The 141779-nt window shown below is 49.4% G+C and overlaps 2 protein-coding genes and 1 pseudogene across 5 annotated transcripts; 2 read left to right on the top strand and 1 right to left on the bottom strand.

Annotated features, from left to right (window-relative positions):
- Positions 1-35285: 35285 nt before the first annotated feature.
- BANF2 (BANF family member 2) lies at positions 35286-70112 on the bottom strand. The gene is made up of 4 exons (XM_069495771.1): positions 70062-70112; positions 60371-60430; positions 43549-43677; positions 35286-35432 (listed from the first exon to the last, which is right to left on the bottom strand). Exons 1-4 carry the CDS (start codon positions 70110-70112, stop codon positions 35286-35288), a joined length of 387 nt encoding a protein of 128 aa, XP_069351872.1.
- Positions 70113-72272: 2160 nt separating this feature from the next.
- RRBP1 (ribosome binding protein 1) lies at positions 72273-141215 on the top strand. 4 transcript variants are annotated; one of them, XM_069496105.1, is made up of 25 exons: positions 72273-72331; positions 95678-97793; positions 111628-111776; positions 112994-113116; positions 118291-118443; positions 119346-119464; positions 121104-121257; positions 124749-124887; positions 126904-127073; positions 127201-127235; positions 130143-130233; positions 131088-131180; positions 133143-133235; positions 133317-133400; positions 133538-133627; positions 134355-134447; positions 134851-134922; positions 135485-135580; positions 136182-136265; positions 138079-138186; positions 138788-138877; positions 138972-139055; positions 139376-139474; positions 139992-140135; positions 140643-141215. In XM_069496105.1, exons 2-25 carry the CDS (start codon positions 95699-95701, stop codon positions 140679-140681), a joined length of 4497 nt encoding a protein of 1498 aa, XP_069352206.1. In that variant the 5' UTR covers positions 72273-72331; positions 95678-95698; the 3' UTR covers positions 140682-141215. The 4 variants fall into 4 exon arrangements, with proteins under 4 accessions (XP_069352206.1, XP_069352207.1, XP_069352208.1 ...); XM_069496106.1 differs by lacking the exon at positions 138788-138877; XM_069496107.1 differs by lacking the exons at positions 138079-138186; positions 138788-138877.
- LOC138401098 (non-histone chromosomal protein HMG-14 pseudogene) lies at positions 93465-93762 on the top strand (annotated as a pseudogene).
- Positions 141216-141779: the final 564 nt, after the last annotated feature.

Raw genomic sequence — 141779 nt, 5'->3', positions numbered from 1 at the left:
TGCTGGGACACTCAGAGTTGCTAGGTCAGCGCAGGAAGCTCAGGCACAATGTCTCCAGCCTTGGTCTCACCCCACCCCCATCCATGGGCCTCATGTTAAAAATAACAAAGAGTGACAAGAACTGGGGCTCGGCAGTCTAAAGGACAGCATATGTTTTTCATTTTCTTCTTTCTCTTCTCTAAAAGCGGATTAAATATGAAAAGACACTTCCTGACTGAGGGGTTGGAAGACACTGGGAAGGGCTGTCCAGTGGACAGATTACTCTCCAGAGAATTTTTTAGAAGCCACTTATTAAAAAAAAAAAAAAAGAAAACCTTCTTAATTATAAAATTCACACATGTTCCTCAAAGAAAACTTGGAAAACACAGACAAACACAAAGAAAAAAAAATGCATTGTCATTCTACTCAAAGAATCTTTGCTAAACATTTGCTGTATTCCTTTTCAGTTCTTTATTTTATTTTATTTTTTATTTATTTTTATTTTTTCGGAGACTGGGTCTCACTCTGTCACTCAGACTGGAGTGCTGTGGCATGATCATAGCTCACTGTAGCCTCAAACTCCTGGGCTCAAGTGATCCCCCTGCCTAAGCCTCCCAAATAGCTGGGACTACAGGTGTGCACCACCATGCCCAGCTCATTCTTTTTTTTTTTTTTGTAGATATGAATTCTCGATGTTTTGCCGACACTGGTCTTGAACTCCTGGCCTCAAGCAATCCTCCCACCTTGGCCTCCCAAAGTGCTGGGATTACAAGTGTGAGCCACCATGTTTGGCCTTATTTTGCTGTGCACAATAATTATATATTTTTGTTTGCGGTAGTTACGACTATAAAGTTCAGAGGGATTATAAATTGTGGTGCGAAGATCCAAACCCTTTCTGGAGTCAAAGGAATAATTTAGATCACTACTTTTCAAACCTTCTGGGGTAAAGGACCAGTTTTTGAAAATTTCCAACTCATCTCTGACCACGTGTGACCAGGATAGAGCATGTTATGTGCCACTGACCATGTGGGTTCACTGTCACCCCACCTGGGCTGTGTCAAGTCCACTGGACACTTGCTTGGGTGCCACAGCAGTGTCAAATTGCTCTAAAAGTTTCTAAACACTCAACTTCTACACTGATTTCTGTATAGTAGTACTGGCCCGGATTGGCTCAGCAAACTACAGCCCTTGGGCCAAAGCCTACCCACCACTTGTTCGAGCTAAGCATGGTTTTTAACGTTTTAAATGGTTGGGGGAGGCCGGGCGCGGTGGCTCACGCCTGTAATCCTAGCACTCTGGGAGGCCGAGGTGGGCGGATCGTTTGAGCTCAGGGGTTCGAGACCAGCCTGAGCAGGAGTGAGACCCCATCTCTACTAAAAATAGAAAGAAATTATATAGACAGCTAAAAATATATATAGAAAAAACTAGCCGGGCATGGTGGCACATGTCTGTAGTCCCAGCTACTCGGGAGGCTGAGACAGGAGGATCCCTTGAGCTCAGGAGTTTGAGGTTGCTGTGAGCTAGGCTGACGCCACGGCACTCACTCTAGCCTGGGCAACAGAGTGAGACTCTGTCTCAAAAAAAAAAAATAAATAAATAAAAAAAAAATAAATGGTTGGGGGAAAATAATCCAAAGAAGAATAATATTTCATGACATAAAAATTCAAATTTTAAAAATTCAAATTTCAAAAATCAATGAAATTCAATTACAAAAAGGTTTATTGAGATATGGCCATACTCATTCATTTAGGCATCGCCCAGAAAGACAGAGTTGAGTAGTAGAAACAGAGACCTTCATGGACTGCAGAGCCTAAAATATTTACCATCTGGCTCTTTACAAAGGTAGTTTGCTGACTCCCGATCTAGATCAATGGTTCCCGAATGTATAGCCTCTCAGAATTACTGAGAATCTTTTAAAAAATATATAACTGGCAGACCCCAAGCCCTGGGGAATCAGTTTCCAAGTGGGGCTGGGGACTGTGTCTTTTCCACCATCATCCTCCCTGCCCTAGGTGATTCAGCCAGGTGTGCCCCCAGGCTAAGTTCCCAGGAGTCCCCTTCGGGACAAAATCCTCTGTGTCCTGAACTGCTCCAGATGTGGGTCCTGCCCCCGCATTCCCCGGCAAGCCCAGCCCTTCCCACGCAGCTCAGATGCACAGCGCAGCTGGCCTAGAGCCCCTCCTGCCACAGCTCAGCCCTCTGCACCTTGGCAGGCCTCTTGGGCTTCCCTGAGGTCACCCCAAGACTGGGCCTCCCTGAGGTCACCCCAAGACTGGGCCTCCTCCTTTTCTCCCTTCTCCAGGCCTAGGGTTTCTAGAATTCTTGGCCTGCCTCTGGGCGGCTGGGAGGAGGGCCTGGCCCCAAGTCCCATGCACCGGGCGGCCCGGCTCGCCCCGTCTGGGCCCCACGCTGCTCCCACCCTCCAGTTTGTGTTTCTGGCACCAGAACTGGAGTCACGAGCCAACTGCACACATGGCCTGAGCCAGTCTAGGGGGAGCTGGGAGGGGTGAGCTGCAAGGCGAGAGACAACGAAGCAGGCCTCTCTCCTGCCTGCGCCGGACTCCTCTTTCCTGAGTTCCCTCCTCATGCCCCTATCTTTACATTCCTCATTCCTTTTCCTCCTCGCCCACCCCCCCTTTCCTTCTCTCTTTCTTTCTCCTCCTCACCCTGCTGTTTCTTCCACTCTGGCATTCTCTCCCCTCCTGCATGAGTTTCCTAGTCAGACCCAGCGTGTAGGCCAACCCGCTCCCCCCACAAAGGAAACGTGGGGCCTGCACCTTTCCTAACTGGGACTCAGGCCTCTGTGCTGCAAATGTGCGCACAGTTTATGCAGGCCCTGCCCTCAGAGAGCTCACAGTTCACCGGACAGCCAGGTGAGCCCCAGGCAGTTTTATGTGTGTTGTCTTAAAATAATTTTTAATTAACAAACAATAATTGTGTGTGTGTGCATATATATATATATATATATATATATATATATTTTTTTTTTTTTTTTTCTGAGACAGAGCCCCACTCTGTTGCCCGGGCTAGAGTGCCATGGCATCAGCCTAGCTCACAGCAACCTCAAACTCCTGGGCTCAAGCAATCCTCCTGCCTCAGCCTCCCGAGTAGCTGGGACTACAGGCATGAGCTACATGCCTGGCTAATTTTTTCTGTATATATTTTTAGTTGTCCAGCTAATTTCTTTCTATTTTTTTAGTAGAGACGGGGTCTCACTCTTGCTCAGGCTGGTCTCGAATGCCTGACCACGAGAGATCCTCCCGCCTCGGCCTCCCAGAGTGCTAGGATTACAGGCGTGAGCCACCGTGCCCGGCCAGATTGTATGTATTTATGGGCTACGATATGATGTTTTGCTATATGTATACATTATAGAGTGATTGCATCAAGCTAATTAACATATCAATCACCTCACTTATTTGTCAATTCTTTTTTGTAGTGAGAACATTTTAAATCTATTCTTTCAGCAATTCTGAAATATATGATACATGATTATCACTATGGTCTCATGTTGTGCAAAAGATCTTGAAAACTTTTTCCTCCTGTTTAACTGGAACTTTGTACCCTTGGCTCAATCCCCACCCACCCCCAACCCCTGGGAACCACCATTCTACTCTCTACTTCTGTGAGCTCAACTTTTTTAGATTCCACAAATAAGTGAAATCTTGTAGTATTTGTCTTTCTGTGCCTGGCTTATTTCACTAAGCATAATGTCCTCCAGGTTCGTTCATGTTGTCACAAATGACAGGATTTCCTTCTTTTTTAAGGCCAAATAGTGCTTCATCATGTATATATATCACTTTTTCTTTATTCCTCTGTTGATGGACAGGGGTTGATTTCATATTGTGGCTACTGTGAATAATGCTGCAGTGAACAGGGGAGTGCAGTTATCTCTTTGACATACTGATTTTAATTCTTCTGGATATATGCCAAGAAGTGGAATTGCTAAATCATATGGTGGGTCTATTTTTAAATTTTGGCAGAACCTTCATACTAGTCTTCATATTGGCTGTACTACTTTACCTTCCCATCAACAGAGACATAGGCAAATTTTGACAGTGTCCTAAAGAACAACCTTGGGTGCTCAGTCAGGCAGCACCCAGGAAGACCCCCAGCCTGGATGTGGGGAGTTAGGGGGAGAAAGTGACTGACTCAGTAAAGGGAAAGCTGGAGCTAGGTCAAGTTCAGGGTGGAGAGTGTCTCCACATGTGCATATGGAAATCCTTGGACAGCCTCTTCTTAAGCCCCAGGGATACTCCCTAAGCTAAAGCCCACACAGGGGGCTACGCTAGAGAGAGTGGACCTAAGGGGGCCAGTCTAAAGGCAGGAAGGCCACTCTAATCCAGAGACATGAGGCCTGAACTAGGGCAGAGGAGAGGGTTTGGAGAGGATGGGGCAGCTTGGAGGAATATTTAGGACTTCAGGATTGGCAGTTAGGCATGAGAGAGAGGCAAGAGTGAAGGACGACATTCAGTTTCCCATGTGGCTCTCAGAACAGATGGTGTATTAGTCAGTTACTTCTGTGATGATGCTGCATAACCAGAAGCCCCACAGTCTTAGTGGTTTCCATCCACAAGCTTTTCATTTCACCCTCATGAGACTGTGGGCTGGCTCCAGGGGGCTGATCTAGAGTGGGCTTATCTGGGCTTGTCTACACCAGGATGCTGGTTGGGTTCAGGCTATTCCATATGACTTCACTCTGGAGCCCAAGCCAAAGGGCAGTGACCGTCTGCTGCAAACTCTTGTCACGGAAAATCGCAGGAGGGCAGATCATGCAAGCATCTTTAAAACCTCACCTTACATGACATCAAGTGCAAAGGTAAATTAAGGCCACCAGAGGAGACAGGAGATAAGGTCACTAGGGGAATAGGGCTGGGCTGATCTCTGGAACATATAGCTGGGCTTCCTACTCTCTTTGGGCCAACCAAGGCCACTCTGGTGATGTATTTCTCAGGTCTTTAAAAGGATGCCAGGGAACAGAGATGTGGTTACTAGAAATAGGTACAACTGATGTCTATAAAAGGCTTTGTCCATCTAACAAATATCTACTACACATCCACTCTGTGTCAGACTGACCATTTCCTCCTGTGGGGCAGGTATGACTGCAGGAATCAAGGCCTTACTTTAAAGCCACTGTCATGGAAAACAGGCTTTTAGTGTCCTAAGGGCAAGTTGCACTATCAAATAGAACTTCCATTAGATTTCAAAATAATCAATTATGTAAACTTTATAAGTCTGAAATTGCAGTCGGCTGTAATAGAATCCTCAAAAGTGGTGGCTAACGTCCCCAAGCATTTATTCTCTAACTTAAGAAGTTTAGAAGTAGGCAATCCAGGGCAGGACCCAAGCTTGTTACATCTTTCTGCTCCATTGTTTGCAGCAAGTAGCTTCTACCTCAAGGTGTCCTCATGGTGCAATATAGCTGCTGGAGCTCCAGCCATTGAATGAGCTAAAAGCTGGAAGAAGGAGGTGAGGCAAAAGGGGTATTTCTCTCAGTTGAGACGGGTCCTTCTGAAGCAGGCTTTCTGGAATCCCCATACAACACTAAGGTTCACATCTCACCAGTCATATGTCCATACCTAGCTGTAAGAGAGACTGGGAAATTTGGTTTTAGCTGGATACATTGTCTTCCTTGAGTAAAATCAGGGTTCTGTTAACAAGCCACAAAGGGAAAATTGATATTGTGGGACAACCAGCAGTTTCTACTATATCTTCTGATATAGTTTGGATATTTGTCCCCTCCAAATTGCAAGTTGAAATTTGATTCCCAATGTTAGATGTGGGGCATGACTTTGCCCAGATGGTATAGCCAGTAATAGAGAAATTGGATGTTAAGTCCAGGGGTACCAACTCTACTACAGGGCTCATGAATGGCGTGGTGCCCTCCCCAAGGTAATGAGTGAGTTCTCCCTGTATTAGTTCATTTGATAGCTGGTTGTTTAAATGAGCCGGCACCATCTCCTCCCTCCTTTGCTCCTTCCTTCTCCATGGGACACACCTGTTCCCGTTTTGCCTTCCGCCTTGATTGCGATCTCCCTGAAGCCCTCACCAGAAGCAGATGCTGGCGCCGTGCTCCTTGTACAGCCTGCAGAACCGTGAGCCAAAAAAACCTCTTTTCTTTATAAATTACCCAGTCTCAGGTATTCTTTTATAACAATGCAAAATGGACTAAGACGTCCTCCAAATGTGTTTTTTCCTCCCTAAAACAGAGAGAGAGATGGTATAGCAGAAATAGCCCTGTAGTAGAGCTGGTGTCCCTGGACTTAATTCCCAATTTCTCTGTTACTGGCTATACCATCTGGGCAAAGTCGTGTAACCTCTCTGAGCCTTCAGGTTCCTCTTCTGCAAAGTGTACTGCTGATCATATTTGCTTTCTAGTATTATCAAAATGACCACGTGGGACCAGGAACTCGGTGAATTATAACATGACATACAAAAATTATTAATATTTATAGTGAAATTAAAAATGTAGCAAATACCTGTTTGGATTGGAAGGGCCCACCTGATGGTCCTCATCTACCTGGACAGAAGGGGGTCCCTTTGGCCCATTGCCCCACCCCCTGCAGAAACTTCCACTTCTCTTAAAAGCTAGACTGGAACGGGCATGTGTCACTTCTGCCCAGATTCAAGAGGGTAGAAAAGAGACTTCCATTCTTAATGGGGGAATCCCATGCGTGTCTGGAAGGGTGGGAGCTGATGGCAGCATCTTGGAGACCAGCTACCACATCTACCTTGCCTGCACATTGAAAGCACCTGAGTGATTTCACCTGTGTTTTAAGACAGAGGCCAGGTGTGTCCCCAGAGACTGTGGTAAGTGGTAGTTGGAAGTGAGGTTTGGGTAACATGATATTTAAAAGTTCCCAAGGTGATTCTAATGTGCAGTCAAGGTTGAGAACCACTGACTTAACCCAACCCTGAAGAAAAGCCCCAAAAGACACTGGGAGGGAAAGAACTCAAGCCTTGGCCTGTGAGGCCCAGGAGGTGTCTAATCAGACATTTAGCCCTCTCTGCTGCATACCCTTCACTGTGTTGCTTTGGTTCCTTTCTGTGGGACTTTCTGCATTTAGTTAGCGCATATGGTGAAGGAATGGAATAGCGTGGAAGCCAAAGTGGAAAGAATTATTACTAAATGTGGATGGGGCCAGTAGAGTTCATAAAACTACCTGGATGTCTCCTGGATCCAGGCTTCCGATCTGCAATCAGTAGTTTGGCTGGTTTTTCCCATGGCCTTCACCAGGAATTAATTTGCATCAGAACATGGTGCTAATTCCAACAAAACTGCCAGAAATTCCATTGTTAGATCATTTTGGGCCAATCGGCCTGACAATAGTTAATATACCTTTCCCCCAAATGGACAGTACCTAACAGAAGGTTTCAAGCACCTTCATCTCTGGAATATGCTCATGAATATTCATGGTTCTGCCTACTGGCTTCACACATTAGGAAATACTATTTATTCCTAAGGCTAATGAGCTCTTAAATTTCTTTTGTGCTGGGGAAAGAGGTTTTATTTTTCTGGATAATTTATTTTTGGTGCCTGTCCATTTTCTGGAAGGGATCTTTCCTTTAAGACCCTGGGCACATTTCCAGAGCAGAGTGGAGCTGTTAATAATCCCCTGGTGATAACATTAATGAAGGCTGCACCGAGAGGCTGGAGGCAATGGCACGAGAAGTTAGCTGTGAGCCCAGTTCCCAGGGAGATCCATGTCTAATGGGAACCACGTACTCAACACCCCTGCAAAATTCATAAAACCATGCAACAAGAGGCAGATGTGGACAATGCATAATTGGAATATGAGGTTCTCGGGCATTAAAAGGACCTTCTAAAATATCTCATCCAGTGACCCATCAGACATCAGAACTCCCCTGTTAAACCTCAGCTGAAGCAGCTCCGAAGAGGGGGGATGTTCCTCTGTCTCACCCTTGTCCACTGTGGCTGTTTGGTAGGCCTTCCTTCCACTCAACCACATAGTCTGTCTACACCTGCCACCCTGCACCATGAACCACGCGTTGGCTCTTGGCTCTGTTCCTGTCCTCTGTGCTCTGCTCTCTGCCAAAGGGGCTGGACTCTGCAGGTGGCATTTCCCAGGCTGTCTTGCCAGCTGGCTTCTGCTTAGTTTCAGTCAATGAGAGGCACTGGAGAGATACTAGAAGGCAGCAGAAGGGGAAGCTGATCTTGTTCTTTCAGTTTCAGACTGCCCCTCCTGCAGAAGCCACAATGAATACAAGTTTCTGGGTTCCTGCTCCGGCAGCTCCGGCAAGCCAGTAACTGATGGCTCTGGGTCATCCCATTTTCCCTGCTACTCCTCCGGCCCCAAAGTTGACTGTGGCTCCCTGCAGCTATTAACCTTTGGATAGTTCTACCTTTCCCTGTTTGCACCTCCAGCCCTTCCAATATCTTTGTAACCAATTCCCTGTATTAGATTCCTTCTGTTCGAAATATCTAAGGAGGTTCCTATGTCCCCAGTTAAACACCGAGACAGTATTAGGGGATTGTTGGAGTAGCATAAAGATTTATGTCTCTTCCAGTTGACAACAAATACGTGAGTATGGCCATACTGTTCTCTTCCAGTTTTCTGTTCCTTACATCAAATTTCCTCAGCCCCCCAGCAAGTGCCTTTTCTCCCATTACGTGGCTTCCAGGTCTATCTCCATCCCGGCCACTCTCCTCCAAACACATTTCGTTTCGCTACTGCTTGTGTCCAGTGGCACCTACAGCTAGAGCCAGGACCCCAGCTATGATCAGTCCAGGATAAGGACATCAGGAATTTCACCTTTTTCCATCTCAACACCCGCTTTCATGGGATTACGCTGTTGTCTCAGTCAGATCAGGTGGCTATAAAAAAATGCCATAGACTGCGTGGCTTAAACAATGACATTTATTTATCAAAGTTCTAGAGGCTGGGAAGTCCAAGACCAAGGTGCTAGCCAGTTTGGTTCCTAATGAGGGTGGTTTGCCGATGGGCCACCTTCTTGCTGTGTCTTCACATGGTGCAGAAAGAGATCTCGTATCTCCTCCTCTTTTAATAATGGTATTAATCCTGTCATGAGAGCCCCACTCTTAAGACCTAATCCAACCTTAATTACTCCTAATGGCCCCACCTTCAAATACCATAGCATTGAGGATTAGGGCTTCAAAGTATGAATTTTGGGGGTACACATATTTAGGTCACAGCTCCTGTAATCCTGCTGGAGCTCGGCAGCCACACCACATTGCTGACATGGGACTACTCCGTATGTTCTTGATAAATCTCCGCTTTTCTGTCTCACACTTGTGTAGCTGTTTTGGTTTGTTTTCATTTTTGGCCCCAGCCCTAGGTTGTTACATTAACTCCCACTAACCTACGTTGTAATCTTTCAGTCCACTGCTCTGCAGAGTCTGTTCAGGCTCCTCACTCTGCTGTTTCCACACATGTGCTATTCCTCCTGGTTTCCTGTCCCCTGAAAATTTGCCAAGCACGGCCTCTACCTTATTATCTCGGTCACGGATTAAAAATTATTGAACAGAACCTGACATTCCATAAGTTACCTACTTAACAGTCATTGCCCGTTCTGTTCATTTTGCTAACGAAAAACCCTTATTTGGGGTGAGGGGTGGGCAGTGAGCCCAACTCCCAGAGCCATACCTGCCTTCTGCCCTTCGCCAGATGCTCGTGGTTTCAATTCCTCCAGGGCAGCTGGAGGCAGACGTGGGGCAGGTGACCCCCGCTCTGGCCAACAGGAAGTCTCCTAGGGAATTTCTGGGAAGATTTTCCCTCCCTGGTAAAAGGAAGAGCTGTCTTACTTTGCATCCCACCCCCGCAGCATTCCCTGAGGCAAGAATTGCAAGACAAATCATTTTCTGGGCACATAATCCCAGGAAATACTACTAGGGGAGTGGAGAAGTGAGACAGGGAAGGAATCGTATCTAAAAAAGGTGCATCATATGGTAGGTACTACTGTGGGGGACTGCAGGGGCATTTTTTGGAAAATGTATATATCATATACCTTGGAGTTATCCCTCAGAGTGATGAGGGAATGAGAGTACTTATATACCAACTCCCCCACAATCAATGGTTAGGGGTTTCTCAGGGGAATATGAATTTTTTGGCACTTCTGACCTGATGCTCATGGGCAGAGCAGTCTTCTGTGGTTTTAGGAAAAAGCCTTCAGGTAAAGGCAATTGAAAATTGACTGGAGCTCACTGAAATGGTAAAATGGAGGGATAGGGGAGGAGCTTCAATAACATCTGCTGTAATGTCTCTCCCCCACTGTGCTTCCTGACCTCGTATGTGGTTGTGATGTCTGGAGCTGCACCAGCCACCTTGGGACCACAAGGTGATAAGAAGATGACAAACCCACGCATGGAAGTTGGCGGTGGTGGTGGAGGAATGATGGAAAAATCCATGGTTCTTTCTGATGTCATTGGCTGCTATCCCCAAACTGTTACTTCTACAGCATTCTTATTTTAGGAAATAATTGTGTTTTCATTTTTAAAGCCACTGTTACTTGGGTGTCCAAGTAAATTCCATCTGAAACAGCACTATGGAATGAGTGGATGAGAAGGTCCATGGCAGAGTCAGCCTGAGTAACTCATGGAAACTGACCTTTTAGAACTGAATCTTAGCCTCAGGGTTTGCTTTGAGGGAACACAAGTTAAAACACACCCTAGATGAGACCTTTAAGCAAATGTTTGTTAGTAAATAGATAGATGGGTATAGCTTCATTTCTCCATGATAGGTAATTGATTCGATTCTTATTCCTTGTGACTAAACGATATCTATTTTGGGTTTTCCTGGATTCTCTTCTTTTGCCACCTGATTCCTCATTAGAAAGTCACTTGATATTAATTGTTGACTTCTCAGATCTTCTGTCTGCTGTTCTGCAATTGTTCAAAGGTCACTAATAAGGTCTTGGCCAATTTATTAATAGCTGTAGCTATTTTTACTTCTACTAGCTGCTACTTAGTTCTGTGCCTTGCTGCAAATTGTTTTCCTCTGGTGCTCATCAGTAGCGAGCTGGTACAGGGGAAAAGGGTTATACAGAGCAGCTTGGCTTTTGTCAGGAAAAGAAATCCTTCCAGGTGGGGACAACTGAAGATGTCTCCCTCGTGTCAGGACCTTTGTGTACCAAGTGATAGAAATGCAATCAAGCACAAAGGGAATATGTTGACCCTTGTAACCACAAGATTCCAAAGGCAATCTAGCTTCAGGTATAGCCGCGTCCAGTGGCTCTGATGATGTGGGCTCGTGCGCGCGCGCGCTCGCTCTCTCTCTCTCATCATCTCATCTCGTCTTGCCTCTATTTACCTTTATTCTGCACACAAGCTCTGTTCACATGGCAGACAAAATGCCAGACATCCACAACCCCATCCTCCTAGTTTATAATTGTAGTTTACAAGCTTCCTTTACCTTCTCTTCCAGTAACTAATATCAGCCTCAGGGAGGAATTTGATTGGACTTGCCTGAGCCAATCACTGTGTCCAGGAGGATGGAGTATTCTGATTGGCCACCCTGGGTCACATGCCCATTGTGGTGGCTTGATGAGGGTGGAGTTGGGTGTTGTGATTTTCAGACCCACCAGGGCTGTGTCATGAGTGGAAAGCTCCTCTGAGCAACCAGCAGCACAGGGACAGGAAAGCAGACCAGGTACACAAATGCTATGGCTACTACTGGCCACTTCAGCTTCCTGCTCATGGGCGGGGATAGTTCCTGCATTGCACCATCAGATGCCCCCGTAGCTGCCGGCAGCTTTAACCCTCTCATCCCCCTCTGTGGAGGTGGGGGGACACACACATATTCTCACTCCCAACCCAGCCACTCCTTTTCCTAATTGTAAATGTATCTCAGTTTTGGAATGCCCCCGAGAAAAGGACTGGGGCATAGATATTAATAGTTTATTTGAGAGATGACCCCAGGACACACTGGTAGAGAGACAGGGAAGGAAAGAAAATCAATAAAGGAGTGTGTTAATTAGAAAAGGAAACAGGGCTCAGGTGCTCCTGGGGAACGTCTGCGATACTGTAAAGTTTCATCATGCCAAACTACCCCTCAAAATTGCACACAGAGGGGCAAGGATGCCAGAGTCCTTTCTATTATATCATCTCCTACTGGCCCTGCTTGCTTGGGGACTGCTCCTGGGAGCAGTCTCTGCCTGGCCTCTCTGGCCCTCGCTGAGTGTAGGCCTAGCACTCTGGGGTGGTAGGTCAGGCGAGGTGCATGGAGAACACCCCAGGCAGAGAGATGCAGGTGCACTGAGGGAGGGAGCCCTTGCCATGCCCAGGACTGTCCCCCGAAGCTGTAAGTGGCCTCCAGAGTAGACTGGGCTTTGGCTGCTGTCTCTTACTTAATTGAATGTTGCAACAGCCCCATGAGGTATTACTTCATTCACCAGCCAAGTACACTGAGGTCCAAACAATTTCAAAGCTCTGCTGCTACCAGACATGCTCTAACAGTAGACATCTGTTTTTTTTTTTTTTTTAAATAAAATGACCTCGTTTACAGAGTTCAGGATTTTAAAAGTTTCTTCCAAAAGTTGGACCTGCATCCTGTTTTGAGAGTTGTTCTGACAGTTGTTCATTAATCAAGACTAACAAAGACCCTAGCAGTCAGTATCCGATAGTCATAGCCGTTTAGACTCTTAGGAAACAGACACATGGGTGAGAAATATCAGAGCTTGATACTTCAGAATGTTGATGTGAGCTTGAGATTAGATCTGGCTCATGAGATAGTATCCGTAGCACTTGGGAGGCATTTCTTGCTGAAAAGGGAAGCCACAGCTTAATGCCAGGGTCACTTCGTGCCCCACCATGAGCAAGGATCTGGCAGGCAGCACTCTCTGGAAGACAGCCTCTTAATTTTTCAGACATCACAGCTTTTTTATGGGTGTGAAAGTCCCAAAACATCAATTCTCACCAATCAAGGACTGGCTGGGGGCCCTAGCTTCTGTCACTTTGCTCTCAAGGGGACACACCAGAAAACTGGCACAGAGGGGTCAGGGAGAATTATTTGGCTTAGACGTATGGAGCTGAGGCAATGGAATACATGCAACTTTCCACTTTGCTGCAAAGCAACATGAAGAAGCCAGCTGACAAGCAACTCCTGGGCCACGGCTCTGTGGCATTGGGCAATTCACCTAACCTCTCTGGGATCTAGATGTTTATATTTAAAAGTGGGGTGTTTAGTTAAGAAAGTGGCCAATATGGGGCACTGATGCTGCCACTCCCCTCTCCCTGAGTGTTATTCAATTATGGTCCTTTCTCTCCAATTAGGTGTTGGCCTCAGAATCCTTCTCAACACAGCAAGCCAAGGAGTCACTACTAAGCAATCAGAGTTGGCAGGTGGATTGACACCGATTTGCCATCCCTGGATTGGGTAATCTCTAAAGTTCCTTTTCATTCTAACTTGTTAGAGTCTGTGAACATGTAAACCAGGGGTTGGCAAACTATACCTGCAGGCCACATCTGGCCTTCCGTCTGATTATGTAAAGATTTATTAGAACACAGTCTGACCCACTTATTTATGTATTGTCTACGGCTGCTTTCATGCTACAATGGAAGAGTTGGGTAGTTGTGGTAGAGACTGTATAGCCTGTAAAGTCTAAAGTATTTACTATCACGTCCCTAATAGAAAAAGTTTGCCGTTCCCTGATGTCAGTCTCCCTCCTTCCCTTCAATCTTGTCTTCCCGGTTGTAAGTGAAACTCCTCTTTGTCCTTGAGCATCCTGAGCAATGCTCCAAGTGCCCGTGGGCCTTTGGCATTCCTAAGTCAGGGGAAGGAGAAAGGCTAGTGGGAAAATACAAGGAGTGAAAATGTTGTGGGACGGGGCTGGAAAGGAGACAGGTGGGAGCTGGGATTCTCAGAAGAAAAGATCAAGGTGCAACCAGAGAAGAAGGCGGAGACGGAACAGCCACGGTGGTATCTAGAGACCCCGGCTGGCCTGCCATCCAGGTTGGGGGCTGAGTCACCTTTCTTGGCTCTGTGCTCCAAGAACCCTGGCACAGCAGGCTGCCCGCCAGCTTCCATCAGTACTTTGGCATGAAAAGTGCAGGCTTGTGCCTTTGTATTTTTCCTGAAGAAAACAACCACCTTTTCCTGTTCTGTGGACAACCACCGCTGCCTGCCTGGACATTGGAAGGAATGTTAAATTGCACCCTTGACAGCTGGCCCAGGAGCTAGTAGTGTCTGGGTGATGCTCCTACAGCAACGTATGTTGAGCTACCATATCCATTTTCTGCCTGTGGGGTCAAAATCCAGGGCCCCAGCAATGAATGGCGCAGTGAGTCTGCTGTGCTTCCTGGTGGGTGCAGTGAACTCCATACCCTCCTCTCCTCTCTCTTCCAGGTCCACCAGGATCCTCTTCCAAGGTCTGTGTGTTTTGCTGCTAATGGCTCACCCTGAGACCTTCAGGGGCCTGCCCATGGACACTGAGGCTCCGCGGAAGCCCATAGCTTATGACTGGTGGTCAGGAGGACAAAAGCCCAGCAACTCTGCCTTGAGGTGCCATCCCCGCTCCAGAGCACCCTGAAGGATCAGGGGCTGGCATTTTGCCAAGCTCAGGCACATACAAGATAGGCAACACCAAGTGCTGACTGATTCAGCTTATCACAAGCCACTTGCAGATTCAGACAGTTTATTACCTACATGGACAGTGCAAAGAGTAAGCCAAAAGTGCCAACTCCCAGGGTCCCCATCTTGCACACCAAAAATGATGGCGTCAAAACAAGACAGACCAGGTGACCGTAATAGGATCTAGGGGATGCCCTGTGGCTGACGAGCCAGTTCCGGACTGCAGCTGAGTGGGACAGGGCAGGAAGCCCCACACCGCTGCAGCAACCAGGGGACAGGAAGCAAGTGGGAGTCAGCCTGGAGCTCTGCACCCGCTGCCGCCCACCCTCTTCTGCTCCAGGGGGATCACGAAGCCTTCTGCCAGCACTTCGTGTAAGATTCCTGCTGCTGCCCTAACAAACTATCACGAGCTTGGTGGAGGTCAGAAGTCTGAAATGGGCTTCTCTGAGCTAAAATCAAGGTGTTGGGGGGGCTGGTTCCATCTGGAGGCTTTAGGGGGAATCCACTTTCTTGCTGTTTCCAGCCACCTGCACTCCTTGGGCCATGCCATCCCTCCAACCTCTGCTTCTGTCCACACATCTCCCTCTCTCTCTGACCCACCTGCCTCTCTCTTATACAGGCCCAGTGATTACATTGGGCCCCCCTGGACAATCTGGGACACTCTCCCATCTCGAGATCCTTAATTTACTCACATCTGCAAAGTCCTAGATAAAATGGACTTCATCAAAATTAAACACTTTTGTACATCAAAGGACACTATCTAGAAAGTGAAAAGACAACCTGCAGCACAGGAGAGAGTATTTGTAAATCGTATATGTAATAAGGCTCTGGTATCCAGAATATATAAAGAAGGCTTATAACTCAACAACAAAAGGACAAACATCCTGCTTTTAAAAAGGACTTGGGTAAAGGAATCAGATAGATATTTCTCCAAAGAAGACATACAGCTGGCCAAGAAGCACATGAAAAGATGCTCAACATCACTAGTTATTAGAGATATGAAAATCAAAACCACAATAAGTTGTCACTTCACACCCACTAGGATAATGTCAAAAAAACAAACAAACAAAAAAAAAAAAAACAGAAAATAACAAGTGTTGGTGGGGATGTGGAGAAATTGGATCCCTTATATATTGCTGGTGGAAATATAAAATGGTTCAGCCTCAGTGGAAAATAGTTTGATGTTGCTCAAAAAGTTAAACAGAATTACCATATGGCCCAGTGATTCCAACCTTAGGTATACACTCAAAAGAATTGAAAATTGATGCTCAAAAAATACACCCACATATATATTCACAGCAGCACGATTCACAATCGTTAAAAGGTGGGAACAGCTCAAATGTTCATCAACAGATGAATGGATAAACGAATTATGGTGTATCTGTAAATGGAATATCATTCAACCATAAAAAGGACTGAAGTACTGATATATGCTAACATAGATGAACCTTGGAAACATTATGCTTAGTGGAAGGAGCCAGATATATATCATATGACTTCATTTATATAAAATAGTGAGACTAGGTCAAATCCATAGGGACAGAAGACAGATTGGTTTCTAGGGGCTGGGAGAAGGGGAAAGGGGAATAAATACTTAACAGGTCCAGGGTTCCAATCAGCCCTAACTTGCCTGGAAGGCGCCCTGTGAAAACGCAAGGGATAGGGCCGGGGTGGTGACGGTGTCTGGAGGCGGGGACTTTCAGAGGGCAGCATCCTAATAAATGAGACCACCTGGCAGGCTGGCATTTCTGAAAGAACAAGTGGCAGCTCCCACAATCCCAGAGTCCAGAAGTCAGGGAAAATAGAAACTAGCTCAAACAGCCTTCATGTTGGGCCTTAAGGGCAGAGAAAACTGACTTGATATCACCATTGGTGGGCTTTTTCACAGGCCTAGGAGGTGCTGTGAGATGCTCATAGGGGAAGGGGAGGAGAGGGTCCCTTCAGTGTTCAGACTGTGCCCTTACCCCATCCCCATACTAATTCCCACCACACGCTGTCTCCTCCTGTCTGCAGAGATCTCTGTATTCTTTGGAGGATGGCATTGCTTTGCACATTTTTTTTCTGGAATTTTCCATGATGAAGGTTCTAGCACCCCAGAGTCTGGCATCCTGTAGAGGCTAGGTCTCTGCCCTTCTCTCAGTGGTGTGGAACCACAGGCCATGTGCCCAGCTCTGTGTTTGGAAATATTGCTGGCCACTTTTCAAGGCTGCCCCAGACATCCACCCCGCCATCCCCAGCCGTGAGGTAAGCGGCAGCCGATGATGGAAAAAGAGGCTCAGACAAAACTTAACTATTTGTCCAAGGTCAGCCAGGAAGCCTGCGGTAGCCTTGAGTCTGGAATGCAGAAAACGGATCTCCCCAACTAAGCCCCAGTGTAATGATCTAAGCCCATACACTTCCAGAGAAAGAGGAAAAGGAAGTTATCGCTCGTTTCTGTCCGCAGGGAAATAACCCGAGGACGCTGGCAGCATCTGTGGGGCCCTGCAAGGAGCTGGCAGCTGCTCCGTCACGACAGGCTGGGCAATGTCTTCTGATCAGGCCTGGGCTCTGCTGTCGGGAACAGACCCTGACAACTTCTGTCCTGAGCCCCAGGGCCTCGTGAAGCAGCTAAGAAGGCTGCTTTACTCCTCACCCAATGCCCGTTTCAATTCCAAGTCAGGGCGGGCCGTGCGTCTGGGCGAAGAAGAGGAAAGGGAGGACGGGAGGCGGGAGAGGAGGAGGCCTCCCGCCTGCAGAGACTGAGCCACGCCAGCCTGGGCCATGGGGCCACACTGAGCTGCGTGTGTAGCCATGTGCGTGTCTGGGAGGGAGGGTGCGTGATATAAGAAACTCCACAGGATTAACAAGACAGCTTCCTGCAGTTACGAAAATAAAATTTTAGTGTTTTGAGTGTGTAAGGAAGCAAGAAGCACTGATACATGGAGGTATAGAAGGTAGAATTGACTATAAATTTTAAAACTACAATAGGAGATTGTAAGGAAAGTTGTAAGATGCTGAGATCCCAGGCTTCCGGGTTACGAAAGAGCTCTCAGCTCTCCTCTGCCGCTAGGAAACATTAGCAAGAGAGTTTCAGAAGCACCCATCTAGTCTAGTGGTGTTCTGGAACTAACTCTCAAAAAAAAAAAAAAAAAAAAAAAAGAGAGAGAGAGAGAGAGATTCTGATTTGCAGTGTAGCCAATTTCCATGGTGTAAATACTTCTTCCATGGCTAACTCCTACAGATGGATGTGACATTGCTGAGCATGGAATTGGGAAGAGATGACCACAATCCGTTCTCATGGCCAGTGTGAGCCGGCCCCATCATACCGCTGATTCTGTCCCAAACCCTTTGATTTATAGCCAGAAGGACAGAGGCCCAGAGGGACAAAGTGACCACCCCGAGGTTGCATGGGGAATTAGTGGCAAAGCCAGCCTCCTAACCAATGCCCTATCCTTTATTCTATGCCATCATTTATTGCTTGTTTTATTTGCCCTGCTCTGGAATAAGTGACACTTGTTCTAACCTTGGAGTCTGCCTTTCATATCTTCAAATTGTGCATATGTGCATGTGCACGTATGTGTGTGTGTGTGTGTGTGTGTGTACTTGTGCCTCTTTTAGCCTTTTCATGTGACTGTCCCTCTGTCAGGAATACCCACGCTCACCTGCCCAAAGCTGGCAGCTCTTTATCCTTCAGGTGGCAGTTCACATGTCACCTCCTCAGAGAGGGCTTCCTTGGACTCCCTGCACATCCAGCCACTCCCTGTCAGAGCCGTGTGCATTTTCTTCCTGGCACTTAGTGTCTAAAATCATCTCAATTGTTTGCTTATTGCTTTCTCCTCCCTAAAGAGCTATCTCTCTGTGAGCAGGGCCCATGTCATGTTCATTATGGCATCAGCTCCTCAGATGGGCTGGAATCTTTTCCTTTATTTGCCCAAGAGTTGTTGAGCATCTACCATGTGCCAGGCACTACTTTGGCACCTGGTTCCCAGGAGAAGCTGGGTCCTGCTTCTGTAGAAGGGCGTGCGTTTAGAGTTTCTGTCCGTGGCTGTGCACGAGGCGTGAGTCTTCTATGCCTGATTCGGGAACAGGGCAGAACAGAGAGAGGAAGCAGACGCCGGCGCTGGCTGCGGAGGTGCCTCGGGCTGGTTACCTGGAGTTCCAATTATCCACTGCCGCAAAGCAAATCACCCCCAACGCCTACTGGCTTCAAACACAGCATTTTATTATTTTATTTATTTTTAATATTATCCCTTGCTGTTCTGGAAAATGTAATCCGCCACACTGAGCCTGTCAATTTCAGCTTCTCCACAGAATTATTGTGAGGATTATACGTATGTGTGAAAATTAAAATTTTAAAAGAGGGGCTGAAGCGGTGAGCTGGTTGTGTGACATGCAGAAGGCCCCGGGGGGAGGTCACCCCTTTCCCTTCACATCCAAAGGCTGTTAGCTTTCGTTTCATTTTTTAACTGTTCATAAAGACCTTAGAATAAAGGATGTTTTAGGCAGTAATCTCCAAGTGTGTTTGTTTTTTAAAAATCAGGTTTATGAGATGTAATTTACAGACAGTAAAGGTCACCCGTTTAGTGACTATGAGTTTTTACGTCAATGAGTTTTCACAAATATCGATGGTCGTGTAGCCACCACTACTGTTGGGATATGGAACATTCCCATTAACCCCAAACCCCACAACCCTTTGTGATCAGCCCTTCCTTCCACAGCTCCTGGCACCACTGAGCTCTTTGCTGTCCCCATAGTTCTGTCTTTTCTAGAATGTCATATGGATGGAGTCATACAGCCCGTAACCTGGTGGGTCTGGCTTCTTCCATTTAGCGCTATGCTCCTGAGATTCAGCCACGCTGGTGCATGCATCGCTTGCTCGGTCCTTTCTATCACTGAGTGGTGTTCCATGGAGTGGCCGTCCTGAGGTTTATCCATCCTAAGCTTGATTTTCAGATGTGGAATTCTTTGGATGATATCCAGTGTGGAACTTCAAAACATAAGACCATTGAGAATTGAGATCTGGTGAGGCTGGGAGAGATGGGTGGGGCACCACAGCCCCCGTCACAGCCCCACGAGCCCTTATGAGGAATCCGGGGGCTTTGTTGGAATGTAGTTTGCAGAGCCCGGCTCCAGTGCTTGTGAATAACCCAGCTGTTCTCTGGCCTCTCTCAAATTTTGAGGCCTCTGAGGGTTTTATTTTCCTGGAAGTTGTTTTCCATCATTCCACGGGATGGAGCTCAGTGAGTGAGGGAGTGTGGGGTGGTGGGAGGACTGGGGCTTGGAGGTCGGGTCCGCCTTGACCTTCACATGACCATGGGCAGACTCTGGCCCCCTCTGGGTCTCTATTTCCCCATGTGCAAAATGGGGGTTGCATTAAACTAGACACATATGGGGAACCCCAGGTACGTAATAGAGAGAAGTTGAGGACACTGACTCTAGACCCCAAGGCCCCCACTTCACTCTGTCCGGCTGTGAGGAGGACTCTATCTTGTCACCACTAGAGCCACCATCCTATCTAGCCAAGCTGGACCCAATGGAGGGCAGAGGTGAGTGGCAAACAGAATGCAGGGTGTGCATGAGAGCCTATTTTTGCCTTCTCTGACCCCTTAGAGGTGGAACTGCTTCTTGGCCCTGCCCACTTCTGGCAGGGCTACTGGAGATCGTCTTATTTATTGAGTCCAGGAGTCACAATTCCCGCATATGCCAACGCCCCACTATGCTACTGATGCCTGAGGCTTGCCAGGGTAACACCAGCCCCACCTCAGCACTTGGCCCCGTCTCTAACTTCTGGATTTCTGTTCTTGGCCCTGGTCAGGGAAGTGTGGTGAATATAAAACATTGGCATCTAGTAAGGGTGATAGTGTTCTTGCTGGAATAAATAATTAATGGCAACACTGTACAATTTAATATCCAGGAGTATCATTCTCTCAAAAGCCCAGGGACTATCACATTCACACCTTGTTCTGAGAGAAGGGACATTTAACTTGACCTCAGACTTTCCTTGTCGGGATATCCCCCCAAATACTCCCCAGGGCACCATGCTTGACATACTTGGGCTGAGGACTGTCTTTGTCAAATTCTCTTCACCTATGATCATCCAACTCCTGATCATGACACAATGGTTATTATAGTTCCAGGTTGGTCAGGTAAGAAAAATGGTCCCTTCTCTCCCTGGCTCCCATGCCCTACGCGGCCCTTCTCCAGATTCAAGAACTACAGCCCAGTGAACTCCATTCAATAGGAGCTGGTCTTCCACTTGCCCACCCTGGGGTCCCAGAGTGAGCAGGACCCGTGCTGCCTTGGGCTGGCCTCAGTGGGTGAACACCTGGCCTCCTCATGCTTAGCATCGTCCCTGGGATCTCTGCGGCAGGTGGGAGGTTTCCACTGTTGCAGAGACATCTGCCCATGCAAAACAAGCCCAGACGACCCTTCTAGGGCTCCTTTCTGGGAAGGGCCCTATGCTCAAGGCTCATGAAGAGGCATGAAGAAAACACTCCAAGTGAGTAAGAGATGCAACAATTCCAACAAGCACCAAGAACCCACCTGAAAAGTTGCTTCCGTTTCCCTTGGTTATCCTTAGATGTGTGTGCTATCATTTAGCACAGGCTGTTCCCTCCATGAGGCAGAGATCTTTGTTTTGTTCATCCATCTGTCTTGAATGCCTAGAACCATGCCCGGGAAATTGCAGGATGTTGGATGAACCAATGAACGATGGAAACGACACTGAGGTCTGAAGACGGGTGTCTGAATCTATTGATATATCTGTCGCTTAGTAGCTTTGTCACTTTTACACACACCATTTGGCCTCTCTGAGCCTCAGTTTCCTCATCTGGGAAATGCAAATAATGGTGTTCCTACTTCACAAGGTTCTAGTAGCCACAGTAAAATAAATAAAAAGAAATAGGGGTGTATTAGTTTCCCAGGGCTGCTGAAACAATGTACAACGAACTAGGTGGCTTAAAATCATTTATTTTCTCACCACTCTGAAGACTAGAAGTTCAAAATCAAGGTGTCAGCAGGGCCGTGTCCCCTCTGACGCCTGTAGGGGAGGATCCCTCCTCACCTCTTCTAACAGCTGGTGTTTGCTGGCAATTGTTGGTGCACGTTGGCTCCAGGTGCATCACCCGATCTCTGCCTCTGTCATCACGTGTCTGTCTCTCCGCTGTATGTCTCTGTCCCCCCCTTTTTTTTTTATAAAGACATAAATCATGTCAGATTAAGGGCCCACCCTATTCCAGCATTACCTCATCTCAGCTAATTACAACCACAACAACCCTATTTCCAAATAAGCCCATACTCAGAGGTACTGGAGGTTAGGACCCCAATATATGTTTTGGGGTCTACTATTGAACCCATAACAAGGTGAGATCAATTTTAATAATACATTTTGTTTAACCCAATCTATCTAAAATACCATCAATTCCACAGGTAATTGATATAAAACATTTTTGTGACATTTTATCTTTTTTTCCTTCTAAGTAGCTATCTGTAATGGGTTCCGTCAGGGAGGATGAGATGGGGAGAGGAAGAGGGAGGGTGTGGCCAGAGACAGGGCTGCGGTCAGCTCTGGAAAGGGCCTGCGAACCCTTCTAAGGAGCTGGGCTTTTATCCTGAGGGCAAAGACAAGACATTACAGAGTGTCCCTCTTGGGAGTGGCCTGCCCACACTCATATCTTGGAAAGGTCTTTCTAACAGCCATATAAACAGGGGGTTGGGTGGGGGTCGGTGCCAGAGGGACAGTGGGGGCGCCCAGCAGGGGCTGGAGGTGATGTCGGCTTGACTGGGAGGGTGGCAGGGCGGGTGGAGGGAAAAGGACCCCCGCCTCTTGAAGGTGTTTAGGGAATTGGTAACAGGACAAGAAAAGCAGGCAGCTCTGGGCTACCTCTTCCCCTTTTCCAGATTTTATGTTTATGTTTGTACTTTTCAACTTGGTGTTAACTTCTTAATTGGCCTATATCTTATGGTCAAGTGCATGAATTTTAAGTAGGTAGTTTTCTGGATGTTTGGGCATTTCCAGCTTTCAACGGGGTCCCTCGAGCTGCCCCCCAGACTAGCCACCGTGCTGACTCCATCCTCGCAGGGCAGTCCTGCCGCTCCCTGAACATCACGAGAAGCAATCCGCAGTGCGCTTGCTTTGCCCAACACAGAGCCCTGAGGTTCCTCCACGCTGCTGCGCATGATGGCAGTTTATTCTTTTTCTTATTCTATGATGTTTCATTGTATGAACATACACACGTTATTTATATATCCTCCTGCCGATGGGTATTTGGCTTGTTTCCAGTTAGGGCTGTAATGGATAAAAGCGCTGTGATGATTATTCTCGTACGTGCCTTAAGATGCTTACACGCAGCATAAGCACTCTTTTTTGTTAGGCATTCACCCAGGAATAGAATTTCCAGGCTTCGTTTTTAGGGCATCCTCTTCCACCTTCCCCACATTCTTAGGCAAAAGGAAAGGTTTTAGGGGCAGTGGGGTGGGCCTCCTGACACCGAACGTGCTCCCGCAGCCGGGCAGTCACCCACCAGCAGGGCACAGAGTGTGTCCACGAGTCCAGATGCCCACTCGCCGTCTGCAGGTGGACACAGTGTCCCGCTGACGTGAAAAATAGCACTCTCTTGTTCTTTCAAGGATCTACCTTCCTTTTGGCTTTTTCTTTTTTCTTTTTTTGGTAACAGTCTTGAAAGAGACTTACGGGAAAGAACAGAAAGCAAAGACTTCTGTTTTTGATTCATGAAATGGTTTCCCCAGGGATGATTCCACCAAAACCTCCTAATTCAATGTCGCTCAGAGGGGTCTGTGGACATTCGTGTCCAGGCATATTAATAGCAGTGACTTGAAACACGCTTCTTTCATCAAAGAAGTTTGGGGAACACCCAGTTGAACAAAGCGAGGCAGGTTTTCTTACTCAGGACTTGTCGGAGCCTGGGTGAATCTCCAAGACGCCCCTGAAAGCCGCTTTCTCTCAGCAGAGTGTTTTGTGGGCTGAATGGTCTGAAGAACCCACACTGGGAACATCTGTGAAAAGGGACATGATGACGTCTTCTGGGGACGTTTGTTGTTTTAGCCCCTGGGGCTTGGGTCCAGCGGAGCATCTTTCTCTCGCTGGACCTCCTATGCCAGCGGTGCAGCCCTGGGTCCCCTCCTGTGTCTGGCTCCACCTGATCCTGAGCATTGGGCTGACTTGTCCAAGTTCACAGAGACCAAATTCACATAAAACCAGGCCTCTGGGGAGTTCGCGGGCACCCAGATGCCTACATGAATGGTGGTGGGTTTTGTGTCTGCACTTGCTGCTCCCTCTGGCCCTTCCCCAGAAATCTGCAGAGCCCACAGCCTCAGCTCCGCCCACCATGACAATCCCTGCCAGGAGCCCCCAACCACCCCAAAGTCCGAGCCCACCCCCTACCACTCCCCACCCACTTTCCTGCTGTTTCCCTTCCTTGGCCCTGTTCTCTGCGTCACATACCACACCTGCTGCTTATTTAACTTGGTGGTGGTTGGCTCCCCCCTCCTCCTCCAGCTAGAAGGTCAGCCCCACCAGGACAGGGATTTTTAGCTGTCTTGTTCTGCTGTATCCCCAGAGTCTAGAACACATAGTAGGTGCTCAGCAAATATGTCCTGAATGATCGAAGGTGTGTCTGCTGCACTCTGTGAGAATGCTTTCTTCTAATTTTTGATGTTTCTGCCTAGATGAGATGCCATTGCCAGTCTCATTTAGACAGATGGGGACCACACTTGGCTTTACTCAAGAGTGACTTATCAGTTCCATGCTCTGAGGCAGGCGCTGGGCTGGGAGTGGGTACAGGATTCCCAAATCCATTATGAAAATAACCGCCCCATGGTTAGTGCACTCCTTATAGAAAACAGGGCTCTTGTTTTCTTTCTCTTTATTGACATATTTTAAAAAAATACATACATATAGTCAAATAAATAAAATATACAAAGTGAAGTTTCTTTCTCACCTCGAACCCCTATGTTCCATTTCTCCTCCCTGGAGGCAACCCCTGATGAATTTGTTGTTTATCCTTCCAGAGGTATTTCATGCATTTATAAGCATTTTTTTCTCTTTTTTTCACAAGTGCTAACACACCGTACATGCTCTCCAGCACGTTGCTTCTTTCACTGAACAGTGTGTCTTGGAGGCACTTCCATCTCGGAGCATAAAGAGCTCTCTTTGAAAAGGCCACAGAATATTCCATTAGGTGGATGTAATGGACTTAACCCACCCCTATTCATGGATGGGAAGGTTGAATTGCAGTTACTGCAAGCAGTGACAGCATGGATGTACTAGGAAGGAAGGAAGGGGTAGAAAGAGGGGAGAAAGGGAGGGAGGGAGGGAGATAAAGAGAAAGCGAGAAAGAAAAAGAAAGAAAAGAAAGAAAGAAAGAGAAAGAAAGAAAGGAAGGGAGGGAAGAAGAGAGAGGGGGAGAGGGAGGGAAGAGAAGAGAAGAGAGGGAGGGAGGGAGGGAGGGAAGGAAGGAAGGAAGAGAGAAAAGGGAGGGAGAGAAGGGAGACTAATCCACTAATATGGTTTGAGAATTTATTTGACAAATATTTATTGGTGCAGATTTTAAGTGCCAGACATGTCGTTGAACTCTATAAAGCTCTTGCCCTTGAAGCCAGTCTAACAATGAATCTCAAAGCCCTGCTGCTTTTTCTTCTCCATAGAAATTCTCTGCGGCGAGGAGAAGAGGGCTCTGCTTGGCTTTGAGCCGTGTCCACGGCTGGGCTTTACGCGGCAGTGCTCCGCCACAGGCACAGGGGCTGTCACTCTCACAAATATGCACGTGGACAGCCCGAGGGTTATGAGTTTGTCATGATATATATAGAACGAACCCGCTCATGGTGCCCCGAGCCAGAGAGTAAATAGCTGCTTACATGGACATTTAATGTGAACATAGAAAGAGGCTGTAATTGCAGAGCTCAGGAAATGCTGCACTTGAGAGCTTTTCTAAAATGACATGCTATTTGACCCAATATTTTCCAGAATGCAGAGGCCTCTTTGATCTCTGAGGCAAGCCACCCTTGCACAATGACTGGTTCACAGTGGCCCTCCGGATGAAGGTGCCTGGCTGTGGGCAGAGCTGGGAGAATGTGGGCTGAGACCTGGTTGACTGGATCTCGGGTTGGATTCTCCCAGAGGCAGAGAAGGACGGAGTTCAAGTAGGCTATTTGGAAAGCGATTCCTGGAGACAAACTTGGGGGATCTGCAAAGGCAGGCAAGGTGAGAACGGAGCCTGTTCAGAGTGTGGACGGGCAGGTCCCACCATGGGCAACTGGGACTGTGCAGACAGGCCTCAGAGCTGCCCACCTGAGGTGTGGGGAAGCTGGCCTGTCACTGGTCAAAGGCCCCTTGGGAGGGAGTTGGGGAGTTGAGTCTCCAGCCTTCCCTACATGATGTTGGGAAGAGAAGCTGTTGGGTTGGCCTCTATGGGATTTTTATGGAAAATCTCCCAACTGGTAGGGGTTGGCAAATGGTCTCCAAATTTTCTAAATGCTATGAGAGCCAAACAAAACCAGTTGAACTTCCAGATGCAGCTTGTGGGCTTCCAGGTTGCTGTTCTGCTGGGAGTAGGGCAAGACCCCACCGCCCTTTCTGCAAGGGCTGCCTCCCACGTGTGCGGCTGGGAGATCTCCTGCCGTGTCACGGTCTGAAGAACCAGAGAGCTCTGAGTGGCTGATGGTTTGCCCACGGCTCCTAAGATGACATGCCGGTGTCCATCTGCCCCTCTCCACCTCCACCTGAGGAAACATCCTAGTTCCTCCATTGGAACTGGAACAAGATCTAAATATTTGACACTTGTGAAACTGGAGCAAAATCCGAGCATTCTTTGAATGGGACTAAAATACCCTTTTGTGCAAGTCTCTGGTTGAGGGTAATAACAAGGTCGACCTTACGATTAGCAGGAACAGTAGTTGTTAACCAGTTGTGACTTAGATTGCATCAACAGACCCCCCCATCCCCACCCCCACCCCTCAAAATACCTCACCTCCCAATTTCCCTACTGGGCAGATGGTGTCCCAAATGCTATCATCACTAAGTCAGAGAGAGCTGACAATTTAGACCTCCTCCGTTGCTTATACCTCAGTATAAATGAGTTTTTCAGATTAAAACGTCATTGCTTTTTACTGAAATCTTTACATATAAAATGAAATGATGGTTGGGATTTGTTTCAAAGTAACAGAAGGTACAAAGTGGGTCTGGTGTAGATGCAACAACATTGGTCATGAATCGATAATAATTATAATAATTGAATTGGGTCCCAATAGTTGTATGTTATTTTTGTATATGTTTAACATTTTCTGTAATGAAATTTGGGGGGGGAACTTTGAAAGTTATTTTTGTCAATGAGTGGATCAAATGTGAACATCAGAGTAAGAGCAGACTGAGTGACATGATGAAAGTATGTAACACCTCAGACTATATTTTGTAAACAAAGTCACAGGACACCTCTTCTTGTACATTTTACTCTAGAGACTAAAGTAACGTTAACCTTGATTTTGGAGGTGGTTATGAAGTCTAGGAGAGAATTTAGATTTCTGTATTGGGTTGTCAGCCTCTTCCTCCCGTCTTGGAACACCCCCTGACTCCAGGGTGACCAGTGATTGGTTCAGGTTGACTAGGTGTCCTGTGACTTTGTTCACAAAATTTACTCTGAGGTGTACTACGCCTTCAGCACGTCATTCAGTTCTGCTCTTGTTCTGATGTTCACATTTAATCCACTCGTTGACCAGCTCATTTCCTTAGTCGGGTTAGGCCAAGCCTGGGAACTGCTTTGGAAAGAGGCCGTTCTCTTTTCACTGAGATTAATAAGCAGGTGAGATTAATATGCTCGTACTGTTGGTGGCCATGCCTTCCTATCGCATGGAGAACACTAGCTTGAAAGTATAGCTAAAAGAGAGAAAAGCAGTGAAAAATGAAGAGAGTAATGAAGAGTCCTGTGATATTTTTGAGCATCTGAAGCCTGCCATTCCTGAAGCCAATACCCCTAGACTTCCCAGGTACATAAACCAATGAATTTGTTGTGTTGCTGTTATACCAGGTGGAACTGGATTTCTGCCTCTATCTTAAAGGGCCCTACTAACACCCTGGACTGCCACCTCCAGGGGGCCCAAAGGGTAAGAAAGAACAAAGCTATGTAGACAGACATCACTACTACCTAGTGAGCTATACAGGTGGTTCATTTCCAGATTGGTCCAGATGTTAGGCCAGTTTTGACCAGTCCCTATAAGAAGCCCACATGTTGTCAGGCTCTGTGCTTTCGGGGTGCAGGAGCACTGCTATGCCCTACCCCCATGCCGCCCAGACACAGATGCAGATAACAGCATCCACCTGGTTGCCCAAAGGTGCCAGTTAAGGGCCCAGGGGATCCCCTCCCTTCCCAGTGTGCAGCACGGGCCCCTGGGGTAGAGTGTGAACAAGACTTGCGGAAACATATGGGTGCTTGCTACTGGGGTCCCAATCCCAGAGAGAGGGCAGGAAACAGCAAGGAGATGGAGTGTTTTGGGAGCTGAGTGGGGGCCATAAATGTGCTAAAACAACTGGATTTTCAAGTGACTTCCAGGCTGGAGGGGAAGGATAGTTGTTTGCTTGACCCTAATAGGTCTATACTCTCTCTGAGTCTTCCCACGCCAGCTCCGTTAGCCCTGGGGCTGCGATTTCGTAGACAAAAATGTTTTGGAGAGGGGCCAGGTCCCTGAGCCCCATGGTGGCCCATGGGCAGAACACTGGGCTATGTTAGAATCCCTGGGTTCAAGGACTACATAAGCCACCATTCCTGACTAGTTTATTTATTTATTGTTATTTATTTAATTTATTTATTCATTTTACTGTTGATGGACACTTGGGTAGTTTCTAATTTGGGGCAATTGTGACTGACACCACTGTGAGCCTCCTTGAACGTGTCTTTCGGTGACCATATAAGTGCTTTTCTCTTAAGGGTACATCGAGGAGGGGCTTGCAGGGGTGTGGTATGAATGTATGTGGGAGGTCAACTTCCATTAACTTCCATAGACAGGGTTGTTTTCTTTTGGGGAAGGGGCAGCCTATGGTTTTTGATCCTTCTCATTCAGGGTGCAAGGTGTATGGCTTGGTTAGGAAATGTTCTCATTTTCATTTTAAAGGAAGTTTCTTCCTCCTCTTCTCCTGCTACATCATAACCTGCAAAGAAGAAACTGCCATAGCTTGGATCCCTCAGGGCCATGTGCCTTTGTCCTCCCAACCTGGCCCCTGCCCAGTGCTGGATGGGGTGGAGATGGGATCGTGCAGAGGGGAGGAGGCAGAACCCCAGGTCCTGCTTTGTTAGAAATGGACAACAGGTTAGGAGTTAGGAGTTAAAGAAAGGGGAGGGTGGGAGGGAGTGGGTGTGGCTGTAGGAGAGCAACACGGGGATCCTCGTGGTGGTGGAAATGTTCTGTCTTGACTGTAAGCAGGTCTGTGTCCTGCAGTGATATTAGGCTATAGTTTGGCAAGATGTTACCATGGGAGACACCCAGTAAAGAGTACCAGGGCTATCTCTGTATTATTTCTTACAACTGCATGTGATTCCACAATTCTCTCAAGATAAAAAGTTTAATTTAAAAAATAACAACTGCCTGAAAGCACTGGAGAGTGAACAAAAGTAGGCAGAAGCAGGAGGAGGCTCTGCACTTGGAAGAAAGCAATGGCATGGGAAGAGTTTTCCATGTCTTCTTTTCATGGCTTTTAGCCTGAAAGCTGTTACCAGCTGGAGCTATGCAGGGTAGCTCAAACCTCAACAGAAATCCTGAAGTCTTTCTGGCTTGAAGAACCAGAAGTCAGAGTTTGGACAGCCACAGATGCTAGAAAGTCAGAGGGGAACCCTGGAAAGGTGAGGACCAGAGAGGAGAAGCTCCGAATTCTGTGTGTCCCTCTGTCTGAGTTTCTGGCAGACCCCTGAACCACACACATGTGGAGACTTCCAGCAGCCCAGCCAAAGCTGAGAGAACTGAGCTGAGATTCCACCTGCTGCCCAAGGCTACTGCTATAGCCAAGGTAGGAAGATCAGTGCACCCACAAGATGGGCTACCAGCAGTGCTGGGGATACAACCACAAGTTGGAGCCAATGAGAAGGAAGAGACCCAGAGGGTCAGACCCTACTGCGGCTGGAAGCATGTGAGAATTCACTCAGCAAACACCTACGGAGTCTCAGACCTCAGAATTGTCCTTTTTGTACCTCTCTGGGAGTCTCCAGATGATTGGAATTATCGGAGCAAGCCTGGATGGTACCGAGACTGATGTATTAATGTGATCTCAGATCTTCTGCCCCCTGGGGAGTGGAACCCCGGACACTTACTGCCGCCAGGCTGTGCTGATCCCAGCTGGGGGCTCCTCTAGAGTCCCCATTACAAACCTGACACAAGCCTCCTTTATGTTCCTTTACAGCTATGGGCCGAGACTTTAAAATGAAGACCATATTCCTCAATGCAAGTTAAAACTAAAAAATGTGATGCTGTTCCTCCCCCAGAATGGCTAAAACTAAAAGCCTGACCCACCACGTGTGGGTGAGGATATGGTGCACCCACAATTCTCATACACCACTGACTGGGAGTGTACATTGGTCCAACCACATTGCAAATCTGTTTGGCAGTGTCTAGTGAGGCTAAATCTACACCTACACCCTGTGACCCAGCAATTCCACTTCGAGGTGCCAAGAGCAACAAGTGCATAGTTCACCAAAAGACATGGCAAGAATATTCTTAGCAGCACTGTGTGTAATAGCCAGTAAATAAATTCGTCTATTCATACAGTAGAATACTATACAGACATGAGAAAGGATGAATTATCACTGCATGCCATGGTTGAATCTCACCGATATAACATTGGAAGGAGCCAAATGCATTAGTATACATACATCATATGCTCCCTTGTATAAAAAGTTCAAAGCCGGCTAAACAGTCTCTGGGGCTCGATGTCAGGGTAGGTGACAGTGTGGGAAGGGGGACCCATGTGAGAGGGGCCGGAGGGGCCCCTGGGCTGCTGGTGATGTTCTCTTCTTGACCTGGGTGGTCGTTAACGTGCTGTGCTCATCTGTGAAGATCTATCGAGCCGTTCACTGCTCATTTGTGCACCTTTCTGTGTGTATGTTACATGTCAACAAAGAGTTTTTAAAAAGATCATATTGCATAACTCCAATGGATCTTCAGAAGCCACAGATTCACCATGTTGAGAATATGAAAGAGAACAATTCTGGGCTCTAGTGGCCATTCCAAAGGAGGAATTCCAGAATTCCAGAATGTTCCAAGCTAGGAGTGGGTGGCCCCAGACAGTGGCTGAGTCCCCTGGGAGGCCTGGGTGGGCCCATATACTTATGCTGCGACTCCGGAGGGAAGCCTTTGGCTGTAAAGGTGGGCCTGCTGCTTGTGGTGGTAACTTGGAGCAGCTCTACCATTTGGACCATCTCCGAATTTGCTTCCTGTGCTGAGGGCCTAACCCTGAGGCCATTAATTATGGGACATTGTTTGTAACTCATCCACACTTTAAAAACATTACTGTATTGGGTTTGGGAATTTGATCCTATGCCTGCGCTGGAAACCCAAGGAGCTTGGCCAGAAACGTCACACACTGGGGAGGTTCCTGAGGGACTCCCTGCTGCTTTGCCAGACTCGGCCAGGAAAGGGCCGGAAAAGGGATTTCTCTGCTTCCCCGTGAATCTTCCTCTCCCCTTGCCCATGCTGCAGTGGGGCCGGTGCAGGAAACTGCCTGTCTCAGGAGGGCAGGTGGTCTCTGGTCACGTGTGGGTTGGGGGAGCTGCTCCTTGGCAGGTCCTGGTGAGGCCACAGCACTGGGGCCTGCCTGATGGGCAGTCAGGGGCCAGAAGCCAGGTGGGCCTTGGAAAGGTCTACACTCCTTCCAGAAACAAACCTTTGCCCTCCCCAGTCACAAGCGGGCTTATCGGCCTGGGTCAACCTCTTCCAGGTTTTACTATAGAGCAGAACAAACAACTCTCAAGACAGCTGTCTTTCCGATGTGCTCCAGAGCCGAGTCAAGAAAGAACAGCTGCCGAGGACTTGTTAGAGGACCAGAGCCTCCCACTGATGTCTGGGGGAGAGAAGGTCAGAGTGGGTGGGAGGTGGTGGCCGCAATTCTACCATAGCAGCTCTCAGTGCTGGCCATCGACAGGACTCAACACTTAACTTATTATGTACCTACCCCTGCTGGGCACCCGGCCAGGCTCTAATGATTAATTTCAGTGGGTTGAGATAATAAATAAGCAAAGTATGCATTATATTAGAAGGTGATAAGTGCTACGGAGAAAAAAGAAAATAAAGCTGGGAGAGGAGATAGGAATGCTGGGAGTGATGTTTTTCACAGGAGGGCCTCCCTGAGAATGGGTAAGCAGAGCCTTGGAGGAGGTGAGAGGGTGGGCGGAGCCTGGGGAAGGGTGTTCCAGGCACAGGGAACAGCCGGTGCAGAGGCCAGTTGGCCTGCCGGCCAGTGGGCAGGTCTAGTGTGTTTAGGGACCAACAGGGAGGCCAGTGTGGCTGGAGCAGAGAGAGCTGGTGGGGCAGAGAGAAGAGGCAATGAGAGAAGGAATGGGCTCAGATTGTGCAGGGCCTCTTGGGTCATCATAGGGATTTGGTTTTACTCTGCAGTCAACAGGTTTTCTTTCTAGAAAACCAGCTGCAGTAAGAATCAAAAGCCTTATAAAAGTTCCTTTTTTTTCCCCACCAGTTTAGTCCATTTTTCTAGGCATCATCCTTAAAGGAAGAGTGGGAAATGCTGCAAAGATTTCTATTTAAGGTTTCATTCATTCATTCAAAAAAACTGAATTGCTGCTCATAAAAGCTTTGTTTGTAACAGTGAAAAAAATGGAAACCTAAAAGTCAAAAATAGAGGGCACAATTCAACACATTATTGCACACAAATTTGATGGGCTGTCATAAATAACTGTTAAAACTATTTTTCAAAGAAGATTTAATGATGAGGGAAAATGTTTAAAACATAAATGAAGGAATCAGGGTAACTCACGTCCCACATGGTCTCAATTTGCTTTTTAACATGCACATGCATACATGCTACAAAATCCATGTGCCTTAAAAATATGACGAAGTGAAAGAAGCCAGTCACAAAAGACCACATATCATATGATTCCGCTTACAGGAAATGTCTGCAACAGGCAAATTCATGGAGACAGGGGCTGGGCTGGGGATGAGGAGTGACGGTTAATGGGGGTTTCTTTTTGGGGTGATGAAAATATTCTGAAATCAAAAGTGGTGAGGGTTGTACAACTCTGCGAATATACTAAAACCCACCAAGTTGTACACTTCTACAGGGTGAATTTTATGGTATATGAATTTTATCTCAATAAAGATTTTATTTAAAATGCACCTATATGCAATTTTAAAAAGACTGGAAAGAAATCCAGTAAAATATTGGACGGCAGAGTTTTTTTTTCTTTTTTTTTTGGAGTTACTCATTTTCTTCTACGTATTGTTCTATATTTCCCAAAGTTTCCACAACGAGAATCCACAGTTTTTTTCATTGTTCCCACACACGTTGGTTAAGAACCTCAGTCACTGTGGTAGGTCTGTGAAAAGACAAAGAAAACAGGCCATCATTGCATGGAACAGTGCCTTCTCAGGGCCTTCCATGATAGATTCCTGCAGCAGCGATCTGCGGGTGCTCACCCCAATTTTCCATTCTTCCCTCCCCTGGCAGACAGTTCCTACCTGGTCCTGTTGGGACTGGGTGGGGCTGTGTGACTAGTCGCAGGCAATAATTTGTTAGCCAAAGTGACACGTCTCTTCTGAGCCAGAGCATTTAATGGCCAATGTGAGGTCCTCAGAGCTCCCTTTCTGCTGAAGGTCCTGTGTACATTCAAGATGGGGCTGCTCTGTCAGCCCAGGTCCTGGAGGGAGAATGACACACAGCCGTCCCAGCAGACCTGAGACCGGCATGTAACGGGAACGAGACAGAAAGCTTCGTTGTCTCAAGCCACTGTGTTCTTGGGTGGGGGGTGGTTGTTTCCACCCCACAGCATAGTCTATACGGACTAATCCACACACAGTGCGTCCGAGGGGCTGCCACCGGCCTAGCCATCTGCAGCTGCTGTCCAGAGTAAAGCAAAGCCGTGACTACACATTACATCACCTCCTTTTCTGTTTAAAATGCCTTCATGTCTATTTTTGAGCCCTCTTCAAAACAGAGCTTGGGAAAATCAGATATTTCTCATTTCACAGTCCAGGAAGCAGCAACTCAGACAAATCAAGTGATTTGCCTGTGGTCCCAGACCCACTTAGTGGCATCATCCAGGTCCTCTCTCTGCCCAGTGCCCTGGCCACAGTGGCCCCTCAATCTGGTCAGGAAGATTCAGTCACTGGTCCAGGCAATGCGATAGAATAGTTTATGCAATAAGGATTATCCTCAGCATAAGCCGGAGTCTTGGCCATGGAGGGGACACCAGGCACAGCTGTGAAGAATCTGGTAGGAATGGGCAAGAGAGAAGCGGGTCTATGGAGAACACCTCCTCCGTTTCTCCAAGGAGACCTCGGCCTTGGGACAGTAAGGGAAGAACCAAAATTGGGGGGAGGGGAGTGAGAAAAAAAATCTAAAAGTCTTCAAGGCAGAGAATTGTAGGAGGAAATTTCCTCTGCTTGGACAGAGCTCCTGACCTGTCTCTCTAAGGCCCCAGGGGGAAGGACCGGTGTGTGCCCACAGAACACTGTCTCTACGGTTCTGTTCTTTGTGCTCCAAGCTGGAAATGTCTCCTACTGCTTTTTCCTGCTTTACAATAGTGACACTCACTGCTAAAAGTCAAATTATGGATCACTGTGTGAAGTGGAGAGTGAAAGGGCCTTTTAATCCCACCCCCAAGGGTAACCACTGTGGACAGTGCAGTGTCTCTTCACACACTGTTTTCTGTGTATATATTGTAGGATAACCAGGATCTATCCTATAGGTATTTACCTATTATCTGTCCATCTATCATCTATGTGTCCATCTAGCATTTATCTATCTGTCATCTAATCTATTATTTATCATCTATCATTTACCCATCTACCTAGATATCTACCTACCTATCATTTATCTAACATCTATCTAATCTGTTATTTATCTATCTACCTATCATCTGTCTAATCTATCTATATTGTTTACACTAATAGATCTTCCTCGCTGTAAAATCCCTAAAGAATATATACTAACAGTTATACAGTGTCCAGTACTTATATGTTGGGGCAGACCTGGACGAGATTGGATATGCTGATCTCTAAGTTGCCTTCCAATTCACAGCTGTGAGCTCTCCCCAAGCGCCCAGGAGGCTGGAACTGGAAAGAGGACTCCAGGAGCCGAGACAGCAGTGGCCCTTTATCATGTTCTGCCTATACCGAGTCCTTTATTACTTTCATTGATCCACCCTGCAAGGTAGGGTTATTACCTTCTTGCCCCATTTACAGATAAGGAAACCGAGGCTTAGTGAGGTTAAAGCAGCTCACCCAGGATAAGGTGGTGATTGGCAGGGCTGGAATTCACACCTGCACCTGGCTGGCCCTGGAAACGACGTTCCTCCACCCACCCTGGGCAGCTTCTCCATCTAAAGTTAGGTTGCACTTCGATGCAGCACACCTTGGCAGGGTGAGGACATTTTCGACTACAAAGAATGTATCAGTTAGATATTGCTACATAGCGAACTGTCCCAAACGTCAGTGGCTTTAAATAGCAATCCTTTATTCTCACTCACACATCTGTGAGTCAGCCGAGGGCTGGCCGATCCAGGCTGGGGGCAGCTTTGCATCCAGCGACCCGTCTGGCTGGCCTTGGGCTTGTGTCTACAGGAAGCAAGCACACCACTCCTTGAGACAGTTGGAACTCTGCTGGGCCTCATACTCGGTGGCGCCGCAACAACAAATGAGCCACTTCTGAAACTCCGCTTGGTTCTTGTGCATCAGAAGGAATTGTCCCAACAGGATGTAGGCCTGGGGAGGGGACAAGCCAGGGAGGGAAATGGGAAAGATTACAATAAACTGGCTCAGATGTGCTGCTCCTCCCCCAACCACCAGGACTGGTGTGAAAACCAAAGGAGCAGGGTCCAGGTCGCATTCCAGGGAGACAGTCGGCCCCTGAAGCCCTGACGTGGGCCGTGCAGATTCGGGGACAGGCTCCTGGTGAGATGTAGGGCCAAGTTAAATGCCCATCTCCCGGGGTGGTTTGGGGGCTGTCCAGCCTGGGATAAACCAAACCCCATCCTCCTCAAATTGTAACGAGCATATGAATCACCTGGGTTCTTGTTAAAATGCAGGTTCTGACTCAGAAAGTCTGAGTCTGGGGTGAGGCTTGAGAGTCCTGCATTTTTAACATATTTCCAGCTGATGCTGGTCCAGGGACAACATTTTGAGTAGCGGGGGCCTAGCATACTTCTGAGGCTCCCTTCAAGCCTCTGGTGTCGTATTTCTCTCTTTAAAACACACATAGCACGGAGTAAGAGAAGCTTCCCTCCCCACTACTTTCCCAATTGCTGTAGCACAGGGCTTCTAAACCTCGGTGCTATTGACATTTTGGATAATTCTGTGTTGTGGGGGCTGTCCTGTGCATTGTAGGATGTTTAGCAGCATCTCTGGTCTCTACCCACTAGATGCCAGTAGCAGCCTCCCTATGCACCCCCAAATAGTGACAATCATAACCATCTCCAAACACTGCCACATGTCCCCTCAGGGCCACAGTCTCTCTCCGTTAAGAAGCACTGCACATGGGGCTGGCAGATGAATAGCATCTTGGCATCGATTTGTTTTCGCAAAGCACCTGTGTGATCTCAGGCAAACTCACATAATCTGAAGTGAGAACCTGCATCTCAGTTTCTGCACCTTCCTAAGGCACATCGTGTGACCTGCCCTGCAAATTAAATGACATGAATTAAATGGGAAAGCATTTGAAAAATGCAGATTCCTCTTTTGTGCTGGGAGCTGCAACCCTGTGGGAGGAGCTTAGAAGGGTTAAAACACACTGAACCTCACGCATCCCTCCTGTCCTCAGTCTCTGTGGGTGAAACACACACACACGAGATGAACATTAAGTGTACCATGATTCATGTTTCTATGGCATTCTCTGCTTTTCTAATTACTTGCCCCCACAACTTTTCATTGATCTTTTACAATTTTATCACACCGTATGGACAAGGAGCAAGAACCACGCAGAGAAAGGGACTTCCCAAGATCATGTGGCCATAAACTGGCCAAGCCTCTAAATGGCGGAAGCGGCAGACTTCAGGTCACGTTAGATGCCCGTCTCTCGGGGCTGGTTTGGGGCCTTTCCAGCCCAGAATGAACGAGAACCAGCGTCCACCCACACCTCGGGGTTCTGGGCCCTGGCCAGGAAAACCCACTGGTGTCTGTTTACTTTCAGTTATGTAAAATAAAGCAAACTCCATCTTAACCAAAGGGAACATATTTTTTAAAAAGAGAAATCAAATAAAAGCTGAATCCCGGTCATAAAATGTATTCAAGCATTGGAGTTCGGGGTGTTTATTTTTAGTCATGATCCAGTTGTTGAAAAGAGAAAAAAGCCAGGATTTCTGGGTGATTTTTGAACGGCCACTTTAATCATCTTTTTAAAAAAGCCATGTAGTTGCTTAGCACGATCTCATTTTGCTTTCCCAGCATGCTCCTGTTTTCAGTGGTGGATTTGACTGAGATGTTTTTAAATCAATGTTTTAAAAAATTAACATTTATCAAGGGTTAATTGAGCCAGCTGCCGTAGGTGCAGGAGGTGCCGAGGTGAATACAACAGGAACAAGAGACATAGAACTTTGTCCACAGAGAAAGAACATTACTTATAATAATAATAATAATTAATAGTAAGTGGCTTACTTGCAGCTCTGTCCAAGAAGAGAAACATTAATGATAATTAATGATAAGTAGCACTTCTGAGCATGTTCGGGGGGCCACGTGCTGTTAGTGACCCCTCCCAATCACATACACACGCTTTAGTCCGCAGATCCTCACGTGTGCCCTGCCTCCAACCTCCCCAGGTGGAGTCACTAAGAACAGAGACGTCAAGACTCCTGTTTTCCTCTGCACTGTTCTTGTACGTCCCACCCGTCCTCTGCTCATGTCAGAGGCGGCACCGCCGCGTCAGCTGGCTGGTAATGGAGCCTCCACGTCCCCACCGGGTTCAGCAGCCAGGACGCCGGGAATGTGTGGCACGCAGGACCCGAGCTAACTTTCCAGGAATGCTGCAGGGAGAAGGGCCTCGTCTTTCAGGCTCCAGGGCCAAGATGCAACCCGATGCTCCCTCCTCAGCTTTCCCCTGGTCTCCCCCTGGCATCTTCCAGTGGGTGGGAGGGAAGTTGGCTGGCCTCCTCGCTTATCCCTGAGGACTTGGCCTTGCTCCCCGGGGAAGCTGGAGTCCTGGGCTCCCGCTGTGGCCCTGCCAGATGCCTGCTTCATTTCTCCACCGGCTCCAGGAAGCAAGCCCCTAACCGAGGAGGAGAGAGACTGCCCCCTCTCCCTCTTTGGGCTGAAGCTTCGCAAAACCCAGCTGCAGTGAGGGTGACATAGAAACACAGAAACTCTGAACAGATGTCCCTAGCCTCCCACCGCCCTTGACAGTGGCCACGGCCAAGCCAAGCTGGCACGTTCCTCCCCAAGGCAGCAAGATGGGACCTGGAGGGCAGAATTCCCCTCAACTCCAAGTGCAAACAGCCAAGCTCACCCAGGGCTTTACCGCAAGCAGAGGACGAAACACCCTCCAGTTCGCTGTGTCCATTCCTTGCTAAACGGCAGTGATTTGCATCTGCACCAGGCTCGGTTCCCGTGCATGTGACTCGTGTTCTCACACAGGGCCTGGCACTCAGCACAGCCCTCGGCTTGATTGAATGCTCTGCTCCTGCCATCTTGAAATTCTTAGTAAATCTAAACAAGAGGCCTCACACTTTCATTTTGCGCCGGGCCCTGCAAAGTAGGTGGCCGGCCCTGGTCCACAGTCCCTGAAACCTTCAGTCCTCACACTGACACCTGGCCCTGTCGAACGGAGACAAGTTGTCCTGGCCTCTCTCATTCTCAAGCTGTTTACACTTCCTCTGCCTAAGTCCCCAGCTCCCTGGCACCTACACTGAACCTACCTCACATCGCCACAAAATTCCAGGATGCAATGACACAGCTTTCTCTGGTTTTCTGTCCCCATTCATTGGCTCTTACATCTTTGTGTCCTCAGATGGCCAATGGCAACTGTGCAAACCCAGTATCTCTCAGTCACTTCAGCTTCAAGGCTCTGTGTCTTCAGTGGGGACGCTCCGTCCAGTGCAGGTCTTGCCCTTTCTTCTTTCTCCTCCCTGTCTCCCTGGCACACACCTATACTAAAAAATTGTGTATCTGAAATTAAAATTAACTGGACCCCTTGCACTTGATCTGGCAACCGTAGGCAGAAAATCCTTGAACTTGTGTGACTAGCTCCTTGCATAGCTCAGACGTCAGGCAGGGGAGGCCAGTGCCTCATCGTCCACCCAGCAGAGCAGAGTGGACAGGCAGGAGCTGGGGCCTTTGTGGCTGTGCTTCAGGGACCAGGGGACACGAGGGAGGGAGGGGCTGACCACACCTCGGCCTTCTGGTCCTGAGCTCAGCTTTTGTGCCTCTCCACCAAGTGCAACAGAGCGACTTTGGGAGGAGACGGGATGCCTCTGGAGTCCGGAGAGTCTAGAGATGAGGGTATGGGCAGCCGCAGGCAGACAGGTGCAAGAGAGAGCAGAGCCTTGCAGGTAAACAAGGGGAGGGCAGCTTCGAGAAGCATCTTCCTCATAACTTCAGTTTTGGGGGGAGGGCACAACTAGTACAATGGCGTAGTGTCCAGACCTGCAGCCCATCTGCTCAGATTCAAATCTCATCTCTGTCACTTCCTGTGACCTTGAGCAAGTCACACCTGGTCTCTCTGTGCCTCAGTCTCCCTGTGAGTAAAATGGAAATGAAATGGTGTACCTTGTAGGATTTTTTTGACAAGTAAATGAGATAAATACATGTAATGCACTTAGAAGTGCCCAGGGTGAAGCCAACACCACGTGCTACTCCTGTTAGGAGAGACTTGGGGAGCGGGTGGTACCCAGAACACTGACTCAGTCTGATCATCCAAGTTTCGCTCAGGAGGAAGATTTAGGCTCGAGGATATGGCTTCATAGTGTCCATAAACAGTATCGGACCAAACCAGATTCTCTGCATGCTAAACTTACTTCCATGATGTTGGAGAACTCTGGAGTTATCACCCCAAAAGCACACCCACCCCACAGGGCATCCTGCATTTACTGAAGTCCGGAAATTCATTCACAAACCCAGGCAGGGTTTTCACAGGGAGGAGTACACAGACCCACCCTCTGCCTCTGAGGCGATCAGGGAGAAACCCGTGGGTGAGCTGGGACTCTAACACAAAGAGTGTGGGCTCTCTCGGGCCTTGTACGGAAAAACTAGAGTCGACCTTTTGTCAGAGGTCACAGCAAGGCCCCCCCCCCGCCCCCCGCTGAAAATTCAAAGTGCTTAGAAAATGAGCTCGTTTGCAAAGTGGCAGAAGGAAGGAGGTGGGCTGTGCGTGGGGCTTTGGGGGGGGGGACCAGGTTGGCAGGAGGGTGGGTCCCATATGTGTGTGGTTCACAGACAGTCTGGCTCTCGTATGGGGACGGACAGAGAACATAAGGCAAGACTTAACATCAAGGGCACGATGGATTTTCCCATTGCCAGAGTTCCTTTCCCCTTTGCAGCCCTTCAGCCATTAAATCTAGACCAGCGCTGTCTGGTAGAAATAGAAGGGGAGACAGCCACATATGTACTTTTAAGTTTTCTAGTAGCCACAGTAAAAAGGGGGAAGGAAACAGGTGAAATTAATTTTAGTAACAGATTTTATTTTCTCCCATATGTCCAAAATATTATCATTTGAACAGGCAATTGATAAAGTAATTATGAATGAGATACTTTACACTCTTGGGAGGGTGCTAAGGCTTCGACATCATGGTGCGCTTTTCACATTTCTAGCACATCTGGGTTCAGACAGGTGCCCACGGGCACATCTGGCCAGCGGCTGCAGTCCTGAGTCTGGATCCTCAGGCCAGAGCTGACTGCCCCAGGGAAGGGCAGACACAAAAGAACCCAGAGACGATGCCATCATGCCTTTGGCTTTTGTGCTCTTAAAGAGACTTGAATGGATTCATAGCAGAATCAATAGTTTTGAAAGTCATGACTTACACTGGGAGCTGGAGACCCATTCGTGCCACAGGCCAAAGCCCTGGGGAAGATGGGGAAGGACGGAAGAGCAGTCCCCTCCCGGCGCCCCACGACTTCTGTTGAAGAAAAGATGAAAGACCTGTAGGAGGGAAGGAATGGAGCAGAAGGTACTAGAAACAGGGGCTGGTGAGAGCTTGAGAAGGTGCCCTATGCCTGGCTCCCATGCAGGCCCCCCCAGAGGTGATCGATCACCTAGATAAATCAGAGGGGGTGTCCCAGGGAGGGAGCTGGTGCCTCATCTCCCCTGTGCACCCAGTGTCTCTGGGGAGAGCCGATGGCTGGGACAGGAGCCCAGGCAAGCAGGTCTGAGGGCAGCGCATAGGTCAGTCCCAGTGGGTGCCACAGAGGGTGCAGAAAAAGCCACGACAGCCAGTGCCCAAGGCACAAGGCTGAGAAAGTTTTCATGATGCAAGGGTGCGACGTAAGGTGGTGTTTGCTCACAGCGAAGAGACTGAGGCAGGGCATGGTGCCAGCTACCCCTCAGCAGAAAGCAGCAAAGTCAGAGGATGGCATGAGGCCCAGAAAGATGTCCCCCTCCGCGGTCCCCCCCACCAGGATTAGGTCCCCCACAGGCAAGGTATAAACATACAAGAACTTGCATGTTGATCAGCTCAATATGAGAACCCCACCCTACCGGGATTTGCTTGCCCCAGACACTCTGACAGCTGGCCCTGCCCATGGACCCCTCCTCCCCAGAGCACTTGCTCATCTTCTAGGGGTCACATCTAGGTGTCCTTCTGGATCCTCCTACAGGCCCAGCCAGGCCCCAGACCCTCACACAGGATCTCACACCACATGTCATTATAAGACCCTTCCCTGCCTGGTGTAGCCACCTGGCCCTAGATCTGCTTGTGCAGTTTGTGACAGTATGACCCATGGCCGTCCTCATCCTCACTCCGGACCTCAGTCAAGGCATTAACTCCTCGGAACCTCTGTCTCCTCATTTGTAAAGTGGACATAGTGACCCTGATCTCAGTCCCAGGTAGGGGAGGCCCAAAGCAAAGGATAACGGTGACATCTCCAATATCGGTGCCAGGAATTAGTGGCTCTAGGAATGCGCAGGGTCTAGAGTGAGCACCACTCACTGCCCTGGCTAGGAGGTCGTGAGCACCAGAGGGACATGTCTCCAAGGACTGGGCTGCACATGGGCAAACCATCCCTGCAGCCCTGACTCTATACAGACAAGTTCTCAGAAGCCTGAAAATTTTCCATTATTCATTCTTTTGTCTTAAACCTGCTTATCATCCCACCTATACTCCTGAAAACACACACACACACACACACACAGAGTTAAGCTGGAAAAGGCAAAACTACAAGGACAGAAAATAAATCAGTGGTTGCCAGGGACTAAGGATGGTGAATTTGAAGAAGCACAAGGAAATGAATATTTTGCATAAATTAGATTATTCTACGTCTTGATTGTGGTAGTGGCTATATGACTGTATGCATTTGTCAAAATTTGTACAACTGTGTGCTAAAACAGGTGAAATTTACTATATGTAAATTATACCTTAATAAAAATATTTTTTAAATGATGATCATAGTTAACAACAACAAATCCCCTCAATTATGGAAACGTTAAATCGACGGTGTTCAATGTCAGAATTTCAGTGGTTACCTCTGGGGACAGGGGATGGCACTGCCCGGCAAGAGGCACAAGGGAACCACCTGGAATGTTAGAGGAGTCCGATGGTGGGATCTGGGTGGTGGGTACATGGATGTACATATATGTAAAAACTCACTGCGCTGAAGCCTTCATGTCAATGCACATTCCCCTATGTATGCAACATCACAATAGAAAAGTAAAAGGAACAGCCATTTATTTTAAAAAAGAATTTTTAATTTGAAATGTCTCCCCTAGGGAATAGCGCTATCTCCTTTATCTGGGAGGAAAGAATCACATCTACCTCAATTGTGGAGCTCCAGTTCCTGACAATACCACCTATCGGATGTTAAATTGGCTGGTCAATTGGGGTGACATTCAGAATAGTTAACAACTGGTGCGGAACAGCAAGTCAGTCAGAAAACCACAGGTCCAGAAGTTCAGATTCAGGTGCAAACCAAACTTATCACCAGCCATGCGTGCAGCAGTTGCCAGCCTCTTTGGGTGTTTCCGCCTGGTGGTGTAGACGGACTTGGAAAGCTGAGGGGAATTAAGAGCAATGGCTCTAGTCGGTGCCCGTCCTGACTGGGTGCGCGGCGCTCGGCGTGAGTTCCCAGCCTCCTGTGTCTGTGCCCATTGCCTGTGGCTGCTCTTTGAGACTGTCTCCCATTCTCTCCTGAGGTCCTAAGCAGCTTTTAAACAACCCCATAAAAATAAATTATTTACTTCTCTAAAAAAATGTGCAGATTCCATGGCATATCCTTGAGGCCACTCTTTGGGAATGACATCCTAGAATAACTCACATCCCCTCACTCTGGTGTAGACCCCAGGCTGCTGTTTCTCCACCTGCCATTGCCAGGCTGGTGCCCAGATGTGGGCAAGCAAGATTCCATGTGTCCCTTCGTGGGGGTGGGGATGCACCCACATCATCCATCCTGACAGCTGTGCCCCAGACTCTGGTGGCTGGCCCACTTCTGTCGACCCCTGAGTGTCTGAACACCAAGCGAATCATGCCCAGCCCAGCTGCTCTAAGCCGAGGCGATTTTATTTGCCCATCATTTGCGGGCCCTTGAGGCTGCCCAAGCACGTGAGGTCAGTAGCATGGAAGCATGTGGCACCCTGCCAAGTGGCAGCTTTGCTCTCTGATGGCCCTTCACAGGGACACGTGGCCCGAGCTGCCATCTGGCAGGACTGGGGGAAGAGAAGTTGGAAACGTAAGAAAAAACAAATTACCTTGTTGAAACCTTTGGTGACCAAATTGATTGCAAGCTCATGGCTGACCCCATCCACCCAGCAGACATCTTTTTCTCCGATGGGTTCAGAGAGGAAGGCTCTCAGCCTGGGGGACATGTGATCCACCTCCTGCAACAGCAGTGGGGAAGAAAAAGGATTAGCAGGTGTCTGACTGCTCACAGTGTGAGTGGACTTTGGGGAACCCCCTCAGCGCACCGAGGGACCAGGGCAACAGATGGCAGAATCCCTCCCATCACACAGCATTTCCCGGGGACTGTTAAATGCCGGGTGCACGGCCCTGCACAGAAGGCCTTGACACATCCATCCCCACCTGGACGGACAAAGAGAAGTATAATCATGGCCACAGGCAGGTCAAATAAATCACATTAAGTCAACACTAAGTTAACATTAAGTTAACCTGCTGCAGCTCTTAACATTAAGCATGTTAAGAGCTGCAGCGGGTTCCTTTCCAACTTTTCCCACCCTAAATGCTTAAAGCAACAGCTTGCTTCTCTAAGCTAATTATCCTACCTTCTCTCCTAACCACTCAATACTTTTGTCCTATTTTTATTTGAGTGTTCATCACACTCTATAACAGTTGATTGTTGCAAGTAACAGACAACTCTTCCACAAGGCTCCTTTCACAGTAAAGAAGACATTCTATGGCTCCAAAGCCCAGGGGAAGGGTGGGGCTGGCGCAATCAGGCTCACAGCTCCACTTCCCAGGGGGTTCTTCCAGCTTTCTCTCCTTGTGTTGGCTTTGGTCTTGGTTGGTGAGATGGCAGTAAGATGGCTGGTCCAGCACTTGTATGGCCCAAAATAAGGAAGAAAGAGAGAACTGGTCTCTCAGAAGTTCCAAGCAGATGTCTCCTCCTGGCCTCACAATCTGCACCGCATCACCAGTGTGAGCTCAGTGTCAGCCGTTAAGTCCTGGTCCTAGATCTGGAAGTCGAGTTAGCTTTCTCTAAACCACACAAGCTGTGAGTTCAGGTATAGTTGCCTGAACAAATTCAGGATTACTATCCAGAGAAGGGGAGGGGAGTGTGAAAGCAATAACCTTAACGTCCCACTACAGTTCACCTCTTTGGCTACTCACATCCATACACTCTTCTTCCCTCCCATAATCATTAGAAATACCCATTCTTGGCTAAAATAGACTCATCCCCATCCCCCAAAGCAATCCTGTGATTCATCCAGTTCCTGGATCCAGAGTCAAGGTCATATTTTTTGGGAGATGCAGCATACTCTCCATCATGTCTGGAGATAGCTACTCATGGTCTGATGACCAATGAACTAGATTCTGCAGTTCACACCATCCACGTAGCCAGCAATGCTGGAAAGAAAACAGGCAAGGACATATGCAATAGAATTTCCATTTGGAGAAGAGGAGAATGGGAAACACATTCAACTCACTCGTCAACAGTACACACAATATCTCGCCCGAGGGAAACATTGAGGACTCCCTCCCCTGGTGGTGAAGCGAGGTCCCCGATCAGGCAATATGGCACCCCCAGTTCTGGGTTTGGGTGTATCTCCCTTGTCCTCTGCCTGGTTAACATGTGAGTGCACATAGGGTCGATGCCTTCCCAGGGGAGTCACTGTTTTAGCACCCCACTTCTTGTGGGTACGAGTTCAGGGATTGTCCTGAGGGATGGGCAATCTCAGGCCACAGTGGACACGATCCTTAGCAACTCCCTTAAGAATTTAATGTGTCTCTTCTATTCAAGTCCATGGGCTGAACAGAGCTGGAGATCATCTCAGGCCAGAATCCTTGAGCTGGCGACTGGCCTCTGTGCCTTGCCCACTGCCCTGCCCCTCAGATTAGAGGCATCTTCGTTCATCTCTGAAGTGGGGTGGCACCTCACACTTGTTCCCTGCCCCTCAGCTCTATCCCAGCTGCATCTTCACAACAAGTCAACAGTCCCCTTTACCAAGCTTGGCGTCCTTAAGACAAGAAGCTTGGGTGAGACCTGGGAATTGGGGATAATGTTTTGCCAAGGCTCCAATCTTTTCTCTTGCTAAGTCACCCACTTGTTGCCTGTGCTCTAACTTTAGCCAGAAAAATCAGCTACTGCAACCCAGCAGGACTTGCTTATCAGTTTCTGTCACTTTAGATTGCAGGCCACGGGCAGAAAGGACCTCACTTAGCAAAGCTGTGTTTTCAGCCCTCTCCACCTTCAAATGGGCCACCTTCCCCTTAAAGCTGGGTCTTTTAGGACCTTAATGAAGACTGCCAGAGGTAGGCAACATCCTGAATATTTTCTAGAAGATGTCCAAATGTCACGGTCTCCATAAACACAAGGTCTGTATCCTGGTGTAAACGGCCATTTTGCTGAACAAGGATCGCCATCATTCTAGTTTGATACAGACAACCTTGCTACTATGTGCCTGAACGTCTCTTCTTAGCCCATCCACATTTAAGGTTTGTTCATTGTAGCATCCCCTTCCTGGTACCAAAGTCTGTTTCAGTTTGGACAGTTTATGATACAAGTAACAGAAAATCCAGTTTAAATCAGCTTATACAATCAGGAGGTTTTATTTAGCACGTGGTACCAGAAAGTCCAGAGGTAGATCAGGTGTGGTTTGATCAAGGCTCCAGCTTGATTTCCTGGCAGCTCTCTTGACTCAGCCTTCCTTTTTGTATCGGCTCTGTCCTCAGCTGAACTCTTTGTGGAAATAAGTGGGCTGTAGCAGGGGCTGGTATTGCTTTTGCAAGCCACAGCCCCTCCTTCAAAAGAACACTGAGCTGTCTTTCCCTAGAGGCCCCCTTCTCTGGTCCAAATTGTAACATTCCAGCCCCTAAAACAACAGTGGTCTGACACGTGTGTTCTACCTCTGGGTTCAGCAAGGGAGTTCAGTTGCCCTAAAAGCTCATGGGCTACAGGGGTGGGGAGAGGGGACAACCCTGTACTCTAATATGGGAACGTGTTAGAAGAGAAACCCAAAGTTCACTACACATTTCCCAGTAGCTTGTGAGGCCCCCAAGGGCTGCAGCTGCCTCCAAATAGCCTTTGTTCCCCACCCAAGCCCAGCCCCAGTGCCTAGTACTGTGCCTGGCACATGGTAAGCATTTGATGACATGAAGGATCAAATGCATCCATGTCTCCCTGTGACAGAACCTGTCCCTGCTCCTGTCCCCACCTCCCTATTCTCCTCCAGGTCATAATACAAAATGGTGTTGTACACCAGCATTAACAGGTGAACTCCGCAGAGCCCATGGCTTCGTGGGACAATGAATTGGGATTGGTGGCCAGCTCAGGGCTGGGCTGGTTAAGAGTCTAGAATTTCTGAGTGAGGAAAAGCCTGAAAGTCTCAGGAGCCACATAAACTTTGCTGACGGAAAATTCCATCCACTATCCCTGCTGGCCATCTGTTAAGTTAAACAGCTGTGCCTGCTAAATCTTCGAAGAGTAACTGGAAACTACAACATTGTTATCAATGCACTAATGGCATCAAAGACAGGTAATGATTAGCGACACCTTGTGTGTGTGTTTGCTTTTCTCACACACCTGATCTCACTTTGATCTTTGAAACACCTCTGGAGTGGTTTTTACCCTCCTAAGGCCTCCAGGGATCAGAACAAAAGGTCTTTGCATTCTTTAGGATCCCTTTGGCTGCAACAGCGGTTCTCAACTGGGGGAGATTTGGCCTCCTCAGGAACATTTGGCAGTGTTTGGAGACATTTTTAGTTGTCACAACTGGGGGAGTGGGAAAAGCTATTGGCATCCAGTGGGTAGAGGCCAGGGATGCTGCACAAGACACAAGACAGTCCCCATAACAAAGAATTATCCAGCCCCGAGTGTCAATAGTGTCAAGGTTGAGAAACTCTGGGCTATAAGTAATAGAAAATCCTGTCTCGCATGGTCTTAAACAATAAACACATTTCCAATCTTGCAGAACCAGAAATCCTCTAATGAGGTGGATCCAGGATTTTATCAGTCAGTGGCTCTGTGTTATCAAGGACTAGGCTATCTGCCCCTGAGGTCTCAGGAAACCTACAGAATTTGCTCAGATTCCATCCCAATATGAAAACCTCCAAGGGAAGGAGAGGCCATTTCTTCTTGGGGTGTGCTTAAGGGCAGGCAACCTTTCCCAGAAACTGTCCAGCAGAACATCTTTTGGTCTCATTGGCCAGAACCAAACCAGGTGTGGCCAGGGGACTGGGACCACTGTGGGCCTCCCTGAAGCACGAGGCTGCTCAGAGAACACTGGATTCTGTAAGAAGTGAGGAAGAAAGAGAGGAAATGGATGCTGGGGAGGCAAACAGTGTCTGCTATGTCTTCTAAACCCTGGTGTAATATTCAGTGCGTTACAACTCGCCCTTCTTGAAGTTTAGTGTGTGCACGAACCACCCGGGAGGCTCCTGTTACAAAATGCAGGTTCTGATTCAGCAGGTCTGTGCTGGGCCTCGGATGCTGCATTTCTGACCAGCTCCGAGGAGATGCTGATTTGATTGGCCCACAGATCACACCTGGACTAGCAAGCCATCACGTGATGCCACTGATAGCATAAAATATACCTTCTTAACCATTTTTAAGTGAACGATTCAGTAGTGTTAAGTATATTCACATCATGGTGCAACCAATCTCTGGAACTCTTTTCATCTTGCACAACTGAAACTCCATAACCATTAAACACTACCTCTTCGTTCTTCCCTCCCTCTACCCCCAGCAACCACGGTTTACTTTCTGTCTCTGTGACTTCAACTAGTCTGGGTACCTCATGTAAGTGGGGTCATATAATATTGGTCCTTGTCTGTCTGGCTTGTTTCATTTAGCATAATGTTCTCAGGGTTCATCCCTGTTGTAGCATATCTCAGCGTTTGCTTCCTTTTCAAGGCTGAATAGTATTTCTACTGTGCATACCACATTTCTTCTTCTTCATCTATCTGTGGACAGTTGGGTTGCCTCTACCTTCTGGCTATTGTGAACCATGTTGCTTTGAATGTGGGTGCACAAATATCTTTTCAAAATCTTACATTCAATTCTTTTGGATACATACCCAGAAGTGAAATTGCTGGATCATATGGTAATTCTATCTTTAATTTTTTGAGGAATCACCATATTGTTTTCTGAACCACTGTACCAATGCCATTTATTCTTTTTTTTTTTTTTTTTGAGACAGAGTCTTGCTCTGTTGCCCAGGCTAGAGTGCCCTGGCATCAGCCTAGCTCACAGCAACCTCAAACTCCTGGGCTTAAGCGATCCTCCTGCCTCAGCCTCCCGAGTAGCTGGGACTACAGGTTCTTCCCACCACACCTGGCTAATTTTTTTTTTTTTTTCTATTTTTAGTAGAGATGGGAGTCTCACTCTTCCTCAGGCTGGTCTCGAACTCCTGACCCCAAGTGATCCTGCCACTTTGGCCTCCCAGAGTGCTAGGATTACAGGTGTGAGCCACCGTGCCCGGCCCAATGCCACTTATTCTTAAACTTGACAGCACATTAGACTCACATGGGGAGATTTACAAATTACTGATGCTTGGGTCCCTCCTTCAGAGTTTTTTAAAATTCCCTAAATGGTTCCAGCATGATTTGCTGGGATGATGGGGTCCCAGCTAAGAGGCACTTTACAGTGGAGTCTGCAGCGTCTGCGCAGCCGTGTGGCCCATGCTCGCAGCTCCCAGGCAGCGTCCAGCCCCCCTCCCCGAATCACCGGGCGCACCGTGTCCTCATTAACCATCAATAGGAAGACTTAACCATGACCCTGATGACTTTGAAATCAGAGAACTTCAGAGCAGGCAGGACTCAATAACAACCTGCTCCCTTTTTTTAAAATTAAAAAAGGGATCTTTACTTCAAAGGAAGCTTTACCTGGAATCCCTTTATATAAAATAGATCAAAGCAGAATGACTCTGTTTACTTGGGAATGGGGGGAGAGCACCAGAGAGCCCCCTAGACACACGGAGCCATGTCCATGGCCCCCAGGGACTCCCCAAAACCCCTCTCTAATCTAGCCTAACGCCTCAGTTCACCCATAAGAACCGAGGCCCAGTCGCTGTCTGTCTCCCAGGGAGGGACCCCCTCTCCTAAGGCGGGTGACATGTGCTGAGTGAGCCGCAGGGCTGGCCGTGTTATGTCACGGTGAGCCCTCAGCCACCGTGTGACAGAACTAGGCAGATGCCCCAACATAATCCCACCCTGCGAAAGTTCTTGTTTTACAGGGAGTTCTCTCAATGACGGTACTTTATTTTGAACCGCAAAGTCCTGTCTGAGGAGGACACACTGGCAGGAAATGACTTCAATCCCTTCTCGTTTTAGATGCTTTGAGAGCCACCTGTTTAAATAAGGAATAAAGGAGTCAATGGAATTTAATCTGGATTCCCAAAGGAATGACCTCCCAGTTGCAAATGTGTGACATCCTTTAAAGGTCATTTTGAAAAGCTTTATGACACGCCTTTATGAGGAGGGGATCACAAATCCGCCCCTATCAGATAAATGGGGTGGGGGCTGCTCTAATGCATAGCCACATAGACGGGTATTTGGGGCTTGGGATGCAATTTCCAGTGGGGACATTATACACAAAATCAAAAAGTGACATCTCTCAACAACCACCGTTGGCTGGAAGTGAAGTTGTTACCCTGACAACTGTACAAGATGACACAAAAAATGACTCTCATTCAAGTACTATTGTTTTCTTGAAAGGTGAATTTTAAAAGTGGTATATTTCTAAATATATTATTTTATATAACATGTGATTTGACGTGTGTGTAATTAAATTATGAAATCAAACGGTGTATATATAAGGTTATTTTATCTATGTCCCTAAAAACTTATATATTCAAATGGCAAAAAGGCATTTTGGGGAAGTTTTCTTGCTGGGAAAATGAGGGATTATCTTGTTCTCATGTTTGCTTTATATTTGGGCACATACGGTCTTGCCTACCCCAGGGAACTGAGCTGTTAATATCTAAATTGCATGTTTTGTCCTTACCTATCATTGAAAGTAGGTAGTGACAGGGAATACTTCGGGGGGAAACCTGCATCTGTGGGAACATTGTTGAGAATGCCTCTACCCACATTTTGTTCTATAGAAGTATCCCACATATTTCTTTTGTAATTTAATGCCAAGAAAAAAATGTACCTTTCAAAATTGGTATATTTCTACCTTTATGATAAAAAGAATTAGTAAACATTCTATTTCCCTTTTCATTCCACCTACTAGGAAGCTTTGCCCTACATATCATGACTGTGTAGAGAAACCAGCGTGGATTAACTCCTCCTTCACTTCATAGTCATATTTGGTTCTTTTGCTCAATGCCTTCATTTTCTCTTTCGACCTTTACTTTAAAACTGAATTCATGAACTCAAAGTACTCCCTCCCTTTATTAAAAGCTGCTCTACTATATAGTGAAAGCCTCAAAGATACGTAGAATATAAATATTTCCTAAACCAAGCAGATTTATGGGAAGACTCAAGATCCACCCCATGCCCTCAAAACACTACAGGGTTGTAGTGTTTTGTAGAGACCCCATCTCTATGAAAAATATATTTTTAATTTTTTTAAAACTTAAAAAAAAACAAAAACTTAGCCAGGTATGGTGGTCCACACCTGTAGTCCCAGCTACTTGGGAGGCTGAGGCAGAAGGATCACTTGAGCTCAGGAGTTTGAGGTTACAGTAAGCTAGGATTCCACCACTGCACTCCAGCCTGCGTGACAGAATGAGGCCGTCTCTAAAAAGAAATGAAATAAGATAATAAGGTGGTAACACCTTCCTTTGACATTGGGGTCTGACTCTGAGGAGCCCTCTCCCCCTTAAGCAGTTAAGGATTGGAGGAGACTGTGTAAGGCTGCGCTCATACATTAGAAGGAGAAATGCCTTCCTCTTTGGGTGGAAGTTCATAGCCTCGAGAACTTCCAAAGGGTTCCATTTTGTAAAGTCAGCTCAGGAGCTACTTTTCAGGGTTCACCCTGCTCCCCGAGTTACTTTCTCCATGAGGATTGCTCAGCTGGTGGGACCTGAGGCTGCTCCTTGCCGTCTTTGCCACCACCTTTGAGGAGCCCACCAGAGACAGAAGCTCTGAGAGAAGGAAAGGGACAGATTCCCCAGTAATCATGTGCAGGCCTGGATCTAGCCATGCCTGAAGGCATCTACCCTTGGACTTTTCCATTGTGTCAGGCACAATAAACAAAATAAGCATTTCTGCTTAATTCTGTTTAAGTTGGGATTGTGTCATTTGTAACAAAGAGTCCTAATTAATAGACCCCCAATATTCACGTATTCACTTACTCATTCAGCAAGTGTTTATGGAGCACCTATCACACACCAAGCACTACGCTAGGCACAAAAGCGTTCCCATTCCATCCAGAGAGTCGGATCGGTCCCATGGATTAGGCACCAGGAATGGAAGAAATCATTTTCCGATGACTGTTAATACTCATCATTCAAAAATCAAGGTAATATTTGCCTTCCTTGCCCTTAGCTCCAATTCTACAATGGGAACAAGATCTTTGATTTCGCTGCTCCTTGATGTCTCTCTTGCATGTTACCATTTAATGGAAGATCTTTCTCTTGATGGGCCTACAAGTGATGAATAACCAAGTAAATTCAATGATTCCTGAGACTTTCGCTGAGCACTGTCTGTATGCAAGGCCTTGAGTTAAGTAAGTCTATGAAGCCACAGGACAAGGCCGTCTGCAGATGCCTCTCCTGGAGAAAACTTAACCATCCCATGGCAGGACACACCACTCAGGGTGTACTGGCTGTAGGCGGGGCATTCCCCAAGGCAAGGGCTCACCTCTTCAGGGAACTAGGAGGGAGAGGGCAGGTCGACTTCATGGACTCGACTCTACTCACTCACAATCTGGGTCTGAAGGCTCCTGCGAAATCCTGCTGGAGGAGCTGGGTTGGGGTTAAGAGACCCGAGTCTGATCCCAGCTCTGCCCACGATCAGCTGAGTGACCCTGGGCAAGTCACCTCCATTTCGTATTTATAAAATCAGCATTGAATTAGCTGGGGCTCATCATTCTGGTTCCTTCCAACATTTTGTCTCTCTGTTCATTTACAGTCTTTAAATGGTCCAGAATTCATACAGGTCCCTATTCTACCATTTTCAAATTCAAAAAGCTCTGAAATCCAGAAGTTCTTTTTGGGGAGCAGGGCAGGGGAGGGACTTAATTTGGCAGCAAGCCCTGGCCTGAACTGACACGAGGCTATTTATAATCTTTATTATCCCACTTAGTGTGAATATTTATACATTTCGCCACAGGAATATTAATGGGTTTGTTTACAGGGTGCTAAGCCAGGCTCTACTAGGAATGTCTGTAATATACAGAATAGACACCATATTGCTTTTCTAAAATTATTTTTAATCTGAATTCCCTGAAACTCCAGTTTATCTGAAATGTACATGTCACTGGGCACCCTGGTTTCATCTGGCAACCCCCTCCCATGTTGCCTGATTCGGCGGAAGGCCCCGGACCAGCACACGCTCCCAACCCTGGGCTGCCTGCGAGCTGCAGGGCCAGGGTTTCTTCCTGCTGGGATTTCGCTCCCACTCAGCCTCTGTTGGGCCAGCCACTTGTTCCTCCCTCTCTGGATCTGATGAGAGCCACAGACGGATGAGGCTCAAAGCTGAAGGAGAAGCTGAATGATCACATGCAGCCAGGGAGATTGTCCCGGCAGGACAACATGCCACTCAGAAGTCACCTCAGAGGCAAACGCTAGTTTGACCATCAGCTTGTACCTGCTCACGTGGAAAGAAGGTCTGGTGCCAGCCTGGGCTCACCATGGGACCAAAGACAGAGTATGGATCTCGGGAGAAATGAAGCCAAATCACGCTGGCCAAGTGAGGGTTCACGCTGGTTGAGCACCTACTATTAATACATGCCTGCCTCTTTATGGCTATTGTCACACTTAGTCCTCAGAATTAATTTTGCAACACTGGAGAATTGTTCCTGTTTTTAGAGATGTGGAAACTGAGACCCAGAGAGGCAAAGAGGGTCGCCTGCCTAGTAAAAGGCAGTGACAGGCTGTAAGCTGAGGTTTGGGCAGCCCCAAAGCCCAGCTCTTTCCTCTCCAGGAATCAGAGCAATAAGGACAATTTCAGCAGCTGCTGTCCCTGCCCTGCCCATGTCTCCCCAGGGCTCATGGTTCCCACGGCAAGAGCCTGTGGCTCTCTTCCCTGCAAGTGGGTGAGCGGTCAAGGTTGGAGTGCTGGGATGGGACCCCTGGAAGCAGCCCCCGGCCGGGACGATGTGGGTAGGTGGGTAAGTATCCAGGCCCCCGCCCCTCAGGTGGGAGGGCTCTGGGGCGTGTCCCCCATCATCTTCCAGATGTCCCCAGTGGGATGGAGCCTCCATTGCTCGTGGCAGTAACCTGCTCAGGGCTGTCTTCCCTTCGCTGTCTCCCTTCCTCACTCCCTTACTTATGTGACCTGGATCCCTTTTCAAATCAGCGACTTGCACTTAAATTAGATTCTCAGGGTCAGGGACCCAACCTGCAAGCTTATTCAGGCTTACCGAGCACTGTGCTAAGCTCTTCACAAGTATTATCTCATTTAATCCACCCATCACGTGATGACATGTGTTCTATTATTATCCCCATTTCACAGATAAGACACATTAAGTGACCTGTGTCATTGCCTGGCCTCAACCCGAAGTGTGCCTCAGGCTAATGTCTGTGTCCTCAATCACTGAGGCTCTAAGCAAGGTTTCCACTGGATTTCTGGGTGATTGTTTTCTCTCCTTCTAGCTCCAGACTGAATTTCTCTACTTAGGTGCAAATACAAACAGGGGCTGCAGCAGTCGGCTGTCAGCCAGGGGACGTCTTGTGGCATAGGTGGAGCTGTGCTGCATTTTAGGCATTGCTTTCATTTAGGTCCGTGTGCCTGATGTTTTCCTCCTGTTCTTTGCCAGAGAGAATGGCTCGCCCAAGAGTTAAGTTTCCTTTATTCCTCTGTTCTCACGCTTTGTGCACCCTGCCCTTGTCTTCTGGGCCAAGCACAGTGGTTCCAGTGCCTTCCAAGGACCCTCCAGCCATCGAGTTCCTCATGTCTCTAGAGGCCTGTGAGGGTGTAGGCATGTGCGTCTGTGAGTCTCAATTCAGAATCGGCTCTAAGTGACTTGCCTGATCGTCCCAAATGCAAAGACCTACTTAAGATCCTTTCAAAAAGAAATCACTAGACTTGTTGGCTCTGGCTTCAGAAAGGGGGGCTCAGCAAGAGAGTTCTGCCTTTCTGATTTGTCTCATTCAAAGCCAAATTCTCAAGGTCAGAAAGAAAGGATTTCCCAAAGATTGTCATTGCTTTTGTTGATTGCATTATCATCTGAGCAGTATCTTGCAGAAAGTATAGGAAGGAGTTGCAGTAATATCTGGATACCTTTTGGTGTTTTGTAGCCATCAAAAGATAAGTTTCAATGACCTTTTTAAAATTAGGGACGCTTTGAGCATCTATTGAAAGTTCAGATCAGGGGTTACAAAAGCCATTTTTTTTTTTTTTTTCATTTTAAGTGAAAAATAATCAGTGAGGAAAAACAGTGCAAGGGCAATGATAAACTAGGACTGACATTTGACATCCACTGGGGATTGTTACAAAAGTGGACTGTGGTTTATCGGGGTCCTACACCCCATCTAAAGGAGGTAGCCCCCTCTCTGGAATGTGGGTCCCAGGTGACTAGATGCTGTGAGTTTTTTCAAGAGAAGCCCTAAATTTATATTTTTATGTACGGGTTCCCAATTTTTTAATGCTGGGCAATAATTCAAATATTCATAATACTATGTGGACCCAACAAAACAAAGCCATGCTACCAGTTTGCCTGCCTCTCCTGCTATAGACCTTTCTTCCAGAAAAATGCCTGCTTGCACATATAAATATAATTTGACATCATATTTTAGGGTGTTGTGGACCAGGTACCTCAGGTTGGGAGCCCCTGTAGTCAAGTTTCAACTCTTAGGAAACCTTCCTCTTGGGTGTGGTTTCCTTGGGACACCTTCTGACCTTCCCGGAAGAAGATCTACAAACATGTGCCACCATTCTTACCTCTACCGTGCTTCCACCTTCCCACCCAGTGGCCAGACATTACTCCCAGCATCTTCCCTTAAATCCCGGCCTGGATTTTCATCTCAAAAGCACCCCTGGTGTTTGCGAACCTGTTTGAAAATGCTAGGGTATGGGCCCCAGTCTCTTCCCTCTGGTTAGCCTGTGAGTGCTGGTGACATTTAGATGTCAGCTACACACACCCCACTCTGCTCACAGTATCTACTTCTCTGCATGGACTTTGGGTAGAGTCACCTGGAAATGACCAAAGACACACACATGCTACCCCTCCTCCTTTACAGAGAAGACTCAAGAAAGCCCTCCATGCCATTCAGTGCTCTGAGCTGCTGCCGTGGGCACCTTCAATGCTATTTCTCTCTGAGTGGCATTGCAGGGGCAGGAGAAGCCAAGCCAGGGCATGGCTGGACCTGTGTTTGCTCTTGGCTTTGCCCCTTATTTGCGGGACACCTGGACCAGATCCTACCTCTTCATCCCTGCCACCTTACTATGGATGGGCTGAGCACTTTGCTACTTCACAGATATTGTCTTATTTAATCCTCAGGACAAAGCTATGAGACAGGAACTCATTTTAGCCCCATTTGCCAGACGAGGAAAGAGAGGCTTAGAGAGTTTAATAACCTGCCCAAGTTCATAGTCTTGCACAATGTATTCAAGCCAGAGCTTCATTCTTTCATGTTTAGCTAATACCCGTGAGTTCAGCCAATTAACCAATGGCTGCTTTTCTCCTCTTGATATATGTGGGTCATGACAATGCCTATGCTGGGTCATTGAGTGGCTCAGAGCTTATATGTAGTGTCAGGACTAAGGAGGGTCTCATCTCAAGAATGGTGCTGTTATAACGATTGCCCTCATGTCACGCCCCAGCCCTGACGCACAATCTCTCCCTGGATTTGAAGTGCGTGCTTGGCTCCAGGAATTTCACTTTCCCTCCGGCCCCTCCTGCCTGGCGTTCTCAGTGTCTGGTGCTGACTATCGCAGCTTCAGCCAAGCTTCGAGCCTCTTCAACCTCACTGATGGCGTCACCGTTCTGGTTGGGTGGCCGTGTTTTCCTAAGTCCTGACCCATGGAGCTTTCTGCACTTTTCAATAGTTCCCTCAGGTCTGTGGCAGCAAGGGGCGTGTCCCAGGCAGGGGTCAGCCACTCTGGGTGCCCGTCAGCCCTCACAGAGGCAGTGCCATGGAAGCCCATGAGCTGTCATACAGGGATATGTGCAAGAAAGGAAAACAAACAACCTCCAGACAGAAGGAACACACCCACTGGGGGCCAGGGCCACCGTGAGGTGCAAGAAGATGCTTCTACACAGCATGAGGCATGTCATCAGCACAGCAGCTGGGGATAATCTCTGCACTAACTAGTTGCATGACCTTCCCCAAATCACTTTCCCTTTCTTGGTCTCAGTTGCTTCATCTATAAAATGGGGGGAGCAGAGTTAGGTTACTAATTTCCAAACAATAGCCTCCCATCTTCCCCCCACTCTTTGGGATTCACAGTGCACTATGGCTTATTTAAGGCTCTGGCAAGTCCTGCGCAGCAAGGGAACTGCTGACCTGACCTAACCTTCCTTGACCAGCCTTTTAAGTTACATCAGTGAACATCCTTTGAACCAGTGTTCTGTGGAACTTGCCTTGGCTAATTTTCAAGCTTCTTCTGGTACTAAAGATCTCCAGTTCCGCAGTCCCTCTGAGTCCGTGCGAGGGGGTAGGAGGCCTGGTTGGCTGTGGGCCCTTTGGAATTTCTCAGCCATCACAAGAGGACTCCAGTGCCTGCTCTCATGGCCGATTGGGGTAACTTTCTGGCTTCCCAACCGTTCTCTCTCCTTTCTAATTTTCCATGGAGAATCACCCCTTTCTGTCTTCATTCCGTGTGGCTTGGGTGGGGCAGACATTACCACTTGGCTCCACGGGGCATACACATGACTGTGCCCGGATATAGAAAGTTCTATTGGCCAGAGCTGGCTACAGAACAAATCAGAAGTGAACCAGGACCAGAGAGTTCAAGGTCAGACTGTGTGCTCTTGGGCTTTGGTGCTCCGTTAAATCCTTTGAGGTTCCAGTTTTCTCCAGGGTTACATGAGCCTCTTCCAGCTCAACAGTGGTTCTAAATTATCCACAGCAAGATGCCAAGTCCACAAACAGTTGAATTCGGGTCTCACCCGGAGAGCACAATCAAGGCCTCATCCACGGTAACTGGCAGCAAAGAGGTCTGTTTATCTGACTTCTTTGCAACCTCATTTAAACTGCCAATTTGGGGCTCCCTGATGTGAAAAAAGAACAGAGCGTGGCTACTATTTCAGGGCAACACGCAGAAGGGAAATTGCCACAATTAGCCAAAGCTGATTTCGATTAGCATATTTTCTTCTTCGGTGCATAACATCTGTTAGTGTGGAAACATCACCCTATCTTGTCCCGTCGGAGCTAAAGTCCCAGCCAGTGAACTGGGCAGGTCCACAGGGAGTCCCACATCGGCCAGGACAAAGTCCAGGAGGGGCAGTTTGTCTCCGGGAAAGGATAAGAGAGGAAAATGCTTCCTCACCCAAGTTGAGAGGCAGCAGAGGGAAACATAAGTTCTCCCTGGGGTTGTCCAGATCTGCTCTGTCATTTAGTGTTTGTGACATCTCCACAAGTACCCTAACCTCGGGGGCAGTTACCTAACCGTCCTCATCTGAGAAATGGGAACGAGGACACCCACCTGAGGGACCGAGGGGAGGAGCACGTGAAATATCTCTGGGAACACGCAGCATGCAGGAGGCGCTCGGTAAATTGGTGGCTGAGTCACGCTCTGGACAGGAAGGAGCCAGGTGAGGAAGAGAGATGGCACAAGGCTGTCGGGTCAGCATTCGGGCCTGACTCCTCCATTCCTTTGTTCAACACATGTTAACTCTGAAGACTGGCCCCATGGCCTTGGAAAACTCCCTTAACCAGCCTGGGTTCCGGTTTCCTACCTGGGGCGAGGCAGGTTGGTGCAACTGATCTCTGTTTCCTTCTAGCTCTCCCCACCAGACCTAAAGTTCGCAGCCCCCTCTAGACGGCCTGACCCATCTGGGTTCAAGCATGAAGGGTGGGCAAGGTATGGAGACCCAGAAACCTACAAGCTTGGATTTGGAAACAACCATTAAAGACCTTTTGGTCCCGCTCTCACCTGATCACAAGAGCCCTGTCCCCAGCTGTGCTGACGGAGGCCCCTGGCTGGCCAGGGCACTCGCACCGCCTTGCAAAGCTGCCCATGCTACGTTCAGAGCGCTCTAATGCTGGGGACAGTTGATGTGAATACACATTTCAAGTTAATGTCTCTCTCCGAATGTGGCACCCAGCACAGAACATGGCCCTCTGTTTCTGTATCTGTAAAATGAGCTCTAGAATGCCTGCCTCACAGAGGTTGGGATTCAGAGCAATAGCGCAGGTGACCATACATGGGAGGTGTGTGGCATTTGCTCCCTCCTAGCCAAACACAGGTCCAGGACCACAGGCCCCTCCAGCACTGGCCCCTGTGCTGTTCTTTCTGTTTTTCAGTGGGGCCTAAGATGGGGCTAGGACGTTCTCAGCATGTTTGGTAAACTGCTGGTGCCATGGGCTCTCGTGTGCGAAGTGGAGGTCATCGACTTTAACCCATCACATATAAGACAAAGGAAGGACGTCAAAGCCTGAGGGTAAAGGATTTCCCTGACCCCCACCTCCTTTCTGCCTTACACAGTCAGGTCAAGTCAGGAGCCCTCTCGAAACTGTGGGGTCCCTGTAGAAACCACTCCTGCGGGCGAGGTGTGTGCTGCTGTGTAGACCTGTTGGCACTCGCAGATGGCCAATGGCCCATCTGGACGCATGGAGCTGACGGATAGACCGTGGGAAAATATGAAGAGGCCACAGAGGGGGAGGCTGGCTCCACCTCCTTGTGCCCTGAGCTGGTTCCCCTGTTTGTTGTAGAAGGTCCCTGGGCCTCAACCACCCTTAACCTACTGCTGGTGGTCCAGCTGGGAGGAGCCAGCATCCTCCTAGGGAGACGGCTTTGGTCTCTGCCCGCATCTCCACCACCTCTTCAATTTTGCTTACTTTCCTGTTGTTCTAATCCATCTACCCACTTCCTGTCACCATCCCAAAGCTCTCTTACTGTCCCAAAAGGGAAGAAAGAGATTTAGTACACCAGAGGGTCATGGGAAACTGGATTTTAAAAGAGGCAGAGTGCGTCTACAGCCATACCACCCCTGAATGTGCCTTATCTTGGCTGATCTTGGAAGCTTAGCAGGGTCGGGCCTGGTCAGTACTTGGATGGGAGACTCCCTGGGAATATTGGGTACAGCGGGCTATAAAACATTAAAAAAATAAATAAATAAAACAGCCAGAGCGAGAGGGCGGTCTCCAGGAAAGAGGGGCCATCACACACATTTTGGAGGGGAGGGGGCTTCAGCTTCCCTCGCAGCACTGTGAAGCTAACTCTGCTCACACTGTTGTGAAGTGTGTATTATGGCCAGTGGCTGCCTCTGACCTCGATTAGGGCTGGGAGTGATGCTCCAGTGAATATGCCATCTGAGAGCCTGGTCTCTCTGTCCCAGAGTGTCTATCAATAACACAAGTGACCTTTGTCCAGGGAGCTGGCTCAGGTGGCAAATCGAGCCTCAGAGGTGATGAGTACCGCCTGCTGCAGACGGTTGCCCGGCGGAAGAGGCTTGGAGGAAGGGGTGCCTGCATCAGGTGAGTCAGCTTTCCTAGGAAGAGATTTGGGCTTGTCCTGGCACACCCCTGGCCACCAGTTTGGCCCATCCAATCCTATGCGAGTTTGAGTCCCCAAGGTGCTCGGCCAGCCAGCTGTTGGTGCTTGGGGAGTTTGAATACTCACCATGGGCACCTGATAAGCCAGTGTGAGCAGGCGGCTGGTCTCAGTTGTCTGGATCTGTAACTGCAGGCCAGTCTTAGGAGGTCAAGCTTATGTCCTGGGCCAAGGGGCAAATCAGTCCCAAGATCCTGTATGGACCACATTGTGATGTCACACTCCTGGGGTGGCCTCACAGGAAGGGCTGCTGCTGTGGCTGCTGGCATCAGGGGACAGGGCAGGTCAGGAGCAATGCCCCTCCAGAAGATATGGACACAGCTGGGTGCCATTCCCAGCTGGCACAGCTGGGGCAGCAGTGCAGGGTGCCTACTATGCAGACAGCATCAGCCTGGGAGACAGTTCATAAAACCACCCGCTGCCACTTGCTGCTACTCTTCCTACCCCCACCGGCCTAGATCGACTCGATCAAACCAAGCCCATCTTGTATACAGTTTTCCCACGCAAAGTGACTTATGAGGGTACCCAACTCTGCACATTTTCTATGATTGATTTAAAATTCCAGGGAAGCTTTTCCCTCAGCTGGTACACCCCTGACTTTCCCTACTGCCCACCAGGTGTGGCCTCAAGGCAAGCAAAATAATTTAAATACTGACTCAGAAAAACAAACAGAAACATAAATCTGCCGTCCCTTCCCCCTTCCCCCCAGTTAAATCCAACACAGATGTCTTTTAGGTTATCTTCCATAGTATACATGCTGGGCTGCTTTCCATTGTTGGTAATTGATAATTAGGTATAATTTGTATTTAATAAGCCCATCAAGAAAAGAAAAACTCACAAGAGGGGGCAAAGTATAAAACACTTCTGGAGGTTCTATCCCTCTTTTTCCTCTGGTGCATGGGACTGGGGGTGGGAAGCATTCTAACCAAAGAGCAAAGGGCTCTGCGTTGGAAACTGTTGGGCTGCCCCAAATTTTACAGTCTAAAACAGTGGGTCTCAAACTTTAGGGTGCATTAGAATCACCTGGAGGACTTGCTAAAGATACAGATTCCTGGGCCCCGCCCCCAGCGCTCCTGACTCAGTAGGGCTGGGGTAGGGCCCAAGAATCCATGCTTCCAACCAGTTGCCAGGTGATGTCGATACTGCTGGTTATGGGACTAAGCTTCAAGAATATGTAAGGATGCTGGTGTCCGGAGCTTGATCCTAAAATGGTACTGCTAGCTGATGGCAGCATTCAGGGGGTGCTGGAGACCAAACAGGAGCTGTAGCTTTGGGGCCAAAGCTGGCTGAGCTCTCTGGGTTCAACCTACATGCTTTATGGAGGATCCGTTCCTTGCCAGGACTGAGCCAGGTGTTGGGGAGGCACCGCTGACTCTGTCAGTGCCCTGGGCTTAGCCTCCTGGCCTTATACCTTCATTGCACAAAGTGGCCTATCAGATGCCAGCACCTGCGTCTCTGTGTGGGGGAACTTTCTCCAGCTGTCGGAGCCTACCCTGCCTCCATGCAGGGCAGCTGCAAGTGCCGGGAATTAAAGCTTCCCAGGAATATCCTCAGCCAATGACCATTAGCAGTTGGTGGATAAATACCCCAGCTCCCTCCCTGCTCAGGTGGGATAACTTGGAGCTGTGCTCTGCACCATCTCCCCGAGGTCCCCACGGGACCTGGCCCTAGGTGTCCACAGTGGTAACTGGCTTATAACACCCCCCATATTGCTGCTCCCTCACCTGCCCCACCTCCCACTACCTGTGTTTTTGGGATCAACCCGCAAATAAACTACTTCCACTCAAATCCTTGTCTCAAAATCTGCTTCTGGGGGAACCTAAACCAAGACACCATGAATAAGGAATGGTGTTTGTCCTTGATAAGTTCACATATAAAGGTGCGGGAAGACATAAACTGGCTTGGTACAATTTGGAATTTCTGGGAATCACTGGTGAGTGTCGGGTTTCAGGGCAGATGGAGGCGTTCTGCTGGTTGCCCTCTGCAGTACCATTAAGGACGCCTTGAGGAAGCACGTGAGCTGATACACTCGGGGAGGCTTGGTGACCCGGCCCATAGGCCTTTGCTTCTACACAGGGAGGCCTGAGCATGCTACCCCCAGAAGACTGATTTGCTACACAAATTTCTCCTGCTTTCCACCTCTCCAAACAATCCTGAAATAGGAATATGGAGGTAGAGCTTGTGTCATATAAAATATGGCTCTTGCTCACGCTTTTGGGGAGTGTCAGATGCTTGGAGAAGGCTTGCTAAGGGTCTCTCCCGGCCTGTTAGGACCAACGTGCTTTCCTAGGCGCTGAGCCTAGCACCGTGCGATGCCCAGCCTCGTGCCTGCAGTGTGGCAGGATTAATCCAATTCTTCCATTGCCTCTGCCCCACGCCTTAGTTCCCACCCCAATCCTCCCACATTCTCCTCCCACCACCACCATCATCAGCCCTCCTAGAGTGCCCCCAAACACATGTACAATCCCAGTGAAAACACTGCGTGTGGCGAGAAAATATTCTTCAAGTTGGAGTTCCCAGCCCTCCAATCAGGCGCTGTATGTACAGAAATTCTGGAATTGCACTCAACGGACCCAATGGCTGCTTGCCCGGTCACCTCCACAGATCATTCTTAGGGGACAAGACAGGTGTATGCATCTGTTAAAATGCATCAACCTGTACACTTAAATGTGTGAATTTTAAAGCATGTAAATTATGCCTCAATAAAGGTGAATATATACACATATATGTATGTGTGGTGTGTATATATATGATATATAATATTAATACACATATACACATATATACAGACACACATTGCTTGCCTAGAGGAAAAAGCTAGAAGGAAATACACTAAAATCCAAAAAAATGGTTGTGTTTCATACATGAGATTATAGAAGATTTTTTTCTTTTCCTAGATTCACCAAAATTTTACCTATGTGTATTTTTTATATAATACAATGACAAATATTCTTTTCTAAAAATTACAAGCTGCTGAAAGCAAGCACTTATGGTGGTCTACAACATACTAGATTTTAACACGTTTGTGTGAAGAAGTCTATGGATTTTTTTCCCTGTATGTCCACCAACTGACGTTTTCAAGCCAGGCTCAAATCTCTTGTGTCTTACTAAGTCAACCATAATATTCTTGCCAGAAACAAATGCTGTCTTATATCATCCACCATCTTTTCAGACATTGTTTCTCTTTAACCACATCATGTGCTCATCAAGGGCTGGGATAAAATCTTTACTCTTTGTATTCCTGATAGCGCCCAGCACAGAAAAAGCACAGAAATTAGGAGAACGTGGATCTGAGCTGGCACAGAGCCACTACGTACAGTGGCACAGGTGTTCACCACAGAAACTCCAAACAGTGATACAAATGTCTCCCCTGCTCTGTGGATGGTGCCTTCTGGAGTTGTGCAGAGTCCTTGGTCAAAGGTCCTGTTCCAACACTTCCTAGTTTTGTGACCTTTAGGAAGTTATCTCCTGAGCCTCAGTTTCCTTATCTATGTAATAGGGTTGTTGGCATGATTAAAATGAGATGATGTGTGTGTTCAAAGCCCTCTGCAAGCTATAAAACACTCTACCACGTTAGATGTAATGTTTCACATCACAAAGCTAGCCCCTGCCTTCCTTTCTAACTCTTCACCCCTTGTTCATTACTACTACTTCCTTACCAGCTTCACTCAGTTTCCTGAAATCGTCAAACACGTTCCTGCCTCAGGGCCTTTGCACATGCGGTTCCCTCTACCTAGAAGACTTTTGTTCCCACATCTTCCCACAGCTGGTTCCTTCTGGTGATTCCGATTTCATCTCCAATGTCACTTGAGGCTTTACCGAAGCACCTAAAATAGATTCCTCTTCGCTATCACTTTCCATCCCTCGCTCTGTTTTATTAGCGCTACTTCAAATTATCTTGCTTGTTTAATGCTGATTTTCCACCCCCAGCCCAAATCTCCTCATGCACAGGTTTATGTCTGTTTTGTCCACTGCTGTATCTCCAGCCCCTGGAGCACAGTAGGTGCTCAAAAATCATTTACTGAATGAATGAACAAATACTCATTGACAACTAGGCCACACGTTGTATGTATTCAGCCCACCAACTATTTTGCAAAAATGAGAGAAAGCAAACGCTACTTGTTTCCACCCCAGTGGCTGAAGGAATCGGCCCAAGATGTGCCTGGCGGCCACAGGTCTAAACACTTGCCACTGATGGTCAGGCTCTAAGTCAGCCTGTGTTGTGAGGATGCGGGGAATCGGAGGGCATTGTGCTGCCCGCCAAGAAGGATGCATCCAGAACACCTCGGAAAAGGGTTTCTTCCGACTGGACACACCTCTCCTAGCCAGGTGCTTTGTTCCTTTCTCATTTCCCCGTCTTTTCCCCACTGTGAGCAAGGAAATCAGACCAATCTGCCTTACGTTTGTTCCTTGTAGCTTTCAGCGTGGGGCTTCTTTAAAGTTCTGGTGCCGGTGTAAGCCCTGCCAACGCCACAGTGGAATTTTCTAACCCATGCCAAAGATGGAGCTCATTAATTTTCGTGCCTGAAAGAAAGAAAACACGTCTTTAGGAATTGGCGTGTTTAGCGCTCTGCTGAAGGAGGGTGAAGCCTCCCTGTAAGGAAGATTAATCTAGGTTTGTATTTGTAGGTGGGTCACTCAGGGAAACACCAGCACACTGCAAAGTGCATGGCCTATCTCGGTGGCCGCCTGCTGCCCGCGGGTGACTTGGGCAGAGGCAGGAAAGCACCCTCTTCCTCCCTAAGGTGCCCACCCAGTACATTTCCAGAAAGTTCTTCTGCCCTGTCTCTTTCCTCCTCTTCTGAAATGTACATGGTTCCTGGAGGGGGTCATACCCAAGTGTGGCTTTTCAAGCTGGGAAACAGGCTGGGTCAATCCCCCAGTGCCTGGATCTGATGCTACCAGGTAAATAGCTGGAATCTTTTTACACAGTGGCAGGCAAGCAATTTAAAACACTCTTTTATATTAAAACAAGCAATGTATCTTTATAAATAGAAACTAATGTAGTAGGGAAAAAAATTTAAATGTCACATCAGGGGGTTGGAACTTCAAGTGATTTTTTACATTTTTCTTGATACCTTCTCTATATTATCTGTATTATGTATTCATATGTATTACTCTTATGTCATAAAAATAACAATGAAACTACTCCCATTTTGAGAAAACCTGCTTATGTGCATATATTTTGGAGAATACAAAAATCACATAGGTGTTTAACATAAACATCCATGCCTTTCTTGGAGGACACACCCCTCTTCCGCATCCACCTTCACTCTTCCCTGCCATTAGAGGCAGTTTGGTAAAAATGTTTTGGAGGCATGGGATGGTAAGTCAGTAAAACTTTAGTGTGAATTAGTCTGAGGTCTTCTCTCTCATACATACACTGCCCCCACCAGATGGCATCTAGAACACCGGGAGAATGTAGACTCACAATGGAATGACACTGGAAGGAAGAATGAACGTTGCCTAAATTAAACCAGCTAACCAAATTCTGCCCAGGCCGGGAGTTTTCTGACCACACTGACCATCAGCAGAGTACCGATGGGGCTGCAGGCTATGTTCTCACTCCTCCAAGTCTGATTTTTCTGCAGTGTCCATTGAGATCAGAGGCTGGGTCGGCTGTGCTGAGCTGAGACAGTCTGCTTGATCTATTAGCTGGCTGAAGGGCCTGCTAGGGTAAAAGCAGAAAGCTGAGCTCAATCACCCTAGCGAGCCCTTTCTGAATTTTTATTTTACTTTCTTTTTTTTTTTTCCCTTCTGGTTTAAGGACTTTCTTCAAAACTCTCACTCATGATTTAAAAATAAAAAAAAAAAGCTGATTAACAGAATTTGATAAGAGCCACACGATGATTAAGTGGTTGGGGAAGAAAGGTTTAAGGAGCTGCAGTTTTTAAGTCTGGAGGCAAGAACCTGAAGGAAGGAATCCAATAATGATGTTTAAGTACCAGGCACTCGCTAATCAACCGACATGCACTTCGAGAATGCTTAGCGGGGCCCCAGCATTGAGCCTTAGCTCTGCCCTAAAGCCATGAAGACTTTAACAAATAAGTACACAGTAGAGAAGTGATTTAAGATAGACAGAAGAAAGGACTTCCTGAAGCTAAAAGCAGCTCATTGCAGAAATGAAATCACAGAGAATTTAGAAGGAAAAAAGTATGACTCAGGCCTTTTGTAAGATTTTATAGTTATTGAAGAGTCATGATTCCTGTATACAGAATCTACCAGTGAATTTTGGTGCCCAGTTGTGTCCAGGTGGCTTCCAATGGGAGCTGGTAGGGCAGGGGACAAGGGGGGGGAATATGTATCCAGAGGTTCTGTGAGGGAGCAGTTCTGTGGGCTTTTCAAGGGTAGAGAATAACCAAGTTCAATTCAACTTTGCACACACCCCCACCCCACTGAGGACACTGAGATGGTGCCTGGCAGACTTAGTGCCAATTACAGAATGATGACCAAAGGCAGCACTTGAAAGATGAGAGGGTGAGGATGGCGCTCAAGGCTGGGGGGAGAGGTGTGCTTTGGGCAGGGGCATGGGTGGGCACAGAGAGAAGAGGCGGAGCTTGGCAATTGGAGGGAGACACTGGTATATGGGGGGGGTCCACAAAAGTCTAGCAGAACAAAAGAGAATTGATGTGGTGCTGACCCTTTTAGGCTCCTGAGGTGGGGGGCAGGACAGGAGAGAAGTAGTGGAGTGTGCTTAGGTGAGCAGGATGGATTGCAATGAGAAAGAGGGGCCAAAGACAGGTTTGTCCCTCTCAGCTCCCGTACACCACTTGACCCTGCGAATTTACTGTGGAGCATGAACCACAGGCTGAACGCCAGTCTGTTGAATTATGATCATCTGCCTCCCATCGACACTAGACTATGAATTCATTGAGGATCCTATTTGTCCTGTTCTCTGTTGAGTTCTTAGCAGCCAGTGTAGACTGTAGCATGCAGCAGTGCTCCACAAATGCTTCTTGAATGAAGTAAACCAGAAATAGGGGATGAAGTTCTGGACTACAGGTCCTGAGCTCTTCATCTCTGTCAGTCTCAGAGAAGAGCCTAACTAGCTAAGCCCCTTGAATCTGGGCTCACCTACACAAATACATCGTGTTTATTTCTGCTTGTTTTCTTTGGCTTCATCCATCGCCTTGAGAAAGGAATGCCCCCTCTAGCTCACTGATCCCAGGAAGACGGGGTGAGCCAAGTGGGGCAGAGCTTCTAAGGTGCCCCAGCCAAGCCCAGGCCAGGGGGGTTCCCCACCTACCACCACTAAGAGTCCTGTGAGTGAGCTGGCCAAGATCAGCCAAGCCCCAGCTGACTCACAGATGTGTGAGCTCCAATAAGAAGCCATACTTCTTTTAAGCCACTGAGTTTGGGAGTGGTTTGTTACACAGCAAAAGCTGATTGATACAAGACTCTTTTGTGGGTTTTCCTTTCTCTGCCCAGGACTCAAGCATTGGCTTTCTCCTGTTCCCTCCATGTACAGCTCCCAGCTCTATGGGCCGTGTGAGATCATTGCTGTCCTTGGGGTTTGAACTTCAACTGGTATGTTTAGGTTTCCCAACTGTATCACTGACCTTGACATCAACCCTTGAGCTTCAGACCCATAGGAACGATATCTCCACCTGGACTTTCCTCAGGGTCCTTGATTTCAACATGTCAAAACAAAACACAACATTCCTCCCAATTCCTGTGTCCCACCTGCTCATTCTTCTGTGCATCCTGCCCCATTAGTGACATCACCATGCTCCCTGTCACTCGGGCCAGAAATGGGGGCTCACACCTGGTGGTCACCAGGTCTCACTAAACACTCCTCATGGAGGACTTGTGCACCTCCCACTCTGACCACTGCCCCATTTAAGCCGTCCTCACATCTCACCTGAGCTTTTGCTATGGATGGTCTCCCACCTTAGCGAGTCCCTGATATAGCTGAGCATCGCAGTCACCCAAAAGAGAGAGGGAAGGGAGTGATCGTGGCTGTCTGTCACTTATCACAAACCCTTCCCTGAGTTGCCACCATCAGAGGGGTAGGCTTCCTTCCTGCAGGTACAGCACACCTTCCAAGACCTGGCACTGAATGTAGCAGTTGTGTGCAGGGACCCTCAGGCCAAACGCTTGTCCTCTGACTAGCCCTGTGACAGCGGGCAGGTCACTCAACTCTTCTGTGCTTCACATTCCTCATCTCCAAAACAGAGACAATAACTATATCTCCCTTATAGGGTTGTTCTGAAGGTTAAATAACTTTACATATTTGTAGGGCATCTCAAATGATACCTGACATGTGGTAAGACCCAAACATGTTCTATATTGCTGTAGGGACTTTTTTGTCCACATGACATTTTATCCTGTTTGTCGTCCTTTCATAGTTGTTGACAAAGCAAAACCTCTTTTGAAATTGTAAGATATTTTCATCTTTCTGCCTACTCTTTTAAAACATTTGCAATTTAGTAATAGAAAGCAAAGCACTGTCATGAGTTAATGGACCATACTAGGTAATTATTCTTGTATGTTTAATTTTTTCCAGTAAGAATGCATTATTTGTTTTTAATACACAACTAAAACCTAATATGTTCTCTTTTTTTTTTTTGAGTCCAGTTGATGGAAGTATAATTTGCTTCCAAACCAAATTCACCCTCTTTAAGAGTGTACAATTTGATGAGTTTTAGCACAGCCATGTAACTACTACTATAATCAAGATATGGAATATTTACATCATTCCGAGAACAAAACGTTCCCTCATTTTCCATTCACCTTCGGAGACTCATGTTCTCCTGCCCTCTCCTTCATCATGCAGGCTTTGGCGATAGCTCCTAGTTTTCCCTCTTGCATTGCATGATCTCAGATCATCATGTCTTTCCTTGCCCACACTGTTCCTCACCAGGTGCACCCTTTTTGGCCTGGCCTCTTCCCACTTCTCCTTCCAGCCTCTGCTGTCGCCCTCTGCTCCCCTCAGTCTGGAGGACTCCCTTGCCTGGGGGGCTCCCAGATGATCGCTTAGGGCTACTCTCTTTCTGACTGCTGACTTTGTGTTGAAATGACCTGAGAGCCCCTCACTGGATGGCCCTTGGGGGATGGCAGGGACCTGTTTCCTAGGCTCCGGCCTGGGCAGCCGGGCACTGAGCAGACCGAGTCTGGAGGCTGGACTGTGGGCTGTGCTCTTTGTTGCGCTGCTGGAAGGCTGCATGATTTAGCAGATCTGGGCCTGTGGTGAAGGTCTGAGCTGGGGGATGCAATGCCTCTTACTCTCCTGACAGGCATCCCCCATCCATCCGGTCCTGGGGGTGGTTCTGGTTTTTCCAGATCTGCCTTGGGTGAGCTGTAGAGGCTGCACGGGGCTAGAGGTGGGGGGTCAGCAGGGGCAGCAGTGGCTGTGAGAGCCAGGCCACCTCAGGGGTGGACAGACCAGCCCTGACAGAGCCTGGGGCAGGGGCGTTGATGTCTCTGCTCAAAGTTGCATGAGGGTGACAAGGCTGGGGGAAGGAGTCTCCCAGCACACCCAGGGGCAGGGCCCAGGGAAAAGCGAAGGCTCAAACCAAGCTTCTCTTCCAGCCTGGAATGAATGTTGTGCTGAGGCCAAACCCAATGTTGAATTATGGGAGGGAACAGACAGGGAGCCCCTTTTTTGCAAACTTGTCTCACGCCTAAGGACTTTGTAATTTAATCATCCCTGCAACAGTATCTACAGAGCACGTATTTCCTGAGCCTCTGTTCCACGCAGGCGCTGGCTCACAGCGCAGAAGACATGGCTGGGGCCCTGACATACCCTCTGGGCACTCACCGTTCTGCCAAGAGCTTCTTGCTGCAAGGCTTTCTCTGGCCGACGGGGCATGGGGGCTAAAGTTCCCCCAAAAGGAGCCCTCACCCGATGAGGACTGGGAGTTGGTGGATAAATAACCACATCCTTGGCCCTCAGGTGGAACATCTCTGGGGTGTGTTCCACCCAGTGTCCCAGCATCCCCAGTGACATTGAGCCCTGGTTGCCCACAGTAGTCATTTGCTTAATATGGTGCTCCTTCCCACCCCACTTCTCCACCAGTTTCCTAGGATCATCCCCCAAATGGATGGGGGATGCTGCCAGGATCTGCTTCTGGGAAAACTAAAACAAAGACCAATAGCAAACAAGCTAAAGGAGGCCCCTGCCCCCGGACAGGCCCTCGAGGTCGATGGGTCCTTACCGGATCTATGCATCACACTAGGCCACTTGCCCAGCCTGGCGCCGTATACGCACCAGGCTCTCAACAAACACCAGTGAATGAATGAATGAATGAATGAACAAATGACTTTCCTCCCCAAACCCAGACAAGGAAGTGACTGTCCTAGGGAGTATAGTATACCCATGTTCAGAGAGGTTAAGTGGCTTACCTGTGGTCAGGTTGGACTAGTTGGTAGCAACTGCCAGCCAGAGAGCTGGGATTCTTGACTTTTACTTCAAGCTGGGGCTCACTGCTGAAAAATGACTGAGTGTTGAAAGCTAATCCAGGTTAATTCCTGCTGATTAATCATTAATGTGCTAAGAAACTGCTGAGATTAAAAATAGGAATGAACGGTTTAATTTCAACCCAATCCCTCTTTATTCCCTCATGAAGGGCCTGTATTTTTCACATCTTTCTAACAACTACGGTACCAATGACAAATGGGGGTTGAGGGTTGGAAATTGTCCAAGAAATAGATATCAGGCACAGGGTTCTGCAGCCACAGGGGCCAGGGAAGTGATGTGGGGCAGATTAGGCAGCTACAGCCCTTTTGGCCTCTTGGAAACCTTGATTTACAAAGAAGCTGGTTTTGATTCAAGTTCAAATGGTTAGCTTTAAGAGATATAAATGGTTAAAAACCAAGCCTAAAATTATTTTAATTGAAAGACTTATTTGACTATGAAGAGAGAGTGTTGGCTAATATTGGGGGAAAAGTCACGTAATGAGGAAGTATCAGTTAGTTGTTCAGTTTTCTGGGAAATAGGTGAGTTTTCCTAGGTCAGAACCCCCCACCTTCCCCATTACACAGAATAAAATGCCATAAGGTGGGCTGTGATTATTGCTCTGCCGGCTGCGGGTATCTCAAATAGACTGTGCCTCAGTGGTACCCTCCCTAACAATGGGTGCAATGACATCCACTTCAACTCCTTGTGCACCTTCTGGCTTTTCCATTCTAATCCCTCCATTTACTCAAAGAAATTCTTTCCAATGCTGATTGCAATCCCTTTGAAGATAAGAACTTGCCCTACCCAGGCAGACAGCACAACTTGTCCTCACACTCAGAGGCCCCAGGGGGTGCTGCTTCGCGGGAAGTTAGTTGGATTTAAATAAAGCAGTTTCCCTGTTTGTTCAAGGATTGAGCAACCCTGCTAAGGGTGACATCCATCCGCTGCTATCTCAGCCCGATGATATCCAGAGGAGCAGGCCCGGGGCCGCCGGGATTCGAACCTTCTCCTTGCTGCCTGGCCAGAGGTTGCCTCATGTCAGCGACTGCTGGGAGCGCCCCGGCCCAGAGTGGGCGGAGCCGGCGGCGACCCCCCCCGTAGGCGGGGCGTTCCTGCCCTGTCCCGCCCCCGCGCAGAGCCGAGCGCCGCGCCGCTCGGTCCCGCCCCTCCCAGGACCCGCCCCCCACGGCTCCCCGCAGCTCCTCCCCTCTCCCATTGGCCGAAGTGGAGACCCTCCTTTCGACCCAATGGCTGCCGCCGCGGCTCGGCCGCCCGCGTCCTGAATGGCCAGCGACCGGTAGAGTGGCGGGGCGAGGACCAATGGGGAGAGGCGGCTAGATGAACGGCTGGCCCGGGTGGGGAAGGCAGGAGGCGGCGATCCCGGCGGAGGGGGCCGTTCGCCAGCTCGGAGGCAGAAAGTGCCACGACTCCACACGCGCGCACGCAGCCAGCGAGCGGCCGGAGCGGACGGCAGACGGGGCGGGCGGCGTCGGGGTCGCGGTGCCTGCAGCTGCTCGGGGACTGCTTCTCAGTGGAGGCTCGGCCGGCTCCTCTCTCACGGTTCCGCGGCGGCGGCGGCGAAGGCGGCGGCTCCTGCCCTCTCGCTCTCCCTCTCGCGTCTCCGGCTGCAGGTAAGAAACTTGGCCGGGCCCTGCAGCGGCGGCGGCGCGCGGGCCGGGCGGTTGGGGGACCTGGGCCCGCCGCACTGAGAGTGACACGTCTCCTTGGCTGCCCCTCCCCCGGCAGCGCCGGCCCGCCCGCCGCCCGCCGTCGCCACGGCCGCGGACCCTCGGGGTCGGGCTTAGGGGGGTTGCTGGGCGACCCCCCTGCAGGGGCGTCGGCCGTGCGCGGCCCGCGGCGTGGACACCACGTCCCTCGCCGTGTGGGACCTGAGGCGGTCCCGAGGCGCGACGTGGCGACCCCTCCCCCGCGCCGGGCCGTCGGGCCGGCCCGCGCGCTCCGAAGTTGGGTGAAGAAAGTTGGCTGCGGCGCGGGGCGGCGCACAGCTGGCGGAGGAAGGGGTTAAGTTTCGGGAAGCCGCCGGATGACGTTGCCGGGCTGGAGTCCGGGCCGGAGGGGTGGGGGGGCGAGCGGAAGGCGGCGGAGGCCGGCCGGGGGGAGAAGGGCGGGATTGAATGGGGGGCCCGCGGGCCCAGCGCGCCCGCCTGCCGGCCACAGCCTGGTGGCGCTTCAGGAGGTTGGGGCGGCCTCCGACGGGGCGAGCCGGGGCCGCTGGGCTCTCGGCGTGGGGATCCGGGGCGGCTGTCCAGGCCACGGGCGTCCGGTCGGCCGCGGTGGCAACTTCCCTGAGTGCGGGAGGCGGCTCCCTGCTCCCCCTGGCGGCGGGGCCGGAGGCACCGTTTCCTCGGCGGGGCCGCGCGGAGCCCTGCGCGAGGGCGCCTGTCTGGGGACAGGGGCACCCCGGGCCCTGCCCGGTCCGCCCCGCCCGCAGCCACGATGAATGGGCCGGCAGTGCCAGGCCCGGGCGGAAGCGGACACCTCCGGCCCGGCCGGCCAAGTGCGCTGGCGCCCGGCCTGGCAGCCGCCACGGCCCTCCAGGCTCCCTGGCTGCGTCCTGGGTAGGGGAGGGCGGCTGGGGCCAGCGCTTCCAGAGGGGCGTTAAGGATGCTTTGAGGACCTCTCCCCGGATTATAAATCACAAGTTTTGGCCTTGTATAGTGTTCTGGCACCGTTGAGGGTGACCCCACCAAGTTGTTTCGTTGGAGGTCTCCATTTCCTCGTCTGAAAATCGGGGCTCCTGATGTCTTCTACTTGAGAGAAAACCTGTGGAGACCCAGCACACGTAGGAAGTATCGACAAGCCTTGGCCGGCCCCCTTGGGATGCATTTTCGGGGGCGTGCGGGACATGGAGGAAGCTGGGCCCAGGCTCAGCTTGCCTGTGGCTGGTGCGGGGCTGCAGACGTCGCCGGCCGGGATTCCAGACCCTAGGGCACGCTAACTGGCCCACCTCACCTCTCAGGTCCCTTGGCCCCTCTAAACCCCGGTTTCCTTGTCTGTAGCCTGCAGATAGTACCACCTGCACACGATGGGGTCGGGGGAGCGACGCAGGGAACTGCTGGGAACTTGTACAAACAGAAGGCAATTTGGCAATAACTCCGGGAGGTCAGAGGTTAGAAGAGACTGGGAAGCACCAAGGAAATGAAACTTTGAAGGCTCTGGGGAGCCTCCCATGTTACTATTTGTTCATCTATTCACTGAGCTTGCTAGAACCTTCGGGGTATGGGCCATCTGAATGGCATTTTCTGGAATTTGGGGGAAATAGGTCCAATAGGGCCTCACATACCAGGCTAGATATCTCTTTAGAACTGGTTGTCCTCAGAGACCCAGGTCTTCTGTCCAGCACTCCCAGGAAGAACAGCTGCAAATTTTACACCAGCCCCATCCTATGCAGTCTGGGAGTATTCTCTGCTATCTCTGCCTACCTCCTTACTCTCCTTGTTTGCCTTAACTTCCTGTTAATCTGACACCCAGAGAAATCTGGGTGATCCTGCAGCATGTTCCTTTATTGTGTTGATGTCTTAATTCCTTCATGAACTTTCCAAAGGTCAGTCCCACTATGGTCTGCCAACCTATTTCCCTTCCAGAAAGAAGCTTCCGGTTCTGAGGTCCTGGAGATGCCACTTCCCTCTCTATTTAAGCAAAGGCGGGGGCAGATCTCCTAGTAGGTTAACTTCTCTCTTTACATGGAACACTACAGAGCTGGCTTGCAGGGCTGCTGGGCCAGTTGAGGCCTGGAGGAGGCTAGGATTGGGGGGCGGGGGACAAGAAAGGTATCTTGGGGTTTGGAAGCAGAGGGTTTCCAGTGGATAGAGCTGTAGGCACTATGTTATAACTGAACTCTTTTCTTTCATACTTAGGAATCAGCTTCTGAACATGTACAGAGATATTAAGAAGTTATAGTGGTACCATGGTGTATGAATATTTTTTGGTGATGGGAGAGTTTTAAATAAATCCTAAATCAAGTCACATTTGAGCAATTATGTTCTTTGCTGAAATGAGTCCTAACTCAACTGGCTGCAATAATTATATAGTGCCAAACTCAGTTTAAATGGTTGAATGCAAATGATTGAATTGGAATATTGGTTTATTATGTAGCAGGGACACCTTTTGAAAATGTCAGGACCCCAGACTCTTCTTACTTGTTCTTTTATCCCTGGGAATTTAACTAATAAATGAATGACACATAAGCAGAGAGTCAGCAGTTCTTTTGAGACATCAGATTTTTCTTTGTTAAAATCTTGTTTCAGGAGCGAAAAAAATGGTCAGAATTATGATGGCAGGGACTGTGCTATCCATCTGTACATCATGGGCCTGCAATGATAGGCCTGGCCTATATAACATAACAAATATTGATTAAATGAGGTAGACAACCATACCTGCTAAAATATTCTCAATAGTTATCCAGCTATCTCATTGGATAAGTGAAGCTGAGGCCAACTTAATTTTTAGGAAACTGGATTTTTATTTTACTTAATTTTAATTGTTTTAGCTACATGTGGCTACCACATTGGACACAATTCTAGACAATGGCTTCTTCAGATAAGAACTTGGTCTCTCATTTGCATTTACAGTGTTTCAAGGCCCAGCACACAAGGAGACACCTGATGAAAAAAAACAAAACAAAAAATACCTTCTCGCATTGCCACATTTTCAAATGACTCCGTACTTTCCTGCCACTGAAGCTTTAATTTTGATCTTCTAGTTCTATATCCTCCCTCAGAAGATATGGAACCAAGGAAGGTGGAATTATAAGGCCCAGAAGGTGAACAGACAGCTAAGCCCACACTGCTTAGCAGCTGGGCAGTAGGAACTGTTCTGACAAACACCTGACTTGCTGGGCCTCCACACTGTCATTCACTGAATGAGTGACAACCATACCTATACTATAAAATGGGGTTGTCATGATGCCTAAATGTATGTCAAAGTTGTGGAATCTGATTTTAAAAGGTAAGGTCACTTTAGCCACATTGCAAGTACTCAGTAGTCACACATTGGTCAGTATGGATTTAGATCATTTCCATCATCATAGAATGTTGTGTTGGATAGCGCTGGTCTAGAAGAAGTAATTGGTATTCTCTAAACATTCAAGTTTCTTTTCCTCTTGATTATGTGGAAATATTATATTGAACCATGAAAAATTGCCTATTCTTCAGGTCAAAGACAGTTGACTAGATGCAGTTAATACATTTCAACCTAATAAGATATTACCTTTAGAAATCGTTAGTCCCAACTCTTTGTGTATATTATAAGCTGCATTCCAAGAAAAAGGGGTTGGGGCAACACAGATAGTGGCCCTGCCCAGGAGGATTTAAACCCAATACCCACAGCATCAAAATGGTCAGATGTACCACAATATTGAAAATAAATAGATACTAGGTAGAAAGCATATGGCTTGTAAGGAAGGTAAATATTTAATTCTAAGTGAGAGGGCCTGGGCAAGGGGGGCCACTTAGTGTTATAGAAAATTAACTCAGGGACCTCCTAGGAGACTACCTTCTTGGGAAGACAGATTCTCCTAAAATAGGCAACCAGACTTCCGAATCTAAAAACCAGACACATCTGTGTTTCCTTTATGTGCCTTAAGTAACATATATCTCCTACCTGTCTAGCAATGGGCAGCAACTTTAATTTATAAAAAACGCTTTGTAATTTCTAAATTAGATTATTTTGACAAGACTAGAATACCTGCCCAGTCCCCAAACCTTGCAAGTTCAAAAATACTGGAGTTCCAATATACTGGGCTGGCATAAATTGTTTTTTAGGCAAGTGACAATTTATACTCCATATAACTTTGAAGAGATCATTGGGTAGTATTTGAGAAGAATTTTTGAATTCTTAGTTGTACTCTTGGGCCTATCTTAGTATTAGTACTCTGTATAGAATAACATAAAACCAAAGTTTAACTTTAAATGAAGAACCAGAATGGTGGACGGCTACTTGATCTCTTTTTGGTTAGAAAGGAGACCCACTGAGCCACTAGAAATTATCAGCTATTTATAGTGATAATGAATATCATCTGCTGACTTAAAAGTTGGAATAAAAGACCATCTTGAATTCAAACCTTTAATTCTATACACCAACCCTGGGCAAGGTATAAGTAAACAAGGTCTGTGTTAGGCTGTCTTAAGACAAGCTCAAAAGTTGTACCCTACAAGAACTGAACTTGGCCTGTACATGGAGATTTGTTTGGCTAGCCCCACGTTATTAAATAATTGAGCCTCTTTTAAAAATGGAGAATTTTTTTCATTAAAATCTAGATTTGTGAGTTCTCTCGGGAAAAACGGGAATTTCTGGCCACATCAGTTCTTGTGGACTGTGGTTGCCCTCTCTGGGCAGGGCCTGTGCTGTTGTTCACAGCATTCTACCCTAATTTACATGATGTGCTTGGGTATTGGCAATCCCTGAGAGGCCTGGAGGGCATGTGGGTGCTACTGGACTGGTCACCGGCGTCTCCCACTGAGGCATAGCCCGGGGCAGTGGCAGAAGCACTGGTTGGGGGATTCCAATCCCAGAAATAGGTGGTGTGGCTTTGGACATTATTTTTTTCCTCCCTGGGCTTCAGTTTTCTCCTCATGTAAAATGAAACTAGGCCAGCTAGCTCCATCTTTCAGGCCACAAACCTGGTTTATCCTTAACTCCTCGCTCTCTCATACCTGTGGCCTGGACTTAGCAAATCCCATCAGCTCTACCTTCTAAACAGAGCTGGGCTCTGACTGTTCTCTCCACCTCCGCTGGTACCACCCTGGTCCGTACTACTATCACTCCTTGCCTGGGTTATTTCACTGGCACTTGCTTGTGCCCTCATTCCACAGTAGATCATGTCACTCCTCTGTTTAAGACCCTGCTTGGTCAGGGTCTCCAGTGGCCTCCGAGGGCCCCACTTTTGCTCTGGCTTCACTTCTGCCATCTTCGGTCCTCTGCTCCGGCCACATTGGTCTCCTCTCTGTTCCTCAGACATGCTCCTGCGGCAGGGCCTTAGCACCTGCTTTGGCCTTTACTGGGGGAGCATTTCCTTAGATGGCCACATGACTAGCTCCCCACCTCCTTCAGGTCTGTTGACCACCCTCTTTGAAGGCACAGCCTCTGACACTCCTCCATCTCCACTCCCTGTCCCACTTCTCTACATCGCTTGCTTGTCATCATCACCTGGCATGCCCCATATTTGACTGACTTTGTCATCTTCCCCACTGGAGCGCAAGCTCTTCTGATGCAGGGATGTATGTATTTTGTTTCCCCATTATGGAGAACAGTGACTGGCACACAGTACATGCCCCACTCTTGCTGAGCTAATGGAGATAATTTACTAGCACTCATGTTCTGCGAGTATATTATTTAGCCTGAAGTAGTCCAGATTCCTAGAGTATCACATATAAACAGAAAAACATATTCCAGAGCCAAATGCAAGTGATTTTTGGATTGCCTCCAGCCTGGCCCCAGTTAAGAAATTGACAGTCACGTGCAGAGGGGTGCTGTCAGATGGCGGACAATCCCTGCTCTGGCAGCAGAGGCCAGGGGTTGAAAGTGAGCCTTAGGGGAGGGCTTGGGTGTTGGCTCTCTCCTCGGAGCCCCAAATCTCCAGCTGGTTGTACTGATCTCAGGGCTACCTGTTTCTCCACAGCCCATCATCCACAGCACCTCGACAGACAGGCCCTTCCCAGGTGTTCGTATCAGTTCCGGGGAGGAGACTTGGCCATGAGCATCCTTTATTTCCCTGTGTAACTGATGGGCGTTAGGTGGGGCTTGCAGAGTAGCTGAGCGTATCAGTGATGACACACTCACCAGGAAATAAAACGTTATTTTGAGTTTGAACAATGTGCTGGTTTGCTCTGAAAAGAGGTGGATTTTGTGTTTAGGGAGCAAAAGTGTCCCTAAGTGGCAGGTGGGAGAATTCTTTCCTTGTAGTTGGCATTACATTTTCTTTCCTCTTGGTCAGACTTCACCAGACTAAGGAGTAAGAGGAGTGATTAAGGTTACTGTCCTGCCTCACCTTGTGGTGGTGTCCTTTCCTCTCAGGAATTTTGCATGGAAGTCAGCTGAGGCAGGCTGGACTGGTTGGGAAGAGTCAATTCTGGGTCCATTCCAGGGCCAGCCTCTGTCCTTCGTTTGTCCTTTTCTCTCCTCCTTTTAATTTTAGGCAAAGAAATGAAGAGTTGATCATAGATTCCCAAGCCCTTTCTAATGGGAACATCTGACCTAGTCATTTTACATGAAAAGGTGAACGACCATTGTTTATACCCAAGTGGTATATTTTTCTGGAACTCCTCATTCAGTGATTAAAATCTACAACTGAACTGTATTAAACCAATTTTGTTTTCAATTAAGACTGATTCTAAATAGGAATTAGATATAGCTTTAGTTCTGTTGAGTACATTTTTATTTCCTTGGTAAATATTTGTAGTAATTAGAAAAGTGTTAATTTTCAGAATTGAATAGTAATCACAGTGATTGAGGGAAGTAAAGAGTCAATGCTAAAGAATAAATGAATTATTGAAACTTTTAATGAAAAGTCTTATTATTGATAAGGGTGTTTTAAAAGGTGAACTTTAGCCACTGCTGTGAAGCCCAGCTACTCTTTTCCGTCTTAAGTTGCTTCCCTCTGAAGTTGGAATTTCCCGAGCCTTATTCTGGACAGTTTGACTTTTTAGAAGACTGTGAGGAAGACAACACAGTGGGCATGGCCACAGGACAGTGAAGGTCTGTGGGTCCCGCTGAGTCACTGCCCTGTCTTGTGGGGAGGTGACCTTGAGCCTGGTCCCCCAGTTAATTCCTTTCTTTGGAGGGAGCAATGTGTGCGTGTGAGAGAGTTAGGAGGTGGTGTAGTAACAGTGCTCTGTAACAGAGTCCTTAGGTCTTAAAGATGCTCCTCCATCAGGATCCGTGGGGGACATTTTCCCAGCAAAGATGACACACATATTTTTAACTCTTTACTAAAGTAAAATATGTACAGAAAAATGCACTATTGTGAGTCTACAGCTCAATAAATATTCACAAACTAAACACCCAGCAGATCAAGAAATAGATTATTCGGGACCTCCCCAAGCTCTTCTTGTATCCTGTCTAGTTGTTGCTCAGCCGCAAGGGTGCCTTGCTCTCCTGTTTCTAACACTGTGAATTCATTTTGCCTGTGTTTGAACTTGGTGTAAATGGGATCATATGGCCTATGCTCTTTTGTGTCTTTTGTTCAGCCTTGTAAGAGTCATCCAGGTTGTTGGGATGGTTGTATTTCATTCATTCATTCTCATTGTGTAATAACCCAGCATGTGAATGTATCAGTTTATCCATTTTACTGTAGGTGGGTACTTGGATACTTTCCAGTTTGGGCCTGCAAGACTACTGTGAGCATTCTTGCCTCTGACTTCTGCTGAGTGCATGCACACATTTCCATTGGGTCTGCACCTAGGAGTGGAATTGTAGGACCCTAAGGAGGGATATGCTCAGCTTTCAAAGAAGTGCCAGGCTTTTTTCCAAAGTGCTTATACGGATTTTTACGCCAACCAGCAATATATGAGAGCTTGGTATATATTATAAAATGACTTTAAAAATGAACCAAAATGAAGTTTGAGTTACCATTAATAATAAGAAATAACTCACTCATGCTGAAGTTATCTTTTGTCATAGAGATGGGATATTTGGCCAGCAGAATTTGTTAATTATAGTAGGACCTTTGCAGAGGGATTGTGAGAAAGGGTCAGATTTTATTGCTAATGAGCAAATGCTGTTTCTTAATACAAATTGGAGTAGAAAGGCAGCTTTTCTCACAGGAGTTGAATGAGGGAAGTTCAGCAGAGACCTGATCTTGAGGTTGAGTTCTTCATCAGAATTGCTCCCTCCCGAAGTGGATTTCTTAAAAACAAAGGAACCAACAGTTGGGTATGAGTCCTCATTTAGCTTTGGCCCACATGTTTCTAATTAGAAAATCCGTCCACCTCCAGGGGTCAGTGGTGGGGGGGGAGATATTCCTGCAGGAGCTCTTCCTTCCTCTCCCCCACCCGGTAGTAAAAGTATGGTATATCCAGGTCCGACGTTGGAAGTAGTCTCCCTGGCACAGCCAGCCCCCCTGTCTCATAGCAGCAGTGCTCTTGCTTCTCTTTTAAGAGCTTGGTTAGGTGGGATTTGGTTTGGCTGTGAGTGGCAACAATGCCAGATATCAGTTAGCTTAAAGATGGAAGGGGACACTGAGTTTCTGGTGATAGGATAGGCTGGGTTGTCTGGACCGGTCTTCTGACTTTGGGATGGGCTGGGCAAGTGCTAGATAACAGATAAATAAATACCTTCTGAAAAGCATTGCATGTTCTGCAGTATGCTGAGGAAGATGGTGAAATGAGTAAGCCAGGAGGGTAAGCACCACCCTGAGGGCCTTTAGCAAACAGGGCAAACTCTTAAGTTTTGATGGCATCTCCAGGCACAAGGGGCAGAGATGAAAGTGGGCAGCATGATGGGAGACCTGCTCCCACAGAGTTGGAATCACAGAAGGCTACACAACCTTCAGGGTGAGCACACTTCCACCCTAGAAGCAGGGTGGGTGAGAGGGCACATTCTGACAAGTGGGTATCACAAGTTGTCCTGCATGCAGATGACCTGAGTGGTGGGAAACTCTCAAGCTGATTTTATTTAAAATTCTTTATTTTAGAGTTGACCTGGACGGACAGTGGTCTGGACCAGGCCACGAGCAAACAGGTCTTTGAAGGACTGCACCTTTATCCTAGGCTCAGCGAGTCCCCAGTTGTAATTATCAAAGGAAAGGCAGCAGTCCGTAGTTAGAAATAACTAAACACAGAGGATGCAAAGCACTGTGAATGAGGACCAGCAAGAACAGATCTGTGAAAACTTAAGGTAATGGAGTTGTTGACACATATTTTTAATGCCTTACTATTACTTAAAGTAAAAAGCAAGATTGAAAATGTCTACAAGGAACAGGAAGCTATAAAATGACCTAGCACTCTTGAAAAAGGAACCACGTACAACTTATAGACATGAAAAGTTCAATAATTGTGATAAAAGTCCAACAGATGGGTTTACCAGCAGATTAGATAAAACTGAAGCTAATAAATGAACTGGAAGATGGAACAGAAGAAAAAATATACACAATTCATCTTAGAGAACCAAATAGAGGAATAATTTGTAAGACCAATTAAGAATCAGGGAGAGTAGATTGAGAGGTGTGACTGATTGGGGTTCCAGGAGAGAAGTGAGGACAGAGCCAGCATTTGAAGAGCTAATGCCTAAGGATTTTATAGAATGGATAAGATGCCCACCTAACAACAAAAACAAAAGCCCAGGCAGGGTAAATAAAAATAAATCCACTTGTAGACAGTTTAGTGATATAGCAACTAGAGGGAAAAATTAAACAGTAAGTGTGAAAAGAAGATCATTTTTTAAGACTAAACCAAGACAGCTACTGACAGATCTTCACTAAAGGAAATTCTCAAGGCTATTCTTGGAAGGAAGATGATGCCAAGTGGAAAAAGTAAGATGTAACTAACAACCAATGAAGAGTAAAGAAGGTGGTAAATACTCAGACAACTCTAAACAAATGTAGAATAATAATGTTGGGGATGCTGGGAAAAAAGGGTAAGATTAAATATATGAAAACAATATCACCTAAGTTGGAAGGGGTAATGGAATTTAGTGGAGAGGGTAAAGATTTTGTTTAACTTTGAATTTTGTGCCTTGCATGTATTGTTTTTTAAAAGAAGTAAAGAATAGAAACAGCGAATTACTTCTGTAGTAATAGTAGACAGGTGAAATGGAACGATTTTAAATCCAAAAAGAGATGAGAAAAGAGACAAAAAGAAACCCAGGACAAGTGAGAAAACAGCACAAAACAAGATTATGAATTCAAGCTCAAATATATCAGCATTCATCTTAAATGTAAATTGACTAAATACTCCAGTTAAAACATAGAGATATCATTCTGGATATTAAAACTCCAACTCTTGTACTGTTTACAAGAGACAAAAAAAGGTAAAAGTAAAAGACGAGAAGATACACTATAGAAGTAATATTAAAAGAAAATGGGTCTTGTATTAATGTATATAAAAGAGAATTTGAGACCCCCAAAAAGCATAATAGAGAGAGGGTCACTTCATAATGATAAAATTGAATTCAATTTGAAGATTTAGCATTTTTAACTTCAGGTATATCAACATAATCTCAATATATAAAGCAAAATTTGACAGAACTTACAAGAAATGGTCAAGTCTGTAATTACAGTAGAGAATTTGAGTGCATCTTGCCAGTAATTGACAGCTAAGCAGACAAAAATCAATAAGGATTAGAAGTTTTGAACAAAATAAGGAATGTGGTCTGTGTATAGCTACATATAAATAAAACACTGCAGCCAACTAGTGCATACTTCATAATATTCAGACTGGCTGTATCCATGGCCTTAAAGTAAGTCTCAACAAATATTAAAGGATTGAAATTATTCAGGCAGGTAGAACACAATTCAGTTAAACTAGAAATATTTATAAAAACGTAAGTAGAAAATCTGCATGCATTTGGGAATTTAAAAATGCTTCTGGCATTTGTAGGTCAAAAAGTAATGGAAAATAAGAGATGTTTCGAAATGAATGATAAAATACTACATATCAAAACTTGTAGGATGTAGCTAAAATATTGTTTACAGGGAAATTTATAACTTTACATACATTTAAAAAGAAGAAAACATGGAAATTAATGAGCTAAGCATCTATCTTAAGACATTACAGAAGGCGAAATAAACCTAAATCAATTAGAAGGAAGAACAATGAGAAAGAATTAATGAAACAGAAGACAAATATACAGTAGGGAAGCTCAACAAAGCCAAAATTTCATTCTTAGAAAAGATAGTGTTGACAAATCTCAAGCAAAATTGATTAAGAAAAAGGCACAAATAACTAATATCAAGAATGTAAAATGGAGCTTCACTATGGTTGTGTAGACATGAAAAAGAAAAATGGTTATTATGAAGAACTTGTGCTAAGTGAAAAGAAATTAAATTTAAATAATTAATGCTATTGATGTTTATTAAAAATATTTAATAGATTGAGAAGGGGGGTTATGCCACACATCATAAATAGACAATTTCTACGTCTCAACATGGTGAAAATCTTACAAGTTCTGACAACATTAACAATTTCCTAGAAAAATATAATTTATCAAACTGAGCCAAGAAGAGATAGAAAACCTACATAGTCCTATAATTATTAAAAGAAATTAGATCCATGATCAAGTCTTCTCACAAAGAAATTACAAGGCCCAGATGGCTTCACTGGTTAGCTTTACAGAACATTTAAAAAATAAGCATCCCAATTGTTCTCAAACTCTTAAAAGAAAAAGAAATACTACACTACTCATTTTGGTGCCAGCCAACCTTGTACAAAACCTGACAATAATGGTAGGAGTAAAGAAAATTATCAGTCAAATCTCATACTTGAAAATATAAACCAAATCCAACAGTATGTATAATGACTAAATCATATTTATCCTAGGAATGCAAACATTGTTTAATGTTTAAAAATAAGTTTATATTCACTTTCCACATTAATAGATTACAGTAAAATAGTGTGATTATCTTAATAGATACAGAGTAAGTATTTGATAAAATTTACCATCTATTCATGCAGACCAGGAATAAAAAGCAACTTCTTTAACCTGATAAAGCATGCCTATAAAAAGCCTATAGCAAACATCACACTAAACAGTGAGACACCTTAGTGTTTCCCTTTAATATCAGGAAAACAGGATGCCTGTTGTCATTTCTTCTCTTTAGCACTGTTGGAGGTCCTGCCCTGTGCAAAAATTCAAGAAAATTAAGCAGTAGATACGAAGATTGGGAAGAAAGGAAAAAAACTGTGATTCATAGGCTTATATATGTAGAAATTGAAAAAAAATCAACAGATGTGTTACTAGAATTAGGCAAGTTGCTGGGGGGAAAATCACCGTACTGGGATCAATTACATTTCCATACACCAGCAACAACAGAAAATGAAACTTAAGAGAGATACCGTTTTCAGGAGTATGAAAACAATGAAGAACCAAGAAATAACTCTTTTCCAGGAATGTGTAAAACTCCATGATGTGTGTTATTTCCTCCATCAGGATACTTGTGTTATTCTGTTTAGATTTGGTTCTTATAACCATATAAGTTAGCAAGTACTGTCTTAATAGAATATTTAGTAGGCCCTTCATTCATCACTTACGGAGTGTTGATGTGCTGAGGTTTGAGTGGGTACAATGCCGATTAGATTGATCCCTGCTTTCTGGGAGATGACTGTCTACTGTAGTAAGAATTCTGTTGTAGGCTAGCATATCTTAACTGTTATGTTCATTCTGAGAAGCAGATTCTTGATTCTTACCTTGTAGGCATGTGTCTTCATTAATAAGGTGAAGCCAGTAGGCTTCCTGTAAGCTCTCAGAAGATTTAGGTCTATTTAAGTACCTACTTCTCCAAAGACTGTTATTTTGGAGAAACACCAAAACATGTCAATTCTTTATTTTTTTTCCCTCAGGCATAGAAATTGAGTCTAAAATGGCTGGTGAATAAGCAAAAGCTTATAATAGAATACATTTCTATTTTTAGTGTTTCAACTCTTCTTCGAAATGAGTAGCATTGTTTTTTTTTTAAAGTAGGAAGTCAGTTATATCCATCCTCTTAGAACACGAAATGAATTTTTTCAGAATCTTTTAGTTACTGAATTTTCTCTTAGTTTCTCTAGCTTAAAAAAAATTAGAGATTACTCTTAAAATTTTTAAAGCAGATGATCTGGAATCCACTTCTCCAAACAACTGGAAATGTTAGATGGCTAGTAAGCATTTTTTTTTTTTTTTTAAACAGTAGCTGAGCTTACACGGTAGTGAAAGAGATGGCCAGAGTCCATAAGCCTAGGGTAAGGGGAGTGACTGGGGCCCAGGAGTGAGCTGACCCTGGGATAGCGGGATGTGTGTGGTGTTGTCAGTCTAAGTCATCTTAGGTCTTTGGCTTTAATGTCCAGGGGTAACAGGGCTTTGTCTGAGATCGGGAGTGGGAACTGAGCCTTCCCTCACACCTCATGTAAAACCTGAACCCGTGAAGGGTTACATCCTCAATCAAAGGACAGACTAAAAAAAAATGTCAGCCCAATAGCAAGGGGAGATGATGGTGGAGAGTTTATCTAATTTGTCCTAAGGCAGCCGAGGCTAAGTCTCCCTGAGAATTTGTGACAGGAGGCTATGGCTCTTGTAAAATTTGTCCTTGGCTGCTTACTTCCCTGAGGGCCTAGTTGAAACAAAGATAAAATAGCTCTTTAGAGGCAAGCCCACAGCTCACCCTGTAAAGGACTGCCACTGATAAAGCCCCACCAAAGATGTAATACAAAATCACTATTAAAGGTAGAAAAGAAGGCAATGGAAAACAGAAAAGGAAAACAATAGCACCATTAAAAAAAAAAAGCCAGACACACTTGAAAAAACAAATAGAATAACTCAAAGGACTGATTATAGAGCTGGTTAGATTCAGCTGAAGAGAGAATTGGTGAGTGGAGCATATGTATGAGAAGTTTTACCAAGAGGTTGAGGTCTAATTCAGAGTTTAACCAGGAAGGAATTGGGGAAGACAATGTTCAAAGAACTAAGAAGCCAAGGATTTTTCAAAATTAATGGAAAACATGACTCCTCAAACTCGGAAAGTACAATGAGCCTGAATAAAATAAAATAAAATGAAATAAATATATACCTAAAAATATTTTGTTGAATCCCTAGAATCCCAGAAATGGATCTTAAAAGTAAGGAGAGATTTAAAAAAAACATATTATAAAGGAATGACAAATTGACTGACAGCATGTTTCTCAGTAGTAATCCTCCTCCCATCAAAAAAGTGCCAAAGCCAAATAAAATAATATCTTTAGTGAGAGAAAACTGTCAGCATGGAATTCTGTACTCAGTTAATCCATTAATGAAGAATAAAGGTGAAATAAAGAAATTTCTCGGGACTGTAAGGACTGAGAAAGTTTATCAAGGAGAGATACTTGCTGAAAGAACTAACCAAGGATGTGCTTTGGCAAGACCCTGAAAGAAGTGATGCAAGAAGCAGTGATAAGTAAATGGCCAACATTGGGTAATTTGAACAAGCAAGTATCAGCAGTCTGAAGCAAAACAACACTGACTAGCCCAGATGTGTGTGATGGAGGGGGATGCAGCAAGGGACAAAAGAGGCTCGTGTCAGATGGACGGGCACCCGACCTAAGACCTTCTGGGTGGTTCTACCGTTGGGGAGGTAGCTGGGGGAATTCGTGAAATTTGGTCAAGTATATGTGTTAGGAAAATGTAAGGGTAAAAAACATTTTAATTATAATTTTTTAAAAGGGTACTCACTGGGAAAAAAAAAATAGAAGTAGGATGTTTAACTTCCAAACCATAAAGGAAAAGGGGGAAAATAAGCAAAGAAGAAGTGTTGTAACTAGGAAACACAAAATAAGAGTATAAATCAATTATATAGGAAATCACAATAGATGCTGGTGGACTAAACCTACCAGTTAAAAAGACAAATTGCCACACTAGTCTGAAAATCCATTTATATGCTATTTTTAAGAGTTCTACTTAAAATATACGAACACAGAAAGGTTGAAAATAAAGAACAGAAAAGGATTCCAGGCCAGTATTAGCCCCCAAAAGTTGGTAAAACTTTGAAAAATCAGACAAACTAGACTTTAATGAAAAAAAATTTGTTATTAGGATAAAGAGGGTCACTTATAATTGGGGGGGGTGGGAGACGAGGATAGCTGGCACTTTACGAGGAAGCTGTAACAATTCTGATTTTATGTTCACCTGATGAGATGACTTCCAAATAAAGCACAAACTGACAGATTCCAAGGAGAAGTTGGCAAGTCCATGATCATAGTGGGAGATTTAAGAGCTCTCAATAGATGCTAGACTAAACAGGCAAACAACTAGTATAATTCTGTAGATTATTAAGCTTGAACTAAGGATACCTATAGAACCCTGTACTTCATAAAGTACACATATATTTATAAAAATTGATCACAATCTAGCAAAATTCACGAAATATATACTCTAAATCAAAGTGTTTCAAACTATGGCCCAACCTGTTGTGGGCCTCAAAGTCAATTTAGTTGATTGTAAAAAAAACCTTTTTAAATTTTTTGATGTGTAGAAAATACCAATGCGTCATACATACTAAGATTGAGTTACTGTTTCATGAGAGCATTGTTATTTACGTGTGTCTACATACATATGTATATGTTAGTGTGTGTGCATCTATATCCTGGGACACATAAAAATTTATTTTTCTGGATAATAGTTAAAACTCTGAAAGCTTTGACCTATATCACACAAAACATATTGTCTTATGACAGTGCAGCTAAATTAGGATTTATCAATAATTCAAACCCCCTTATGTGTTAGGGAATTTAAATACACTGCCAACTCACAATTCAAAGAAGAGATCACATGGGAATTAGAAAATAAAACTGAACAGTAATGAAAATACTATGCATCGTAGCTTATAGAATGACAGTACAGTAGTACTTGGGGGAAATTTATGACCTTAAATATTTGCTACAAGAAAAGAGAAAGGACTGAAAAATAATACATGTCCATGTCAAGAAGTTAGAAAGGACAGAACAAACCAATGGAAGATGGAGGAAGGAATAATGAAAATTAATTTTATAGATTAGTTCACAAACTCAAAAGCTGGTTCTAGAATCATCATTGAAATTGAACCAGCAATTAAAAATCAGCACTCCACTCACTATCCTTCCCTCCTTAGGAAAAGATTTTGCAACACCTATGCTGAAAGTTTTATAGGCAGGTCTTTCCAAACCTACAAAGAACAGATAATCCCAATTTTACACAAACTGTCCCAAAGAATGGGAAAAGGGGAAAAGGGATGATTCTTAGTTCACTCTGAGACTCAAGTAATCCTGGTACCAAAACCAGAGTGCAGTCTGAGAATGACCTCTAGTTTTTCTCACTTCAGAACACACGTAGAAATCTCACATAAAAACGTGAACAAACCAAATCTAGTGATGTGTTAAAAAAAGAAAAGAATCTCCATCAAGAAATGTTTATACCATAGAAAGGTAACTAGGGATATAAAGTATCCTGCTTAACCTGTGAAAAGATTTCTACCGAAAACCTACAGTCAATACAACATGTGAGAGTGAAATATTAGAAATAGAAACTTAGTAATGAGACAAGGCAGTTCCCTGCACTGACTGTACTCAGCACTGCATTGGAGTTATAAGCCAGCTCTCTTAAGCCAAGAAAAAGAAATGAGATCATATGATTTAAAAAGCAAGAAACAATACTGCCTTTTTTTCCACAGATGATTTTTTTACAAAGAAAATTAAAGGAAATCTACAAAGTCCTAGATTTGACAAGAGCATAGCATAATGGCTGGGTAAATGATACACATATGAAAATTAATAACTTTGCTCATTGTCTATAGCTAGGGAACACAAAAAGTAATTTACAAAAGATATCTTTTGTCTAACACATTTAAAAATAGCAATAATCTTAACATAAAAACAAAAGACATGTAAGAGTTTTATAGAGAAAATCATAAAAACTTTCTAAAAGCATAGAAGAAAACATTTAAATGCTTTTAAGTGCTATAGCATACCATGTTCATTGACAGGAAGCTTCCATAGTTACAAATGTCAGTCCTTCCTACATTCATGTGTAAATTCACTGTGATTCAAATAAAAATCCCAGTAGAAATTTTGGAGAGGATACACAGGCCAGAAATGTGGTATTGACGCAGGACATAAATATACGGGTGGAACAAAGTATAGACTGCAGAAACAGAGCCACTCGATGGCACAGAGTTGACCATGTACGTCTGTGGGGAAGGAAGAAACCAGTCAGGAAATGGTGCTGGGTAAGTAAACTGTTAGGAAAAAGTTATATCATTATTTCCTGTCACATACCAAAGTAAATTCCTGGTGATTGAAAACCCAACTGCAAAAAGCATGACCAAAATTTTTAGAAGAAAATAACTTTTAAGCAGTAAAATGACTTCCGTGGCAGTGATTGTCTCCAAGAAGGTGCCCTGGGTGGCCAGGGTCAGGAATGTAAGGGAGATTGTTCACTCTACATGGTAGACATGTTACACTACAGTTTTGTGTGTGAATAGCATAGATTTAAAAAACCTAAGTTTGTAGGAGTGTGGATAATAATTTATGGCCTAGTTATATCACAGGAGTTAAAAATGAATAAACCGAAGCTATGTATAGCTATATAAACAAATCTCAAAAACAAAGTTTAGTCAAAAAATGTTGCTAAATAACACCCAGAATAATGTCATTTACGTAGCAGTTGGCAGCACACAAAACAATGTTATATTTTATTTGTGGAGGTACATGTTTGTGATGTAAACAAAAACGTGGAAGAAATAGTAAGTGACCCATTCAGGATGTTGGTCTCTCTGGTAGGGAGATGATACATACACATGTACACACATATGTGTGTATGTATGTGTGTGTGTGTGTGTGTGTGTATAGATAATATTTGAAGTAAATAGGGCAAAATGTTAGGATTTGATAAACCTGAGTGGCAATAATGGATGTTCATATTTTTCTTCTTACTCTTGTATGTTTGAATTATTTCATACTATTTTAAAAAATAAGGAGATGTTGATTCTCGTGTAGCCATATCTACTAGAATCTGTTTTATTGTCATTGTTTCAGTTCTGCACCTGCTTTGTAGGTCATCTTGTGCCTGGGAAATGGATCTGGAAGCTTGTTCTTTTTGTGTCCACATGGGGCCCACCATGTTGCAGCTGGCCAGGGAAGAGACTGAGCTCCAGGGTGCTGTTGAGGGTCCTTTCACCAAGCTTAATCCAGCAAATCCCAGCTGCCAGACTGGACTGGATTGGTTTAGATGGAACGTGCGAGTTAAAACATGTCTTCTATGTCTAGAATTTGGGGTTTTCTCTTGCTTTTGTTCCCTGCATCTAAGAACAGAAGAAAAGCCTTTCTCTTGGGACCCTAGAGGTAGGCCAGTGAGTTTCAGTCAGCTGAACCCGGGACTGGCCCCAAACCTCTAGATGGCCTCCTACATCCTTCCCTCTCAGGACCTTCAGCTTTTTGCAGTGTGCTCTAAGTGTACTAGCAATACAGTAGTCCCCCCTTATCTGAGATTTTGCTTTTTGCAGTTTCAGTTACCTGCAGTCAGCTGTGGTCTGAAAATATTAAATGGAAAATTCTAGAAATAAACAATTCCTAGGTTTTAAATTGCATGCCATTCTGAGTAGTGTGATGAAATTTCGCACCATGCTGCCTCATCACTCCCAGGACGTGAATCCTCCATTTGTCCAGCAGATCCGTGCTGTCTACGCCACCCTCCCATGAGTCACTTAGTAGCCAGCTTGGTTATCGGATCCACTGTCTTGGTATCACGGTGCTTGTGTTCACGGCACCCTTATTTTCCATGATCATGGCCCCAAAGTGCAAGAGTAGTGATGCTGGCATATTGTTATAATGGATCTATTTTATTAGTAGCTATTGTTGTTCATCTTTTACTGTGTCTAATTTATAAATTAGGCTTCATCATAGGTATGTATGTATAGGAAAAAACAGTGCATATAGGGCTTGGGACTATCCAGGCATGTACTGGGGGTCTTGGAATATATCTTCCATGGATAAGGAGGGGGAACTACTGCAGTAAGTGAGTAAAAGTACGTATTTCACAGAAGTTTCTAGAATTGACTGACTGTAGATTGCTTGTGGTCAAACTGTAACCATCTACCCTAATTCTTTGGCCTTGGGGGAAAACCCTGGAGAAGTTTCCTGTTGGGGGGCCTCTGATCATGGTGGGGATTTCAGGAGCAAAGCCCCTGGAGTGCTGATCTGGAGAACGTACTTGAGACGCATCCTGGTGTTATCATTTCTGCGGGTCTAGGATCTCCCAGTGGGATGTTTATGCCCCACCCAAGCTGACTCTGCACAGCAGCAGAAAGGTTGTTTATCATTTTGATTTCTTTACTGTCCATGGTGATATACTGCCTTACCCTGAAACATTTCAGTGTATTACTACTTAAAACTAGGGCTTTTCATTTTCCTGTGAAAGATTTCTTTTAAAAAATTCTAACTCGGGAATTACTGGTGGGGACATAATTTCATTTTAAAGCAACCCAGTCTGCAAAAGTTGGGAAGACACATTTGTGCTGCTATAAAACATGCATTTGTGTGCTCTGCAGAGGGAAAATATTCTCCCAAGTTTGCATTTCTTGATTCTGTGCTCCTAACAGAGAATATATTTTTGTATCCCATGTTTGACTATGTCGAGTAAGATTAAAGCCTAATTTTCCAACCTTGGCTTTTCTGCCAGAGTTTAGAAGTTGGAAACCACAGGGCTGCACAGAGCTCCACAGTCTGCAGTGTTGAACAGGACCTGCTTTGTAGATGGCTAGTCACTGTGTTAGGGTGTGGTGACCTGTGCTAACTGCAGCCTGTGGGAGACCACCCCTCTAGCACATAGTCATTAGGAAGCTACTCCGGGTTTGCGGAGCCTCGGCCAGGATGACCTAGGCCCCTGGCATTAGTCTCCCTCTGGAGAAGAGGAGTGCTTACAGGATCTTTGTCATCTGAATAGACTGAATGTAGTGATTATAATGTAGTTTTTGTACCTGAACATGTCCATGTTGGCAAAGTTCTGAGAAGTCCTTGTGAGCCCCTGGAAGAGTTTCAGTTGGTAGATGCCTACCAAGAAATGGGGGTTGACCATACAACGTTCTAAACCTTCTTGTCCTCACCCTCCTGCCCACTGAATCCATCCATAGCTGAGCAGGGTGCAGTTTCCTTTTCAGCACGTAGCTTGGGAGTGTATTCCTGGAAAGGCTCATTTGTGGGAGTGTCCCTTGATTGTCATATAAGAGAGCACCCTGGCTGTGGGTCACACTGTCACTGCCCACGGCCAGAGGTCAGAATGCACTTGGAAACATAATTGCCACTTTGCCCAGGATTTGAAGGTCTCCATGAGCTCACCTAAGACTTTGTTTGCAGCAGTTATGACCAGAATGAAAAGTGGTGACGTGGTCCTGCCCAACCCGGGGTGGTATCTGTGGGAGAAGTGAGTGTTCCAGAGGCAGCTGATGGGGAGTTATCCCCATGGAGAGCATGAGCTGGGAAGTTTTCATCATGAGCCTATTAAATTCTTTTCCTGCAAGGGTCTTACTAGAAAGGCATGGCACAATCATGCATTTGTTCTGCATTGAGAGTGATTTTTCTTAGAACATAATGCTGAGATATTTAATACAATCTCTCTTCTCAGTCCCTTCTTTAAAATGCCCCGTGTCAAAAATTGGATTTCATGATTGTTGTTTGGAAATTCCTACTCTATTTCCCTCCCCCACACTCACTCAAGAGGAGTGGGAATCTCAGTTTCTTAGAAGAGGAATCTCAGCCACTAACCAGTGTCTGGACCCAGCCTGCCACAGTGTCTAGAGGTTTCGGAGGGCCGTGCTGGGCAGGCCTGGTCCCTTCCTCTCTTTTCTCTCCTACACCCCTCCACCTCCTTTACCCACACTTTCTTACACTTGCTTCTGCTCATTCATTCCATTGGTGATCCTTTTCACAGGGGCTAGACCTTGTTTCTCACTCTCTGCAGTTCAGGGGCCTGGGAATTGATGAGAGCATCAACATTAGTTAATAGCTGAGTGTGCAGTTCTCCCGTGGCCCCCGCTGCAGTGTCTCAGCAGCGTGGGTGGTGGGAGGAGTGGCAGTGGCCAGGCAGCCCAGCTTCACGAAGGCTCTCAGTGCTAAGATGCCCAAGAGGAAGGTCAGCTCAGCCAAAGGCGCCAAGAAGGAAGAGCCCAAGAGGAGATCAGTGTGATTGTCAGCTTAACCTCCTCCTGCAGAAGTGGAAACAAAGCCAAAAACAGCAACAAAAGATAAATCTTCAGACAAAAAAATGTAACCAAAAGGGCAAAAGGGAGCAAAGGGAAAACAGAAGGGCTAACCAATAAACTAAAGAAGATTTACCTGCAGAAAATGGAGAAGCTAAACCTGAGGAGCATCCAGCCACTGATGAAGCAGGAGAGAGAGAAGCCACGTCTGATTAATATCATACACCAGGTCTTTTCAGGGGTCTGTCTCCCTTCTTGTACAATCCAGAGTAATATTTTTATCTACTGTTTTGTAAATGCAAGGTTTTTAGTGGCTCTAGAAACATTTTTAAGAAGGAGGGAATCCTACCTCATCCCATTTTTTTTAAGTCGATGCTTTTTTTTCAAAAGGTGAAATCATTTGCTGATTGTTTATTTTTTGGTACAACCAGAAAATAATGTGGGATATTGAATTATGGGGGGCTTTGATTGTCTTGGGTGTCAGCTTAACATTCCATAGATTGCGGTGTGGGGTTTTTATATCCCATAATACAAAGCATACTAAATGGCAGTATGGAGTCCCAGGCCTGCATTTAATGTCTTGAGCATTTTGAATTACTCCTATTCCCATGTTGCTTTTTAGTAGAATTGTTTCCTAAAGGAAACCACTCCTTGATCATGGCTGTCCTGTCAGAATTGCGTACACTGTGTGACATCTTTGGTTGTGGTAGTTCTGTGTTCCTAATAACTTTGTTAATGTGCTGTGAAAGATTGAAAATTTGAGTATGTATTAATAGTATATATGATAATAAATTTTGAATTGGTAAGACTTATGTAATAGTCAACATTTGAAGATACTGGTACTGGCAATGACCTCTTGATATCCTCTTAAGGAAAATTTAACTCCCAATTTTAAGCTGGAAAGTCACTGGAATAACTGTTTAAAAAAGAATTACAATAAATGGCTTTTTAGATTTTCATTACATATGTTAAGAATTGTGTACAAATTGAAATGTCTGTACTGATTCTCAATACAACCAATAAAATCTCAGTTATGAAAGAAAAAGAAAGGAAAAAAAGTTGAGCATATCCAAATAAATAGACCTCTTGGAGTTCCTCAGTGAAGTCAAACTTAGCCTGAGCTGACGGCCAGGAAGGCGTGGACATGGTTGCCTCTGACTCTTTGGACTTTGGTCGGTAGGCAGTGGGAATGGTGTGGCTCCTGTTGGTTTGGGATGTGTGGTCCGACAAAGGGCCTGTCAGACACACCCTCCCTCTGTGCAGCCTTCAGATGTGAAATTCCAAACCTGGAGTCTGCTGGGCTTCTCAAGAATGATTTTTCCTTTTTCTCAGTATGCAAATTGCAGGCTCCATACTCCTCAGGAGTCATCAGTGGCAAAAAGCCATTTTCCCTCACCAAATTCTTGATGACTTTTCAGGATCATAACACAAGGTTTTTATCTCTGACCGTGGGTAGCATGTTCATCGACACTGGAAGAAGGGAGGCAACAGAGCAGAGATGAGGAGTCGGCCTGCTGGCCAACCTGCACTTGACCGAAAGCCTGCAGATGTGTCTGGTTTGGCTTACATGGCATTTTTCAAATCCATCAATTTTATTTTGAGACAAGAAATAGAAAAGATTTCCAGCCTAACATGAAAAATCAAAAGATCTCTCCACTTAGTGCTACATTTTGATGGCAGTCAGCTTTGGCTGGGTGGCACCTGCACCCTAATTCTGGGTGGGGTATTTTTGCCACAGTCCCTACCACTCCCTATTGTCTCTCCCCTGGCCTGTGCTTGTTCCCATATGCATCTTTGGCCCCTGCGGTGGGAAACATCTTGATTTGGGATCTTGGCTCCTGCATCTCCTGAGTGTTGTGTTCTAGAGGCACAGACCTGCACTCTGCCATCTTTCCACTGTTGCTTCATTATCAGACATGGGGACTGCTCATGTCTTGGATAAAAATTGGTCACTTCTAAAGAAGAGCAGGTAAGTACATGTGACATCAGGAAGGGCCTGCGTTTGCTGCTTCTCTGAATTTATTAGAAAGAAAGAATTTGTGACCCTTCAGTTTGGTGATAGGGGTTGGGATGGAAACTGTTGAATGCCTCAGTTTCTTCAAAAAGTAACCTCTGTGTATGTATTTGGCAGGTGAAAGGGAAGCAAGCCAGAATGGACATTTACGACAGTCAGACCTTGGGGGTTGTGGTCTTTGGCGGATTCATGGTTGTTTCTGCCATTGGCATCTTCCTGGTGTCGACCTTCTCCATGAAGGAAACATCATATGAAGAAGCTTTAGCCAACCAGCGCAAGGAGATGGCAAAAACTCACCACCAAAAAGTAGAGAAGAAAAAGAAGGAGAGAACAGTGGAAAAGAAAGGGAAGACCAAAAAAAAGGAAGAGAAACCCAACGGCAAGATACCTGACCACGAGCTAGCACCCAACATGACCGTCCTCCTTAGAGAGCCAGTGCGGGCACCTGCCATGGCTGTGGCTCCAACCCCAGTCCAGCCTCCCATGGTCATTGCCCCTGTTGCCACAGTTACAGCCATGCCCCAGGAGAAGCTGGTCTCCTCCCCTAAGGACAAAAAGAAGAAGGAGAAAAAAGTGGCAAAAGTGGAACCAGCAGTCAGTTCTGTAGTGAATTCCATCCAGGTTCTTGCCTCAAGAACCATCTTGGAAACCTCTCCCAAGGAGGTGCCCATGGTGGTTGTGCCGCCAGTGGGTGCCAAGGCCAGTACCCCGGCCACTGGCACTGCTCAGGGCAAAAAGGCCGAGGGTGCCCAGAACCAGGGCAAGAAGGCCGAGGGGGCCCAGAACCAGGGCAAGAAGGCCGAGGGGGCCCAGAACCAGGGCAAGAAGGCCGAGGGGGCCCAGAACCAGGGCAAGAAGGCCGAGGGCGCCCAGAACCAGGGCAAGAAGGCCGAGGGGGCCCAGAACCAGGGCAAGAAGGCCGAGGGCGCCCAGAACCAGGGCAAGAAGGCCGAGGGGGCCCAGAACCAGGGCAAGAAGGCCGAGGGCGCCCAGAACCAGGGCAAGAAGGCCGAGGGGGCCCAGAACCAGGGCAAGAAGGCCGAGGGGGCCCAGAACCAGGGCAAGAAGGCCGAGGGGGCCCAGAACCAGGGCAAGAAGGCCGAGGGGGCCCAGAACCAGGGCAAGAAGGCCGAGGGGGCCCAGAACCAGGGCAAGAAGGCCGAGGGGGCCCAGAACCAGGGCAAGAAGGCCGAGGGGGCCCAGAACCAGGGCAAGAAGGCCGAGGGGGCCCAGAACCAGGGCAAGAAGGCCGAGGGCGCCCAGAACCAGGGCAAGAAGGCCGAGGGGGCCCAGAACCAGGGCAAGAAGGCCGAGGGGGCCCAGAACCAGGGCAAGAAGGCCGAGGGCGCCCAGAACCAGGGCAAGAAGGCCGAGGGCGCCCAGAACCAGGGCAAGAAGGCCGAGGGGGCCCAGAACCAGGGCAAGAAGGCCGAGGGCGCCCAGAACCAGGGCAAGAAGGCCGAGGGGGCCCAGAACCAGGGCAAGAAGGCCGAGGGGGCCCAGAACCAGGGCAAGAAGGCCGAGGGGGCCCAGAACCAGGGCAAGAAGGCCGAGGGGGCCCAGAACCAGGGCAAGAAGGCCGAGGGGGCCCAGAACCAGGGCAAGAAGGCCGAGGGGGCCCAGAACCAGGGCAAGAAGGCCGAGGGGGCCCAGAACCAGGGCAAGAAGGCCGAGGGGGCCCAGAACCAGGGCAAGAAGGCCGAGGGGGCCCAGAACCAGGGCAAGAAGGCCGAGGGGGCCCAGAACCAGGGCAAGAAGGCCGAGGGGGCCCAGAACCAGGGCAAAAAAGTGGAAGGGGTTCCCAACCAGGGGAAAAAGGCTGAGGGGGGTCAGAATCAGGGCAAAAAGGTGGATGGGAGTCCCAACCAAGGCAAAAAGGCGGATGGGAGTCCTAACCGGGGCAAAAAGGTAGATGGGGCCCCCAACCAGGGCAGAAAGGCAGATTCAGTTGCTAATCAGGGCACGAAGGTAGAGGGTGTTACGAACCAGGGGAAAAAAGCAGAGGGGGTCCCCAGTCAAGGCAAAAGGGCAGAGGGAACACCAAATCAGGGCAAAAAGGCAGAAGGGTCCCCCAACCAAGGCAAGAAGGTGGATGTGGCTGCTAATCAGGGTAAAAAGAAAGAGTCACCTCCCATCCAGGGCAAAAATACAGATATGGTCCAGAGCCAGGAGACACCAAAGCAAGAGGCTCCTGCAAAGAAGAAGTCTGGTTCAAAGAAAAAAGGTGATCCTGGTAAGTAACTGATTTCTTTATGAGCTTGGAGGAAAAGGCTATCTTTAAATGACTTGTGGATTTTCTTTGGGGGTGCCACTTGTATCAGTCAGCTTTTGCCACAATAAGGCTATGTAACAAACATTCCAAAAAAAAAAAATTAGTGGCTTACAACAGCAGTCATTTAGTCTTGCTTGTGCTTTTGTGAGTTGTCTGCAGGTTGGCAGGACTGGGTTGACTTGCCTGGTAGCTTTGCTTCAAGTTGTGGTTTGACTGGGTTGGTGGGTTGACTACCTTGCTACAGGTTGAGCTCAGGTGTGTTCTGCATGTGTTCCTTCTGGTGCCCTGCAGGGCAGAGGCCCTTCTCATGGTTACAGAAGAGACACAAAAGGGCATTTCAAGCAGGTGCTTTTCAATCCAGCATCCCATTGGCTGGGGCAATTCATATGACTGAGCCTGAGTCAAGAGACTGGGAGTCCACTGTGTCTCCAGGCAGAGGGTCTGCAAGGTGATGTGAGAAAGGAGAGGTGAGAAATTAGGAACAGTAATTCCATCCACCACACAGTCTAGAACACTTCCATGTCTTGGCAAGTCTGTCTTAACTGTCTGTCTGTATTCTGTCAGCGTGTTCTGTGTTCTTCCTCACTTGATGCTTTATGTAGCTCTATTCCTTCACCTGTGCTTGTTGAGTGAAGAATGGTAGACAGTGTTTTTAAGTAGCAATTGCATTTCCCTTCCCCACTTTCCCCTGTTCTCTGCCCCAACCCCAGTCATTTAATGAAGTGTTGTAGAGCATTAACACACATATTATTTAATTTAATAGATACATAGATATTAGATAATAAGAGCATTGCCTATATCTTTTTAGTGCATATTACTATGGAAATCTGGCCAGAAGTTCCTATTTCCTGTTCATCACTCATTTGATTTCACTCATCTTTTCTTTTTCCTTTCCTTTCCTTTCCTTTTCTTTTCTTTTTTTTTTAAAGACTTCAAATAGTCATTAGGTGATTTGGGAAATTAATTGCATTTGTCTTGACAAAAGGTATCTTAGAGGGTCTGAAGTGTTTGGACATGCACTGGGTCACACAGGTCCCTATGCTTTTAGCCAGGTCTCCCTGGTTTGCCGCTCTGTCCGGCTGTATTGCCTTTTCTCAGATTTGCTCCTCCTCCTTTTGACAGGGCATTTGCTCAGGCAGCAGCACCCTTCCCCACGTGAGGGGTCCCAGCCCTGTTGAGCAGCTTTGGGCTCCTGCTGGGAGTAAGGACCAGCCCGCCTGGCCCCACCAGGTCAGGCAGCTTCAAAAGCCCTTTGGAAACCCAAACACTCAGCCTCAGCCCCACTTCCAGAAGCTGGAGGGTAGCACACTGCCCTTTCTTTAACATGATGTTCTGCTTAAGCCAAAGCCAGGAAGGGAGCTGAGAACCGGCTGTTAGCTGGTTCCCCCACATCAGGCATGTCCAGAGCTTCCTGCGTCCTATGGTCGTTCTTACCTTGTATGGTTTTAGACATTTGAAATAAGATGTGAAATAGAAATGTGATGATAATAAAGGCAAACTTATCCTAATTTTCAGGTAATCAAGCACCTTGTTAGGGATTGAGACCTGCATGTGACCTCTGTGAACCTGCACAACAGTTTGACTGAGGTGATAAAAAGAAAATTTCAACTAAGAAAATAAATACCGTGTTCTAGGATAAAGAAGATTAAATATTATAGATAAAAGGATAGTAATTCTCAAGTTTACTTAGTGGCCTACCAGTCACACTTTCAATGGGATTTTCCACTCTATCCTGACAAAATTATTTCCAAAGTCCCATCTGAGGGAAAAATAGGTAAGAATATTGAACTGATTTTTTAAGTGGCTTTTATTAATAGAAAACCAGTCCTGTCTGATGTATGAGCGTATTCCCAACTATTGTAATGACAAGGGAATAGAATGGCCCGGAAATCATGTGTCACACCTATGAACTTGAATGAGACAAACATTGTATTTCAGTATGGAAGGAAAAATGTTCAGTGAATGATCTCGGGCAGCAGGTTCACATGTTCATTATTTGGAAAATTCTACTTGAACCCTTACCCCCACTCCCAAGCACTTACCTCACTATAAAGATTTAGTTTGGATGAAATAGATTGAGTTTTAAAAGAAATTAGTATTGATCAGCCCATATGGTGGAAGATGGTTACTCCGAGGTTGCCATGAGAGGAAGTCACCGAGGCCAGCGTGGGGAAGCTTGACCACACAGCCAGCCACGTGGGGCTGTCATACCAAGGTGGGAAGGCAAAGGCACGGGACAGCATGTGTTGCCAGTATGACCCCAAAAGGCAAATTTCTTTAATCTTCAGAGTGTCTGAGAGTCTGGAAACTTGGGAAAAGTACTTTCTTGAACTTTATTTTTCCTCTTCCAGAATTTGCACTGAGTAATCTCAACCCCGTTTGCCCTGGTTAGTGTGTAAAAGCATCTTCAGGGCCCTGTGTGGGGAATGCAGGCCACCCCCTCCCCAGACTCCGAGAGGATCCTGGAGATGTCCCCTCCTGCAGTGCTTCTCAGACTTCAGTGTGCAGCGGGTCACCTGGGGATCTTGTTAGGATAAAGATTCTGACTCAGCGGGTCTGGGCTGGGACCCGAGATTCTGCCTTTCTGACCAGCCCCTAGGACATGCTGACACTGTCGCTTCCAGGTCCACACCTGGGTTAGTAAGGACTCAGGGAGACGTTTTCATATAACTAGTAAACAGTTTTTAAAATTCACATTAAAACAAATAACAAGCTTTATTAAAAACTATTACTATAACCGAAAACCATGGATATGGTTTAAAAAGGTGGTGGTATTATAAATTGTGTGACCTTTTGAAAAGCAATTTAGCATAATGTATCAAGAGCATTAAAGGGGCTGGTAGTTTTTCTTTTACTCCTGTGGCTCTCCTGTGAGGAAACAGTACAAACTGTGGCAGCCAGGTCTGTGGGTTAGTGGCTGTGAGGTCCCTCAGTGCATTCTGCCTCGGCAAGGCACAGCGCAGCCACTAACAGCGGTGGTTGTGAGGATGTCATGGTAGCATGCAAAGATGTGGTCATTGTGTGACTTTTAACTGACAAAGTAGATAACCAAATTCTTTAGATACGGTGATAACAGTGGAAGACAAAGACATTAGATAAGTGATAACAGTATTTAAGAAAAACTTCAGGGAGTATGCCACAATGAGTATTCTGAATATTTTCTTCAGTATCCAGTTGTATTCTGAATATTTTCTTCAATGTCATAATATTTTATCCTTCGAAAGTCAAAAAGCAAGCCTGAAGAAGGCACTGGATCTTGTGGCTGTAACAGCATGCCCTGGGGTTGGAAATGCCTGTTTAGAAGGAATTCTAATGAGCTGTTGAAGTAGAGAATTTCCTATTAAAACTCTTCTTATTTAATGACCTTTGTATTTTATTTTAGGGGCATAAAATGGGTCTTGATATATTTATCTTAATCTATTCGCCATTCCAAAAATAAAGCAATAATGACACTTCCTTAATTCCAGATGTTAAAACAACCCGGAAAGATACCTGGAGGGCAGGACCGGGGAAATCCTGCTCCCACCTGCTGAACTCCCAGCATGGAGCTCAGCATGTTGGGCCTCTGCATGCAGGCTCATCTCGGTGGTTCTGGGGTCACTTGCAGAGAAGGACCCAAGAGCAGGAGCCACAGAAGACAGACCTAAGAGAGTGAGGGTCGTTTATAGCAACCCAGGACTGTTGAGAATGGAGGGTGGGCTTGCTGACTGGGTCCAGAGCTCCCGCCACAGTGAAGAGACCCCTTCATGAGTCTCAAGCAGCATCAGCTCAGGACAGATGAAAGGAGGCATTTGTGAACACGGAGGGGAGTTGTTAGCAAATGCACGTGATTGGGTGGCAGGGCCTGAAATTCCAGGTGTTGAAATCGCAGCTGACAAGCACAAGTATTTAGTGTACTACTCCTTTTCTGTAGAATCAGTAGTATATGTTGGTCAGGCTCTAAGTTTATCCGTAGAAAACCTTCATATCCTTAATGTTTCTGAAATTCCATGGTCCCGGGTGGAGAGCCTCTCACTGGGGGAGCAGTGTCTGTGCAAAACGGAACATTCAGGATTCTTGCTTTTGTTGCTCAGAACTCAGCTCCTGCTGCCATCATCCCTGTGATGGGTGCAGGAATACCCTCAGCTCCCTGCAGTGGGGTTACACTCGGTATGCCAGGGGACTTTGGGTATCTGGAATGACAGAGGCTGGGTGCTTGCTGCATGGAGGGTGGGGAGGGAGGCTGCTGGCCCTGGGCCATGAGGAGGTTGGGCATACATGACGTGGAGGTGTCTTTTCAGGCTGCATGGGTGGCAATTGAAGTGGAGAACCATGTCCTTTTATTGTGTCCTTTAGTGCAGTGGTCAGACCCCATGTGACCATTGCCAAACCAGAGTAGGCAAGAATGTGTTCATGAGTTACTGTTTTTTAATTGCATGGTGTACTTTTCTGTGTTCTGTGCTGGTATGTATCCAATAATGTCCTCATTGGTATGGGTCTTCCTTGATTGGGTTTCTGAGGCCAGCATGAATGTGTGTGTGCACTTCAGATTCTTGTCCATCTGCATCCTGAAGGCCGTTCTCGACTCCGGGAACTTAGTCATCTGCAGCAATATTCTCACCATGTCTAGCATTCCCTCATTTTCTTCATTTTCCACAGTGCTGTGTTGGCCACGAGCTGTGGTGCCAGAACGTATGAGGCACAGATCTATGAGTTGACGGCAAGGATTTTCACCAGTGGCTTGTGGAATGTGTCTCCTACTTCCTTGCAGTTGCATCTTGTAAACAGAGTGTAGTGTTCCAGGATTCATCTGGTTCACGTTTATCATTTGTGGCTGTGACTGTGCTGCTGAGTGAGCAGGCACGACTGAGAAGCCAGCCTCAATGTTTCGTGCAGTTAGAACTCATGTTCCTGTCTTTGGAAAGGCTGCAGGCAGCCCCGGCCTGCCCGTGGCCTCCTTGCCCCTCAGCCAGGGCTGAGCTGCTCTGTCTGTCCAGGGCCCACCCCACCCCAGGTTCTCTGGGGGCCGCATGTGCCCAACCTGAGGGGACTGTGGCCAGAACTCCAGGCGGGCTGACTGGTCCCGGGCATCCTGAAACTCAGGCACCTGGAGGTGTGAGGCGTTGAGGTGGCTTGATGACCGAGCTGCGGGGATCAGGGAGATGCTGGGGCGTGGGTTCTGGATCCCTGGTGTGGAACAGGCTAGGAGAGGAGCTCTCTAGCACATGGAGGAGACCTTAACTTAGGTGGGGGGGGGGGGGCTCCAAGGCCATGAGGTTTTGATGGTGGGCAGCAGAGGGCTGGGGTCTGGTGTCCATTCTGGGAGCCACTGGTCACATGAGCCACTTAAATTATCACTGTAATCGATCAAAAATAAATTAAACATTCAGTTCCTCAGTCGTACTGGCCACATTCCAAGTGCCCAGTGGTCACATGTGACTGTCTACCTTTTAGACACTGCAGAGCTAGAACATCTTCATCAGAACGGAGAGTTCTGCATGGCACTGCTCTGAACAGGCCCATTCGGAGGAAGGTAACCACCGGGGCACCTTGTTTTCACCCTGTGAAAACAGATGTGTCTGTGCAGCCCTGTGTTGATGTCATACTCAGCTCCGCTTGTTCTGGTTGCTGTTTCCTAAGTATGGGATGGAGTGAGCTGCCTGTTGTCCCTCCTGTCACCGTGGGATGCTACAGGGGATATCATGGAGGCTGGCCCACCACACACACAACAGACAAGCAGCAAAACCAGCACTGGAGCTGGGGTCCACAAGGGACTGGGGTGGTTTCCTGTCTTCTGGGCTTTACCTGTCACCTCGTCAGTCCAGCAGGGGCCATGCTGACAGATGCTCCAGAGGGAAACCTGGCAGGTGCAGAGGCAGGCCCAGGACATGCTTCTGCAGGCCCAGTTTGGAGCTATCCTCAACTTCTGCTCTGATTTTCCTACAAGAGCAGATTGGGGCGAGTGACAGGTTTTTACCACTTGTCTGTGACTGTATTTGACAGGGAACACCTGCCTTCCTAATCCTTGCCTTTTAAAATTTATTATTCTGTAAATATGTGTTTCTAGCAAACAAAATTCAAACAGTATGGAAGCACGGAAGGTGAAAATTGAAAGTCTTTCTTCCTGCTCCATCCTAATCACCACCCACTTCCCAGGGGGCCCTGGATTCGCTCTGCCTGTCATGTGGGCACCCGCAACCGGAATCTGCTGTGCGCACTTCTCTCCTTGCTTAACAGCGTATTGGTGACATCTTTCCATATTGCACCTGCAAAGCTGCCACATTCAGCTGCATAATATTCCCTAGCATGAATGTATCGTAATTTACTTAAATGACATTTAAGTAGTGTGCAGTTTTTATGCAGCTAAAATTAATGCTGCAGTGATGTACACATACTGTTGCGTGTCTCTATAAATTCCTAGATATGTCATTGCTAAGTCAAAAGGTGGGTATGTTTTTAATTTAGGAGGACAGTGCTGCATTGCTCTCCAAAAACGTTCCACAACTCACGATGAGGGAGGCCCACACGATTGTTTTCTGACTTAACCACTGCTCACGTGGTTCTGCTGTGCTACTATGGAAATGATTATAACTTTGGCAGGGGAATTATAAACCCAGGCATGGAATAAGGAGAAAACACTTGCTTGTAAAATGAAAGGCACAGATTCTTTTCTGAATGTTGGGTGAAGGGGGAACGGATGGAGTTTCAGAGGAGTGGAAGTTCCCCAGAACTGAAGCTTCCCAGTGTTCGGCCGCTGTCAGCTGAGGCACCGTCCAGGCTGTCTAGCTGGTTCGTTCTCTGATAGGTAACTCAGCACTTGTGGACAGGGTCTATTAAGAAAGCCAGGTTTCTTGCACAGGAAGTATGTGTATGTGGTGGTGGTAGGTTTTTTTTTTTTTTTTTTTTTTTTTATCTATTTTGAGCCTCACATTTAGTCTTTGCCTGTAGAATTAGGCCGTTTTGCCTCCCACCCTGAGTCCTGAGCTGCACTGATCGCGTACTAATTGGCATCTTGGTGTTATGGTGTCAGGAGACCTGTCCCATCCCAGCACTCGGAATTGAGTCTGGATCATACAGTGTGGACCTGTGCCTTGATAGACCAGAGACCTAGACTGGGGAAGTACAGTTTGTACGTTCTGGAGGCTCCACAGTTAGTGTGGGCTCTGGAACAGTGCTTTTAACTGGTGCGTGCTTCACTTAGTGTTGCTGCTGGGTGAGGCTGAGACCAAGTCACAGGCGTTTCCAACTGAACTCTGCCACCACCTCACTCAGGAGGGTATAGGGATGCAGGGCTCTTGCTGCACCCTCAGGGAGGCCAGAGCCTACCCGAGGACCTGTGACCTTTCTGCCTAATGGAAGAGGGTGGTGCCCTTAGGGGGTGGCACTTCTCTCTTGGACTGTGGACTAGATGTGGGTGGATGCAGTCCACTCTCCCAGTCTGCTGATGCAAGCCGGTTTTACTCTGGGGCCAGGAGATCATTGTTTCAAGGCCTGGGAGAGCCCAGCCGACTGCGTGAGGTAGAAAACACTCAGAAACAGGCATTTAAGAGGCCCGTTGTTGCCGCATTGTCAAACAAACAAGTCTACACGGGAAAAAGAAGCCACCTTTGGAAGGTAGAATCATGAGTGAATTTTAATATCTTCCTTTCACTCTTCCACATTTTCCAGTTTTTCTATAACATGTATTTTTTTTTTTTTTTTTTTTTTTGATGGAGAAGTAACAAAAACGCCATTGTTTGTCTCTAAGTTAAACACACAGGCCGTCATTCTGTCAAAGCTGATGGACCTCATGTCCTTCTGGGTGTTTCAGGGCAGCTTTGCGTGACTGTAGGTTTCTTAGCATCCTCTGAGCAGTGGAAAGGAGTGCCTTGCTCTTTCTGGGGGCACTAGGTTGAGGAAAGGTAGTGGCCAGTTTTCAGGCCTCCAGGAGGAAGCTGGTGCCCATCCCAGCCTTGGCACACAGGCACCTGGTACGTGTTCGTGAATTGAAGCAAGGTGGAAAGTTAAAGGTGGTTCCCACATCCTGGAATCTGGCAGTGTCTCGGGGTGGGGTGGGGGGGGTGTCTGTGAGCCCATGTTGTGTACAGTCTGGCTGAACCACAGCATTCTGCCCCTGCCAGATTGGGTCAAGATGCACAATAGGAAATGCCACCTAAAATCCAGAGTCATGTTCCTATAATCTAATGGCAGGGGTCTCAGAGGTTGTGACATGTGGGCAAGAGTTATAAAACCTCCCAGGAAATCTTTATTCAAGGTGTCTATAGCATAATTGGACCCTCATCTGAAACTGTTAGACCTGGTGGTAGGAACACCCCTTCCTCCCTGCCCTAGGCCAGGTGCTGCTTACCCCAGGGAGTGTGACACCACTGTGCTCCTCAGACAGGTGTCTGTTCAGATGTGCGATTTATGAAGCTCCTTTCCATGCGATGATCCCACATACAATTCTGTAGGTGGATTTGTATTTTTACCTGCTTTACAAAAGCATAAACCAGAGCTCAGACTTCCCAGAAGTCACACAGCCAGCAGATGGCAGAGTGGGCCCTAGCGCTGCCCAGCAGGTGCCCTTCGCCCTTCTCACCCCAGGAGGCACAGAGAAGTGTGCATTGAGAACAAGTCTGATACTTTTTCTTTTGAACTCAACTCAGTTTCTCAGGGTCTGAAGCTCTGAAGAAAACTCTCTGGGGCTTTTGAGCCTTTATTCACTTTCTGTGTTAAGTTCTTCAAACCCAACTTTTTCTTTTCTTCTTTTTTTAAAGAAGAACAAAAACATCCCCTAGGGAAGTGAGCCAAGTATCAGTATGAGAAGCTGCTAGATGACACTCTTCCAGAAGTCTCCATCAGCCACTCGAGAACACAGCGGGGTTGTGGCTCAAGTCACTCACTGCCCAGGCAGCTGTGGTCAGAAGCCAGGATTATAAATCCCCTTTTTTTTCCTACAGGCTTTAGGTAAAGTCTTGATTGTCATTTAAACTGTGTGCTGGGGAAGCCCAAGGAAACCTCTTGCCCAGAGGTCCTCCAGGGATTGTCTTTCTTTAAAAAATGTGATGTGGGGTTATTTTCCCCCTGGGTATAAAATTGTTGTTGTTGAAATTTGGGGGGAAAAAACAAAAGTTTAAAGATGAAAACAAAGTCACTCAGTCTATAGGCTATTTTCAGATTCCGTTAGACACCATCAAATGCCCAACTTTCCAGTCCAGTAAGTTGATTGCTTTTTCCTCCAAGCAAAGGAAAAGGCCTGATTAAAAGGCCCTGAATAGGGTTGCTCTTGGCATTATTTGTACTTACCTCCGGTGCCCTTAAAGCTCCAGATGTGCTTGTCTGTGGCGTTGGAGTCAAGTGTAGCCGCTCCCCCTTGGCCTACATCCTGTTGGAGGAGGTGGGGGGCCAGGGCTGGCTCCATGGCCTGGGCTGGGCTGGGAGTCGCCATTTGCACACATCCTGCCTCAGCTGCAGGCGGGTGAGCAAGGAGTGAGAATGGGAGGAGTCACGGTTTGCCTCCTGGTGCCTTTGGTAGATCTTTGTTTTTTCAAGGGGCCTCATAATGTTGCTTTCCCCACAGGCTCAAGAGGACTCTCACAGCCACAGTCCAGGAATGTGCAGTTAAGGAGAAGCCAGCAGTGATGTTGGCCAGAGCTCCTTGTTTCTAGAGGTGGTACTGCCTGCCAGCTCGGGGCAGGACCCTGAAGGGACCTGGCTCCTCCGATTAAGAGAGAGAGGCCTTCTAATTCTGCGGGCTCCAGAGGCAGTTCCTGGGGCAGTTCTGCCGCCCGCCCTGTTGGCTGCGTGAGCAGGTGTGAGCAGTGCAGGAGCATTCCAGGGGCCGGATGCTGGGGGGCGCTGAGTCTCTTGAGTCCCCTGGTGGTTGAGCCCCTCGTCCTCCGGTTGAGACCTGGCCATTGGGAACCTTGGAAATTATGCAGAAAGAAAAGTCTCTCTAAAGGACCCCATGGTCGACAGTGAGGGAAAAAGAGACTCCTGAGTGCCGCATGTGAGACAAGTTTAATTTTAGGTGATTAAGCTTTTCGGTGTGGTCACAGAAGGGAGAGTCATTTTGAAATGTGAGGTGTTATGCACTTCAGCTGAGCGCCTGTGTGCTGCTTGGCTGAGATCCCTGGGAGGCAGAGGGCTCCTCCTACCTAAAGCGCTGCCCCTTTAGCATTTCGAGTGAGGACAGTGGCTCCAGGCAGGAGCAAGAGGGTTCCCAGGCTGTGGTGCTCTGTTGCAGCCATCTCCCTGGACAGTTTTGTCCTTGGAGGGGCCAGCTTCCGAGGGCCACCTTTGTGTGACTTTTCCATTCCACTGGTGAGAGCAGAGAGAGAGCAGAGTTGCTCTATTGAGGGGATGGGGGGGGGCGGGCAGGGTCCGGGATTCTCCCTTGGCCAGGCCTGGAAGGCTGGTCCTGTTGATTTATTTTGCAGTGCTTTGCCTTGTGCCAGGCATTGTTCCAAGCATGTTGCAACTTAATCTTTGCAGCCAGGCCATGACGGAGGAACAGTTATCATCTCCATTCCACGGGTGAGGAAGTAGAGGCAAGGGCAGGGTAAGCCACCTGTCCAAGGCACACAAGTGGGAAGGAACTGAGCTGGGATTCCAGCCCAGGCCACCTGGCTCCAGAGGCCTTGCTTACCCAAGGACAAAGGTGACTACACATTGGACCTGGCCCACAGATTTGTTCTTTCATCTGTACAGTGGTTTTATTCATTTATTTATTTGCTATTGAGTTAGTTGTCAGCACTAAAGGTGAGGAGATGGTATATAGAAGTCTCATTTCCAGTCTCTTGGACAAGCCAGCAGCCCTGAGGGTTCTGGCCCAGATTCCCCTACGGAAGCTATCACCTGGCGGTACAGTAACATGCCCAGGGACACCCAGCTCAGGAGAGGCTGCCCTCTGAGCCCAGGCCACTGTGATCATGTCACAGCACCTGTCCTATCCTTGTAGGGTCTCTAGCCCCTGGGGTATCACTGTATGCCCTGCCAGACAGGGCTTTGAATGATGCCATCACGATGAGACACTGGCCGCGTCTGTACTCTGTGCTGTCCTGCCCCATTGTTCCTCCCCAGGCCTCCGGGCCTGCCCCTTCCTGATACTTAGACCCATCAAAACAGGCAAAGCGTTGTCGGCAGGGCAGCCCCTCAGTATCCCGATGTCATGTAGGATTCACTGCCCTGTGGTCTTTCTGAAGTCTAGAAGTTGAGTCTTTGACAGATTTACTTTAGTATCTTAAGATTTCACAATACCAAGGATTACTGGAGTCTTCAAGTATTTGCTGGAGACATGAGTGACGTGGCAGCACATATTAGGCTCTCATTAGTACATTTAAATGCAACTTCCACGGGCTCAGGAACTTTGGTTCCTACTTCTGCGTACATTTCTTCTTTCTTTCAGCTTTACTGCTCTTGATTTGGGGAGACTAGAGATGGCACGGTTCTTACCTAAAAGATTTAATGCGAAGTGTTTTGTAAAGTTATGGCTCTCTGAAAATAATGCAAAAGATAGTGTTTTATGAGCATGGAGAAGGCTGCGAAAGTTTCTGTAGGGGGCTAGAGCGCAGAGGAAAGTGTTAAATTTTGCTGTCATAGCTTTGCGTTTGTTTCACTTGGTACAAGTTTTTATTACTTTGTTAATTAAAATATCTAATAAAATTTAATATATTAATAATTACATTAGAACGTTTTAATAAAGGTTTATTAGAGTGTCCCTCTCACAGAGTACTCTCACTCCGTGGACAGCATGCAGGAGGGTCCGTGTGGCCAGGCTGACGCCTGTGTAGGAGTAGCAGAGGATACTTCCTTCACTAGCGAAGGGTCCTCCAACCGCATTGTCCAGATATTTTCCCTCCTTGCCGTGCAGTGGGGGGTCTTCAAGGAGTGAGTTCCAGAGACGCTAGACCCTCGATCACCCTTGGGCCTCTGCAGGGACGGGGCTGCCAGAATTTCAGCAGGGGGTGCTTTGAGGGGCCCCAGGGCCAGAAAGGAGCAGACCAGCCAGTCTAGGAGAAATACGATGTGAGCTGCACATGTGAGCCACACGTATGATTAAATGTTCCTAGGTAGCCACATTAAAAAAGACAGACAAGAAACAAATAGACTGAATTTTAGTGATAAATTTCATTTAACCTGGTTTATCCAAAATGTTATTTCAGCATGCAGTCAACATGTAAAATTATTACAGGTATTTTATTTTTTTTCATACCAAGTCTTTGAAATCCCGTGTGTACTTTCCACTTGTAGCACGTCTCAAGTCACACTAGCCACGTTGCAGGTCCTCAGTAGCTACATGTGGCTGGTGGCCAGCGCATCGGATGGTGCAGGAGCAGACCTTTCTGAGCCAGGAGAGGAAAATGTCCTGTAGCCGTCAGCCGGACGCAGGCTAAGGAGCTGCCCTGCTCAGTCTGTGACTCCAGTGGTGCCTTTCAAGCCGTTGGTGTCCCTCTTCCTGGAAAGTGTTGGCTGTGAGCGCACCCGCTGTGGGGCAGTACGGGTTTCTCCCGAGAGGGAGCCTCCTGAGGGGTTATTTTCTTTTGGCTTGGCTGTGCTCAGAATTTTCTCTAGTGTGCATAAGTTTACCATTAAAATTATTTTATATACACAAACATATTTCGATACAAAGAAAGGCTGAAGGGGCATGCACCCCCAGGACTTAGTTCTGTGGCTCCCGCGAGCTCTTGGGCCTTCTTGTGTAGATGTGGTTATTTTTAATCTCTTTCCAGCTTTGCCGAGGTAAGAAGTTACTGTAAAATAAAGGTGCTCATAGCAACCAGCTCACCCACGTCCCACATTCCCCTTAGTAAGGTATCATGCTAAATGCTTTGACTTGTAATGAAAATATTGTGACTAGTAAGTGTAAATATTGTGACAAGCCGGAGAATCCAGGGTTGCTATGGAAACCGTCCCCATCCATGTCTTCCCAAGGTGGGCTTGGCAAAGGGTGCCGCGGCAGGCTGGGCTGCGCTCTTTGTTTCGGCTCATTCTTGACCCTGTGATTCAGCAGTGGGGCAGATCCCGGCCCCAGCTGAAGGAAGTGCCCAGACATTTGGGTGGGGTGTCTCAGTTCACCCTTTCTTGCCACGAGGAGAGCAAAATTGTGTGCAAGGTGGGAGGGGGTTGGCAGTTTTAGTTTTTCAGAAGTGACGGTCGTTGGCAGATGGCTCTGTGTCCTCCAGGCGATATGTCACTCACGGACTGGCGAGTGGACAGGCCCGTTCTGGAAGAACCTAGCCCAGCTTCCCTCTCCCGCAGCCTGTCACTGCTTGAGCTTCATTCAGGGAGGTTCAGAGATGGAGGGTTTGAGCCAGGTGTGGGGAAGCAGCCCCCCCGTGCCTTCTGTGCCCTCCTGGGGTCACAGGTGCCTGGCTGTGGGCATCTGGGTATGTGGGTGGACTGTGAATTTGCTGGTCAATCAGGGTCATAGGGTCATGGGTGAGTGGGAGAACCTTGCTATGCAGGGCAAGAATCAGACCAAGGCATTTACTGGAAAAACAAGGAAGGAAAAACCTTTGGGAAGAGTATGCCTTGCTTAATTCCGCTCAGGGTCATCTCGATGATAAAAGAGGAGGGATGTTAAGCCTAGCCCAGGCTTAAACTTTATTTGGGCAAGTTAGGAGGATCGTGCAAGGGCCCATTGTTCAGTCAACTTTGCAGTGCCCTGAAAGAGCAAGAGACATGCAGAGCACGCTCCCTGTGCCCAGCCAGTGTCCCCGGCAGTGCGACAGAGTTCTCCTTGGCAGAGTTCTCCTTGGCGTGATGGGCTTTGTTGTCACGTCTGTCATTTTTTTGCTTGAGTGTGAGTCTCTGCGTCTTCTCTCCTGCTGCACAGGGCCCCCAGATTCTGACAGCCCTCTCTACCTCCCCTACAAGACACTGGTCTCCACGGTTGGGAGCATGGTGTTCAACGAGGGAGAGGCCCAGCGGCTCATCGAGATCCTGTCTGAGAAGGCTGGCATCATTCAGGACACCTGGCATAAGGTGGGCCCACCCTCCCGCTGGCCACATCCCGAGGCCGCTGCACTGGCCAGGGCAGTTTTGTCCTTCCTCCTCCTCTCCCCCTCAAGCCCAGTGAGCCGCAGTGGTTGCCTGGGTCCTTCCCCCACCCCCAGGAGATTCCCATTAGACTGGCCACAGAGAGCAGAGAACATTCATAAAACAGCCTTCTCTGCTCTTTCCCAGAAGAATCTCTGCCCCCCCCACCCCCCACATACCCCCTACCTGGCTCTGGCTACATGGGTCACCTACAAGTGCTGTGGCTTCTGCCAGTCCAGCTGTGGTGCAGCTACTGAGACAGGAAGGCTCTTAGGGGCAGAGGCAGGGCTCTGCATTGCAGGGGGTACTGGGGGCAGAACACAGCCGCAGAGGTCCAGCAGGTCAGTGGCCATGTGAGTGTGGAAAGGAAGGTGTGTGAGGGAACCTGTGATGAGCACCCTGATAACCCTTGCGCTGTAGGGCAGGGTCAGGGGCTCGCTTCTACCCTCCATTGCCTCTGGCCAGCAAACTGTCCCCAAGAAGCACTGCATGGCACATATTTGTTCTGTAACCAAAGTCAGGATGCTGGGTAATTTTGCTGGAGAATTTAGTGGTTAGAGATGTTGTGCTATGTCCAGAGAGCCAGGCTGGGAACTCCTGCCCTGAGGCCTCTGGAGTTATTCTACTCCTGGCCATTGCTGGGGTGTGATACGTATCTCAGCAGTGCTGAGAGCACCTGCTTGATGAGCACTGGGGGGTCTCCTGGCCGTAAGTGGCCAGAGGAGGTCAGGACGACCAGGAGAGAGACCTGGCTCAGCTCAGGCTTCTGTCCCCAGAGTACACTGCCCCTGGCCTGGCCTCCATGTTCTAGCCAGCGGCCTACAGTCCGTAGACACTGGTTCAGGGGTCGGCTCCAAGCCAGAAGTGACGGCCAACTGCCCCTCAGAGGAGCTGGACACACCACATTCCTAAACATGACCCCAGGGACCCATAGCCTTTGGCCCCAACAGTGCCTACACACACTGGGCCCTGTGGGCTGAGGGGCTGAGGCAGGGCCACCTTTTCCCAGCAAGAGTCTAGAGTTGGTGGGGCCCACTCGGCTCAGCCCCTGTTCTTGCTTCATCAGACGCTGGGGCTCAGCTCTTGTCTCATGGCTGCGGTGGAGGAGGACGAGCCCCATCTGTCCCTCCCTTCTATTAACGAGTCTCTGTGGGCATTTCTAGGCCACTCAGAAGGGTGACCCTGTGGCAATTCTGAAACGCCAGCTGGAAGAGAAAGAAAAGCTGCTAGCCACAGAGCAGGAAGACGCGGCTGTGGCCAAGAGCAAGCTGCGGGAGCTCAATAAGGTACAGCCCGAGCAGGCACATGTGCGCGGAGGCAGCTTCTCGCCCCCTGTCCTGCGAAGACCCCCACCCCCGGGGCCCACGGCCATTGCTGTCCCTGGATCATTGCATCCTGAGGTCGGCCCTGAGATGGCTCCGGGCCTGCCTGGCATGGAGCTGGTTATCAAACCAACAAGTGACGTGACTGCAGGTCATCTGCCGTCTGGGGAGCCTGTGGGCCAGCAGCTCACCCTCGGCAGCCTGTGTGGCTCTGCGGGGCTGGTGGCTTCCTTCTTCATGGCTCTAAGAACACAGGGAAGTTAAGCAGGGTGTTGGGGGCCTCAGTTTGTGATGTGGATGGACCAGAACTGGCTTTCACTGACTGTCCCATGCGATGGGCCACCTTTATAGGGGACGGGCACAGTTGACCCAAGCTTGTTTTCTTGGGAATTGTGGCAAAACCATGTGGGAAGGGGCTGAAGGGGCTGCTTTGCTCTCTTTTCCTGATGTCAGAGGAGGGATATGCAGGGAATCTCTGGCCCCTTAGCATCAGCTGACAGCATGGCAGGTAGATTTGTCTGAGTGACAGTTGGTGGCGCTGGTTTTTCCACTGCATGGGGCTGGGCTTATTGTGCAGGATGCATCAGATTCTGTGGCACAGGGGGCTGCTCTCCCCTGCCAAGTTCACGGGCTCTCTCCCTGCCTCTCTTGTTTCTGAGAATCAGTCCTGGGACCCCAGCCTTCCCCGAAGAAGGACAGGGCAAGGGATCCTGGCCCCATGGGGCTAGTTGCACCCAGGGGAGAGCCGTCTTTGCCCTGCACACACTGCAGGCCTGCTCTTGCCCTCTATCCCGGGCAGCGGAAGCCAGGAGAGGGCCTGGGCTGAGGGGAGTCTGACAACATCTTGGCTACATTCGTTCCTCTGGGCTCCTCCCTCTGCCTGTTCCCGAAGAATTGGAAATGAGGCAGGCTGACTTTCTGTCTTAAATTCAGGGTCACTGCTCTGAGCCAGATGCGAAGTTCGTGGGGAAGGGGGTGGGGGCAGGAGCAAAAGACAAGCTTACTCCATAAATGGGTGCTTACTCCATAAATGTTATGCTCGGGAGCAGAAAAGATGACAACCCTCAGGGGCCTTCCGTAGAGCTCAGTGGCCTTCTGTGGGATTCTGTCTTACCTCCTAAGATGTGTCCACACACACCTTCTCTTGAGTGGTCCTGGGCTATTGTTTAAATGCAGGGTGTCTGGAACCACTTGCCCTGGCTCACAAGAGCCAATTGTGCAGTGCATGTGACTGTGCTCAGGAATGTCACGCTGGGAGTGAGGTGTAGGCCAAGAGAGTATTTACACCACAGAACTCGGCAAGTGCTTCAAATTGGAGCCCTCCGATCCCCAGGAGCCAGCTGGGTCTCAGGTTGAGGGGGAGGGACTCCCCCTCCAGAAGGAGACCCCTGGTGCTGGTCACGGGGTGCTCAAGCTCTTCCTCGACAGTGGCTGTGTGACACAAATTTCCAAAACCCAGACACCCCACCGGGTCCAGCCCTCCCCAGGCTAGGGCAGTAGAATGTCTCCCCGGCTGTGAGCGCAGGGCAGCCTTTGGGTCTCTTTACCCAGCTTGCGCTCCCTGAAGAGCACCAGGCCTTGGCTCTCAGGCGAGGAGTTTAACGGTGCGTCCAGCCGTAGCCCTCCCTCCCCAACCACATCCTCTTCCCTGTAGCCCGCAGAGGTCCTCTTGGGCTCAAATGCTGATCTGGTCTTTTGGGGACCCCCTTCAATCTCTTCCCGTGGCTCCTGATCTTCAGACCCAGATGTGCCCAAGCACCACCTCACCCAACCGCCCCCCTCTGGCCTTAGCGCCTTGCCGCACCCTTTCTTGCCTCCTCTGGGCCTCTCCTGCTCTTTCCTTGGCCTCAAATGCTGTTCCCTGCTTGGCTGTCTGGAAATCTTCTTATCATTGAAGATGCAATTTGGTCTCCCTCAGGAGCCTTCCAGAGTAGAGGTCACTGTTAGAATTAGGCATCACATTCTGCATCCGGCTCCTGTTAGCCTGAGCCCTGGAGAGCAAATACTCTGGCCGCCTGGCCTGGCCCAACAGAGCAGGCCACCTGGGAGCAAGGGGCCCCCGAGGCCCAGGCTGGCTGGCAGCTGAGAGGAAGCCTTCACTGGCATTTTTGTCTTCCTCTTGGAAATGGTTAAATGTAGTTTACGCATTTGCCTCTGGAATCTATGGACTTTAGGTCGCAGTGGCTCTCTGTTAAGAATGCTGAGCAGAGCTGACATGTTTCTTTCATTCTATGGCACATCCCCCAGTCCAACACATTTGAGGGAAATTATGTGAGGTAATGAATTACTGAGAATGTGGACATTCGTCTTACCTTAATCCCCCACAGATGTGATTGATAGCACCTGAGTTTCGTGTTCTAGTCCCTTCCATGCTTTCTTTGTCCTTGGAGAGGAGCTTTGTAGTTGAAAAGGAGGGTTTTGCTTAATTCTGTCTATTGGGGTCTGATGCTTAAGGCATGATCTGGATGCACTGAGAACGTTAGGATGGTCAGCCAGATCTGTGCCTCCTGAGTGTGCGAAGTCCCAGCAGTGCTGGGTTCAAGGACAAGTCCAGGTACGGTCTGTAGGAGTCGATGGGCACGGCCACCCCTGAAGACTCCATCCTGGCCCTCTGAGAGTCCTCAAGGCCTGGCGCATGGGTCTGAGGAGTTCGGGCAGAGCTCCAGTGATGAGCCAAGAAGGCACATCCTTCTGGAAAACCTTTCTAGCTATCGTCCTCCTGGGTACCATGGACCCAGTTGCCAGGGCCTCTATCCTGAAGCCATGCTCCAGACTAGACCCATCCTGGGTTCAGTCTGATGTTTGGGCTTGAGGGTCTGGGAGGAGAGTGGGCTCTGAATCAGAGCGTGGTTAAGGAGTGCCAGGGCCTCTGGGACCCTCGGCAGGTGTGCTTCTGGGGTAGAGGCCATGGGAAGACTTCCTGTTGCCAGGCCTTCCTGGTGGAGGCCACTTCCTGTCCAGGCCTGAGCCAGCTAGCCAGCCCTTGCTTGAGGCTGGAGGGTGACACCACGTGAGGCCCCACTAGGCCTAGGGAACAGTCCCCGGAAGAAAGAGCAAACAGTCGTCTCTGAGCCAGGTGCCAGTGATGCTACCAACCTCATCCCCAGCCCAGGCAGAAAGGACTGGGCCCCAGGTGGAGCCCCCACCCCACCTGCCACCACCAGGAATGCTTTTCAAGGCAATAAGTCTGACCCTTGCAACTGAATTAAGAATTTGCCTGAGGAACCCTGGGATTCTGAGCTCTTCCAAGAAAAGGAAACCACAGAGAGCTAAACAAATGCGCTGAGGACAAGGTGGCTTTTCTCTGCCTTATAAAAAAGCCCAGAGACAAAGGAAGGGGGAAAATGCCATTGAATTATGGTGGCCTTGGGGCCCTGACCCCCAGGAGATAGGGACCTGCATACCCTGAGCCCCGTGGATTCCTGGAACTACACAGGGCCTCACCAGAGCTGGGCAAAGTGTCCCCCAGGTGCAGAGGTGGGCGGAGGATGACCTGTGTGTGGCTCTCACACCTGCCATTTTGGTGGCTGTGGGAATACCGGGGCCTCTCTGAACTTTGGTTTCTTCTTCCCACGACTGAACCGTCTATTTTAAGGGGCTGTTTTATGGGAAACCTGGCAGAGAGCAGGGCCTCCTGCTGTGTTGACCTTTAGAGGCCTCTGCCATCCCCACCACACCTGTTTGGCCAGCAGTGGGCTGGCAGGGCTGTGTTTTAGAGGAGGAAGCACAGAGGAGCCCTGGATTCCCTGCTGAGTTGCCGTCTCCTTCCCTAGAGGCTTCCTGGCCCAGACTGAGGAGTGGGTGTCATTTTTCCTCCGCTTCTGGACCTCTTGGGCTTGCACAGTCCCCACCCCTCCCACTTAGAGCTGCTCCCCCGCCTCGGATAAGTATGTCCCCACCAAGGTTCTGTGACCTCAGCTTGAAATGGGGATCATAATCCTCATCTTACTGAGAAAACTAAATGGGACAGTGCTTGTCCCTGAGTGGGCGCACATGTCAGCTACCCCTCCCACTCGTGTAGCTAATCATTGCAGTGGACCCGCAGGCGCCCGCGGGTCTCTCACCCTGGACACAGCCAAAAAGATGATTGCCTTTGAAAAGGGAGGCTGGTGGGTTCTGGGGGTTCCAGGGAGTGCCAGGCAAACAATAGTACTGGCACCCAGGGGCCACCCAACCAGTCCAGCCCCTTCCTGGGGTTCTCTCCCATCTCAGGTAGGAAGGACAGTCTGCCTTTGGCATGGGCTTCCCTGGGGCTTCCCTGGCAGCCCTGGTCTGGGGAGGGTGAATATTTTCCCAGTGCTCTGGCCCACTGCCCAGGACAGGGAAGGGGCAGGGCCTCGACTCCTTGGTTGCCAGGCCAGCGGTGTCTGCAGTATGTATTCACACCAGGCAGGTGACTGATCTGGCCACAGGCCCACTGGACAGGGGGTGCCCACCCTGGTGCTCATTGTGCTGATTGTTCTCAAGTTGCCACCCCCGCTTCCCCGTGACCTCTGTCCATTGCCATGCTCTGGGATGCACAGGCCATGGCCAGCCCTCCTCACCCTGTGCTCTGCCTCTGCCTGAGGCACTGGGTCCCTAGACTCAGCTTCCTGTGTTCATCTGTCATTGACCATAGTGGATGTCCCCCTGTGCTGAGGTGGAGGACAGAACGACTGCCCACGGAGACCCGGACATGGCAGGATGGGCAGCTGTCCCCACCCTAGCCGTCAAAGGTCTCCACCTTCTCAGTCTTGACAAAGACACTTGAGTAGAAGTGGCGTCCCCAGGGCCTGGATATTGGTAGCTGAGCCAGACCGGGGTTTGTCATCACAGCAGGACTGAGCCATTGCCCCTGGAGAGCCAGGGACAGTGTGACGTCTTCACAGCTCCTGCTATGTCTGGTGCCTCCCCTGTGGTCAAGGCCTAACATCAGGCCCATACTGGCCAGGGCCAGCAGGGGTTTTGGGGGAGTCCTGGTTTCAGTGCTTCTGCTGTGGCTGGTGTGGATCTGAGAACTCAGCTGGCAGGCGGGGTCTGTGCTCTACTCTCAGGCCCCCTCCCCTCCCTGGTCATGCTCTTGGTCCCCTCTGATCCACTCCTGCTCCTGCTCTTACCCCTACCTGCCTGACCAGCCGCGCTCTCTATTTTCCTCCCAGGAGATGGCTGCAGAAAAAGCCAAGGCGGCAGCCGTGGAGGCCAAGGTGAAAAAGCAGCTGGTGGCACGGGAGCAGGAGATCACGGCTGTGCAGACGCGCATGCAGGCCAGCTACCGGGAGCACGTGAAGGAGGTGCAGCAGCTGCAGGGCAAGGTGGGTCCTGGCCAGGATTGAGGAGCCAGGGAGGTCAGTGGCGAGGCGTGAGGAGGGGCTTGAGAGGATGTCCACAGGGGTCTGCAGGCTCTGATTAGCTTTGGGAGGGGCCGGGCTGTCGCATTTGGCTGGACAGTGTCTGGCAGCCCATTGTGTGTGTGTTTAATGTTAGTCACCAGGAAGGTGTAAAACGCATATTAAAGACCACTTGTTCAGAAGCACCTAGCCTCAAGTGGCCACTCCTGGGTGCCTGTGGGTCAAGTTCTCAGCCTCCACGTGAACTTGGAGTAATGCTGTTTCCTCCTCCCCACATGGTTGGGAGGATCCCATAAGACAAGAGGCCTGTAGTCATGTGGCTCCAGCACGGGGCTTGAGGCCAGCACCAGGCGGCCACCTGCCCAGACTGGCCCTCAGTCAGAGCCTGATTCTTACCTTCTGGCACCTGCCCTGCTCATCAGGGCCGTGGCCTCCTCCCCACCACATGTCTCAGGATGTGCCATGGGAGGTCAGAGGGGAGGAAATGAGGCTTCTTCAAATGGTGATAGGCTGTGGCTTGTGGTCGTGTACTGTATCTCGGAGCAGTCAACCATGTGACCTTGGGGGCCAACGTGTACAGAGCATGTCAAGGCTCTGGACTGAATGCTCGGCCAAGGGTAGGCCATGAGCAGTAAGAAGGGGTAGAGTTGTGTCCCTGGGGGTCACACTTGGCCTTGAGCCCCTGATGCTAGAGCTGGGTGATTTGCAGGCCTCTTGTTTCATGGAATCCTCCCACCATCCATGCGAAGAAGGTGGAGCCTTCTGGGGGTTTTCTCTTGTGGGCTGTGGCCTCGCTAAGCTTGACCCGGAAATCAGTTCTTACAAGGCTGAGCAGCACTCTGATGCCCTCGTCAATGACTTTTCAGATACGGACTCTTCAGGAGCAGCTGGAGAACGGCCCCAACACTCAGCTGGCCCGTCTGCAGCAGGAGAACTCCATCCTGAGGGACGCCCTGAACCAGGCCACAAGCCAGGTGGAGAGCAAGTAAGCTTGAGTGTTTCCACTGGGACACAGTGGCAGGGGCTCCAGAGCCAGGGAGGGCTCCACGAGGCTACAGCAGATGCAGCTGGTGCAGCAGCCGTGTCTGGGCTCTGCACTTGTGTGCACAGGGCTGCCTCTGCAGTTCCACCCTCTCCCTGAGCAGCATCCCGTCCTGACCCTCCGTCTTCCCTCTGGGTTCTGAGCAGCTGGGTCTTCTGACAGGTGTTCTTGTGTGTCAGGTGGCCAAGGCCTCAGGCAGAGCCACCGTGCCCCAGCCTGCAGCCTACCCTTGCCAACATGCCTGGTATCAGTGGGACCAGGTGTCCCTCAGGTTCTAGCTAGTGCTGGCATCTTGCCTTCCTGAAGAGCGATACTTTCCCCATGCTTGTCACCACAGCATCCCCAATGAGAGCATTTTGAACACTCCCGGTGGTGGCCCAGAGTATCGAGGCCCCGCAGTTTGTTCACGATGAGAGTTTAGTGGAGGTGTAAGGGACCTGCCACAGGTCTCCCGTTCTGGAGGGGCCCTGGCTTCTGATGCACTGGTATTAGGTAGCGTTTCCCAGAGTTCTCCATCTCACTGTTGCCTCTGCGTAGCTGAGGCGCTGGAATCCACGGTGAGCCAGCTGACTCCGGCATGCTTCCCTCTAGAGCTGAGCACTCTGCTGCGCTGCTTCTGCCTCCATGAGTCCCATGTTACAGATTCAGTGGTCTGGTCCTCAAGAAGCCCACTGTGTTGTCTTTCCACGCACAGTTCTTTGCCTTCTCTGGGCCTGAAGTGCCCAGCAGGGGCACCTGGGGGTTCTGTGTTACCCTCAAAGTGTCTGCTCTTGCCAGGAGAGGAGCTGACTAAACAGAGCGCACCAGCACCCTGAGTCCTGGGGCTGGGAAGGGTTGGGAGAACCCCAGCTCAGGAGCTGGGTGGGGAGGGGAGTCTGGGCCACATGTCTGTTTTGGCAGGTGGCCCCGCCCCTGGCATGGAGCGAGATCTAATGGCCACCTTCGCCTGGCTAGTCCCTTCTGTCGAGGTCCCCTCTGTGTGTGTGTGTGTGTGTGTGTGTGTGTGTGCACACACACATCTTCATCCCCTTCCTGACCCATTGGCAGGCCAGTTGGAGGTTTGTGGCTGCCATTTCCTCAATAGCCACAGCAGAAGGTCCTGAGACCCAGCTTTTGACATGCAGTGTTGAAGGGTCTGGTCTGTAAGTGCCTCAGGCTCTGGCTTCAGGCCGCCTCCCCCAGCCTGGCTGTGGTCCAGTGAAGGGGGCGAGGGGATCCTTGGGGGATCCACGGGGATCCTGCCCTCAGGTCTGCAGGGGTCAAGGCGAGTCGGCCTGCACCCTGGGCTTGTTCACACGCAGATCAGCAGTGTCTTGCCTTTTTCTGTCTGAATTTCCAGCGGTTTCTGGAAGGATCTTTAGTGCATGCTTTACTCCTGCTCTCCCTGGTCCACGTGCCATGTGGGTAAAACGATGTCCCAGCAAGACACACACCAAACCCCACCCAACAGGAGCTTTGGTAATATCTCCAAGACTTGGGTGATTACTTATAAAAGAGTGAGTTTCCTGGAGAGAAGGTTCAGACCACCAGTCCCCATCACCCTTTTCTGTCCTTCAGTCATGGTCTGGTGACTGTCTTGCAGGCAGAACGCAGAGCTGGCCAAGCTCCGGCAGGAGCTCAGCAAGGTCAGCAAGGAGCTGGTGGAGAAGTCGGAGGCCGCACGGCAGGAGGAGCAGCAGCGGAAGGCTCTGGAAGCCAAGGCAGCTGCCTTCGAGAAACAGGTCCTGCAACTGCAGGTGAGGTGGGGTGGCCATCTCAGTGCCCCGTTCACTGCTCACCAAGCCTGTCTGTGTGGCAGGGATGGACCAGGGCTGGCACAGCCACACTAGGCATCCCCTTCCAGCAAAGACTGACCACTGGGGATGTAGGCGGAGCCGGGGCTTGAACCTGCCGCCTTGGTCTTAGTAGTAGTGATAGCTAACACCACTGGGTGCTTTTTGTGTGCCAGGCACTGTTGTGAGCATTTTATAAGCATTAACTCAGCTCATTCTCATTGAAACCCTAAGAGGGAGGCTCTGGGAATCTGCATTTTACCCATAAGGGAGTTTGAGGCACAGAGAAGTTAAGCAGCTCTCCCAAGTTCACACAGCCAGTGTGTGGCAGAGGCAGGATGTGAATCCCCTGAGTCTAGCTCCAGAACTGTTTGTCTCCCATGCTTGCCACCATGTGGTACCGCAGCTTCTGGCCTCAAGACCAGGTGGGTTTTCTTTCTCAGCCTCTGGGTGTGTCCTGGAAGCCCATTTTCCCAGGAGGATGCCCATTCTCCTTCAAAGGGAGAAAGATTGTCTCCTGTCCCCAAAGTCCAGCATGTTTTCCTCAGCCCAGGAGCCTTGCCACGTGCCTGCCAGTGACTTCCAGTCCCTCTGCTGGCCCGTGTCGGGGCAGGTTGTCTGGATGTGGGGCAGCTACCTCAGGCATGAGGAGCCTTGATATGACATCAAGGCTTTGGGCTTAACTTTCCTGGAAAATGAGGAAATCCTGGAGAGCCGAAGGGCTTTGGACCCTTCTTCTGCTCTGTCATGGAAATCAGGCTGCAGTGCATGGGGGAATCGGGGTGTCTCTTGGAAGGAACTAGAATGAGACATTAAATTGTAAGAGTGATGTTTAAATGTGTGCAGGGGACTAAATAAGAACGTGGAGAATAAACTTGGTTTGATTTTGGGAGAAATTGAGATGGGTAACTTGATATTTTCTGATTTCCATGTAAAGCAGGCCCACCCAGACCAGTGAGATCAGAACCTTGGGTGGGCCTGGCCCTGCTTATGTTTTAAGGGCTCCCAGATGCTTCTGGTATATCTGGAGCTGGAACTGCTGCCCTTCTGCTCAGATTGTCACCATCATGTGTCATTCCTGCAAGGGGTCCAGCCCGGGACAGAAGCCTGGCCCTGGTTCTCACCAGTAAGCCACAGACTCTAGGTCTCAGGGTCCTTGTCCACAGCCTGGGGCTGGACAGAGGGGTCCATGCTTTCCAGTCTGACACCAAAGATTCTGTGCCTGGGGTGATTGACAGTGAAGCCCTTGGTGTCAGCTGCCGGGTTCAGGTCCTAGCTCTGCCACCTCCTAGCAAGTTATCTCAGGGCCTCAGTTTCCCCATCTGTACTATGGGTAGGACAGTAGTAGTTGTCCCACAGAGTGGTTGTGGAGATTAGTTGTGCTGACATACAGAGTCTAGGACTAAAACAGTGCCTTGCAGGAAAAGAGCTCAATGAGTATGAACTTTACAAAGTCCCATTCAGGCAATCTCCACGTTAGACTGGTGGTTTAGGTTGTAGAAAGTATCTCTCCGTGTTCTGCTGAGGTGAAAATGGGGCTCTGTTTTGTGACTGTCCTTCCTTTTCTAGAGGCCCCTTTTCTGTGAGCCAGCTCTTGAGGGACCAGGGCAGGCATGGCCTTCCATGCTGACCTTGGGTCCTGGAGCGTTGGCATCAGGGAGCAGATACCGCCCCCCACCCTACCCCATTGCCTGTCTCGCCATGGCTGGCTTGTCAGGGCCTGCGTGGAAGAAAGTACCCATTGAGGACTGACAGCATCCAGATGGACTGAGTTTTAGAAATCCAGGAGGGTTTTATAAAAGTCCTCAGCTGGCCTGCCCAGCTTCTGAAGGTGATCAGTGTGACTGGCTGTTGCTAACCACATTCTGCTTCCAGGCAAAGAGAGTTGTCATCTCAGATCTTAAGAAAGACGTATGCACGTGGTTTCCATTAAAGATTTTAAAGTTTTTGGTTCCTAAAGGTGGATGGGTTGTTGTTTGACTGTTGCTGGAACCAGTGTTGTAATTAGCGTCAGTAATGAATGGAAAAACACGTGCAGTCACTCTCTCTGCAGTCTGAGCTGGAATCCCTTTTCTCAAAGAAAGAAGAGGAAGAAGCTGGTGGTGGATTTTTCCAGTTGTAAAATGACTCTGCCCTGTGTATCTCAGTCAAGGCAGAGACGTGAGGGTGTGGAGCCAGCAGGAGGGAGGCAGGTTCCTGCCCAGGGTGCTGTGTCAAGGACAAGCGGCTCTGCTCTCTGGGGCGCGGCTTGCAGTCCCTCCTTCCTCTCCTTTCCTCCCTTGGAGTTGGAAATGCACAGACCCCCTGCTACATTCTAATGGAGAAAACATTGCCCATCCGAAAGCTGCCCCCGGTTTTCTACTGCACGGTCCACGTTTATCCATGGCCTGGTGGGTTCATCCTTGGCAGTGTCTTCCCTGGCTCCAGGCCTGCCTCTGCCCAGGTGGCCTAGCACCAGGTTATGTAGCCATGGCCCTGAAAGAGAATAAAAACTGGGATATGGATGATACCAGCGTGTTAAAGGGGTTGAGGGATGACCTTAGAGTCTCATTTTAGTCAACAAGAGTCATTTGTTGACTGCCCCCTCACTTGGTCCTGCTTCCAGACAAGCTTGTTAATTAAACAGTCAGTGGTCTGGTTCTCCAAAGGGCTGGTTAAGTGGTGCCTCGGGCAGCATTTCTGCTTCAGGAACCCAGTGTCAGGGAGTCCTTAACGCATGGACTGGGGTGTCCATTGGAGCACTGGTTGGGACTGCCGGCGACTGAGAGTAGCCTGCCTGTTGCTGAATAGGGAATGGGGCAAACATCGGGCGCACTAAAGCTCTGCGTGGCTCTTAAACTAGGATGATGTAGACTTAGCTGTAGTGATGTGGAAATGTCTCTGAGAGACTATTGAACCATACGAAATTGCCATTTTTGTAGGTCAAAAAATAGTTGAACCCTGGCAATTTCATGTGGTTCAACCTAATATTAAGTGAAAGCACTAAGAGAACTGCTATAGGGGGTGATCTTAATCACGTGCTGTGCCTGTGCACATATGACACATATACAGCCACAGGCAGGAGGCCACCACACTGTCCACCTCTGGGAGGGGATCAAGGGCCCCATCAGGGAAACTGCTGGTTGACTCTGAATCGGTATCTTTGGACTCTTGCAATAAGCACGTGTTCATGAATCACTTCAGAGTGTAAAAATATCGAAACCCAAAAAAGAAGTGGGAAGTGAGTGTAGGTCCCTGGCAGCTTCCATCTCTCCTTGAAAGGGTGCTGGCTGGGGTGAAGTTTGCGTCAATTCTAGAGCATTAAGGAATGAAGTTCCCTTTCTTGCACAGACAGACCAGAGACTGCACAGGGCTCTGGTGGGGGTGGGATGGCCGGTGTAAAGAGCTTTGTCCTCATTCATGAGGCCCAGCCTCCTCCCGCATCCTCACTGCCATGCCCCTCTACCCATCCCCAGGCATCGCACAAGGAGAGCGAGGATGCCCTGCAGAAGCGGCTGGACGAGGTCAGCCGGGAACTCTGCCGCACACAGACCAGCCACGCCAGCCTCCGGGCGGACGCTGAGAAGGCCCAGGAGCAGCAGCAGCAGATGGCCGGTGAGGGTGGCATCTCGGTAGCACCCTGTTCCTGGTGGAGCCCAGGGTGCAGGGTACAGGGTCTGTGCACCGTCCCAGCCCCACTGCCAGGGCCAGAACCCCATAGGCTAGTCCTGTTGCAGTGCGGGCAGTGCAGGTCCCTGACTCTGCCCCTCAGAAAGTCGAACAGGCGAGGATTGTGTCCTGTCAGGAGACCGCTGGAGGCACAGTGAGGCAGGAGACTGTCCACTGTGCGCACGATGCTAGGGTGGAGCCTGTGGGGGTGGAGCTTAGTGCACAGCCTGCAAGGGCTGGGGCTGGGGGTGGAAGGCACCGCCTCCCCCGGAGGCCTGGGTCCCGTCTCTCTGCCCATGGAGCCGTGTGGCTGTGGATGAACTCACGTGGTCTGAGGCCTTAGCCGGTCTTCTCACGTTGTGTCTGTTCTGGGCCTTTCTGCTCTCCCAGCTCGTTCAGCCTACGAGCCCAAGCTGGGTTTGGAAGGTGGGGCCTGTGGTCCCCCTGTGCTCCACAGTCGATGGTGGAGAGGAGGGTGGCGAAGGTGGGGCCTAGACAGTCCCTGGAGAAAGGGGCAGACCGTGCTGGTGAGAGCTCCACAGTCCCTGCCTCCCCATATGTCTGAGTGCCTGCCATGGATGCTGGGCTCAGTAGGAGCACAGCACAGGGCCACCCACAATGACCGGGTCACACAGTGGTGCCCTCTGCAGGGACTTAAGTCAGGGCAGGGTTGTCACACTGTTTCTGTGAAGGGGGGGTGGATGGCTTCTGGCTTCATGGGCCAGGGGGACGGTCTCTGTCACAACTGCTCATCTCCCACAGTGACCAAAAGTGCCCATAGACACCAGGAAAAGAAACAGGCCTGGCTGTGTTTGAATAAAGCTTCATTTATCAAAATGGGTGTGGGGAGGCCTGGGCCCCAGCTCGCTTGCTCCAGGCATGGCTTTAGGTTGGGTGGTCGCAGAAGCCTCTGAGGCAGGGGCAGGGTGCGTGGTGGCGGGGGCCAGCCAGTGCAGGGCACTGAGAGGGGAGCGAAGGTGAACTTGGCCTGTACTGGAAACAGGAGGTGAACGAGAGTGGCCGGAATGAGAGGGTTGGTGGCTGACGTGGGGCCAGATGGGCGGGCCCTGGTTACCCTCCCTCTGAGGAGTGGGCACTGTGTGTGTGTGACGGGAGTGCCTGAGGCAGGGGAATGACGTGGTGTCATCTGCACTCCGGGTGCCCTGGCGCTGGGAGAACGGAGCGGAAGGCAGGAGTAGCCCAGGGAAACCAGGGTGAGGCTGCTGTGGTTATCCAGGCCCAGGCGCCACAGCAGTGCTGGCGAAGCAGGGACAGCCTGGCAGACGGTGGACATGGAAGTGCAGTGATGGGCAGGAGGTGGGGGCAGGAAAATGGAGCAGCAGGGGTGAGGTCCCTGGGGAGCCAGGGTGCCGGGTTGAATTGTTTAATCAGAGCTTCAGTTGGAAGTGGCAGGCGGCAGAGCCGGGCCTTGGGGACGAGATCAGGCCTGGGGGAGAGCGTGGCATCACAGGCACGTGGAGGCCACCTGGGGAGGAGGACACCTCGAGGGGAGAAGGGGGCCAGGGCAGGCCCTGTTGAAGAAAGTCACACCCTGCTGTGGCTTTTGAGGACCACTGAAAGGTCGGGGAGAGGGGGGGCCTAGTCAGAGAGGTGGGGGAGGCATGGCCAGTGGGGGCCACATAGTCACTTTCTAAAGAATTTCTGTTCCCCGCTAATATGAACTGGAGTCCATTTCCAGCCTTTATCTTTTTCTGATGAGTGGTCTGAGGTATTTCATTCTACGCTGATGGTCCTCAGGAACGACACCAGGGTGTCACTTTCTTCAGCAGCTACTAAGAGGCCCCCGTGGTCAGAAGTATGTCTTAAGACCCCCAGGCCCACAGAGGAGGCAGGGGAGGGAGCCGTTGGTGTCCCATGTGTCCCAAGGGGGCAGCTGTCAGGGCACCGACCCCAGGCCTTTTCCAGCGGCTGACCCTGTCTCGTTCCCTTGCCCTGCCACAGAGCTGCACAGCAAGTTACAGTCCTCTGAAGCAGAGGTGAGGAGCAAATGTGAGGAGCTGAGTGGTCTCCACGGGCAGCTCACGGAGGCCAGGGTGGAAAACTCCCAGCTCATGGAGAGAATCCGATCCATCGAGGCCCTGCTGGAGGCGGGCCAGGCCCGGGACGCCCAGGTCAGCCTCTTCCCCGGGCAGCAGGAGGGGAGGGGAAGGCCACCGGGCAGGCGGCTCCCACCTGGGCTGGTCGCTGCTCAGGTGAGTCTCGTGGAGACCAAGGCGCTTTCTGTCTGTCTCATTTCAGGCCAGCCGAGAGGAGGCCGACCAGCAGCAGACCCGGTAAGCTAGCAAGGCAGGGGACAGCCAAGGACGCTGCGGGCTGGGACTTTCGGTGGGGTGTTTAGGTTTCTTCTGGAAGAGCCCCTTTGAGAGGCCAGTGACTTAGAGGACAGGGGACAGGCCTGGGCAGGAAAGAAGGCAGACTTGCAGAGAGCTCCGTGCCTACTCTTAAGGAGCAAAGCTCATCGTGTGGGGAGTGGCAAGTGCCCAGCAGGGGTGGGCGGACCTCCTGCTGCTTGCTGTCCCTCCGTCCTTCCTCTCCGTAAGGGGAAGGGCTGGCGGTTGGAGGGTTCTCTCTGTGTCTACAAACGAGGGTTTCAGGGACTGAGATCCGGAAATCTCACAGGAAAATGGTTGCACAACCCAAATGGAGAGCCCAGATTGTCATCCAGGCTTTTTGCTGGACCACGGTTTTGGGACGTTGGTGTAGCTTAGAGCTGACGACAGTGCAGTTGTTTTCCCTTGTCCATGAGGTGACTTCACTGCTGTCCAGACCTTGTTTTCCTTCAGTGTCAGCAGCACCAGCGCCAGGCCACACTTGGGGACTGTTTGTTTGCTGTTGCTAAGGCTGGAGCCAACACCTGGTGGGGCGGCTCGAGTCAGGGGCCCAAGTCCTTGTGACTATCAGCCCTGGGCCGTGCATCCCTGAGCACATGCCGACAGTCTTGGGAGCTTAGCCCGGAAGGTTCCCTCACCCTGGCTGTCATTGCCAAACATTCATCTCCCTGTGTGTTGCTGAGCAGACGTGGCTTACCAGGCCGCAGCCCATGCTCCCTGGCACTGGGCTCTGTGGCTTGGGGACTGGGAAAGAAACAGCCACGCAAAGGCCCACAGTGCCTCATGGAAGACCCCCAACCAAAACCTCCCCACCTTCCTTTCCTGGAAAACATGGGCTTGCTTTGTTTCTCATGATGGTTTGTTGGGGTAGAGAAAGTCATGTTTGTTCAGGTTTTTGCTGTTGTATTTTAAGAGCAGACTCTTGGACCACACAGTAAGCTCCTAGGCTAATTAACTCGTTTGCCAATAGGATCAATTTTAATTTTTTGCGTCATGCAGATGTGTCTGGCAGAAATTGTTTTTTAAAAATTTCCTTCTCAAAACTTTGATCTAAAAGTTTTGTCTGAGTTGGTCCATCTTACTCTGGAATAGAGAGGAGTGATTCAGCCCCAAATGTTCTGGAACTCAGGCAGTGGCCACCAAGTGGGCGATTGTCAGTGTGTCCTTGCCACTGGCCTGCTGACTCTCATTCCTCGGGGGACGAGCATCCTGTGGGGACGCTCCTGGGGTGGTTGCTGGAGGAGGCTGTTGCGTCTGCAGGGATTGTAGGAAGAGGCTGTGGGGCCCAGCAGGGTTCTGTGAGCCTGAACCTAACACCCAGGAAGCCAACAGCGGTTTTCAAGACGAGGTGCAAAAACTGTATTTAAGATTGAAAACAGGGCCGGGTGCGGTGGCTCACGCCTGTAATCCTAGCACTCTGGGAGGCCGAGGTGGGCGGATCGTTTGAGCTCAGAAGTTCGAGACCAGCCTGAGCAAGAGCGAGACCCCATCTCTACTAAAAATAGAAAGAAATTATATAGACAGCTAAATATATAGAAAAAAAATTAGCCGGGCATGGTGGCGCATGCCTGTAGTCCCAGCTACTCGGGAGGCTGAGGCAGTAGGATCGCTTGAGCCCAGGAGTTTGAGGTTGCTGTGAGCTAAGCTGACGCCACGGCACTCACTCTAGCCTGGGCAACAGAGTGAGACTCTGTCTCAAAAAAAAAAAAAGATTGAAAACAGTGAGGCTGTGTCATAGCCAGCGTCCATTACCAGACAGGGTAGTTGGGACAGCCAGCATGCTTGGCCTGTGCTGAAATTGTTCAGTGTTAGTGTGCCTTTGACTGGTATTTTTCAAAAAGCTTTTGGTCAGAGCCAACAATAAGAAATAGAAATACATATGTCCCTTCCCCAGGCTGGTGACAGACCACCCCCTGTGTGGGGGCATCTTCCCGTAGCTTAAGAGTGGCTTGCGTTGCTGTGATTCAGGTCCCTACTGACCACTCTGGAGTTTCTAGTTCATATGTCCCTGGAGCCTTCCCCATCTGTTCTAAATCTTCATGCAGAAGGTGGCATATTGAAGTGTCTGTGTGGCGCTTGTTCAGAGCCGCTAGTACAGTTCTGTAGCAGCATCAGCCCTCACTTCTGCATGATGGGGGTGGACAGAGCCTGCTGGGTCCTTGGAGCTGGAAAGCAGTGTGGGAAAGATGGGGACCAGCATCTCGCCAATCACACGGCATCTGGGGGTCGTCTCAGGCTGACACCTCAGCTCCCAGGGCACAGACTAAGGAGGGAGCCCTTGGTCTCAGGAGAGTTAGGGTTTGGACAAAGGACAGTCCACTGTACTCGAGGGGAGTCGTGGCTATTGTGATCTGCTGCGAGCAGCGGTGCCCAGTCTCCGGGCCTGTCACACCGTGCGAGTCTGGAGCTCAGGCGTCTCCTGAGGAGGCCCAGCCCAGGTCTTTTGCGAGCTAGGTGTGGCCATGAGAAGGGCCATGTGGCATGTTGTGTGGGGACAGGGCAGGACTGGGTCTATCAGGAAGAAAGAACATCCTAGAAAGCCTACTTCCGGGGCCCACCCATGCTGGCCACCGTGGCCGCTCTGAGGTCGAGGCTCTGGATGAGGGAGGAGGGGCCAGGGCAGCTGCCTGGCTTCCCTGAGAGCCTGCGCCCTGTCAGGTGGAGGGGGATGGGGGGAGACAGTTGGAGGGGACCATCTCTGGCCAAATGGCTCAGCCCTGGGGGTGTTTGTCACCAGGGTGGGGCCTTAGGCCAGGCGTTCTGAGCAGAGGAAGGGGCCCTTCCGAGACAGGACCTGTGGGGGCTGTGGTGCCTTGGAGCCTGGGCAGTGACCTTGCTGTGTCCCCTCAGCCTCAAGGACCTGGAGTCCCAGGTGTCGTGTTTGGAGAAGGAGGCCACTGAGCTCAGGGAGGCTGTGGAGCAGCAGAAAGTGAAGAACAACGTGAGTGGGGAGGGATGGGCAAGCCGGGCTGGGAAGAACAGGCCAGGGCAGTGTGTGGCCGCCAGGAGTGGTTCCTCCATGACAGCCTGAAGACACCTGCCGCGTGGCCCCTGCCCAGACTATTCAGGGGAGGGCTGAGCTCTGCTCTGCACCGCGTTGTGCTGGGGTCATGGCTGAAGGCCTGCCTTCCTCTGGGGGTGTCGGGTGTGCAGGGGTCTTCTGCCCACCCTCAGTTCTTCCAGAAGACCCAGAGCTGACTGCCCTTGGATCAGCTTGCGTCACACGCCCCAGAGTCGAGCCAGCCCCATGATGGGGACACAGTGCTAGTGGGCCTAGCCTGGGTCACTGTGCTCACCCCAAGTGGGGAGGCAGGTGCCAGGAGGAGCGGATGTGGAGGAAGCCGGGCAGGTGACAGGCCCACTGTACCGTCTCCTCTATGGAGACCGTGGGGCCTCGGCCACATCCTCCCTGTGCCCGGCTCTGCCAGAGCCAGCCAGGCCAGTGCTGGCTGTTTGGTGGCAGACACAGGCTGGCCCTCCCTCTTCCCTCATACTAGCAGTGTCTTCCTCTAAAGGGCACCTGCCTCTTCACCCCTGTGCCATGACACCCGCATCAAGCTGTGGCACCCTGGCCTTGAGTTAAGTGCTGCCAGGGAGAGGCCACGTGGGTGTGGGCCAAGTAAAGGGCATTTTGTCCCTTTGCCGGTGTCCTGTGGGGTCTGGGGTAGATTGGGGAGGTTCTCAAGGCTCTGCCCTGCCCTGCCCTGCCCAAGACTGGCTTGAGGCGGCTCGTGGGGCACATGTCAGTGACTGACCCTGCGTGGGCCCTTGACTCTTCCCTTATGACCCCTCCAGGACCTCCGAGAGAAGAACTGGAAGGCAATGGAGGCTCTGGCCACGGCTGAGAGGGCCTGCGAGGAGAAGCTGCACTCCCTGACCCAGGCCAAGGTCGGCACCTACTGTCCCCAGACTCCCTGCTGGTCCACAGACTGCGCACAGAGCAGCCTGGGCCCCAGAGCCCACACCAGACCCTGGGCTCCCACAGCTCCTCCTCTCTCCCCCCACCGCCTTTCCTTCCCTCCCCTCCCTGCCTTCCTGTCCTCTTCCTTAAAATGAGGGGACAAAGATGTGTGTCCTTGGTTGACTTTCCCTGCCGGGCCCTCTGTCGTGAGGGCACAGGGCTAAGCACAGCCACTGGGTTGGACTGAGTTGTACAGCCTTCATGGGCTTCCATGTTGCCTTTGTTGTGTGGCGCTTTGTGTGAATATTCCTTCTTTCTCGGGCCCTCTGAGCTCATGGCCCAGTAGGTTCCATGAGTAATCTTTACGGTAAGTCACGTGGGAGCAGCGAGCTTAGCAGCGCACACTCAGGGAGTGAAATGTGCATTAGCTCCGCGCTTCCTGAACTCCCTATCCCCAGCTCAGGGGAGAGCTGGCGTCCCTCAGTGTCTAGGACCCCCATGTCACCTCTGGGGCCCTGGGCCAGTCAGGAGCCAGCACAGAGGCTCTGGCAGGGGATGTGGCCGGTGATAGTGGCAACTAAACCTCACCCCTCTTATTGGTCACGTATTTCTCTCCCAGCCTCACTCACACAGGAATGTCTATCCCGATAGTGTGAGCTTTGCAGTGACTCCCGTGACTCTTCCAGGGAACCTGTGAGTCATCTCAGATGAGGACCCCAAGACAGGGCAGGGGTGAAGGCTGGCCTCAGGCCATGCATGCTGTTAGAGCTGTAATTAGACTCTTAGAATCTTGGACTTTTAGCACCAAAAGTGACCTCAGAGACCATCTGGCCACCTTGTGGCAAATGCAGAAGCTGTGATGAGAGATGCCATGTGACTTGCTTGTGGTCACACAGCCAGATAATGATAGAAGGTGGCCCCCAGGTCCTCTGTGGCTTGCCTTAGACTCACATGACGACAAGGCCTGAATGGGGGTCCATGCAGGCCTCCCGCACTGTGTGGGTAACTGGGGAGCCCAGCAGGGTCGGCTGCGTAGGCACTCAGCAGGCGAGGGTGTGCTGTGGCCAGGCTGGGCACCCGTGGTCAGCCGTCCTCCATGCACATTCTGGGATGCCACCGGGTCTCGGGCCATGCCCAGGTGGTCTTGGGGCTGGTGGCAGGTGCAGCCTGCTGGGGACAGGTTATCAGGTAAAACTTTCTTTTAGGCAGAAACCCCCAGCAGTCACCCACAGCGTACAGAAAGGGGCCCCGTCCTCTGTCCCCAGGGGACGCTGTGGTCCTAGGCTTTGCTTTATGGCTACTTAGGTCCTTTGGTTCCTTTTCCTTTTTTGTGCTTTGAATGGGAGCTGTTGGCTCTTCCTTGAGGACCAGTCGGGGCTCCAGGCCCAGTACAGCATGGGGTGTAGAATCACACTTCAGGAGGGACATGACCAGAGACAGGCCGGGCCAAGTGCCCTGTCTTCTCTGAGTGGGCTCTGCCTCTGCAGAGTGGAAGGGCTGGGCCCACTGTCTGTGCTGGCTGCTGGGAGTCTTGCTGCTTCTCTTCCTCCATACGCCACCCCGTCATAGCTCCTGCCTCCAAGACACCGAGTGTCCCCAGCTGCCTCTTCCCACCCTGGCCCCACATCAGTTTGCACCCATTCCCCTCCCCCACATGTGGAGAGCTGATGAAACCTGCACACCTGCTGGGGGGCGCCTGCGAGCTGGGGCAGTGTGGCCCCCCTCCTCCATTAGAGCTTCGTCTATTTAATGTTGACCAGCATGGGCTGGGGCGAGTCTCCGTCTTCAGGCAGCCCACAGAGCTACTTGGCTTCTCCTTTGCTTCTTGTCCCTTCCTAGACAGCTGACGACCTGTCCTTTCTGGGGTGGTGACCCAGGCATGTCAGTAAATACCCTGAGGGGTGCCCTGCGCCTCTAGCTGACGCCCTTGTCCCCTGCCAACCCTCTAGGAGGAGTCAGAGAAGCAGCTCCGCCTGACTGAGATGCAGACCAGGGAGGCCCTCGTGGCTCTGCTCCCTGAACTCTCTGTCTCGGTACACCAGGTAGGAAGGGTGGGTGGCTCCTGGGGACCCCACTGCTCCCAGGGAACATCCCTGGGCCTCACCATGCACATTTTGTTGCAGAATTACACTGAGTGGCTGCAGGAGCTCAAAGAGAAAGGCTCTGAGCTGCTGAAGCAGCCGCCAGCTACCACGGAGCCCTCTGTGGTAAGTGGGGCTGCCAGTGTCCCCACGCTCTCCCCTGTCCCTGGGATGGGAGGATGCCCCCGGCCTCATTTTAGTGGGCACCAAGAAAAAAACATTGTGCTTGGCTAACTGGCACCTGTTCTCCCCTCTGCCGTCAGGACCTGGCCTCCAAGTTAAGGGAGGCTGAGGAGACCCAGAGCACCCTGCAGGCCGAGTGTGACCAGTACCGCACCATCCTGGGCGAGACGGTGAGCGAGACTGGACCTGGTGAAGGTTGTGGGTTGGGGGTCCCTCCCGCCCCTCGAGGGGCTGCCAGGAAGGAGAGCTTCAGGACTTACAGGGAGGGAGGCAGGTGGAGTTTCGGAGAAGCCCACTGGCTCTTTGTGGCTTTAGGCAAGTCACTTCCTTGCTCTGGGCCCCGTTTCTTTGGCTGGATAAGGCTCTGAGGTCATCACTGCTCTGCACTGAGGAGAGGGCTGAGCTGCAGGCTCGGGGCTGGTCTCTCAGGGGAGGAGAGACTCGCCTATAACAGAGGATGATCAGGCAGACAGCCATGGGGAAGGGCAAGGTAAGTGGCTGACTGTGGGTTGAACCCCCGTCTCCTGGTGACTCCAAGCTTGATGCTAGGTCCGTCCCTCCCTTCTGGCCAACCCGTCCTGTGCTCCTGGCCCTTGGCCCCTAGCAAGGGCAGCGCTGGTGGCAAAGCCCAACAGTGAGGAGAGTCCTGAGGACCCCTTCCAGGTTGCAGACCTCATTTCCCTGTGAGGCCCCGCAGCCGGTGTTGGCACCGGCCAGAGGCCCTCCCTCCCGGAACAGCAGCCACGTTCCCTCCCCACGCTGTGCGGACTGTAACAAAGTCACAGCAGGGGAAGCACTGGTAGGTCGTCACAGGGGCTGAGGGGCAGAAGAGGCAGTTGTATCCGTGTGGGGTGGGGCCCGGGAGGGAACGGCCGCCTCAGTGTGCTGTCCCCGCAGGAGGGCATGCTCAAAGACCTGCAGAAGAGCGTGGAAGAGGAGGAGCAGGTGTGGAAGGCCAGAGTGGGTGCCACAGAGGAGGAGCTGCAGAAGGTACCAGTGGGCCCTGCACACCTCCTGGGGCTCGGGAAGCCAGACATGACCTGCTAAGACACACGGCTGGACGGGAATTCTGTGAAGTCGGGGGGGATAGTTGACAGGGTCATCTCTCTCACTTATGAGACTTGTGTGTCTCGGTTGGTGTGTTTTGGTGATGCCCTGTAAAGCACAATTATGGGATGGCAGCCGAGCTCCCCTATCTCCAGGAGGCCCGCATCCCCAGGCCCACCCCCAGGAACATGCTGCTGGAGGGCGCCAGAGCGACTGGCTGGGCTTGGAGGGGTGGGTGCGGCCCAGTTTCTTGAGCTGGACTGGTCCTGCCCGGGTCCCAGGACGGCCTCGGTCAGCAGACGTCCCCCACGTCCTCATCTGATGGGACTTTTCTCTTGCTTTGTAGTCACAGGCCACAGTGAAACATCTTGAAGAGATTGTAGAGAAGCTAAAAGTAGAACTTGAGAGTTCAGATCAGGTAAGTGGGGCTCTGCTCAGAGAGCCCTTTCTCCTGTCCCGTGAGCCTCTTAGAAAGTGACATTATAGACCACTCTAGTTGTTTTTCCCTCGTGGACCACGTGCCTTAAGAGAGGCTTTTGTCTTCCAAGCCGAGGGATCTTGTCTGTCTTGTTCTTCCTTGATGAGAGACATTACACCCTAGAATGGCCTGTGCGGATTGCTCGGCCCTGGTTAACAGTGGCTTCTGTCACGGCCTTCAGAATCAAGGTGGCCCCGCTGCTCTCTTCAGACACCACAGTGAGTCCAGGCCTTGGAGAAGGTACCTTGTCACCTGCCTTTGCAAGTGAATCTCAGAGCTGTCCTCTAGCAACGCCTGAGGTCTGAGAGCCTGTCAGGAGCCAGGTGTGCGGAGTTCAGGGCACCATTTCCTGGAAGGGTTCTCCTGTCACTGCGGGTTTCTTGTGGGCCTCGGAGGTCTCCTGACAGCCTTTGCTTATCCAGGGCCAGCCTGTGCCCTGTGCTTAGTGCCCTCCTGCGGCCGGCTTGAGGCTGCTGACATGTGCCTGTGCGTGTCCGTGCAGGTGAGGGAGCACACCTCGCATCTGGAGGCGGAGCTGGAGAAGCACATGGCAGCCGCCAGCGCTGAGTGCCAGAACTATGCCAAGGAGGTGGCAGGGGTGAGTCCGGCTCCCCCAGGACCGCAGCCCCTGCCTAGCAGAGTCTGGTCCTCCCTGGAGCTGCTGCTCCTCAGCCTTTGAGAGCAGCTCTCACGGGAGCCTTAAAGTCTGGGTTTTCAGCTTTTGCCTGACTCCCAAGGACTCCTCGTGGGGCTGTCGGGCCTGAGGCATGTCTGCCCGGCTGACGGAGACCTGGCATTCTGGGTCAGTCCCTGGGACTCCCAGCAAGGGAGTTCTCTGCCTGGCTCGCTGACATCATTGCCAGTGGGGAATGGATTTAAATCTGATACTGTTTTCTGACTATTCTGAAGCAGAGAGCACAAACCTGGCACCCCCAATTCTGGTTTAATCTCAAACTTTTGGCCTGTTTTTGCAAGAAATAATCCGTAAACATTTGCGCTGGGCTGAGCCAGGCGGGCAGTGAATGCCATCCTTCCTAAGTCTGCGGGGAGCCTCGGGAGCCCAGCACCCTGCCCTGTCCTGTGTTCTCCTCAAGGGTTTTGGTTGATGGCTGGATTAGGTTTCATGTTCAAGTGCAAACTCACAGGAGCCGGTTTTCTCTTCTCTCTTCTTTCCCATCACTGGGCTGTTTCTCCCCAAGTTGAGGCAACTTTTATTAGAATCTCAGTCTCAGCTGGATGCAGCCAAGAGTGAAGCCCAGAAACAGAGTGAAGAGCTTGCCCTGGTAGGTGGACTTGGTGTCCCGGGCGTGGGAAGTGTGACCTGGAGTTGTGTGTGTGCAGTGAATTTGCCAGTCACGTGTTTACATCCACTCAAAAGTAACAAAGCTTAGCAGAGGGGACCGTGTCGCCAATTTTGCTGTGTGGGGTGGCAGGCTTCATCGGCCCTTCTTGTACATGTGTCCAAAAGTCTGTGCCGGGCCTGTGGCTGTGGGGACCAGAGTGTTCACCCTCCCTTTCCCATCCCCTGGCCGCCTGCTCCAGGCAGTGGGAGCTCTGGGGGTCTGCACTCCCTATGAGCCCATTGTGGCCCCTGGGGGCATCAGGGACACTGCGACCCTTGGTAACACAAGAGCAGGAGGCCTGGGAATCCCTCCTGGCCTGCCTACCCCTCACCCCGTGGCTCTCAACAAGCTCCTAGTCTTCTGCAGGTTTTTCTCACCTCAGCAATGACTCAGACCCGCTCAGTCAAACCCGTAGCCGTGCAGGGAGGACTGCTCCGTGCCTGGCCCGGTACCGAGTGCTGGCTGCAGAACAAGACAAGCCCCACTGGTAGACGGGAGGAGCGCCCACCGCACAGCAGCCTCCGAGGGGCCCAAGTCCCAGCTGCTTGGCACGTTTGGTCTAGTGGGGCCTCGCTGGACCCGGTACCAGTGCGGGGCCGGGGCTGTAAGCAGCAGCTATAAGGGCACAGGCACGTTGCGTTTGGTCCGTACGGTCTTTTAAAATCTTGAATTGGTTGGCAACACTTAGAAATTGGGAGATTTTGAATAAAAATGTGCAGCTCTGGCTTTCTAAGGAGGGACAGAAGGTCTGGTCCCTGGAGCTGGCATTGGCTGCAGCATCCAGTGAGCGTGGCACATGCTCCCAACTCCCTGGGTGGCCCCTGGTCATTCGGGTCTTAACCTGGGCCACACACCAGAGGGTGGGTACTGCCAGACCAAGTCTCCCAAGTCTGGGGCCACTCATCGAGGTCTTTGGCTAAGCCAGGTCTGGGTGACAGGCCAGGGGTATAGCCCAGGCTTGGGGTGCATGAGGGAAAACCCCTCAGAGTTTCTTGTCATCTTTCAACTGTGCAGTTTAGCTTCTGGCTTGGGGGGCTGGAGCGGGGGAGGGAAAGCAGTGTGGGGGCAGCGCCTGCACGTGGGCTTGCTCCTCGGAGCAGGGCCCCTTGGATGGGCCCCAGGCCACCCATGTTCCCTGGGGAGCTCCTGCCAAGGGCCCTAGCCAGGTCTCCTGATTGGAACCTTCTCAGGTGACACTGCTGCCCTTCAAATTGGAGGCCCAGTGGTCTGGGGGCCTCATGGAACATCAGATGTGTCAGCCCCAGCGATGGAGCTGAGGTGGGGGACCTTGTTTGGCAAGAACTAGACCCCAGAAGGGGCTCTGAGGAGTAACTGCATTCTTGGAGAAGAAAGGCAGGGGGTAGACAGTGTTGTTGGCGCCTCCTGTTCCACTTGGATTCATTAGGTCTGCGCGGGCTGTGTCCCTCACGGGTCACCTCGCCCTCCGGGAGGGCTCCCTACCCATTGGGCCTTGGAGCAGAACACACAGGTCTCATCCATCCAGAGGCTTGTTGGTCTCAAGGCCTCTATGTAGCTCAGGTCAAGGGTTGTGACCTTGGCCCCTGCCCTAGCAAACTTTGATGGGGGTGGGAACTCGGACACAGGTCCCAGTTACCAAACCAGATCCCTGAAGGGGCTTTAACTGTTGAGAGCAGCCCTGGTCCTCCAAGGGAGATCCGAGTGTGTGTGTGTGTGTGCAGGGTGGGCGTGCGACCGGCCGTGTATTTGCACAAACCCACCCTCCCTGTTTCAGGTCAGGCAGCAGTTGAGTGAGATGAAGAGCCACGTAGAGGATGGTGACATAGCTGGGTCCCCGGCTGCCTCCCCAGAGGCACCCCCAGCCGAGCAGGACCCTGTCAAGGTTAGGGCGGTGAGCTGGCCCCAGACACATCACTAACCCCTGGTGGAGCGCAGGCTCCATGGCCTGTTCTGCCTAATGCCTGCTGGCTGCTGCTAGCCTCCACCCCGCTGCCCGCTCCCCTTGCCCTGATGAGGGCCACCAGCCTCCGAATGACGCAGGGAAGGTGGTGGGGTGGAGAGCCAGGGAGCAGGGAGGGGACTCTTGGCCCTAACAGCCTGTGAGGGAGGGGCTCAAGGAGGGCGCCTGCGACTCGGGGTCTGCGCCCACAGGGCTGGGGGAGCAGCCCTGGGCAGGGTCTTCAGCCACAGAAGGGGACTTGGCCCCATGGTAGCCCTTGCTGGGACATCACTAGCAGGATATTTGCTCTCCAGGGTTTTGATCTAAGTGATAGCTGCTGAGAGCCCTCGCCAGGAGGCAGGGGCCTGTCACCAGGGTGGCTGTGGTGTGGCTGCTGGGGCAGTTACCACTGTGGGACTGGGATTCCGAAGCATCTTTCTTGTCCTGTGGGTCTCATTAATGGCACCTGTGGGTCTCATTAATGGCACCTGAGGTTGCAGGGGTCCCATCAGCCTCTCTTCAAACACGCCATCTTCCATGCCAGGGGCTGGGGCACCGTCTCCCCGAGGAGGGCATGTTGCAGATTCCTCGGTTGGGTGGGGAAGGCCAAGAAAGCGCTAGAAGCAGCTGGAAGGTGGGCCCACGGTCTCAGCCTGCCCCGAAGCCCTGTGTCCCCAAGAGGGTGCTTCGCCAGGTTCCCAAGCTATGCTTGCCATGTCTCCCCACAGCTAAAAACGCAGCTGGAGCGGACAGAGGCTGTCCTGGAGGACGAGCAGATGCAGAGGCACAAGCTCATGGCCGAGTTTGAGGAGGTCAGGCCCTGCCCCGGCTCTCAGCCCCCACTAGCTTTTGGCCTGAGTCTCCAGGGGGAACCAGGGGGTGGCACCAGCCGGGTGGGCACCTTGGGGCCCGTGGGTGGTCTGTGTCCTCGGGTCTTCTGAGGGGCTGGTGCTCTCGGGCAGTCTCCTGCCTCCTGGGACATGTGGGTCCTGCCTGCTCATCCCAGCCAGAGGCTCGAGCTGTTCCCCATCAGGCTAGGGGTGCCCCTGGTCCCCAGGCTTGCTTGGTGGTGGTTGACGGCTCGACTATGTGTAAGGCGTCTCACCCAGACTCTGCTCCCCTCTCTGAGAAGGCTCAGACTGTGGCATGTCGGTTACAAGAAGAGCTGGAGAAGCTCCGCACTGCCGGGCCCCTGGAGTCTTCAGAAACAGAGGAGGCCGCGCAGCTGAAGGTAGCGGGCGGCGGGCGCTGGGGTGGGAGTCGGACCTCTGGGATCTACGGCAAGGCTGGGGAGACTGGGCCAGCCCTCAGCACCGGCTTCCCCTTGTCCTCACTTGGTGGGGAGCATCTTGAGGCCTCTCAAGAAGATCCAGGCTTATTAGGGGAGGGTCCTAACCCTGCAATGTCATGTGGTCACATGGCAGCCACTAGCTGGTGTGGCTGTTTAAATGAAGTCGGTTCCTCAGCCTTGTGCCAGGTGCGGCAGCCACGTGTCTCACGGCTGCTGCACTGGACAGTGCAGAGCGACCGTTTTGTCTTAGAAAGTTGTCCCAGCAGCTGGCAGACGACAGGACGTGGACCTAAGTGCCTACACAGGCAGTTTCCTCCCAGCCATCACTGTCTGTCTGGGTGACCAGGAGATGCCTTCCTTGTGCCCCCAGAGGGCCCGGTCCCCAGGGCTTTAGGGCCTCTGTTCACAGCTGTGGTGGCCTCCTGTTGCTGACCCCCTCCAACCCTGTGACCTGCAGGAAAGACTAGAAAAAGAGAAAAAGTTAACAAGTGACCTGGGGCGTGCTGCCACCAAACTGCAGGAGCTTTTGAAGACAACCCAGGAGCAGCTGGCACAGGAGAAAGACGCAGTGAAAAAGTTGCAGGAACAGCTGGAAAAAACAGTGAGTGTGCCCTGTCCCTGCTGGGGCCACACTTGGGGCTCAGCCCGCACTGGGGGGTAGGTGGGAGTCGGAGCTGCCGGGAGGTGGGCACAGTGCTGGGAGCCCCACGGAGGAGAAGTGGAACTCGACCAGTCGTGGGGACAGAGACTTTCTCACGTGGGCATCAGCCCACCAGGCCCAGCACCCACCCTTGCTTCCGTCGGTGGCAAGGGATGTCTGACCCCCTCTGCCGGCCCAGGTCCTCCCTTGGCAGCCCGCAGGGGCCCCTCAGCCAGTGCCCCTGCCACAGGCCCAGCCCCCCGACTGCAGGAACACTGTTCTCCCCCAGACTCACGGCCCCGGCTCTCTGCACCCTCAGTTGGGGCTGGCTCTGGGCTCCTGTTCTGTGGACTGGCTGGGGGTACTGATCCAGGGAGAGGCCCAACTGTCCCTAGGCCTTGGGGACAAGCGGTTCTGCCTTGGCTCCTCGGCCCAGCCTGTCCCTCACTCTGCCCTCTTTGTTCACAGGAGGACGGTAGCAGCTCAAAGGAGGGCACCTCTGTCTGAGTCTGCTCTGTGGAAAAAGAAGTTACTGTTCAACTTACCAAAATGCCTTACACATTCCTTACAAATAAATAAACCAACCAGTACAGCGTTATCCAGGCCCAATTTCCGGTAGCTCCGAGAGAAGCCATTAGAGACAAGAGTCTCTTAGAGCCACAGAAATAGATCTTCCAGACCCCCGTTTGTAAAAGAACCTTTGTCACATTTGATAAACACTATTCCCCAGGAGCAGCCCAGGACCGCGCCGCGCAGACGCCAAAGCCCTCGTCAACTCTGTGACCGCCCCCGTGGGTGTGTGCCAGGAGGCCGCCGCTCTGGGGATCTGTCCGTCAGTGCAATTGTCTTTTTTCAGTGGGGCAGGGCCGGGAGGTGGCCGGGACCAGGTGGTAAGTTCTCGAAGGCTGTGGGGCAGACTGGAGGGCGCAGCCCAGCCCAGCCCGGAGAGGCAGCAACCCCACACCCCTCGAAGTTGCCAACCAGAACTGACATGTGACCTCCTGGATGTTAATGCCATTAAAACCAACGTTGTTGCCCGGCGCTGCAGTCTCTGGTCTCGTGCTGGGGCTCCCCCGTCCGGCCGTCGGGCCCCCGATGAGGAACGCATGGGGGCCGCCCCTGGGGGACAGCAAGTGTGGTCCTCGGCTCCGTGTAGAGTAGGGGTGAGGCTCGCTGCTCCCCGGCCCCCCAGCGCTTCTCCGTGTTGCCTCCCAGGTCCCAGTGCCTGCCGGGCAGGGTAGGGGACAGGGCCTGTGACACCTGGTAGCCAGATGCACTGACTGCTGTCCCCTGTCTTCGAGGTCCTGAGGTTTCTGTGAGCAGGGCTGGTGCCCGGGGCTGTTGTGTGAAGGGAGCACAGTGAATGAACAGGGGCGGGCCTCTGTCCCGGCTGGGGCTGGGGGGAACGGCCACTTCGGGAGGGGTGGTCCATGCCGCGGCAGCCTGCTGCCTGCCCTCTGGACGCCGTCTCACTGGGGGACACCAGCTTAGACCTGTGACCCTCACACCTAGTGTCTTTGGTGGCCCATGGTCGTGTGGTCCAATGGAACCTTAGCCCCAAGAAGTGCATAGGGGCTCTTGGTAAGTAATAGGAACCTGGAACTT

This window comes from Eulemur rufifrons, chromosome 20 (assembly GCF_041146395.1).
Source record: "Eulemur rufifrons isolate Redbay chromosome 20, OSU_ERuf_1, whole genome shotgun sequence".
In the NCBI taxonomy this organism is placed as follows: Eukaryota; Metazoa; Chordata; class Mammalia; order Primates; family Lemuridae; genus Eulemur; species Eulemur rufifrons.
This window is presented reverse-complemented; position numbering and strand designations above follow the sequence as displayed.

What these genes read in the sequence shown, in the direction of transcription:
- BANF2 (XM_069495771.1), bottom strand. Translation starts at nt 70,112, where the DNA reads ATGCCCCGTCGGCCAGAGAAAGCCTTGCAGCAAGAAGCTCTTGGCAGA. An exon ending in AAGAAGCTCTTGGCAGAACG is followed by an intron (nt 60,431 to 70,061) that starts GTGAGTGCCCAG and finishes ACTGGCCTGCAG; the next exon opens with TTACAGATCCAGACAACTGA. An exon ending in TCACCAAAGGTTTCAACAAG is followed by an intron (nt 35,433 to 43,548) that starts GTAATTTGTTTT and finishes TCCCCTCCCCAG; the next exon opens with GCCTACATCCTGTTGGGACA.
- RRBP1 (XM_069496105.1), top strand. Translation starts at nt 95,699, where the DNA reads ATGGACATTTACGACAGTCAGACCTTGGGGGTTGTGGTCTTTGGCGGA. An exon ending in TTCAGGACACCTGGCATAAG is followed by an intron (nt 111,777 to 112,993) that starts GTGGGCCCACCC and finishes GGGCATTTCTAG; the next exon opens with GCCACTCAGAAGGGTGACCC. An exon ending in ACAAGCCAGGTGGAGAGCAA is followed by an intron (nt 119,465 to 121,103) that starts GTAAGCTTGAGT and finishes ACTGTCTTGCAG; the next exon opens with GCAGAACGCAGAGCTGGCCA.